We start from the raw sequence: 143,243 nt of genomic DNA on the forward strand, positions 1-143,243 counted from the left end.
TTCCCGGTGCACCCTAAGACTCCAAGGTCCTTTCCCACTTTCTCACAGCACTTCACTGCAACACTTCTCAGCCGTGAGACACCTGTGCTGTGTTTATCTTCATTTGTCAATCAAGTGGGCACTCAAAGAACACAAAGGATCAAGCAGTCAGGAACCTGCTTTTACTTCCCCAGGCCTCCTGCACCTCCTTTCCTCCCTTCTCTCTCTCTCTCTCTCTCTCTCTCTCTCTCTCTCTCTCACACACACACACACACACACACACACACACTTCTACGTGTTTTCCTGAACACACCCAAGTGTACTGCACTTTTAATAGACGAGGCACTAGTCTCTGTCCTGAAAGAGTCTCCTGCCTCCCAGGATGCTGCTGCTGCTGCTGCTGCTGCTGCTGCTGAGACCAACCTCATATCGTCTTGTATGTGGGCTTCTGTCAACAGCCTTCGACCAGGCTTTCCTCCTCCACCCACCGGCCTTGCACAAGCACCCCATTGCCACACACGAAGCTTCTGCCACACTCCTCTTGGATCTGATTTTGACTTTCCACTCAACCACTCCATCAAACATCTCCTGAGCTACTTCTAATGTCAAACAGCCCATACTGTTCCCTTCCTTTGCAGAAGTGAGTTAGGGTCTCCGTACGTAATGCAAGCTGACTCTGACCTCAAATTTGCAGTCACATTTCAACCTCCTGAACCAGCTGCAATGGCAGGTGTGTTCCACCTGTTTTCTCTGTTCCATTTCTGGCCTTTGGACTATGGTAACTATTTTTTCCTCTTTCTTTTCCAGACGACATCCCTACACAGTTATCTCTGGGCAGAGGAGGTGACTGAGGGCAGGGACATTGAGATTAAGTGTAACCTCACAAATGTGGCTGGCCTTATTCCATTAGGCTCTGGGTTTGATCACAGCCAATGAGAAAAAAAAAAGCTGAAATGAGTTTTTTTTTCATTAATTTTTTTTGAGGGGGGCTGGGCAGTGGTGGCACACGCCTTTAACCCCAGCACTTAGGAGGCAGAGGCAGGTGGATCTCTGAGCTCAAGGCCAACCTGGTCTACACAGAGTTCCAGAACAGCCAGGGCTACACAGAGAAACCCTATCTTGAACCACCCCCCATTTTTTTAAATTACATGTGTACGTGCGTGTACCACAACTCACAAATGGGGCTTCTCCTTCTACTCTGTGGGTTCCAGGGGTTAGGTTGTCAGCTTGGTAGGAAGTTCAATGAGCCGTCTCTCCTACCCTTTTATAAGTGGGAATTTGTGGTGTCCTGTGAACACCTTGTTATTGCCTGAGGTTTGCAACAGCAAGGCTGAGGTTGCACAACTCACCACAGGGCATGCATGGCTCCTGAAGCAGATACAGAGCTGGCAGGCCCAGCTGTCAAGATTGGTACATGGGCTGCTGACCTCTGCCTTCTTATAGCCCAGGCCTCCACTCTGGCCAGAGGTGGATGGGCAATGCGGGTCAGACTTAGATTCTGGCTCAGCAAGGCTCCAGAACGAATTTGGCTCTTGGTTGGGGCTCAGTTGCACTTGGGAGCTAATGTGCCCAGAATGGGAGTGGGAGGAATTACAGCATGCTAGACTCTGAGTCAGAAGACAGTGCAGGTCAAAAGTCCCCGAAAGGCTGGATCTCATGCAGTCAAAGAAGCCGCAGAGGCGGGTGGTAACAGGCAGCAGGAGGCAGGGATGGCTCAAGAGAGAGTTGGGACAGTTCTGGACCCAGAAGCATTGCTATATTTTGTTTTTGTGGTTTTTAAGACGGTTTCTCTGTGTTGCCCTGGCTGTCCTGGAACTCACTCTGTAGTCCAAGCTGGTCTCAGACTCAGAGATCCACCTGCCTCTGCCCTCCTGAGTTCTGGGATTAAAGGTGTGCACCACCACCGCCTGACTCTTTGTGTCTTTTTTTTTTTTTAAACTATATCATGTTGTATTCCTATCAAGGTATTAGAACCAGTCAGTAATCTCATTTATCAAAAAAAGAAAGAGGTCCCTTAGAAACCCTTTGAACAACGTCATTCCACAGCCTCCAAGATCCTCCAAACCACAGCTGCTAAGACACTTGACTGGGACCCTTCCTTAGGTGTGTCTTGGCCTTTCCCCAGACATCTTCCTGTTACCCTGTTAACATCTTCCTGGTTTTTTTTTTGTGTGTTAATGGCTCCCTTGCAAGTATTTAAACTCAAACTCAGCTTTGCACTTTTCTGAGATCATTTATTGCAGTGAAGTCCTCTGGAGAGACTCCAAAGGCGCCCTAACCCCACTGTTGCTCATGGTCTTTTCTACCTGCTCCTCTCTGCTAGCCCAGGATGAATTACTTTGCTCGCTGTGTCTTGATTTTCTTATTTGTAAAATGAAGAGTGGCTCAGTGGTTAAAGAGTACAGGACCTGAGTCCAGCTCCCTGCAACCATGTCAGGTGGCTCACCACCACCTTGTGACTCCAGTTCCAGGGGATCTAATGCACACACACACACACACACACACACACACACACACTAAAAAATAAAATCTTAAAAAAATGAGAATAGTGATACTTATATTTCCTTGGAGAATTAAATGAAGTTATGTATCTACATATGTTCAATCAAATGCCTAGCTGAGATTCAACAAGTACTCTGTGAACAATAGTCATAACAGTAGAAATGATGATATGGGTCAATGTATATTAAATTCTTGCTATTGGATAAAACGTTTTCTTTAGTGCTTGAAGTCCATTATCCTATTTACTCCTAACAGCAATCCTAATAGGCTGCTGCTAATAGCCATGAATCTTAGGTGAAGGAGCTGAAGACTAGAGCTGGGAAAGCCTCAGCGATAATGAAAGGCACTGCTGGGGGTTGTAGCACGCTGACAGAGTGCTAGCCCAGCATGCACAAGACCCTGGGTTCAAGCCCCAGGATGAATTAAAACAGGCCAAGCAAATAACAGTTGGCTGTAATCCCAGCACTTGGGATGTAGAGGCAGGAAGATCACAAGGACTGTAGGAAGAGATTGGCTGGTTGAGCAGCTGGTAAGTCTGATATCAGTCTGGGCCCTGACACTAGCTGGCATTATTTTATGTAGGTGAGACAGTACAGAGGAGAGTAAGGCCAATCGTTGGGGGGTAGACAGGAGGTCAACTTTGCAGCCAGGTGTGCTGGCACACTGGGAACATGCTGGGGACTAAGACACTTTTTTTTTTGTCCTGGGGCCTGGCTGGCTCTGGGTTTCTGAAGACATGCTGTTCAAGGCGTACAGTCCACAGGGCAGTCTGCTTCTTCAGGTTTACTGGGAAGTTTGAGGAACAGAGGAGACAGATGCAGGGAGAGAAGTTACAGAAGGATCGGGAGAGTCTCTTCAAGAAGCCAGGTCTAAGCAGAGACGTCGAATTCAGAAGAAGCTAGCCATGAAGGTGCAGGATGAAGAAAGAAAAGAGAGGTTGGAGGTTAAGGGACGATATGCTCACGTGCCCAGGAGTAAGGGGAAACCAAGAATCCTTTCTAGAGGGAGAGGGGACATTTTAGAATTGTGATTTAAGGCCTAAGAGGTCAGCAGGGACCAGGTGACAGAGAGCTCTGTGGATCACGTCAGAAGGTCTGGAAAAATCCCAGAGCGTTAGTACTTGGAGGATGTTGATAATTTTGAGTTTAAGAACAGATCCTTCTGCAGGAAGAAGCTGTGAGATGGGACAAGACAAGACTTTCTTCGGCCTGCCCTGAGGTACGTACAGCTGAGGGAGGAGGGAAATGGACGGAGAAGGAACCCACAGAAGCTGATCACTGATTGGAGGTGACCGGATGGGAGAACTGGCTGTCAGTCATAGCTTCTTTCTTCAGCAGACTGGGTCAATGACTCTGTATTGCAACACCATAGAAAAGAAACCACGGAGAGGGAAGCCAACATGTGGGGGGAAGTGGTGGGTCAGTCTTAAAACACACGGAATCTGAGAGCCTTGTGAAATGACTGACGGACCTGCTCAGAAGGTCATCTGGATGAGTTCTTCCCTAACAGGTGTCGGTTTTGTTCGGGGTAACAGCCCAGTTCAAACTCTCTCCTAGGCTCTTCTGCCAGTTTCCCCAAGCGCCATCATTGTCTCTGGTCTCCCACAGTTGCTTTTGGCCAAGTATTTCTAAATGGATATCCCCGAGTGAAGGTTCTGGAAGGGATACTGTTTTCCTGATGACAAAGAACAGGCCCGGCTTGGTATGTGCCTTTTGCCCCTGTCCTTGCCCTTCCTTCCTTCCTCCTGCCTCATCACAGTTGGATGCTTGCACAAGCAGCAGTGATCTCTTCTGACCATGGGGCTGAAGACCAAGCAGACGCTTTGCATTGGGCAGCTGAGGTAGAAACTTGGGCTGTCTACTACTTGAGGGAAAAAAAAAATCCTTTTTCTTTGTTTGCTTTGGGTTTTACTGTATAACCACCCACGCTGTCTTATAGACTAGCTCTGTAGACCAGAATGGCCTTGAACTCACAGAGAAGCCACCTGCCTCTGCCTCCTGATCGCTGGGATTAAAGGCTGTGCCACCACAGCCAGCTAAAAAGCTTTTTTTTTTTTTTTTTTGCTGTTAGGGTGCTGGAACTATTTTTCTGTCATTCGTAGCAAAAAAATATGATCTTAATTGATTCAAGAGCTGAGGCCCTGGAGACAGATGTGGGTAGGAGATTGAGATTCAGGCCGGCATAGGGGTGAAAACTGACAGCTCTGAGGAGGGTGTGGATAACAGGCTCCTAACTGCACACACATGCACCTGGGCCTTTGAGAAGGCTGGCGAGAGGACGCATTCCAGTTCGTAGAGCACAGATCCTTAGGTTGTTTGCACATTGCTGACATTTCTATGATCTCATTCAAAATGAAACAATCCTTGTGGGTTATTTAGTGATTACTCAACCCCCGGTGACATTATTTTGTTATCCTGCTCAAGGTGCTTAACCAAAGGTTTGCGAGCTCTGGTCCTATGTAGTGATTATCTCCCAGGGTGGCTCATTTGGGGCTCAGGAGCTGATCTGGGAACCTCTGCTCGTCTCCCCTTCTCACAAATCAGTGAGCCCTGGAGGTCTGTCCCTGAAAGATGGTGCAAGAATTCCCCAGGGCTATGCTGCATCCTAACAAAGTGGCCAACGTTTGTGAAGATTATTATCACCGCCCCTTGACTTGCCTGGTTCTTCTCTTCTCCCCATCTTGCCCCACTGTAAGACTCCCTCCGCCCCTGCCCACCACAGACCTGGAAACCTATTCTGCCTAACCCACAGATTTGGCCATTTTACCCGCCCCCCCCCTTCTGTTCTTGTTAGTACAGTACATAGCAAGGATCTCATTACAGTATATTAGGCCAGGGCTTTCAATCCTCGGGCTAATAGTTGTTCTTACACACAAACGCAATGCTCTAAATGCCTCATTCTGCTCCCCTTTCTCCTGCCCTTTCAAGCCCTCGCAGGCTGTGTTCTTGCCCAGAAATGTCTCTCCACACATTCTCTCACAGACTGCCCAACGCAGAGCAGCCAGATTTATTTTCTGCTTTTTCCAGCAGCTGGGAATGGCTAGAGCCCAACTCCCCGTCTTGTCCTTCTCGCTTAACCCTTCCTTCGAGTTCCTTACAAACCCTGTTGATTTCTGTGTGCGAACAATCTGGAAACTGCGCCCCCCTCTTCATCCGCAGCGCTGTTCACGCGTCCAGGAGCTCCGGGTCTTGCCCAGTCGTGTTGATCTGCCCTTCCTTCGGCAGACGTAAGCCACATTAATGTTATCTGCCCTCCCTTGATCAATATAGCTAGCTACATCAAGCTCTTGCTCAAAACCCATTGGGCTCCAAACAAAATTGCTCCTGCAAGAATGCCAGGCCTTGTTTCCCCATACCAGGTGGGGAGCGGAACCCAACCCCGTGCTGGCCCTTAGAGAGCCCGTGGTCTTCTTATCTGCTCAGCCCCTAGAAGAACAGCTGGGCACAGGAGATCCAAATATGGCCCTCACACTAGACCACCTAGGTCCCAGCCTTAGCTCAGGTGCTTGTTATCTGGGTGTCCTAGGGAGAAATGTCTAACTCACCAGGTCAGTTTCACTATACGGATCAAGGCAGTGCTTTGTAGGACTGTTAGATCTCAAAACTCTCGGAGCATGTGATTGTAAGTATTAGGGGCTATGCTGGTTACAGCCATTTGGCCCCACTGGGTACGTATATCTGTTCTGTCTTCTTCAATTGCCTACAACACCATCTGACACCAGTAGATGTTTATTAAGCGTTTATTGCAAAGTGAATTTGCTAGCTCACTTAGGCAGGGTGTCTTGTCAGATTCCACTTTGGCAGTTAAATTAGTCTCAGGCTGAAATCCGGGACCTTTGCGATTCCACTCCGCATCCCCCACCCCTGAGCTGAAGCCTTGGTTTCTAGTAGAGGTTCAATTCATTTTTGCTAGGTCTTGTGTAACATGATCTTGTGTGAGTGTATGGCTTGCATGTGTGAATAAGTGTGTGTATGCAGACCAATGGTAAACTTCAGGTGCCATTCATATTTCATATGGAGGAAAAATGGACTATGGAAAATCTTCTTCCCTCCCTCCCTCCCTCCCTCCCTTCCTTTCTTGAGACAGGGTTTCTCTGTGTAGCCCTGGCTTTCCTGGAACTAGTTCTGTAGACCAGACTGTCCTCGAACTCAGAGATCTGCCGGCCTCTGCCTTCTGAGTGCTGGGATTAAAGCTGTGTGCCACCACCACCTGGCTTCACAAATAAAGGAAGATACAGATGTACCCTGACTTACAATGGATGACCTCTGATAAACCCACATGAATGATAAACCCTTGTGACTAATGATCTCTCTGTTTTTTCTTTTCCCTTTGGTTGTGGCTCATCTGCCTCCCTTAGAAAACAACAACTGTATAATTCTTGATCTCTGCTCTTCGTTTCGTACAGTGTGGCCTGGCAGACTCTTGCAGGCTGGAGCTCAAAGTATGGAAAGCAAGGCCTCTATTTGCAGCATCATGACTATAGAACAAGAATGAAGGGCAAAGGGGCTCTTGGGTGTGAGAGTTAGGGAGGTCTTCAGGAAGCTGGGTTTTAAAGGAACGGCGGGGAGCTGGCCAAATTCAGAAGCAAAGGAAGGACCATGGAAGCTGAGCAGCATCTTCCTGACTTGGGGAGAGTTCACTGAAACTGAACACAAAAGGCAACAGAATGTGCCTATTATTTTTAAATTTTTACCTATTATTACTGTGTGTGTGTGTGCGTGTGTGTGCACACGTGACAGACATGTGTGCCATGTTGCTTGCATGGAGGAGGTCAGAGGACAACTTTGTGAAGTCTGTTCCCTCTTTGCATTTTTACATGGTTCCTGAGATAAGACAGCCTACCAGGCTCACATGGTAAATGTCTTAGTCAACCCACTGAGCCATGTCACAGGCCTGTGTTTTCATTCTTTTTTTTTTAATATTTATTTATTTATTTATTATGTATACAATGTTCTGTCTGTGTGTATGCCGGCAGGCCAGAAGAGGGCACCAGACCTCATTCCAGATGGTTGTGAGCCACCATGTGGTTGCTGGGAATTGAACTCAGGACCTTTGGAAGAGCAGGCAATGCTCTTAACTTCTGAGCCATCTCTCCAGCTCCCCTGTGTTTTCATTCTTAATAGTCCAATTTGGAGACTGAGGTACGTATGTATATTCCAATCCTTATGTTGGAACAGAGGGAGGCTAGGTGGTCGACAAGGGAGTCACGGAGTCAGGCTCACTTAAGAAGGCAGGAAACAACACGCATAGACGCCCAAAGGGAAGCCACAAACTTCTAGTGCTTTATCCAGTATTTACTTTTAAAGAATGCCAACACCTATTTTTTATTCTGTCCATTCTGAGTGGTTGCCCCCTTCCTTTTTTCTCTACAGGACACTCAGAGTGACTTCCCAGTAATCGCCGGAGCTGGCTAGGTAGGTGCTCTTTTTCGTCTCCTCCTTTTGAATTTGTGGCCAGAGTCCAGACACTGAGGTGCCTCACTGTGCAAGTTTAATCTAGTCCCGGGCTTGACAGAGAAAGATTTCATCTCCTTCTCGCCCCAATGAAACCAGACCGCCCACACACTAATAGAGGCTTGGTCGTGTCCAGACCGAAAAGTGGGTGCTAGACGCCGTCACCCACAAGGGCGTGTCAAGATCGGCCGGACTCCCCACTTTCCCAACTCCTCCCGTGGATCACTACTCACCGGGGCCCAGGAGCGACAGGGTCACTCACCAGGCGCCCTCTGAATGGGCCCTGGGAGCCTTCCCTGGACGCGGTGGGCGGGGCCGTGTATAAAGGGGGCGGTCCTGAGGCGTGGTGGGCGGGGCCTTCAGCGGGGCGGGTCCCGTGACGGCTCTAGCCCCGCCCCTGCCCTTCTGGTTCGGGAGGAGGGCGCCGGAGAGCGCGCGTTGCCTGAGCCGGCCCGGGAGCGGCCGAGCCGAGTGTGCTGGGCGTCGGCGCGATGGCTCCGGCTGGGGACCGCGAAGGCTACTGGGGCCCCACGACCTCCACGTTGGACTGGTGTGAGGAGAACTATGCGGTGACCCTGTTCGTCGCCGAGTTCTGTGAGTCGGGGCCCGAGACCGGGGACGGAGAGAGGGCGCGCGCCGAGGGGCGAAGACGCGGGCGAGTGAGGAACGTGGAGGGCAAACCTGGCCGCCGCCACGAAAGGCTCCAGGCCCGGCCCGGGAGCGGCGGCGGCTGGGCGTGCGCGATCGGAGGGGGGAAGCCGGGGAGCCGACGAGGCCTGCCCGGTATGCCCGGACTGGTTTCAAGGGGGGGCCTTCGGGTCGGGGACGGAAGGGACGTGGGAGCCGCGCCTGGACCTCAGAGGAGAGAGCGAGGCGCGCGGCTGGGAACGGGAGTTCCTACCTGAGCCCTGAGCGCGGCTGCGGCCAGGCCGGGCGCTGCCGGTCCCGAGGTCTCTGCCGTGAGGGCCCTGAACGCCGGCCCGACTGCTGCCATCCGCCTCAGCCATCCGGGAGGGCACCCCTGGGGGACGCTGACGGGCTTCGTCCTCCCCGAGCCTGGGAAACTCTTCAGGGCCCTTCCCGTCCTCTCTCTCCGGTTCTCGTTAGACCTCGCTCACCTCCAGGGAACAGTTACCGTTTCTCCAAGCCGAAGCCCCCGCCCCCCGCCCCCCTTCACCCTCACCCCGGTGTCTGCAAGTGCAGGGGATCGCTGTTCATCTTGCCCCAAAAGTGAAAGCCGGAGCAGCTAATCACTACCTTCCTGCTCCAGCCACTCTCCCCAAAGCACGAGAGACTTAAGTCTCCTTGCTACCTTCTGCGTCTAGCGCATCGGGCTTTCTAGGGGTTAATGGTCATCCGAGGACACTCATTTCCATGAATGCACCTTCAGAGACCGCGATTTGCTGCTGCTAGACCAGCATTGCTGGCCCGGTTTGGGGATATATTCTCTCTCTCTCTCTCTCTCTCTCTCTCTCTCTCTCTCTGTGTGTGTGTGTGTGTGTGTATTTCCTAGATGATTATTTCTCGCACGCTAGAAAGAAATCTGCCACTTCTTCCGTCCAGTTTGGTCAGCTTTTGCGAGCACGGTGTTTGGTCATTCTTTTTTCTTGTTGTTTGTTTTTGGCAAGCAGCTGAGAACCGTCTTTGGTTGCTACCGTCTTCTTTTGAACGGGACCCACTTTACTAGGCCACGAGGGAAAACTCTTCTTAGCTCACATTCCCATTCTCGAGTCCTTCTCGAGGGCGAGTTTCATGTGAGATGATCCTGCAGCGAGTCTTGACCGTTTTCAGGATGTTAGTCCCATGCCCTTGAGGCCATGATGGAGATGGAGCATCACTTTCTCTGCATGACTAGTTTAAATGAATAGTTTTTGTACAGTAAAGGAGAAGATGGGCAGAGTCATTATTTATAGGCTAATTACTTGGCAATCCAAACATCGACAAAGCGAGCCTTTGGCCAGTTCGTTTTTAGATCACTTTGGCAAGACTACCAGAGGCTCATGACCACCAGGGAGACTTAAAATCATGCTTCTCTGAACTGGAAGTTTGTAGCCTTTTATTTTTCCCCTCTCAGGAGTCTTCAGATGTTGGATGGGCTGGAGGTTTACACACTTCCTCTAGAATGTAGAATTAGGTGCAGTGGGTGGAAGAAAATCACTGGAAGGGGAAAGGCTTTTGCTCCGGCACAAGGGAAGACATCCTAACCAGCGATGCCGTCTCGGAACAGGTTGTCACAGAAAGTGCTAACATAGGCATTGCTCACCCAAGTCATGTATTTTAAGAGGAATTGTAAAGGACTTAGCTCTATTCACTTTTTTGTTTTTTGTTTTTTTATATATATAGGCAATAAAGACTTTTGGTTCAGAACCAAGGCTTTAGATTAGAATCAAAAGAGAAAACTGGCCGTTGAGTCATGCGGACTGTGAGAGAGGAAGATACTGTATTTTGGCAAATAGCTCCAAGAAATGGGGAAATGGTTCTACTTCTTCATGTGCTCAGAAGAGGAAACGGAGTAGACTGAGGGACGGTTTGGACGCAGCAATCAAAAGGGTTGCGTGAAGAGGGTCAGTGAGTGTGTTGGCCGCTCGTTGTGTACAAACCTTGGGAGAAAATGACCCGAGGGAGGCTGAGTCAGATTGTCTGACCATATATAACATAGTATCGTAATTTGGAGTGCGAGGATCTGGCCTTTGAATAATATGCAGATTTAAAAAGCTGGATGTGTTGGCACATGCCTCTAATTCCAGCGCCTGGGAGGTAGGAGCAGGAAAATCAGGAGTTCAAGTCCAGACTTTGCCACATGAAACACTTTCTCAAAAACAAAACAACAACGAAATCAAAACAACCAAATAAGTAACAGCTATATAAATACATCTAAACTATGTACTGTGTACTACTCCTGACATTGTAGCTCTATCATATTTACATTAATGAGCTTTAATGATAGTTTTATCAAGGAAAATAAGTGTTATTATCTGTGTGCCACAATTTGCCAAGCCTTTAATATGTTTTCTCTCTTGAGTTTTACAGTCATTCGCTGAAGGTATCATTATGCCCATTTCACAGATTAATAACTCGAAGCGTTCATATCCTTTTAACTTTTAATTTGTTTCATTTTGCGAAGATGTTCAGTGTGCATGTATGCTGGGCTGACTTCAAACTCTTGGCACTCTTCCAGGTTTAGCATCCCAAGTGCTAGGATTACAGGAGTGAGCCCCAGTCCTGGAAGGAGCATGTATTTCTGGTGTTTTTGATTGTGAGCCTAGGCCTTAACGACTGAACCATCTTTCCGGCCCAGGAACATCTGTTTTTAAGAAGTAATTTATCTAAAGTTGTAACGAGTACTGAAACAGTATTCAGGTTGAGGGTGTAGTCTTATGCAGCTTTTCTTCTCCGTCATTGCTTTTATTACCCTTACTGTTTTGCTCTTGCCTTCAAGGGAGAACAGACATGAAATCCTATGTCATCACAAAAGACAAACTGAATGACCATTCAAGTTATTCAGCCATCTTTCAGGATTACAGTATGTGTTTTGGATAATAATTGAATTTGGGGAACCACCGTTGTAGCTGTGGTAACTGTCAGTCCTGCAAAGCTATCTTCTTTTTTAATTAATTAATTTTTCTTTTTATCTACTCACCTACCTATCTACTTACCTATCTATCCATCTGTCTCTCTATCTTCCTGTCTACCTACCTGTCTATTTTGTTTTTCAAGGCAGGGTTCTCTCTGTAGCCCTGGCTGTCTTGGAACTTGATGTATAGTCCAGGTCGGCCTTGAACTCAGGCTCCACCTGCCTCCGTGTCCTGAGTTCTGGGATTAAAGACGTGTGCAAATACTGCTGGGCTAAAAGCCATCAGCCCATATTGATTCAAACTTCTTTTTATTTGAAAAGATTGGAAGGACCAGGGGGAAGGGAAGAGAGTCTCTTTAGATAAGAAATAGCAAGCCCCTTGATGTTCTAGAAGTTATAGAGATAAGTGGTTCCTGTTTTATATGGACTATACAGATAACAGTGCAAGCTGAAACTGGGCTAATGATATTTTATTTGTTTGGGTGTTTATGTGGCGGAGGGGGTGTATACACGCTACACTGTATGGCGGTCAGAGGATGACTTGCGGAAGTTAGTTCTTCCCTTCCACCATGTGGGCTCCAGGGACCAAACTCAATTCAGTCTTGTAATTAATAGTAGAAAAGTCAGAGTTGTTCTGTGAACTTTAAAAGCTTTCATCAAACAGGGCTAGCAAGATGGCTCACTTACCTAGTACTTAGCCAACCTTGGTGGCCCGAGTTCAGCTCCCTAACCTAGACGGTAGGGAGAACTCACTCGCACAAGTAGTCTGACCTTTCCCATGCCCTCCGCCACCACATACACAAGCGTGTTTTGTTTCTCTGTGAAATGACTTATTATCAAGTGTAGCGTAAACAACACTTGCTTTCTCATCGTGTAACTTGGAGTGAATGCTTTCCCAATGCTTTGACAAGGCCTCTCTGAGTTTGGACAGTCTTTTAGCATTTTATTCTCTGCGTTTTTTTGTATTGTGAAATAGCTCCCAAAGTTCCTTTAATTAGAATTGACTTAGTTTTGTTCTTTGTTGGCTGCTATTCTTCTGGGTTATCTTCCTTCGTTTTCCCCACAACTGTTGTGTTCAATGTGTTGATAAGTTTGCCTTAACTGAGTTCCTCAGGCAGTAACTCTAAAGCCTCTTCAGTGACAGCGGCATCAGCGTTTCTGTAATGCGTCTTTCTGTGCTGCCAGCCCCCGGAGACTTCTTGCTGGTTATGGAAGCCTGGCCTTAGCTTAGGCTTGTTCCTAACTGGCTCTTACAGCTTAAGTTAGCCCAGTAGCTTAGGCTTGTTCCTAACTAGCTCTTACAGCTTAAGTTAGCCCGGTAGCTTAGGCTTGTTCCTAACTAGCTCTTACAGCTTAAGTTAGCCCGGTAGCTTAGGCTTGTTCCTAACTAGCTCTTACAGCTTAAGTTAGCCCAGTAGCTTAGGCTTGTTCCTAACTAGCTCTTACAGCTTAAGTTAGCCCATTAATCTACGTTCTGTCGTGTACCACCCATGCTGCTTCCTCTGTGTCTCTTCGCATCTCTCTTGCGTGCCCAGATTCCTCCTCCTCCCTCTGCCTGGAAGTCCCGCCTCTACCTCCTGCCTAGCTACTGGCCGGTCAGCAGTGCACCTCCACTCCATGTACAGACATCCCGTAGTACATCTCCATGGTTTTCTGTTTCTCTCATAACTCTGTTTACACTGGTTTGCAATTTCTGTTGACTGGAGTTTGTTTCTCTGCTGCCCTTTCCCCACTGTTGACCAGTTCCCTCTTGTCACCAGGAGAAGAAGATAAAACTCAATCATATGCTTTGCTCTCTGTACATGGACTGAATAACAGATATTAAATGACTTTGAAAATAACCAGCTTTGAAAGAATTAACTAAGTTGGTCACTAAAAAAAGTTTATGTGATTATGTATGGCTTAAAGATCTAACAGTGAAGTTCGTAGTTAATTTTTTGGATTAGTATTATTTCATTCAATTCTGGCAAACTAAGATAAATACATATTGGAACTCTGCTGAGTGAAGATGCCTATATATTAATAATCCTCAAATCATTTTACTAAGTAGGCGATGCTGTCTCGTTTTAAAAAAGAGAAAGAAGTTACCTCCTCAGTGGCATATATCTGTACCACTAATAGTGGCAGAAACAGTGTTCAAACGTAGGTCCCACACTTTCTGCCGTGGCACACAGATGCAGGAGGTGACATTCCAAGCGCTAGTAGTTTAGTGGGAGAAACAGTGCCTAAGGAGAGGAGCGTCCTAAGCTATTGTTATCGCCTCAGAGAAGAAATTACTCAGTTAAAAATCATTTAAAGACTTGGGTGTGGTGGCTCATGCCTGCAATTCCAGGACTTGGGAGGTAGAGACAGGTGAGTCAGAAGCTCAGGGCTGTTCTTGGCTACAGTGTTAGTTTAAGTCCACCCTAGGTATTAAGAGACCCTGCCTTTAATTTTTTTTCTGAATATTTCATTTATTCAGTAAGTATTTGATGGAGGAAGGTCATTGGTTAAATAAAAAGAAACTGCTTGGCCCTCATTGGTTAGAAGATAGGTGGGAGGAGTAAACAGAACAGAACGCTGGGAGGAAGAGGAAGTGAGCTCAGACTCCACAGCTCTCCTCTCGGGAGCAGACGCCTCAGAGAGACGCCATGCTCCCAGCTCCCAGCTCCCAGGCAGATGCACGCGATGAAGCTCCGACCCAGGATGGACATAGGCTAGAATCTTCCCGGTAAGCGCACCTAGGGGCGCTACACAGATGATTAGAAATGGGCTAAATTAATATGTGAGAATTAGCCTAGAAGAGGCTAGATAGAAATGGGCCAAGCAGTGATTAAATGAATACAGTTTGTGTGTTGTTATTTTGGGCATAAGCTAGCCAGGCAGCCGGGGTGCTGGGGACGCAGCCCTGCCGCTCTTATTACTACAAGTATTCATTGAGCTATTTTGTCAGTTACCTCAGACTGTAAAACTGTTATGTATAGGTGGCCTCTCTATCCATGGTTTTGGGAAGGCTAGTAGGATATCAATAGGCATACTTTCCTCCCCAGATTAGAGACTGAACCTAGGGCTGCATGTGGGCTAAATATGTATCTATATATCCTTATCCATGCCTGTATGCCTACATATGTGTCTGAATCTATCTCTCTGACTCTGTCTATACCTCTGAGCTAAGCTCAACTCTCTGTTTTTTATTCTAAGATAGAATCTCACTGATTTGTCCAAGGTAGCCTTGAAATCACCGCTTGTAGTTTAGACAGACCTTGAACTTACTGTGTCAGCCTTCGGCGTAGCTGTGTTGCAGACTTAGATACCAGGCCTGTTTACATTGCTCCTTTCAAGTGAGATTCATTTTAAAATGTATTTGGTAGAAGAATGTCTGAGAATTTACATTTTATAGGAGTTAATTATAAAAAAGCTAAAGAATATTTGGAAATTCCGCCAGAGGAGGTAACATGATTGGCCGCTGACAATATGACCAGCTTGCCATCTTCCTTTTATTTTGGAGTTGAGATGGTTTGAGCTAAGTATTGTTTCTCCCTCCTCATGGGTTTGTTGCCACTCTCCAGCCTTATCTGTAGGATCCAGGCAGAGGGAAGTAGGCAGCCCTCAGTGCTCTCGGTCTTTATGACTTTTTATAAGATTCACGCAGATGGGAGAAAGGAGTTTGTTTATTCTCTGTAGCTTATGATGAAAGGCTTTAACCAGTTGTCTTTCGTACACATGCCACTAGGGGTATCTAGTCTCTTTGGCTTCCTTTCTGTTTCTTTCCTTTTCTTAGGCTCCTTCCATTTTTCTTGATATACGTGAGTACACATCAGGAGTCTTAGTCCTGGTCTCTGTGGGCTGTCATCTTCAGGAAGATAACTCTTTCATTAAAATTTTTATTACATCTATATTCTATTTATTTAGTGTATATGTATGCTTGTGCTTTTGGCTATTAGAGGACACCTTCAAGAGTTAGTTCATTTTCTACCATCTGGGTCATCGGGATTGAGCTTAGGTCCTCAGACCTGATGGCAGGTACCTTTGTCCACTGAGCCATTTCCCCTGTCCCTAGAGAATTCCTTTCCTAAGGAAAAGTGAACAGGCAGCACTGCATCCAACGTGCAGCATAAAAGTCAGCCGAAGAAGGAAGGACAAATGAAAGATCAAATTTAGTGTAAAAAAGATTTAGGTTTAATGTATCCAGCTCAGAGACTGCAAGTAAATGGTTTTGGTTGTTGTGGTGGATGTATTTATGGGTACGTTAGGACAGAATGAAATGATACTTAATAAAAACCTGAAACAGAGTTAGAAAGACTTATAGATGTGCCAAACTTTTGATACTGTAACACCCCAACACTGCACTGTCATCTACAAATACACACACACACACACACACACACACACACACACACACCAAACCCCTCAGTTTTTCAATAAGTTTACAATTTTGTGTTGGGCTACAGACATGTTTGGAACTCAGCAAGATGACAGATCCAGAAAGAGGCAGTAAGGACAGTTACGGTAACATGAGAATCCCGGGCATTTTACTATGTACTAGAGTCTGCACTGTGCTCCAGTTCAGGCTTGTGTCTTTGGGTAAATCATTTATTCTCTGTATCATTTTACTTTTTATAAAATGCAGGATCTCAGCCACATGAAATAAGCACTTTATATCCGTGTTTGTTTTTGTTTTTTTGAGGCGGGTTTCTCTGTGCAGCCCTGGCTATCCTGGAACTCACTCTGCAGACCAGGCTGGACTTGAACTCACCGAGATCCACCTGCCTCTGCTTGTGAGTGGTGTGATTAAAGATGTACACCACCACTGCACTTTATATCTTAATTGTTGTATCTTGTTTATTTTTATTTTATGTGTGTGGGTGCTTTGCCTGCATGTATGTCTGTGTACCACTTGCATGTTTAATATGCAATGAGGCCAGAAGAGGACTTGATCCTCTGTAACTAGACTATCTTACAGACAGTTGTAAACCTCAGCTGGGTGCTGGGATTTGAACATGGGTCCTCTGGAAGAGCAGCCAGTACTCTTAACAACTGAGCCATCTCTTCGGCATCCCAGCTTAATGTTGTTTTTTTCCCTAGGTGAAAATTTCAAACCTACAGCAGACTTGGAGGAACCCCACGGTGGATGGCCATTCCCCTGCCTCCTCTCCTCTAACAGTTTCACACATCTGGTCGTTTACTGGTTCTTCGCTCAGCCTATCATCTTATTTTTTTTTTTTTCACACAGTACACTTCCCCTAAAAAACCTTTCACATTTGTTTCATTATATAAAGCTCAATTTTTGTGTGTTTTCCTTTTGGTATAAAGTCTTCATTCAATGGAATGCATAGACATCAAACTTATATTTGCTGAAAAATAAGCACACCTGTATAACAGAACTGCTGTTGAGATACACAGCTGTGGGTTGCAGATGTCGCTTTGTGGCACACTGAGTGCTTAGCATACCTGAAGCCCTAGAAGCCTTCTGTTCTCTCCAGCAAGTGTGGGGAGAAGGGGAGAGAAGATGGGGGCTTTGCCATGCACCTCATGCCCCTCTGTCATCTCCTCCTTCCTCTCCCCTGCCACCATTGTTCTTAAGTTTTCCTCCTCCCATAAAGTAGAGTGGCCTGTTTTGGAGCTGCATGTAAGTGGAGTGAATCATCCAGTATTTACTGTTTGATGTCAGGTTTCTTTTGATCAGTAGAATGTTTCTGAGATTCATCTGTGCTGCTGTGTAGTGGTGATTTACTATGAATGAAACACAGAACCCACTTTCTGGCTGGGGTGCCTTCTGACTATTTTTGGACTTTGATGACTATCAATAGAACTGTTACGAACATTATTGGACAAGTGTTTTATGGACATATGCTTCTTTGTTATTTTCAACCTGTTTGCTTGTTTAGTGTTTTGGCTGTCTTGCTGTACAGTCCTAGCTGACCTGCTCTTTAGCCCTCGCTGACCTTGACTTTGTGGCAGGTCTTCCTGCCTTAGCGTCCTAAGTGCTGGGGTCGCAGGCTTGTGTCACCACACCTAGTAGAGCCATCTTATTTTTTGTAGGCAGATCCCTATAGTTGTAATATTTGGAACATAGAGTAAATATGTATATATATATATATATTTGTTGCATTAGAAACTACAAGGCTTTTCTCCATTTTACAGTGATAGTGTTTTGGTTTTGTTTTGAGACAGCTATGTAGCCCAGGCTAGCCTTAAACATTGGCCCTCCTGACTGCTGGGAATAGAGCCCTGTGCTACCTACCATGCTTGCCTCACACATACAGCTTGGTCCACATTCTTGTCAGTGTTTTGCTTCAGTTATTTTCACTTTAACCGTTCTGGTGAATGCATACCCATATGTCACGATATCAGTTTGTTTATTCTTAGGTGGTCAGTCTTTTTCCACCCCACCTCTGGCTCTTCGCGTGTGCGCGTGTGCGTTACACGCCCATGCCCTTCCATTGTTCACGTTGTTCTTTGAGAGAGAGTCACTTGTCTTAGGAAATTTTGCAGTTTGGATGGATTTTTTTTTTTTTTTTTTAGCAATAAGTAACTGAAAACAGTGTTTGAAGTTGAGTTTTGAGCAATTTTGATTTCCTATTACGTAAACTTGGTATGCCAAATTGTATCATACTTTTTAAAAAATCTTAGATGTCGAGACAAAAAAAAATAAGAACTAAGTTTTGTGCCTTTGAAAGCTGTTTTATCTTCCTAGAATTTTATAAGCATCCTTTTATTGATCCCTTTAATGTATGAATAACAATCAAGAGGTATTTCACCCAATGAAAGTGTAGCCCAAAGTTGAAATAGTTTGTTTGCAGAACTGGGAATAATTGTTGACTCATTCTAGATATGTGCTCTTAGCGCTTAGATATGTCCTCGGATTTCTCAAGACAGACTGCTTTTAACAGTTAGAAGAGCAAGCAGAACTCTGATGATACGAAGTCAAGTTTTTATTGGCACTGACCGTGTGCACATTGATACACTTGCGCTATTGACCCTTTACCTCTGACATGTCATCCACTTTCTCCGTAATAGCTAAATCCTGGACTCTGCTTTCCGTGGTACCAGTGCATCACCTAACTTTTTATAGTTCGTGTTGGATGACTCTTCTTTCCTAGCTTTTAAATGTTAGCCTATCTTATATTTTTACATTGAAAGCACATTTTCTATAGGATTTATAATAGACTCATATTCATTTTTGTCAGTGTCTTAGTTAGGGTTTCTGTTGTTGTGCAGAGACACCATGACTATGACAGCTCTTATAAAGGAACACATTTATGAGGGTTTATGGTTTACAGCTCAGCGGTTCACTCCATTAACATGGCGAGAAGCATGGCAGTGTGCAGGCAGACATGTGCTAGGGAAGGAGCTCAGGGTTCTGCATCTTGATCTGCAGGCAGCAGAAGGAGACTGTGTACCACACTGGGCATATCTTTAGCATATGAGACCTCAAAGCCCACCCCCACAGTGATACACTTCCCCCAACAAGGCCACACCTATTCCAACAAATTCACCTCCCCCCCCCCCTCTCTCTCTCTCTCTCTCTCTCTCTCTCTCTCGCTCGCTATTTTATTGAGCTCTACATTTTTCTCTGTTCCCCTCCCTGCCTCTCCCCTCCCCTCTTCAACTCTCTCCCATGGTTCCTATGCTCCTAATTTACTCAGGAGATCTTGTCTTTTTCTACTTCCCATGTAGATTAGATCCATATGTCTCTCTTAGGGTCCTCATTGTTGTCTAGGTTCTCTGAGATTGTTATTTGTAGGCTGGTTTTCTTTGCTTTATGTTTAAAAACCACTTATGAGTGAATATATGTGATAATTGTCTTTCTGGGTCTGGGTTAAGGTCATCTCTCTTAATAGTGCCACTTCCTATGGTCTAAGCATTCAAACATGTGAGTCTATGGGGGCCATTGTATGTAGTAGGACTTTCTTGTCGGTTTTTTATTTTATTTTATTTTATTTTATTTGGGACAGAAAGCCCCCAAATATGGAGACTTACTATTAATTATGAAAGCTTGGCCTTAGCTTAGGCTCATTCCCAACCAGCTCCTATAACTTCAATTAACCAGCTTCTATTAATCTACATTCTGCCATGGCTTTTTAGCCTCCTCTGTTCTGTGTCTTGCTGGTGTGTCTCACGGGCCTGGTTTCTTTCTTTTCCTGGAAGTCCTGCCTGTCTTCTCCTGCCATCTATTGGTCAGTTCGCTGTTAAACCAACCAGTGCCTTAGGCAGATGAGGCATGCAGTGTAAACAAATATCCCACTGCAGGCTGTATTATCCAAACCACCACAGTTATTTTAACAATGTCTCTATTTTTTATTTTTTGTTCTTGACATAACTTCTTACTTTATAGTCCAGGTAGGCTTTGAACTCAGAGCTTTCTTGTCTCAGCCCTTGTGTATTGCAATTATAAGCATGAGCCACCACACCTGGTTTAAATCCCTGCTTTTTCATTGGCAGATGTTGTCTGTTTATAGCTATTGTCATTATTTGTGTGATTTGGTTATCATTTTTTTACTATTTTGCATTTGTTCTTTGCTTTTTTAAAACATTCTTTTCTTGTTGTCTTTTTAATTAATTAAGCCATGTGTTTCTACATCTGGTATTTTAGCTAGTCTGGTAGGTTCACTGATTTCCCTCTTTTGTTCAACCTTTTGACAAGACATGGCATCCCATAAGTTCACAATGTTGAGTTACCAAAATAAAAAAAAAAGAATTAAAAGTATAAAACCAAACCAAACCTGTGGTTGTTTGGATAGGTATCAAACACTCACGTGTTTGAGTGCTTGGCCCTTAAGGAGTGGCACTATTAGGAGGTATGGCCTTGTTGGAGGAAGTGTGTCACTATGGGGGCAGGCTTTGAGGCCTCTTATTTGCTCAAGCTATGTCCAGTAGGGTACACAGTTGCTTTTGCTGCCCGAGAATCAAAATATAGAACTCTCAGCTCCTCTCCAGCACCATGTCTGCCTGCATGCCGTCTGCCGTGATGATAATGGACTAAACTGAAACTGTAAGTCACCCTTATTTAATGTTTTCTTAATAAGTGGTGGCATAAAAAAAAAAACAAAAACAAAAAAGGGGCTGGAGAGATGGCTCAGCGGTTAAGAGCATTGCGTGCTCTTTCAAAGGACCCGAGTTCAATTCCCAGCAACCACATGGTGGCTCACAACCATCTGTAATGGGGTCTGGTGCCCTCTTCTAGCCTGCAGGCATATATGCAAACAGAATATTGTATCCATAATAAATAAATAAATATTAAAAAAAATAAGTGGTGGCATACTCCTTTAAATCCAGTGCTCGGGAGGCAGAGGCAGGTGCATGTCTGTGAGTTTGAAGCCAGCCTGATCTACAGAGTGAGTTCCAGGACAGACTCCAAAGCTACACAGAGAAACACTGTCTCGAAAAATCAAGAGACTGGCCTTGGTCATGGCATCTCTTCACAGCAGCAGAAACCCTAACTAAGACACATTTAAAAAGCAAACAAACAAACCCTTTGTAAGTCTGTAATACGGCTCATCAGGTAGAAGTTGTGCGAGCCTGGCAGCGTGGATACAATCCACTGACTCCACAGAGTTGTCCTCTTGCTGTGGGAACTCCTTCTGCTCTTGATTGCTCCTGACAGCACCCATCTATTCCCAAGAGAATGTTGAGCACCGCAGACACTCCACTCGGAGTTTGTTTTTTTCTTGGCACAAATGGCCTTTGGTCAAGGAACCGCCCATACCTCTACCACTGACAAAATAAATGGTACCCAGACTGTCAAATCTTGCCAAGACAGGATAAGAAAAGTTTCCTGCCTCTGAAAATGGTCAGTCAGTTATGCTAGGCCTTAGCCAGAGTTGATGGCTTCAACGCTTCAAATGAGACTTTGGATGATTGCTCAGGTAGCTAATTGTCTCCGTCATTTATTGCTCCCTTTGGAAGCTGCTTGGTTGTACTTCTTGCCTGCTCAAGTAATATTATCTCCCTTCTCAGGCCTTCAATAGTATTGAAGATTAAATAGTCATAGTTTCCGTCCTCTTATGATCTAGCCAAGCCATTTCCTATACAAGACTTAGACTCCTTAGATAGAACTTGATATCTGTTCCTAGTGTATATAGTTTTGTATTGGGTTTGGAACTCTCTTATTTAAACATAATTTATTTATTCATAATTCTGAGCTGGTGTGGGATTATTTTGTGGACCTCTGCCTTCATCCTCTGGCCTCATACATGTGTTATAGCATTCACATACCGTCCGTTTTACACACCACACACACACACACGATAAATATTTTAAAACCTTCATAATGTTTTAAGTAAGCTTATGGTTTTGTTGTGGTTGGACTGAGTTCATGGTTGACCTGGGGTACCTGTTGGGCACATTCCTAACCACTGAGCTCCTCCACACATGGTCTGGCTCCCTAAGTTGCCCAGACTAGTCTTGAGTTCGCTTTGTCAGCTAGGCAGGTCTTGAATTTTCTACTCTTCTATCTTAGGTGCCCAAGTAGTTGAGGTTACAAGACTACATCTCAAACCCTAATACATACATTGTTTTTATATTCCCAAGTGAAATAATTATTGTTCCCATTGTGTTTTTATTTATTTATTTTACCTGTAACAGGATCAGTATGAATCAGCTCTATTGCTTGTCAATACTTGTGAATGGTTACTCTTTTTTATTTCATACAGCTGTGAGTCGTTAGCCCCTTAAGCATACCAGGCAATCTCAGACCTAGTGCCCATTACTGAAATGGTCCAAGGCCTCAGTCTTACTCTGCTGTGAGCACTGAATCTCACCCTCCTGTGGTACCAAAACAGGCCCTCGCGCCCTTCCCTTTCTCTCTTGGGGCAGCCATAACCTGGTTACCATATTGTTTTCTAATTCCCTTTTGTGCCACATTTCTCAGAAGTATCCTGAGTTTTAATACTGTTATAGTTAAGCTGTGCATTTAAGAATATATTTATTAAGCTGATGGTAGCACATACCTCTAAGCCCAGCATTGGGGATGCAGAAGCAGGTGGATCTCTGAGTTTGAGACAGCCTGGTCTACATAAGGAATTTAAGGTTAGCCAGGGCTATATAGTTATACCCTGTCTTAGAAACAAAATCAAAGAATATAGGGGCTGGAGAGATGGCTCAGAGGTTAAGAACATTGCCTGCTCTTCCAAAGGTCCTGAGTTCAATTCCCAGGAACCACATGGTGGCTCACAACCGTCTGTAATGGGGTCTGGTGCCCTCTTCTGGCCTGCAGGCAAACACGCAGACAGAATATTGTATACATAATAAATAAATATTTTAAAAAAAAAGAATATATTTGTTGAAAATTTCCAACATATATATTTATTTATAGTGCAAGACTGTCTGCATATTTATAGATAGCTATTTATTTCTCTTAGCCAGGATTTATATATTTATAAACTAGCGGTTTTATTGTAAGTAGGTCTGTGGATAGATATAAGAAAGTCATCTAGGTAGTAGTTTACTGGGTCATAGCTAGCTTTGTAAGTCTGTCCTTCTAAATTATTCAGAAAAGCATGTTTTGTTTTGTTTTCTTCTTTCTTTTCTAAGCACGATTCCCCTAACACTTTGGGCTTGTTACTCTCTGTAAAGCTGTCCTTCCTGTCATGTGTCTTCCTTCCATGGTTTCCTTTCTCTTCTCACCTCCAGTCTTCTCCTTGCAGCCTCTGACATTTACAGGTTGCCTGCTTTGCAGGCTTTTCGTTTAAGCCCTAATGAAATTGTTCTTAATCTGAAAAAATAATCATTTAAGCAGTATCAGCATCCCAGGAATGCCGTGTTTAGAGTCTAGCCTAGGAAGGCTTTCATAACTGGCCTTTGCGTCCTCATGACCTCACCTTGTGCCCTGTGCCTTGTACTGCTGATGTCCTTAGACTCACATAGCGTCGTTGCTTCATGTCTTGGAAAGATGGGCCTTTCCATTGGTAATGTCCTGCCCTGTTCTGCCATGTCCTGCCCGGCCGCTCTACCTGATTAATTCAGCCTTAGTTTGATTGCTTTCTAAATTTACAACTTATTTTAGTTTTTTTTTTTAAGTTTTCATTTCTAGAGGATTAATTTTTTTCTAAATCTGTCTCAGTGTTGGTCATTATCTTTTCCTTTTTTGCTTGTTTTTTTGTGGTTACCTTTTATTTCTTTAAACATTAAAAGAAATACCCATATTTTGAATTTTTTCATCTTTGTGTGATTCTTGATTTTTTTGTTAATGCCCCCTTTTAAAGACTGTCTTTTCACCGTGTGCCAGCATGCATGCATGCGTGTGTATGTGTGTGTGTTTGTGTGTTAGTGTGAATGTATGGCACGTGAGTACTGGTGTCTGTTGGACCCCCTGGATCTGGAGTTACACACAGTTGTGGGTGGGAATCAAAATCGGGTGCTTTGCAAGAGCAGCAGTGTTCTTAACAGCTGAGCATCTCTCCAGCCTGTTTTGCTGGTTCTTATACTTAGTTTATGTATATTCCTTTGCAATGTTATCTCATTGAACTTTGAACTTTTATTATGTATAATTTATTTATTTATTATGTATACAATATTCTGTCTGTATGCCTGAAGGCCAGAAGAGGGCACCAGACCTCTTTACAGATGGTTGTGAGCCACCATGTGGTTGCTGGGAATTGAACTCAGGACCTTTGGAAGAGCAGGCAATGCTCTTAACCGCTGAGCCATCTCTCCAGCCCCCGAACTTTGAACTTTTAAAAAAAATGTAAAAAAAGGTAAATAGCTGGGGTGAGCTTCCATTCTTAATGAAAATGTAAGCAAGAAAGACCTGGCCCCTCCTCTCATCTGCCCTAAGGTGGTGTGGGTGAGGGATGCCCCTCACTGCCTGTGATGCTTTCTGCCCTCTCCCCTGCCTCTTACCAGCTGCAGCGTTGGGGAGAGCAGGACCTACATCTCACTTGGGCAGCACAGAAGAGCTGACCTGTTGTTAGCTTGTCTCTCTCTGCACTGAACCATGGAGAGACATCACAGGGTATTAGTGTGTGCGTCCCTTAGCTTGTCTCTGCACTGAACCATGGGAGACATCACAGGGTCTTAGTGTGTGCGTCCCTTAGCTTGTCTCTGCACTGAACCATGGGAGACATCACAGGGGCTTAGTGTGTGTGCCCGTTAGCTTGTCTCTGCACTGAACCAGTAGGATCTCGGCTATAAATTTAGATTTCAGGAGAACTCAAGGTTGAGATTCACAGTGGGTCATATTGTGTTGCTACTCAAGTAGTATGTAGTGATTTTTTAAAATTCATGTCCTGGTACTCTTAAAACTTTACTCCTACATATTCAAAACTATATTTGGCTTACCTAATATAAGATATGGGGAGAAAGATTGACCTTAAGTTTTCTTAAGATGGATTTTACTTCAGCTACTTTTTACCATTTGCTAAATTCTTCCAACAACTTTATTGTATGCTCCATTTTAAATGTGTGTGGGTCTGTCTGGACCTTCCAGTCGGTCTTGGTGAGCTCTCTTGTTCCAGCATCACACCCCTGGATGATTTGTGTGTTCAAGTGTGCACTCACATGTGTGTGCATTTATATTGTCTTAGGCTTAGGACCATATGCATGCCATACAAGTGTTTTACCACTGAACTGTGTCTGCTGCCCTGTTTTAATTAATTTTTTTATATAACTTCTTTTTTTTTTAAATATTTATTTATTTTGTATACAATATTCTGTCTGTGTGTATGACTGCAGGCCAGAAGAGGGCAATAGATCTCATTCCAGATGGTTGTGAGCCACCATGTGGTTGCTGGGAATTGAACTCAGGACCTTTGGAAGAGCAGGCAATGCTCTTAACCTCTGAGCCATCTCTCCAGCTCCCTGTATAACTTCTTAATTGCTTCAATTGTGGTTCTACTTTCAGTATCTGTACCCATGTTCCCTGTCACCAGAAGAAAAAAAACACTGCAGGTAGATAATAGGTCTTTGTATTATTGTTTAGGGCCAACAGTAAGAGAACATAATTTTATTGGATACTTTTTGGAACCAGAAAGGGAAAAATGAGAATGATACAGTCTAAATATAGTTTATGCCCACTAAAATTTATGTGGAAATTAAATTTGCAATGTACCATTATTGTGAGTTGAGACTTTTTGGAAGTCATTAGGTCATGGGTATTCCGAGCACAGATGATTTGTCTTAGAGTGAGCCTGACGTCTCCCTAATTCTTGTGTACACCGCTCTTCCTTCATCCACCAGGTTATGATGCAGCATGAAGCCCTCGCTAATTTCTGCCTCCAGAACAGTGACGTAAATAAGCTGTCCAGTCCCTGGTGTTTTGTTATTGCAAAACGTATCTTAAGACAGGAAGAAAAGCTGTATCTAGAGCTATTTGTCCCTTTATTCTACCACTTATTTTTAATTCTACTGCTTTAAATCTGTGGTGGTTAGCATATGAAAGCTTCTTTGTTGCTGGAGAATGAAAGGAACTTTGCAAAGAAATGATTGTTTTCAAGGGTTTGCATTCTTGGAACGTTTTTATACTTGTGTCATCTACTGTCATCTAAAGCTCCAGCCTCCAGAGCAACACCAGGGGTTTTCAAAACTTGGGTTTTTTTTTGTTGTTGTTTTCTCTTATATAATGATTAATGACCTGTAAAAGACTTATGGTATCCCTGCTTCTGTTCCAACTGAGTGTTCTTTTCTTTAAAATGCTAAGGATTGAACCTGTGACCTCCATACTGGGCAAGATTCTGTCACTGACCTCCACCACTAATGGAAATCTTTCCTCTTCCTGCTCTTAAAAGTTTGCCCCATGTTACAGAAGAAGTTTGGGTGACTGTCTAGGCAGTGAGATATCTCTGTCAATTCTAGAGTTTTGGAAGTTGCTTACAATGTACTTCCGGTTTACTTATGTACTATTATATCCTTCTGGGGTCTTTGATGGAGTTGAAGAACAGATAGTTATGGTTATACTTTTTCTTAGTTATGATAAAAGATAGACATAAAACTTTAGACTCACAAAGATAGGATAAATTATAGAGTATTTTCCTTAATTTGCCAAATGTAAATGGACTAAGTATTATAACTAAAATTCTTGCTTGATAAAAAAAAAAGTTACTGAGAGGGCTGATGAGCTGGGTCAGTGGGTGAAGGTGCTTGCCTTATGAATCTGATGAGCTGAGGTGCAGCTCTGGAACCTGTAAGACTGACCTCCCATGTAGGCTGTGGCACAGGTGCCCTACCACACGCCTCATGCACATGTGCACCCACAGTAACAATTAAATCAGTAAGAGTGCTATTTCTTTACATTTTTAGACTTCATAAAAGTCAACTGGATTCTCCCTTTTTCCTTTGCATTTAGTCTATAATAATGTTTTGGATCAAGTGTATAAAAATATTAGGCTTTAAATACAGACAGTTAGTTGGGAAAAAAAAGTATTTTGTTAGCCTTCCTCAAAAACTGTGGGTGTTCTTTGATACTATACTAAAATTTAACAAGTTGTTGTAGGCTTATGATAAGTTAAAACCTAGACCTCCTTGACTGTGTCATTGGCCCTGCTTTAGTGTGTCACTGCAAATACATCAGTTCTACTTGCATTTCAAATGATCTTTTACCAAATCCGTATGATTTTATAAGGATTATGCCTCAGTCATTTGGGAAAAAAAGGTTCACTGTTGATATAAGACTTTTAGATATAAGGTACTTATTTAATACTTTTAAAAATCACATTTATTAATATAACACCTTGGCATTGCCAGATAAGCCTGTAAATATTGTCAAGCTGTCAGTCTCACAGAGGTAGTTACAGGATTTTCAAAACTGAGTTTTGCTTGAAAAGCTAATATTTTGTCATTAGGAAAAAACCACAAAATTGTTTATCTCAAAGGAACATTCACTTTGCTTATTTCCTGAAAGAACTTCTATATTCCCAAGAATAAATAGTCATAATTTACCTGTCAATTCTTTCAAGTTAAAATGGTGCTCATGAAAAAATCAGGTAGTTAAACTCAATCTTAACAGTCTCATATATGCTTCACTTAGAGAGCAGCCTTGTGAATCTGATGACTACAAACTTGGGTGTGTAGTAGTTGTCTATGTAAATTTTATTTCATGATAATTCCATGGCAGAGCATTAAATAGATGTATACTCAAGAGCCGGGAGTGCGACTCTTAAAAACACGCAGAACTTGAGGTTTACCTGAACCCAGTTTACTTACCAACCTGCCTGTAGCCACCCCAGCCTCCTGGGTGATCAGGGACCTCCTGGAGTTCAAACCCAGCCTAAACCAGAGCTTCAGATAGGAAGGAGCTCCCAATGCCAGTTCATTGCTGAGAATGCTTTCTTCAATCCCTGTTGCCATGTGGTGTTTCATAGGGCATTTTTCTGATTTTACTATTTTATACAGCACACTTGGTTGAAATATGGATGCCCAGGCATTAACTAGACCAACTTCCTGTAAATGTCCAAAAGAGTGTTGTTTTTATTGCAGCTGATTCTGATTTCCGCAGCAGAGAGTCTTGGATTGCTGTGAGAATTGGCCAGGGAGTATAGGAATGCAGACGCTCTTATAGCTTACAGTCTTCCCACTCTGTGACCAGCTCTTAAAAAGAAATGCTGGGCAGTATTTCTTCGTGAGGAGATTATACTCAGGAATTAAACCTGTGGGATAATAAAATGTGTAGATAAATAGGTTCTAATATTATGGAGAATGGCTCAGCAGTTAAAAGCACTTGCTGCTATTGCAGAGGGTCAGAGTTCGCTTCCCAGCACCCGCATAGCTGCACACAACCATGTGTAACTCCTCGCTCCCTCTTGTGGCCTCTTTGGGAACTGCATCTTTGTGGTGCACAACACACACAGTTGCACAAAACATTTATATCCATAGACAAAACATTCATATACATAAAATGAAAATAAATTTCAAAAGAAATCTTTTCTAAAAACCATGTTTACTATATTATATATGGTGATTAAGGAATTCTTAAGGAAAATTTCCTTGTTATTATTTCACTTTTTTTTTTTAAGACAGGGTTTATCTGTAGCTTTGGGGCCTGTCCTGGAACTCGCTCTGTTGCCCAGTCTGACCTCAAACTCACAGAGATCCACTTGCCTCTACCTCCCGAGTACTGGGATTAAAGGTGTGCACTACCACCACCTGGCCTGTTTCGCTTTTTGATAAACCATGTAAATATTATATTTTAGTTTAAAAAAATATAGTTTGAAAAAGAATTGCTGATTTAGCTGGACAGTGGTGGCACACACCTTTAACCCCAGCACTCAGGAGTTAGAGACAGGAAAATCTCTTGAGTTGAAGGCCAGCCTGGTCTACAGAGCGAGTTCCAGGACAGCCAGGTGACACGGAAAAAGCCTGTCTGGAAAAATCAACAACAACAAAAAGAATTGCTGCTTTAAAATATGTTATGTTTTTTCTTTTAAAAATTTGTTCAGTGATATTGTGGTGGTAAATAACGTTCATCAGAAGTTCAAGTCCATTTGGCACCTCAGAGTGTGACTCGATCTGAATATAGGGTGTTGGCAGATGTTATGGAAATCCTGGGATTAAATTATACCGGAGCTAGGGTGTTGTAGATCCAGTGACTGGAATCTGTAAGAACATGATATCACAGTGACACAGGAAGAAGGAAGTGGGCAAAAGTGGAGGTAGAGACCGAGATGGTGCATTACAACCAGAGTGCCAGAGAATGCCAGCAGCCACCAAAGCTCAGAGGAGCGAGCTCCTCAGGGGAAAAGCTCTGCTGACACCTTGACTTAAGACGTCTAACCTTCTCAGTAAGTTCATAAAGACACCAGGCTATGGTCGTTTTTTGTTTTTTGTTTTTTTTTTAAGATTTATTTATTTATTTTGTATACAGCATTCTGCCTCCATGTATGCCCACATGCCAGAAGAGGGCACCAGATCTCATTACAGATGGTTGTGAGCCACCATGTGGTTGCTGGGAATTGAACTCAGGACCTCTGGAAGAGCAGCCAGTGCTCTTAACCTCTGAGCCATCTCTCCAGCTCGCTATGGTCGTTTGTTACGGCAGCCCGAGGAGACAACAGATATTCACAGTATTTTTAAACCTCTTTAAATAAGAAGCTATTAGCATGTGTGTGTGTGTGTGTGTATCACATACAGTGTGAGACTCTGCAATCATTTTTTAAGAGCAGTGGTAGGGTGCCAGAGAGATGGAACCCAGCTACAGAGTAGATAAGAATGTGTACTGCTCTTGCAAGAGGGCATAACTTTCATTTCTAGAATCTGTATTTCAGCCTCCTGTCACTAGCTCCAGAGATATCTGACTCTGGCTGCCCATAGTGAGCAGTACTATTAGGAGGTGTGGCTTTGTTGGAGGAGGTGCATTACTAGGGGGAGGGCTTGGAGGTCTCAGAAGCTCAAGCCAGTTCTCTTGATGCTGCCTGCCTGCCTGCCCATCTGAGTGTAGAACTCTCAAGCTCCTTCTCCAGCACTGTGTCTGCCTGTGTGTCACCATGCTTCTCACCATGATGACAATGGACTAAACCTCTGAAACTGTCAGCCAGCCCCAATTAAATATTTTCCTTTATAAGAGTTTATGGCATCTTCACAGTAATTAACACACATATACACATACCCACGTGCAGACCCACGCACACATATAATTTAAAAATATATCTTTAAAAAGTAGTGACATCACTATTACATATTAAAAATAATAATGGTACTTTTATTTTTAAGTTATGGAACCTAGACTACTAATCTTTGGGAATCCTTACAGTCTTGAAGAATAAAGGAAAATATTTTCCCTCTTGTGACTACTTTAAGATTATTTTTAAATTTTTTGGGGTTGGCTAGATGGTTTAGAGGGTGGGTAAACGCACTTGTTGTAAGCCTGACAACCTGAGTTTGATGTTGGACCTACATGGTGGGAGGAGAGAACTGAGTCCTGCAAATATCTGTGTGCCTTTAGGCATTCAGGCCCTGTCTGCTCCCTACACAAATAAGTCAGGGTAACAAAATTTTAAAAACAAAACTATTTTGCATATTTTAGGACAATATAAGAAATCATTGCAAAGTAAAAACTTTAGTGAAAATAAATCATAAAAGTATAAATGGTGTCAGGGCTGGAGAAATGACTCGGTAGTTAAGAGTACTGGCTGCTCTTCCACAGCTCCCACATGACAGCTGACAGCTGTCTGTAATCCAGTTCCAGGGGATCTCATAACCAATGCACAATTAAAGAAGAAGAAGAAATGGTGTCCTTGGTGGAACTTTAGCAGTATTAAATGGTCCCATCTTATAAATTAAACTTAGAATGCATTATCATTTTTGTGTACATATTTAAATGTGAGTGCAAGTTCTAAAGGAATCCAGAAGAGGAGCAGTCTGAAGTGAGTTTCAACCGCTGTGGGTGCTGGGAGAGCAGTCAGCGCTCTCCACCACTGCCCACCTCTTGTAAATAATGAAGAGTGAATGAAAACTTCAGACGAAGTTAAAGTATGGAATTGTTACACCAAAGAAATTTGGAGAAAAGAATGACTTCGTTAATTTTAATTGGACAAATTTAAAATAATGGCTGTTTTTTTCAAATTTTATTTTTTAGTTTTTATCGTACTGTTTTATAGGCGTGGATGTTTTGCCTGCATACATATCTGTGCACTACTGTGACTCATGTCCTGTAGGCCAGTAGAGGGCACCGGCTTCCCTTGAGTTGGCATTACAGACCAGTTTTTTTTTTTAATTTATTTATTTATTAAAGATTTCTGCCTTCTCCCCGCCACCGCCTCCCATTTCCCTCCCCCTTCCCCGATCAAGTCCCCCACCCTCATCAGCTCAAAGAGCAATCAGGGTTCCCTGACGTGTGGGAAGTCCACGGACCACCCACACACTGAGACAATTGGGGATGTTCTATCGGAAACCCACTAAGGCCAGCTGGCCTGGGTCTGAAAAAGCATGGGATAAAACCGGACTTGCTGAACATAGTGGACAGTGAGGACTACTGAGAACTCAAGAACAATGGCAATGGGTTTTTGATCCTACTGCACGTACTGGCTTTGGGGGAGCCTAGGCAGTTTGGATGCTCACCTTACAGACCAGTTTTGAGCCACTGTGGAGGTGCTGAGAATTGAACCCAAGTTCTCTGGAAGAGCAGCAAGTGCTCTTAACCACTGAACATCATCTTGTATTTTTTCACAAGCCTAAACTCTGCTTCCATTGTATATTTCATTTTTATAGTGTATGGCTTTAACTTTTTAAAAATGTGAAAAATACTTTTCATAAGCTATGGTGCAGTATTTTGTTTGTTTAATTTTTCATTTTTAACTATGTGTTTTTGTTTGTGTCCCCGTGTGGATATGTGCATGAGTGAGGTACCTTAGAGGTCAGAAGGCCTTGGTTTGGCTTGGTTTGGGATAGGGTCTCTCTCCATAGATAGGTCCTGCTGACCCAGGCTGGCCTTGAACTCACAGAGATCCACTTACTTCTGCCTCCGAAATGCTGGTAGTAAAGGTGTGCACCACCATGTATGGCCCAGAAAATACTGGATATGCTGAAACTGAATACATATTATCTGATTGTATTTCTTAAATATATAATTGTTTAAATATTTTTATTTATACATTTTTTAAATTCAGGTGTTAGTTAATAAATTGCCCCCATAGAATAGTGTGTTGCCTACTATAAACTGGAGAGATTATTCCCAGATCTCCCTATCCTTTTCCAGCTCTGAAGTCCTAGGAGTTTTTAGCATTATTTAGACATTTCATGAAAATATTTGGCAAAATGAAATTTGGGGAGAGTTCAGGGTTACTTTACCATGTTCACATAGCTCATCTGCTGACAGTAGGAGTTCTTAGAAGCACCAGTAAAGCACAGTGGGTTTGTTTCTGCAGCTTTTAATGTGTCTATATTTGATTCTTAGCTCTTAGAGATGGTTATGTAGTTGCAGATTAATCTAATCTCTAAACTGCAGTAGCATCTAGTCACCTCAGGGCCTGCTCCTGTCAGCCTGCCAGCACTCTGGCTCCACCTACTGTCGGAGTTCCCTTCTAAACTTACCTTTGCTTGTTGACTTTCCTCCTGTCTTTCTCTTTTCCCTTGTGTATTATTAGTTGCTTTGTGGTCATTGTGACAGCAATGCTTGACAGACATAATCTGAAGATGTATCCTAGCTTCAGCTCACCCTGGCAGGGTCGGCTGGAAGCCTGAGTGTGGTGGGGGCTCTTCACATTGTGGGCCAAGAAGCAGAGTTTGTGACAGAAACAAGGGGCTAGGCATAACCTTCAAGGACTTGCCCTTCATGTCTCCTTTCTACCAGCTAGGCCCCATCTTCTACACATTCCAGAGCCTTCCAAAATAACGTCACCAGCAAGGGAACAAGTGGTCAAATCATGAGCTTGTGGGGGAACTATTTCAACTTCTCATCATAGCACCGTACTTTAATATATGAGTCTTTCTTAAGAAAAAAAAAAAGACTTTGTTAAGCAATTCTGAAGGTACCAGAATGTTGCCAGCCTGGCCTATAAATGGCGTCATATACAGGGACTGGTTAAACGTTTCAGATCTTTAAAATGTGTTTTTCCTTTTGTGTGTGTGCATTGTGTAAGAGGGTTCACTCACCCACGCACGTGAGTGTACAGGCCAGAGGTTAGCGCCAGGGTTGTCCTCAGTCGCTCTCCACCTTACTGTCCGCCTGGCTAGCTCGAGAGCCCCTGGGATCCGCAGTGTCAACTCCAGCCCCAGTAGCTAGGGTTCCAGGTACACGCTACCACACTCAGCCCTTGGATGGCTCATGGGGAGCTGAGCTCATGTCCCCGTGGCTACACAGACAACACTTTATTTACTGAGCCGTCTCTCTAGCCTTCTTGAAAAGATTGTTTAAATTCATTTAAATATACATCCAAGAAGAATTTTTTATTTAATAAATATTGTGTGGTGTATGAATGTATTTTATTTCCAGAAACTAAGCTGTTTTTTATATAATTTTCAAGGAATTAATTCCAAGCCAAATTAAATTTTTAGCAGAAGTAATTTAGCCTTTATTTATGTATCATTAATCCTTTTAACACTTTAAATTACAAAACACCATAACCACATAAAAATATATAGAGAAGAAAAAGAAAAATCATTATTTCACCTCATCTCCTATTTTTATGTGGTTGTTAGGGCCCCTCAGCAGCCACAGCCGAGTTCAGACACAGCCGATGAAAGTTTAACCACCACAGTCACTTATTGCCTGTTCTGTACTCCAAATTCAGGATTCCATTCTATACTATCTTCAACTCTTTCTTTGACAGCCAGCAGGAGTTAAACTGTGTCAGTGGAGGGCACTAGAGATACATCACAGGAGGAAGGACTTTTCCTTCCTGGTATTAGTATCTTGGCCAGGCAACGTCTTGGTGCCGGTTCTTTTTTCCATCTCTTTTTTTTTTGTGGTTTTTTGAGACAGGGTTTCTCTGTGGTTTTGGAGCCTGTCCTGGAACTAGCTCTTGTAGACCAGGCTGGTCTCGAACTCACAGAGATCCGCCTGCCTCTGCCTCCCGAGTGCTGGGATTAAAGGCGTGCGCCACCACCGCCCGGCTTGGTGCCGGTTCTTGAAGTTCAGGTGAAACTTGTACCATGTGCTCCTGCAAGCTCAGGAAGCTTCTCTAATACCCAGGTCCTGAAGTTAGTTTAAAGCACATAGTACCAGGAACTTTTCCCCACCCTCGCAGGGCGGTCAGCTTTTGCTGGCATCTTAGAAGACAGCTTTCTTTCTGATGGGTGAGAGGTGTGTGTGTGTGTGTGTGTGAGAGAGAGAGAGAGAGAGAGAGAGAGAGAGAGAGAGAGAGAGAGAGTGTGTTTCACCGCTCTACCCCAGTGAGTAGGGATGGTCTCCTTGCACCTGCTATTCCTTTATTCTGCAGAGTTCTCTTTGCTTCTTAGCTACTGGCTACTCCACTCCCTTCTTTTAATTAGTAATCTGTCCTTGAACTTGAGATCCTTCTATCACTGCCTCCCAAGGTATATCAGGTGACTTAGCACCAATATTTTTTATTTTTGAGACTGAGTCTCATGTAGCCCAGGCTGGCCTTCAATTCACTATGTAGCTAAGGATAACCTTAAACGTCTGCTCTTCATGCTGCTGAGTGCTGGAATTATAGACACGCACCACTTGGTTAGTGTGATATTGGAAATCAATTCCTAGCATCTAGTGTCTCTCTCATGCATGATAGACAAGAACTCTCCCAACTGAGGTACATCTCACCCTCTTCAGCAATTCTTGTGAACTTTTCTTGCTCAAATTGCTCCATGGCTTATCGATTCTGGTTAGAACCTGATCAATAGCAGTTTAAAAAAGTTTTACGTCTGCAATCATGTATATTATTTTGCTATCATTTATATAATTTCCCATTTAAAGGGAAATTTTATATCTATTTTTAAATCAACTTTTTCATTTTCTTTTGTTTCATCACTCCCTCTCCACCCTGGAGCTGAGTCCCGAACCAGGTCTTGCTAGGCAAGCACTGAACCACCGAGCTGAATTCCTAGCTCCTAAATTGGCTTTCTAAAACATATGTCTGGAAAGTTGTCTCAGAGGCTAAGAGCACTTGTTACTCTTGCACAGGGCCCAGCACCGCATGGGGCCTCACTAGTTCCAGGGGACCTGTGCCTTCTTCCAAACATCTTCAGATGCTCGTCCCTTATATAAAATGGCATAATATAATCATATAATCTGTGCGCATCCTTCAATATGCACCATGATCCCTTGATTACTTACAATACCTAACACAATACACATATTGTGTAAGTAGTTACTGTAATTTATTGTTGAGGAAATAATGGCAAGAAAAAGTCTGTGATTAATATACACATTTAAAAATATTTCCAGTATTTTCAGAATAATACAGAGTTCACAGATATGGAGGACCTACAGTATGTGGTTATACTTTACAGTAATACAGTTGAAGTAGCCTAATATTCAGCAACAGATGCCTGGTTCAGTTGAGACCAGGTTGACTGAACTTAGTACAGATTTCCAATACTTTTATCAGATATCCTACCAACATTTTGACTTATTAATTACCTATTTTCCCTTGGGAACTTCCTGCAGTTTTTGCCTTTCCTGCTTTATTTCCAGCTGCGTCATCACTGGTATCTTGAACTCTTGGTCTTTTACTTTCCTGTGTTGCAGCCCCTGTTTCTTAGATTTTTATCTCATCTTTTCTCATAAGTAATGTCCTTGTTTTGGCTTCTTACATTATCTAGTTTGATCCAGAGAAAAGACGTGTTGCAAATATACTTTTTCAGTCCTGGATTGTTTGAGAAAATATCTCCATTCTACTTTTTCACTTTGCTGATGATTTATCTTGATGTTAGTAACTATATTAAAAATCATTCACTTGAAACATGAAAATATGCTACTCATCTCTGCCTATCATAACACTGTATTGTTTAATATTTCTTTCCTAGTTTTACTAACAACTTTGGCAACTTGGTTTTATTCTTTTGCTATTCATGTTTGAACTTTATTTTCATTACATTTTATTTATTTATCTACATGTGTGCACATACACATGCATCCCAGAACACACATGGAAATCAGAAACAGTGTGAAGGAATTGCTTTTCCACCATATGTATGGACCCCAGACATTAGAGTGACGTCATCAGGCTTGGGGACACACCTTTGCCCACTGAGAACTTTTTTAAAAAATAAAAACGAGAACAAAAATTATATAAGATCCACTACATTACAGAAAAATTAAAATTTAAAAATCTATTGTCTCACGTCCTGGAAGCACTACAAGGAAAATGAAATATTACAAAAACACATAAAATGTAAACTTTCAGTTCATTGCTTTTCAATTCCACAGCCAAAATAAATAACCCAATTATTTATATTATGTGATGTTATAATATCAGAATTTATATTATCATCCACTTACAGAGAACCACACTTTGAGTATAGACTTCCAGCTTTACCTAACTTACTGTTGTATCTCCAAGGTTTTTCTGAGATCCTTTCTTTGCTTGCTTTTAGAATTTAGAAATTTGCCTTAAGTGGGTATACTCTAAAACATCCTTAGGTTCATTTTTCAGGAAGTATCTTTGTTTTATTTGATTATTTTAAGAAATTTGTATTGAATAAAGACTTTTTTGTAGTACCTTGATGATATCACAGTCTTTCCAGTGAGTTCCTTATTTAACTATTGCTAAAGACGAAATGAATGTGTTCTTAAGGTCGCTGGTTAACTAATATTTTCTTGTGTTTTTCCATGTAGGGAATACAGTGAGCAACCTGATTATGATCATACCTCCGATCTTTGGCGCAGTTCAGAGCATCAGGGATGGACTGGAGAAGCGGTACATTGCTGCTTACTTAGCGCTCACGGGTACGTAGACGGCACATCTAAGAACAGTGGTGTGCTGTAATAGTCTTCCGTACGCTAGAGAACAGTCTCAGGTGAGTAAATACACACCAAAGCTGTAGCATAGGAGAGGTGATGTCCATAAGTGTAATAAGAGGTCTCATAACACCTCTCCACAGAAGAGTCTCTCTGAAAGCCTCAGGCATTGGTAAGAAGGTGAGCGACTGTAGTGGAGCCTGAGATTGTTTGGAGAGTTCACACCCACACCCGGCTGTGCTCCTGAGTTCAGGCCTACGTTAAGGGCTTGTTTGATATGCCAGAGTGTTCAGAAGGAATCACATCTATTAGAGCAGTGGCAGAGAGGTTTGTCTGCCTTCTGACATTGGTCCTGACAGTGAACCTGAAATTTATATTTTGCTTGGCTCAAAACTCTGATGTAGATCTCATTGTAGTTGGGGACTGCCCAGACTCTGTGAGGAGCTGGTGGGAGGTGCGTGCACATCTGGGCACCAGCATAGGTTCACCTGCTACTCAAAGGGATCCCTGTCAGCTCCAGCTCCTGCTGCTGTGGTCAGAACTGTCCCAGCTGTGGGGACTTCTCGACCACCACAGATTTTTTGAGTCCCTCTGAAACTTTCCCTGCGTCCTCTGCAGATCTATAGAGCTAGGCTCCCCCATCAGTCTTGGAGCAACACCTCAGTCTAAGAGCACACCTGAGTACTGAAATGTCTGCAGTGGTCACAGACTTAGGAAATATACATCTGCCTGTTTAGAATTTCTGAACAGGTTAAGGGAAAAAGGGTAGCACAAAGAAAGCCATACTGACAGAGACTGAAATAACACCTAATTCTTCAATGAGAAGACAACATCTCACGTCTCAAAGCATCAGAAACAAGCAGTGAAATATGACCTCACCAAACAGACAAAGTAAGTTGTCAGTGATTGACCCCAGAAGAATGGAAGACTCTGTCAAAAAATTTCAAAATAGTTTAAGAAATCTTGACACGGGGCCTAGAGAGATGGTTCCATGGTATAGAACACTTGTTGCTCTTGCAGAGGACCTAGCTTCAGTTCCGAGCACCCACATGGTAGCTCTCAACTATCCATAGCCCCAGTTTCAGGGGATCTGACACCCTTTTCTGACCTCTGCAGACACTAGGCATGTATGTGGTGCACAGACACACGTGCAGGCAGAACACTCATACACATAAATATATCTTAAACAATTTTTTTAAAGGAAGCTTAACTAGCCTTAGTAAAAACAATTCAGAAATCTACTAGAAAAATTTAAAGGAAAGATGGAAATACTACTTTAAAAATCAAACAAAAATTATGCAGCCAAAAAATAAAACGAATGAAATGAAACCTATAGTAGAGAACACCAGCAGTGAATCAGACAGCTTATTTAAACATACATAGTCAGTCAGGAGAGGAAACTAAAGAGGTTTAAGGGATTTGTAGAATAACATCAAAAAGCATTTATGAGTTATTTGAGTTCATGAAAGAATAGAAGAAGACAGGGAATAAAAGGTAAGAAATTATAGGGGTGGAGATATAACTCAGCTGGTAGAATGCTTGCTTAGCATGCCCCAAACTTTGACTTTTATCCCAGGCACTGTGTAAAGCGGATATGCTGACTCATGCCTACAATCTCAGCAGGTAAGAGGATCAAAATTTCAAGATCACCTTTGCTACATAGCAAGTTTGAGGCTTCCTAGGTCATATGAGACTGTCAAAAGAGAAAGAAAAAAAATATATAGCAGGGCTGGGTATGTAGCTTTGAGGTAGGGCACTTAACTTTCAGAAGTTAACGATCACAAGTTAATGATCAGTCTTTTTTTTTTATTTATTATGTATACAATATTCTGTCTGTGTGTATGCCTGCAGGCCAGAAGAGGGCACCAGACCCCATCACAGATGGTTGTGAGCCACCATGTAGTTGCTGGGAATTGAACTCAGGACCTTTGGAAGAGCAAGCAATGCTCTTAACCACTGAGCCATCTCTCCAGCCCAATGATCAGTCTTTAACAACACACACACAGAGAGGAGGAGAAGGGAGAGAAGAAATTATAGCAGAAAACTTCCTAAATCTGTAGAGAGAATATTAAGAAAGTAGGAGATCACAAATCAGATTCAGTCCAAATTTAAATATCAAAAGACATGTAATTGATGTGGGATTCCCCTCTGTATGCTGTGAATACCATTGATTAATAAAGAAACTGGCCTGACCTGATAGGGTAGAACAGAGCTAGGTGGGGAAAACTAAACTGAATGCTGGGAGAAAGAAGGGCGGAGTGAGAGAGAAGCCATGCAGCCCTGCCAGAGACAGACACTGGACAGAACTTTGCCAGTAAGCTACTGCCATGTGGTGATACATAGATTAATGGAGATGGGTTAAATTAATATGTAAGAAGCTAGAGCTAATAGGCCACCCAGTGATTTAATTAATACAGTTTCTGTGTTGTTATTTGAGAGTCTGGGTGGCTGGGAAACAAACAAACGGCCTCTACTACACATAATCTAATTGTCAACAGACAAAATATCTTAAAAGAAGTAAATAGCATAAAGTGGACTCTTAATATACCTCAGTGAACTTCAACAGAAACCTTATAAGCCAGGGAATAAGATAATAGATCAAGAAAAGCAATCTTACAAAAATGGGGCAATAGTAAGAACTAATAAAAGCTGAAGAATTTGCCTGCCTTACAAGAAGTGCTAGGAGAGTCTGTATAAACAGCGGAAAAGGACAGCAGTGAGTAACTTAAACGCCTGAAGGTATACAAGTCACAAATACAGTATACAGTTAAATTTAGGATTTCCCTATGATATATAGTGAGCTATAAGTATAAGTTAATTAGGTCTAGTATGAAGGATAAAAGACAAAGCTATTAAAGTAATGGTAATTATAATAATTATGTGGATAATAAAATATAAATTGTGACATCAGAAATTTAAAATTTAGGAAGGGAAAAAGTTAAAATATGAAGTTTTTTTAGCTGGGCAGGGGTGGTATATGCCTTTAATCCTGGCACTTGGAAGACAGAGACAGTAGAGTCCGAGGCCACTGTGGTCTACAGAGTGAGTTCTAGGACAGCCAGGGATACACAGAGAAACCCTGTCTACAAAATTAAACAAACAAAATGATTTTTTTTTTGCTTTCTTCTATGTGGTCAAACTGAGTTTTTAACCTGTTTAACACAAGCTATTATAATTGTAGGACATTCTTGGTAGTTTCATAGTAGCCATAGAGCAAAAAAAAAAAAATTAATACACTTAATTAATACACTAAAAATAAAATACATGGAGTTGGAATATACTAGAGAAAAGTCACTACCCCAAAGAAAGAGAATACTAGAAGAAAAGTATATACAAAACTACTAAAAGAATTAAAATATAGTAACAAGTACTTATTTATCAACAGTTATCTTGAATGTAAATTGATTAATCTCTCCAATTAAAAAGCACAGAATAGCTAAATAATTACAAAACAAAACTGGGAATTGTATGTTGCCTCCAGCTGAGCCAGTCTGTGGACATGGATCCTGAAAGGAGTAGCTGCACTGAGCTCAGCCAGAATACTTGAGTCAAAATTATAAGACGAGGCAAAGATGCTCATTACATAATAATAAACAGGGCAATTCAACAGTCACAAATGCATGTACAGACAGACTATAATGCAGCTACTTTTAGCAATTGTCAGACTATCCAGGAAAAAAAACAAAAAAAACAAAACTGAGCAGATCTAAATTGCAGAATAGACCAAATGAACCTAACAGACATTTACAAACAGTACACCCAACAGCTACAGAACACATATGTTCCTCGCCGCACATGGAACATTCTCCCGAATAGAGCACATGTTGGCCCACAAAACAAGCCTTAACAGTTCAAGACTGAAATGATTTTAAGTATATTTCTGATAAGAATGGTGTAAAACTACAAATAAATAACAGGAAAAATGTTAGGAATTCTACAGATATGCAGAAGCTAAGGTATATACTACTGAATAAAGAGTGAATTAATGAAAATAAAATGGAAACACAGCATATGAAAACCTATAGGGAACAGCAAAGCCATTCAGAAAAGATGAGCTTAAGTAACCCTAACACTGCATCCTAAGAAAGAAAAACAATAGACCCTAAAAATAATGAACATAAGGAGATAATAAAGACCAGATCAGAAACAATGGAATAGAGACAAATGCATATGATCAGTTAAATGGAGATGAATTACAACTGACACAGTGATACAAAGAATCATAAGGAACTTTTCTGGTTGTTTTTGGTTTTTGAGACAGGGTTTCCCCCTGTAACCTTGACTGTCCTGGAACTCCATCTGTAGACCAGGCTAGCCTTGAACTCAGAGAACCACCTGTCTCTGCCTCCCGAGTGCTGGGAAAAAGACGTGCCCATCGCCTGGTCATAAGGAACTGTTATGAATAGTTATGTTCCAACAGAGGGGATAAAATAGAAATACACAAATTTCTGGACACATAGCTTATTGATAAAATGGCATCTCCAGTCATTAGGGCGAAGGTAAAATATTTTTATAATTGATGCTAGAAAAATAATTGATAAAATAATTGACTATGTACCTTGCATCATACACAAGAATAAATTCTCAGTTGATCAAAATAATAAACATAAAAACCAAAATATTACAAATGCTGAAAGAAAATGTGTGAATTTATGTCCAGCATTTTGGAAAGGCTTGCTGTGATTTAAATACAGGTGTAAGGAAAGATGGACAAATTGAGCTACACATCTGGCCAGGTGCAGTGGGGCACACATGTAATTCCAGCCACTTGGGAGCTTGCCTGAATACAGAGTGTGAAGTAAACCTACACAATTTAGGCTTTGTCTTGAGCTACAGTTTCTTTTGGCTTGGGATGCTCAGGGGTAAAGCATCTACCTAGCATAAACATAGCCCTTGCATCAATCCCCAGCACTACCAAAAGAGGGACTTTTAGTTAGCATGAAATAAAATATATGGACTATTGACACAATATTTGTTATAAAAGTCCTACGTAACTACAAAATTTTATTAGCTAGGCTTACAAAGTCCACTTTTTTTTTAAATATTTATTTATTATGTATACAATATTCTGTTTGTGTGTCTGCCTGCAGGCCAGAAGAGGGCATCAGATCTCATTTCAGATGGTTGTGAGCCACCATGTGGTTGCTGGGAATTGAACTCAGAACCTTTGGAAGAGCAGGCAATGCTCTTAACCGCTGAGCCATCTCTCCAGCCCCCCAAAGTCCACTTTTGAGCCAGAACATTGAAAATGTCTTCTAGGCCTTTCTGTACATAGCTCTGTAATTATTTCCTAGATAAATATTGTATATAAAATATAAAGGAACCTGAGTTCGAATTCCTTCCTTATTACTTAATAGTGCTATGGCATTTGTGAACCTTCATTGTCAGTGAACTGCATGAAGTCCAGATGGTAACTGATAATGGTTCTGTAAAGACGAAAGGGCCTAGAGCATTTGTAGTGGTCAGCATACTTAGCATAGCATAAAACTTCAGTGCATAGAACTATTTATTGTAGGAGAGACAGCCCAAAGCGGCCACCAGCGTCTGAGGTGCTCCCTTGGATCATTGGATCTGTAGACTATAGACCACAGAAAGAATTAGACTGAGTCAGAAAGAAGCAGCGTTAGTTATTAATTATTTACACATAGAGACTGCAGTACACTTCCTCAAGAAAGTTCTCAAAAGAGAACATTTAGGTGTTTGACAGTAATTTTAGATATATGATATTGTGGCTCTTTAAATTATATTGCTAGGTTTTGTGGATCAGAGGAGTACAAGAGAGTGCTAAAGGAAGCTGACCAACTATGCACATGAAAGCTGGTCCTGAGTACCCAGTAAACTTTATAGAAAAATAGAGTATTGTTAATCTAGTAAACTACTTAGTAGGGAGAATTTTAGAAAAATTATACTGTGCCTACTTTCGTTTTTTCTATGCCAAAATCCTCAGTCAAAGTACTAACTCATCATCGTCTGTGTCCTGTATCACAAGAACTTACAGACTTAGTTTTCCTCAGGACTTAGTACTTAATGTACTTAATGTAGTACTTAATGTCTTACTTCTGAAGTTACTCTGGCCCCCAAATAATTTCTTGCTAATCCTTTTATTTGCCTGTCTTAATTTCAGTGGTGGGGATGGGCTCCTGGTGTTTCCACATGACTCTGAAGTATGAAATGCAGGTGAGTAATGGCAAAAGAAAGTGGTTGTTTCAGTTTACAGACACCTCCAAATTGAGAAAAGAACACATAAGTAAAGGATGATGGCGGGGAGGCTTGTCTTCTTGAAGTTTTTCCCTTCAGGTCAAAGGACTCAAATTGACCATATAAAGAAGTAGTATGGCTTTCTGTGTATGCCAATTCTGGGCAGACACATATAACTTTAAAACAGCATTAGCTGTTACATGGAGGTGTTCTAAAAAGTAATAAGCTATTCACGAAAACATATTCTTTGGTGCCTCCAGTCTTTGGTGTGAAGAGTTTATCTAGCTAGTCATTTGAACCTGTTGGCTTATCATCTCTAACGAGACAGGGTTACACTACAGGTTAGTGTAGACTGGCCATTCTGAAATTCAGACTGGGTTATTTTGTATGCCAACTACAGAGGACCCAGGTTTGGTTCTCAGCACTCACATGGCAGATCACAGCCATCTGTAACTCTAGTTCCGGGGATCCAAAAACTCTTTCAAAACATACACATGGTACTAAGTACATGAAACCAAAATGCTTACACAAATAAAATAAATGTTTTTTAAAAACTGGACAAAAAGATTTTTTGGGGGGCGCCATTCTGTTGTAGGGAGCTGTGGGCCTCTTCCCACAGCCCGGCTCCTGGCCGCTTGGCTAGCTTATACCCCAAAATAACAACACACAAATTGTATTCTTTTAAACACTGCCTGGCCCATTAGTTTCAGCCTTTTAACCCATTTCTAATAATCTATGTAGCACCACGAGGTGCGCTTACCAGGAAAGATTCAGCATGTCTGAACTGGTGGCTGGCTGCATCGTGTCTGCCCTGGAGAGAGCTGCATGGCGTCTGAGCTCACTTCCTCTTCCTCCCAGCATTCTGTTCTGTTTACTCCGCCTATCTAAATTTTAACCTATCAGGGCCAAGGCAGTTTCTTTATTTAACCAATGACCTTCCTCCATCAATAAGCGATAAGATGCAGACTGGTGAGACAGGACAAAGAAAGGTGCTTGCCGCCAAGCCCAGCCACCTGCGTTTATCCTCATGATCCTCTTGGTGGAAGGAGAGAGCCAACTTCCAGACATTGTCCTCCAGCTCCACATGTGTGCAGTCACACGCATGCCCAACAGTGCCCTCTCTCTGCTCAGTAATAAGTAAGTAGGCGCTGGTACAATGTTTCAGTCAGTAAAGCACTTGCCTTGCAAGTGTGAGGACCTGGGTTTGAGTTCCAAAGTCCACACAAAAGTGCCAAGAATGGTAGCTTATGCTTGCCATCCCAGGCAGCAGGCAATCTGGTGCTTTGTGGCCATCAGGTTTGCCCCATTCAACCAGCTCCAGCTCAGTCAGAAACAAGATTTGAGTGCCTGAGGAAAAACACTTAAAGGGTGACCACTTGCCTCCACGAGTGTGCACACACACACACGTGCACACGTACAAATGAGCGAATATTTATATTTTTGTAAATGTAGTCCTTTTAAATAAGCCACAGACATCTGGAGTCCATGCCTTTCTCCTGAGCTGCAGATCTGTTCGTCTCATTACCTGATGGGCATTTCTACTATCTGAGAACGCTGAAATGGTTCACAACCTCCTTCACCTGCACTACTGTATCCTGAATTGTTAGGCAAGAAGCTTGACGTATCATTTTTAGCTTCTTTCTCCTTACCTTTCTATAAAATTAATAACAAATATCTATTTATTTTACTTTCTAAATAGTTACCAAATCTGCACAGTTATAATTTATGATTTTCTTGGCCTGGACTCTGCTCTCTGGGATAAGTCAGTCAGACTTCGATGTCTGTCTTAGAAGGGATGAAAGATAACTTTGATGGTTCAAAAACAACAAAAAAGTAAGTTAGATGGTGGTGCATATATTAAATAATTGGCAAAAGAAATTAAATAAGAATTAATAATCGGGACTGAGCACTAGGAATTTTATTTTGATGTCCATAACTATAGCTGTACTATGCTCACACTTTGTCTCTCTGCTTCATGTAGCTGTTGGATGAGCTCCCCATGATTTACAGCTGCTGTGTATTTGTGTACTGCATGTGAGTACTGACATTTGAAATTCAGTTCTGGGTGGGTTTTGATCTAATTACATTACTAGGATACGTAATGTAAAAGATTAAAAAAAATGTGACATTAGTGGAGAGTTTAGTTTCTGGGAAGCTACAGTAATCTCAGAACCCTAAATGCCAGTTTAGATAGTATCCTAATTTGACTTAAATAGGCATTGTGACTTCTCTTGAGTGAAGAATGTGTCCAAATTGTGCCATAAAAGTTTTGGAGCAGTTTCTCTATACTGTAGTATGAGTGGTTTCTTTTTTAGTTACTGCGTTTAAAAAATATTATTTTTATTTTATGTGTGTGAGCATTTTGCCTGCATGTATATCTGTGCGCCATGTGCATGCCTAGTATGAGAAGGCCAGAAGAGGGGATTGGATCCTCTGGAACTGGAGCTATGGAGGGTTGTAAGCCAGCACGCATGTGCTAGGAACTGAATCCAGGTTTTCTACAGGAGTAACGAGCACTCTTAGTGGCTGAGCCAGCACCAGTTTCCTTTATTGTTCTTGTTGATTAGTGTGTGTGTGCGTGCGTGTGTGTGTGCATGTGTGTGCGCGTGTGTGTGTACCACAGTGTACATGCTGGGGTCAGAAGTGGGTTCTCTTCCCAGCCTGGTAAACTGAGACTGAACGTTGTCTTCAGGCTTGAACTGTAATTGCTTTAACCTGCTGAACCATTTCATTAGCTCATGAACTGTTTCTTGATAAAAGCTTACCCGAAAAGTGAAATAACTCATAGTTATTAGTTGTTTGAGAATTTCATACACTGCATTTTGATCATCTGTTCCCCCTTGCCTGAACTCTTCTAGATCTATTCCTATCTCCCTAACTACCCAATTTCATGTTCTATTTTTATTATTATTATTATTGTTGTTGTTGTTATTATTTTAACCTATCAGGTCCACTTGTGTTGATCAGCTGCTCTTGGAAGTGGGGCTTTCTCTAAGACAGTGCAGGTGACGTACCAGTGGCCATACCATTAAAGAATCCAGACTGTCTCTTTCCCAGCAGCTCCTCAGCCGTGATGGGGCTTTGTGACCCCCCCCCCCCCCACACACACACTGTGTCCAGATTTCCACTAATGACGACAGTAGGTGCTGAGCTGGCTTTATACACAAGAAAGTAAAGCACGAGAAATTTAGCAACCTGCTCAAGGATTTGAGTGTATCTTCATTAATAAGCATGTCAGGCATACATTATATTATTCAGGTTCACAGTCTCTGAAGGACACTAAAATATCCCTGGAAAGAGCCCATGATAGAAAATTACAAGGGTCATAATCTCTCTGACCCTGAATGGTTTTTGTTTGTTTTGTTTTGGATTGGTTTTAGGATGTTCTTTGACCATATCAAGTACTCAAAGCAGTCTAGACCTCCAGCTGTTTCTAAACCTGCTTGCCTTGTGTGCTTGCATCTGTGAAGCATGTACTGGAAAGCCTTCGTGGTAAACATGGAAGGAGAAGGCAAAAGAGTCGAGTACTAACCCTGTGTGGACAGGGCCAGATCAGAAAGCAGTGATAGCCTTCCTGGTGGTGATGTAAGACACGCCTCTTGTAAAGCTCTCCTTCATCCCTCTCCAGAAGAGGAAAAGAGGAAGAGCCCCAGTTCCCACATCACGGGTGTGAAATACGCAGGAGGCTATAAAATCACTGTGACCTTCAGTTATACACAGTCTGTGTGTTTGCTGCTCCACTGTCCTCTGGCAGCCAGCAGCTGGGACAACACAGCTTACAAAAAGTTGGGTGCTCCTTCTGGAGGAAGTAGTGCTGTAGGAGGCCCTGAAATAACCACACAGAAACTGTATTAGTTAAATCACTGCTTGGCCCATTAGCTCTAGCTTCTTATTGGCTAACTCTTACATAATAATTTAACCCATTTCTATTAATCTATGTTTTGCCACAAGGCTGTGGCTTACCAGGTAAAGTTCCGGCATTTGCCTTCTTTCTCCCAGCATTCAGTTTAGTTTTCCCCACTTAAGTTCTGCCTTGCTATAGGTCCAAAGCAGTTTCTTTATTAATCAGTGGTAATCACAGCACACAGAGGGGAATCCCGCATCAAAGTAGTTCTGAAAGCACCCTGATTCAAGACAAGTGGAAACCATCCAGTAAATCTTGGATATATATAAAAAAAGTCAATGCATAAAATAAAGTGGTAACATTTGTGCATATGGGTGATTTGCCTATATGTATGACGTGTGCACCTCGTGTGTACCTGTAGAGGACCGAGAAGGCATTGTATCCCTGGAACTGAAATTGTAGACAATTGTGAGCTGCCGTCTGATGCCTTCACACTATTCTTTGAGAACATTCGATATAAGTTTCTCAGCTGTAGACAAAGCAAAAATGAAACTATAATTCATAAATACACTAACTTTTCTATCCAATTATAAAATCATATAATTTAAAAGTAAGATATTTGTATCATCTTCAGAGACATAAAACCATAGAATTTAAAGGTGAAGGAGTGTAGAGACCTGTTCCAGTCTCCTTTCTTTACGGAGGAGATAAGCATGTAGTTCAGTAAAGTGAGAATGCACTGCTGTCTGTTCTAATGCAGTCCTCAAAGGTTGAGTGCTTACTGGTGGCCCGCTGCACCCCCATGCTATCTCCTGTGCGTTGGGCACTGACCTAGTAGTTGTCTGCAAATACAGTAAGATTTCATCACTGTACATAAAGAATTCACAGTCTAGTTGGGGAGACACATAGGAAAACTAAGTATAATGCAATGCCTTTTTCTCTTTCTCCTCTTCTCAACAGAATTTCACTCTGCAGCCCAGGGCTGTCCTCCAGTCCTGGCCTCCTGAGTGCTGGGTAGCAAGCATGAGCTACCATGCCTAGCAGCACAGTGATCTCAGTAGCTGCATTCAGAGAGAGCTTTGTTGTAGGATAACAAATGCACAAAGCTACTGGAGTTAAAGAGACTTCCCTTTTGTCAGAACACGAGGAAACTGACCCCATAGAGGGAGTCCAGCCTTGGCTCCCTAGACCTGGAAAGGACTGTCTTTGTGCCTCCGTCTTCTTCATCCTGTCTCTCCGCATGGCTCCGAGTCTTTCTACCTACTTTATTTTTCTTTTCATCCAGGTTATTCCTCCGCTCATTCATTCCCTTGTTTGCTCACCTCGCTGCCTCCAGATATCAGCCGTAGACTATCTGATACCATATTTGACTCTCTTTACTTAATTGACTTTGTTGTCTCCCCAACTTCATACATGCAGGAGAGAAATTTATTGTCTCAGCCGAAGTTACGTTACTCCTACTGATCCCGACAGCCTCTTGTAGTCTGTGTCCAGCTCAGCGTTTCTAACCCAGAGGGTGGGAGGTAGAGACAGAGAGTACTACTGGATCACAAGAGTTGTTCCTGGTTATGCATTGTAAAGTAAATTTCTTTCTCTCTTATTTTAAAGGTTTGAATGTTTCAAGACAAAGAGCTCAGTAAACTACCATCTGCTTTTTACCCTCGTCCTATTCAGTTTAATAGTAACCACGGTAAGTCATACTTAGTCTCCAGTAAAGTGTGCTGTGTAGGAGACTGGAGTAGTTAGCTTCCAGTGTTGGTGTCAAGCTATGCAGACTGAGATGTTTTTATGCAATTGGGATGTCTTATTTTTAGTCTTTGCACCTTTATTTCCTTTTCAAAAATTACTTTTAATTAAAAAAAGCTTTGAAAAGTTTGTTTTTAAGCCAGGCGGTGGTGGCGCACACCTTTAATCCCAGCACTTGGGAGGCAGAGGCAGGCGGATCTTTGTGAGTTCGAGACCAGCCTGGTGTACAAGAGCTAGTTCCAGGACAGGCTCCAAAACCACAGAGAAACCCTGTCTCGAAAAACCAAAAAAAAAAAAAAAAAAAAAAAAAAGTTTGTTTTTAGATTCTATTTTTTGTGTGTATTTGAGTGTTCTGTCTATATGTATGTGCACCATCTGTGTGACTGATGCGTGCAGAGGTCGGAAGATATTAGATCCCCTGGAGTTTCAGGTGGTCATGAGCCACCGTATAGGTGCTGGGAACTGAATCTGGGTCCTCTGTAAGAGCAGCAAGTGCTCTTAATCAATGAGCCGTCTCTGCAGTCCCAAAATTAACTGTTTAATGTGTGTGTGTTTTTAGATAAAGAAAAGGTTGAAAAAGTAAATCCTTAATAGCAATGGGGGAAAATTGTTTTTCTCAAGGATGAACTTACTCCCTCTTTCTTGTTAAAAACAAGAAGTGAGGTTTTCCCCGTTGGCCATACTATGACTTTTCTTTGGAAATCTGTGTCAGGTACTAGAAATACAAGTGACTAAGAAGCCCTTGGTATCCATGAGGGAACTCATTCTACTAGGGATCAAAGATAATGACTGCGAGAATAAAGGGTGGGCCCGTCCTATAGTGATGTGAGAAGAGGATCAGTTAGGACATCATACATGTGTGTATCTTTTGTCTTTAGGAGCCATCTTTAAACGCTAACTGTGGGACTGGAGGGACGACTCAGTGGTTAGCGTGCACACCGCTGTCGGGCTCACAGACCCGTTTCTCTAACGGTAGATGGATCTGTTGCCTTCACAGCACCTGCACTCGTGTGCAGGCATGTTCACATGTGTGCACATGCAGACAAATAATTAAGCATTATAAAAACAAATTGCTTTAAAATTTAATTTACTCTTGAAGCCAAGATGATGGTGTGTGCTTGTTATCCCAATACCTGGAGCCTAAAACGAGGATAAGAACTTTGAGGCCATCCTGAGCCACATCGTGTGTTCTAGGCCAGCGTCCGCTCTCTGACTTGTCTCAGCATGCCCCCACTTCCTTCATAACTTTAATTAAAAAAATACTGCTTGATGAGGATCACACATGGGTTTGAGGCCATCCTGGGCTACGTAATGTTTTGTTCTGAGCTTAGAACTTCAAAAACAAAAACAAAGATTCCTGCCTGAACTAGGCCTGAAGGCTTGAGGCTGTCCTGGGCTACGTCAAAAGACTGTGTCTGAGGGAGGAAAACAGAACCAGCCGGGCGGTGGTGGCGCACGCCTTTAATCCCAGCACTCGGGAGGCAGAGGCAGGCGGATCTCTGTGAGTTCGAGACCAGCCTGGTCTACAAGAGCTAGTTCCAGGACAGGCTCCAAAAACCACAGAGAAACCCTGTCTCGAAAAACCAAAAAAAAAAAAAAAAAAAAAAACAGAACCAGAGGAAAATACTGTTTGCGTCGGTCAGGGAAGCTTCAGGGGAGTCTCTAAGTTAGATGTTAACTATGAGCGGGTTTTCAGGCCTCTGGGCAACAGTGTGGCAAGCATTTTTAGTCTTTTGTATTTCCGTACACACAGACCTTAGAATAGCAAAGTGAATTGCTCTTTTTTGAACATTACCATGTGCCAGGTGTTTACTGAATGCTTTGCCTTGATTGTCCAATTAAGTTATCACGGGCACAATTGAGAGAGGTCTTATGTATGTAATTGCCCTATGGTAGGGGAAGTAGTAAATGGGTCTAGTGAATGAGACAGTCTGTCAGGTGATAACGTCCCATATGTGCTGTGCTTAAGAGATTAAATTTGTTCTCTAAGTAGTATTGATCCATAAAGTAGAAAAATGTAATCAGACAAGTTTTAGAAAAATTATGTGTTACAGAAGATTAAAGGAGTCTGGAGATTAAATACAGGAACCTTTCATACTTCATAAAATTTGGGGCTAAGATTGAAGTACTGTAACTGTGGTGAGGATGTAAAGAAGCAGCCGTGCCCAGTCTGGGATGTGTGGCCTATTGACTAGAGAGGGTAGAAGGGGAACAAAGACAGAACCTGTAGCCATGTAAGTCGTGTGCATGCCTGTAGTCCCAGCACTTAGCAGGCCAAGGCATGGCATCCCAAGTTTGAAGCTAACATAGACTACACAGCAAGACCTTCTTTTAAAATTAAAACATGGAGCCAGCATGTTGGAACAGCCTATAATCCCAGCACTCAGGAGGCAAGGGCAGGAGGATCATGAGTTAAAGGCCATTTTTTTTTCTACATAGCAAATTCAGGGCCAGGCTACATGAGTCTTAAAATATAAAAATTAAATTTCTGGATGGTGGTGGCACACAACTTTAATCCCAGCACTCAGGAGACAGAGGCAGGCAAATCTCTGAGTTCAAGGCCAGCCTGGTCTACAGAGCAAGTTCCAGGACGGTCAGGGCTACACAGAGAAACCCTGTCTCAAACAAAACAAAACAAAATATGTTAAAATTAAAAGCTAAAAATATATATAAGATAATAAAATTGTAGTTGTAGTTCATCTGGTAAAGTGCTTGCCTAGTGTACAGAAGGCCCTAGATTCCGTCCTCAGAATTGAATAAAACCAAGTGTCTTGGTGAATGTCTGCATTCCCAAAACCTAGGCTAGACAGATGGAGGCAGGAGGATCAGAAGTTTGAGGTCATCTTTAATAATATAATCAGCTTAAGACACCCAGGATATGTGTTAAAAAATAAATAAACTGGACCAGCAAAATGGCTCAGTGGGTAAAGGATCCTGCTACTAAAGCTAAAAATCTAAGTTTGATAATTGGAACCTCAAAATTGTGGGAAAAGAACTGACAGCTGCAAGGTGTCCTCTGCTTTGCAGATTGAACTACGAACATCTTGTTCAGAAAAGATAGTTAGTAAGCGTATGCTGTGATGTAGGAAGGAATAAACTTGGTTTATGATATGTTGAGTTGAAGTATCCAGTATTAGCGATACTGGAGGCTTAACAGGTAGGTAGGTGGACTAAAGGTACAGATCTGGGAGTTGTTTGGGGTGTAGGTTGTATCAGAAATACGGAACCTGTGAACTGGTACCATGGTAAAACACACCATTTAGACTAAAAAGATACAACCCTATGGAATGCAGACATTTGAGGACTATGGAGAACTATAGCCAGCCAAGGAGACTGAAAACAGACACCAGAGACACAGGAAAGACAAGAAAGTGTCATGTCACAGAGTACAAACTGTTCTAGATGTGAACAGTAAACAGGGAGGATGGCAAGATGGCTTAGCAGGTAGAGGTGCTTGCCTTGAGACCTGACGACTTGAGTTCAACTCCCAGAACCCATGGGATGGAAGGAGAGAATTCACCCTCATAAGCTGCACTCTGACCTCACCTTGTGATGTCATATGCATACAATGAAGAAATGTAAAAACAAAAGCAGCTATTGGTTCTCTCTGAGTAGATAAGAAAAGGGAAGCATAACAACCCACTAAAGGAAACTGTCAGATGTTAAGATGGTAAACAGAATATTCATTGTTTCCCGAGTCCTGTGTTCCTTTGCCTAAACTCTGTACTGGTTAATAATGGAAGAATCCTACAACTACAGAAATGAAAAGAAGGCATGCCGTTGTTCTAACAGAGGGAATAAGTCAAGAATGCTAGCTAAGTTTACCTAGCAAGTTGGTATCAAAATCAAGATTAGACCCATTTGTAAGCTAAGAAGCGAATCAAGCAAGCTTTGGAATCAGTTGGATGTGAGTTTGGATCTAATATTTTTACTTAGTGCTCTCTCAGCTTTAGTTTTTCTTATGATAAAAATAAAGATAAAATAGAACATTTTTATACTAGCTATAATATTAATATCTGGCACATAATAAGGACTCCATAATTCTTGGCCTAGAAAAGAGAGTGTTGAAGAGACATATCCTTAAGCCTGGCCTGTTGGTGCTCACCTATAATTCCTGCACTCAAGAGATAGAGAGGCAGGAGGATTGTGAGTCCAAGGCTAACCTAAGATACATAATGAGTTCCAGTTAGTATTTTGAAGGAAAGACACAAATTAGACACGTTCTCTTTATTAAATTTATAGTTAACAAGAAATGTTTCAGTCAAAACCCTTTGACTACTTACAGGGAATAATGGTAGTCTTTTTATAGTAAAAAACATTTCAGAAATAAATTTTTAGCTAAGTTTTAAAACTATATGAAGTTTCATTAGATGATTACATTAAATGAAGATGTAAAGATATCTAAGCTCAGTTCTGGACAGCAAGGAGATTACCAGCTTACAGGAAAGCAGCAAACCAGTAGAATGCCATAGGTAGCAGTTCTCAGCTTGTGGGTCGTCACCCCCACATATCTGATAGCCTGCATATTAGATACTTATATTACATTTTATATCAGTACCAAAATTGCAGTTATGGAGTAGCAACTAAAGAGTTTTATGTTGGTGGTCCCCACAGCATGAGGAACTGTGTTGAGGGTCACAGCGTTAGAAGGTCACTGCTGTAGAGCTTATAGGTAGGTGGTGAGTGGTGGCTTCTGTTGGAAATGGAAGAGATCAGAAAAGACTTGAAGGAGGAATAGTCTGTGTTGAATTTTCAACAGTATTTGTGAGTTGTGGAGGATTTCTGAACAGTGACGAGCAGTGTTTCAGATGCAGAAGGCTGAAGTTGATGACACGTCAAAGCAGCTCTGCTCTGGAGACCAGAGGGAGGCCCGACAGGGAGACAGGAGCCTGAACTTGGTTGTGGTGGGGCAAGAGTCATTGAAGGGTTGTTTGAGTTTTGACTCCTTTGTGCAATGTCATTTAAAAGTGTGCTTCTGTAGACAATATGTGCATATTCAATCTTGCAAAGGCATTGAACTTAACACCCACAAGACTTGGGAGCCTGAAACTTGGGTTTGTGTAACTAAAGGTGTATCTAGGTAGTGAATAGTTGGGAGGCAGAAATGGGTACAGGAATTTGTTTAAGTGGCTCCCTTACTGATAATCTAGTGTGTCTAGATCCTTTCACGTAGTCTAGTATTCTCCATGCTGCGTCCTCCATTCTGCAGGTAAGCACCAAGTCTTTTAAGTTAGGTGACAGTTGCTGAGACCCTGGAGCAATTAAGTAAAGAGCTGGAAATTTGACTCTGATCCCTGACTACAGTAGTCTTTCTGCTGGTACAGAGACTGTCGACATAATTTGTTTAATTTGTTTACCCTTCATGAATAACCTTGTATCCTCCACCCTCCTTGGTGGTGACCTAAAGACCAGTGCTGACGTAGTCCACCTCTGCCTGAATAGTTATTTCCTTGGCCGTGGCTAGGCTGGCTTAGGAGAAGCTGTCTGTCGGCGCTCGCCCTCCTGATTGGTTTTATGTAGCTGGGGTCTGGTTGGGATAACATGGGGAAGGAGAGGACTGGGGTCTGAAGAGTGGTTGGAATAGATTTATATCCCTTCCTTCACTTACGTTTCTAATAATATTTTTCAGATTTACCTAAAAGTAAAAGAGCCTATATTCCATCAGGTAATTTTTAAAAAGATTTATTTATTTCATGTTATTTATATGAGTGTTTTGCTTGCATGTATGTCTGTGTACCATATGCTTGCTTGTGGCCTGTGACGATCAGGAAAAGGTTATGAAGTTATGGTTTTCTTCCCCACATACAACAATAATGTGCACTGATAAAAGTGGGAGTAGGCTGGACTACCCATGTCCATGGTGGTTCACACCCTCGGCCCAGAGGTTAACAATCAGGAAAGCTCGGTGTCCTCAGGTTGTGCCACACTAGTGTGCACACATGCAGACACACAAAGACAAGATAAATGCTTCAAGAGATTGGAACAGTGGCGTGCTCAGCTGGGCATGGAAAATGTGTGTGCCTTCTGCCATACCTCCTCTTTCTCATCTGCATCCTTTGTACTGATAAATATATATATACATATATATATATATATATATATATATATATATATATATATAAAATAAACTACCATACAGTTGAACAAGCAAGCTGTTTCTCACTGTTGGAGTTAGTTACAAATATAGAAAGAGATAGTTGGGCTTGGTGGCGCATACCTCTAATCCTAGCACTCAGGAGTCTGGAGCAAGAGGAGGTTTTAGAATTCAAGGTCATATTCCTCTTACTGGATTGCCTGGCAAAGCCATAATACAAGGGGAGGTGCTTAGTTCTACTGCAACTTGATATGCCATCTTTGTTGATACCCTTGGGAGGCCTGCCCATTTCAGAACAGAGGAGGATTTGCAGGGGGGGGGGGCTGTGGTCAGGATGTAAAATAAACAAAGTTAACGTAAAGAACTTTGGAGCAATAATAATTAAAAAAGAACTTGAAGTCAATATTAATATGAGCTCATGGCTTAGATGCCATATTTAGAAAAATCTACAATGAATTTAGTGTCCCCAGTGATAGTTGTCACGCTAGCTCCTGTCATAACTCACTGAGGGCACTGCATCATTTTAGTAAATCACGAAGACATGTGATTTACACAAACCCAAACTTAAGGAAATTCCCCAAAGTAAGTTGACTATAACCTTTAAAATTATCAAAGTCATAGGTCAGAGAGTATGTGCCTATAATCCCAGAACTCGGGAGGCTAAGGCAAGAGGATTGCAAATTCAAACCAACCTAGGTCATGTAACAAGATTCTGTGGGCCACAAAAGCTAAATTCATCAAACACAAGTAAAGAGTGAGGAGCTAGTCTGGAAAAAAAGACTTCAGAGAATATCCTAGCTTGATTCTGTCACTGCAATAAACACCATTGCCAAAAGAAACTTAAGAGAAAAGGTTTATTTCATCTTAGCATTTATAGTCTATCATTTAGGGAAGTCAAGGTAGGATCTCAAACAGGAACCTGGAGGTAGGTGCTTAAGCTGAGAGTGTAAGATTTACTAGCTTCCTCCTCATGGATTGCTCAGCTTGCTTTTTTTTTTTTCCTAAGGCAGGCAGTGGTGATGCACACCTTTAATCCCAGTTCTTAGGAGGCAGAGGCAGGCAAGTCTTTGCGTTTGAGGTCAGCGTGGTCTACAGAGCAAGTTCCAGGACAGCCAGGACTACAGAGAAACCCAGTCACAATAAACAAACAAAAAAGAGAGCAATTATAATTTAATTCCCTTTTCTCCCTCCAAACTCTCTCATATACTCCTCCCACTCTCCTTCAAATTTATGGCCTCTTTTTACCAAAAGAGAGAGAGAGAAAAAGACTAATTGTTACTGCATGCATATATGCATATGTGTATACAATTATATTCCTAAATATAACATATTCGGTCTGTATATTGCTCCCTGTATAAATGTTTTCAGAGTGATCAGTTGGCACCAGACAAGCTCTTCCTTGGGCACGCTGCTTCTCCCATTCCCAGCTTCCCTCGGTTGCCTGTGTTCTTTGTGTAAGCTTGAGGCCTCATAGGCTTTTTTCCGTCCAGTTTGGCATGTGCATTGCTGCCATCCTGGTCTAGCTCATATTTGGACAGTCATGTTGGTGAGACTTTATGGGTGTAGCTTCTGATATTACTAGGAGAGACAGTCTCACAGTAAATCCCTGGCTTTCTGGCTCTTACAGTCTTTCCATCTCGTGTGCAATATTCCCTGAGCCTTAGGGGCAGGAATTGTTTCGTAGATGTATCCATTGGGACTAGGATCCACAACTCTGCCTTTTTGATTGGCTGTGGTTATTGGAGGAGAATCTACACCCACTGCCTTAATCACAGCTTAATCCCTAACGGCAATCTATGAACATTTATTTTTATACTCACAAATAAGTGTAGTATTCACCCCTCATCAAAGAACCTTCTCTTTGCAACAGATGGAGACTACTACGGAAAACCTTGGTTTGCTTTTTAATATAACTCAGGACCATTTGCTCAAGGGTTGCACCACCCACAGTGGGCTAGGCTCTCCCACATCAATCTTCAATCAAGAAAATGCCCTCCAGGCTTGCCTACAGGTCAATCTTATGGAGGCATTTTCTCAATTGAGGTTCTGCCTTCCCAGATGACTCCAGCTTATGTCAAGTTGACAAAAAACTGGCCAGCATAATTGAGAGGCGTGATAACTGAATGCATCTTTAATGTCCTGTGTAATATTTTGTTTGTTTTGTTTTGTTTGAGACGAGGTCTTGTCTTATAATGCAGTGCTAGCTCACCTGGAGCTCACTGTGTGGACCAGGCTGGCCTCTGCCTCCTGAGTGCTGGCATTAAAGGCATCAGCAGCCATGCCTGGCTTATTTGTGTTTCGTTTTGCCTATTACAAATATTAAGGCAACTGTAACTTTTGATTAAGGCTGTTTTGTGTCATACCACGGTTATTGTAGTTCCCTGTGTTTGTACTTTGGATATATAATAAAATGTCTTTAATGTTTAGTTATAGGTAAGTAATTAGAGAGGGGAGTAGGGAGGAAGGGAGACACAGAGAGAGATAACGAGGCAGAGTGTTGACTGTTGCCGAGTCTGGGAACAGCTGTGCTAAGTGGTATTGATCCTCCTCTGTTCTACAGCATTTGTTCTCACTGTCTGTTCTGGGTTGTGCTCTATTTAGAGAGGGTCTCACTGTATAGCTCAAGTCGTCTTCAAACTGGAGAAGCTTCTAGCTCAACCTTCCAGATGTAGGGAGTAGATGTGTACACCACACCTGCCTGTTTTCATTCTCCTAATGGTATCTTCTGGTGAATCTGATGTCTGAATTTTAAGATGAATGGTTAATGGGGCTGGAGGAGAGTTCGGTGAGAATATCTGCCTAGCAGTCAGAAGGCCTTGGGTTCGGTCCCTAGCACATGAAGAAACAGAACAATGAACGAGTTGTCTGGTCTCTTGATGGTGACACACTATCCATTATTTGAAAACAGCAGTCTTAGCTAAAGAAACACTCACCAGCTTGGAAATTTAAGAGTCTTGGTTTCTTGACACTTGATAAGTTATACAGAAATCTCTTCAGTCTTTAATCTTTTAATTTCTTGGTTTATAAAAATAGTGAAAATGGGCCAGCAAAATGGTTCAGCAGGTAAACACTGTTGCGGTGCAAGCCTGACTACTGAATTCAGTCCCTGGTTCTCATGATGAGGGGGCACCTCTGCTTGCCTGCATGTCTCACACACAAACACCCAACAACAATAAATTACAAGCATTTTAAAGTGTTGAAAAGAAGCAAATGTATCATTTTTATAAGTGTCATGTGAAAACGATGTGGTTGTATTCAGCAAGCTTAATAGTCAGATTGATGCTAACCATGCACAGGGCTAGAGAGAAAGCTCAGTGGTGAGAACAATGGCTGCTCTGATGGAGAACTGGGTGCAGTTCCCAGCACCCACATGGCAGTCAGAACCAACCGTCTGTGACTCCAGTGCCAGGCAATCTGATGCCCTCTTCTGGCTGTGCGGGCACCAGGCATGCACATAATACACATGCATACAAGGAAACCATGTGCATGCATAAAAATAAAGGAATGTGTTACAAACTATGTATTAAGATGTCAAATGACATACAAATTCCTGCCCATGATAGTTGGTGAAAAACTTTTAAAAGATATTTAACTTAGCTTTAGAGATAAGTAACACAATAAAACTAAAAGGAAAGGGTTGATAAACACCAAAGGTGTCTGCTAGACAGATTGAATTTCCTGAGAAGAAGAGTACTGATAACAACTCTCACTCACTATTAAGTCCAAGGTGACCCAGAAATCTCCAACTGAGAGCCCACATTTGATGGACTTTCAAAATAAGGTAATACCCTAATTACATAACTGCCACATTAGATATACCAACATAGCTTAAAGCAAGGGAACAAGGAGAAAAGCATATATAAGAGTAGATTAAAAAAAGAAAGCCTAAGAGACCAGTGAAGCCTTTTAGCAGCAAATTGCTATCTCTGAGAGAGACCTTCTGCTGTCTCGAGGAGCCCGGTGACTACGTTTCCTGACAGATTTCCACCACAGAAGACTCCCAGGTGTAGTACGTATGTCAGTGCACGGAATCTTTCTTTTCTCATTTGACCCTCAGGCTTTGTAAAAACACACTGTGTAAACATTGTGAAAAGCAAGACTAAGCATTTTGAGTTAAATTTTTTCTATTATGCTTCTTTATACATTTTATTACTAATTAGGACTGTAAGGAAAATAAGCACATTTGGAAATATAACTAGTAATTTTGATCTATTATATGCTACATTGTATATAAATATACACACATGTAATATGGCTACCTGTTCATGCATATTATACAGATTGGATTGACCAGTATCATACTAAATGAAACTTTCTTTATAAATGAAATAAGTGAGAGTTTGAAAGGATAAATGATTGGTCTGCTTTTCCTCATCTGGTTATTGGCAAATCTAGAAAAAAAGTGGTTTTTTTATTTCACAGCCTATATTATTATGTGATACTCTGGTGTCCAGTTACTTTGGAATCTTTTATTATGAGAAAGATCAGTGTTGTGTGTTGGTGACTGACTTCAAGGTAGGGTCTAGCAATGTAGTCCAGGCTACCCTCTAACTAATTACCTCCTGCCTGCGCCTCCTGCGTGATGGGAGTACTCAGTAATGGAAGTGGGTGCCACCGCACCTGACTCTTCATCTTTTTAAGCTGACTTTAAATTGGACATGGTAGCACACAGCTATAATCCCAGCACCTGTGAGACTAAGGCAGGAGGATCCAGAATTCCAGGCCAGTCTAATTTACACCGTAAGACTTTGTGTGAAATAAAAGAAAATGGGAGTAGTAGCTCAGTAACAGAACACTTCCCTAGTATGTGTGAGGCTCTGGTCCAGGCTTCCTCACCACGGGATGGGTGGATGGATGGATGGATGGATGGGTGGATGAATGATGGATGGACGGATGGACGAATGATAGATGGATGGATGGACGGATGGACAGACGGACAATGGATGGAATGGATGAGTAGTTAGGCAGGAAGAGTTGTATTGACCACTTTCTCTTTCTCTCCTATTCAGGTCATGTATGGAATGTTGGTCTTTACATTAGTACTCCGTTCTATTTATATTGTCACATGGTAAGTAGTTTGGGACTACCACCAACATTCTGATAAAAATATATTCAGGCTTATAACAGTAAATCTATAGCCTAAATTGGAATACAGTAAAACCTAACTCTAGCAGAACAGTGCTAGGAAACTGTAACCCAACATTTATTTATGACATATACTTACTAATGTGCATCATATAAAAACAAGAGTTCTAAAATTAAAGAAATTTGAAGGAAACTATGTATGAGACATCTGCTTGAATATGTATATTATTGACTAGGATGTTAAAGACTTGAATATGTATATTATTGACTAGGATGTTAAAGACTTGAATATGTATACTATTGACTAGGATGTTAAAGACTTGAATATGTATACTATTGACTAGGATGTTAAAGACTTGAATATGGATACTATTGACTAGGATGTTAAAGACTTGAATATGGATACTATTGACTAGGATGTTAAAAACTTGAATATGGATACTATTGACTAGGATGTTAAAGACTTGAATATGTATACTATTGACTAGGATGTTAAAGACTTGAATATGTATACTATTGACTAGGATGTTAAAGACTTGAATATGGATACTATTGACTAGGATGTTAAAGACTTGAATATGGATACTATTGACTAGGATGTTAAGGACTTGAATATGTATACTATTGACTAGGATGTTAAAGACTTGAATATGGATACTATTGACTAGGATGTTAAAGACTTGAATATGGATACTATTGACTAGGATGTTAAAGACTTGAAAAGTGCTGCATTAAAGGAATGTGTTTGTAGGGCTGGAGAAATGGCTCAGAGGTTAAGAGCATATATATATTAAAATTAAATAATACTCATGAGATGACTTTAAATAGATCCTAACCATACAGTCCACGCGCAGCTCTGTAAGTGGTTCGTTTTGTGCAGTTTTCCCGTTTTTGTTTTTAAAATAAGCCTTTTATTTTGAGATCATGTAGAAATGCATGTATAACGTAGTATCCCAGCCAGGAGCTGATGCTGGCACATCAGCAGAAGGGTGCGTGCTGTGCCCTTACCCCTCTCCTTCTTCTCCCTGTGCACACCCCCAGCAATTCCTAGTCCTTTCTTATAGTTTTGTCAGTCCAAGAAAGTTTGATAAATAAAAGCATACAGCGTGTAGCCTTAAAGATTGTTCTGACCCTCAGTATAATCCTCTGGATGGTAGTGTGGACTTCTCTTGCTGCTGTAGTCCATGGTGTAGATGTGCCCCAGTTGAGTAACTTACAGGTTGGGGCTGTTGTAAAGCTACTGTGAGCATCTGTGTTTTTGTAGAAAGTGGAATTGCTGGGCCGTGTGGTAATTGTATGTTTAGTTTTTTTAAAAACTGAAAAAAAATGTTTTCCAGCATGGTTTTTACATTTTTGCCCATAATGTACGAGTGATTCAATTTCTCTGCATCCTCATCAACAATTTTTATCTCATGAAGGCATGAAGGTACACACTAGTATCTTTTAATTTGCATTTCCTAATAGTTAATCATGTTAAATGTATTTTCCTATATTCTTTCTTGTGCCATTAGTGTGTTCTCTTTAGTGAAATGTTTGTTGTGCCTTTGCTCATTTACTCTTGGATTTACAAGAATTAACAAGGGAACTTTTTTGTGTTTACAAGTTTTAAGATTTTAATTTTTGTCAAATATATAATTTATAAATATTTTCCCACAATCTGACTTTATCTTACATATTATTTTCAGAACCCTTTTTAAATATATAATTTATTTTTACTTTATGTTCATTGGCATTTTGCCTGCATGTGTCTCTGTCAGGGTGTCAGAAGCCCTGGACTGGAGTTACAGACAGGTGTGAGCTGTCATGTCGGTGCTGGGAATTGAACCTGAGTCCTCTGGAAGAACAGCCAGTGCTTTAACTGCTGAGCCATTTCTCCAGCCCCCAGAATCTTTTTAGCAACCAAATATTCATAATTTTGATGTTATATTTTTAGATTTCCTTTTGTTGTTATTTGTTTGTTCTGAGATGGATTCTTACTCTATATCCTTGGCTGATCTGGAACTCACTGTGCAGATCAGGCTAGTCTTGTACTCACAGAGATCCTCCTACTACTGTCTCCCAAATGCTGGGATTAAAGTTGTCTGCCACACACCCAGCCTGGCCTTATTTATTTATTTATTTATTTATTTATTTATTTTCACTTTATATACCAGCCCTAGTTCTCCCTCACTCCCCCCCATTCCACCCTCCCCCACCCTTTTACTTCTGTGAGAGCATAAGGCCTCCCTTAGGAAGTCAACAAAGTCTGGCATACCAAGTTAAGTCAGGACCAAGCCCCTCTCACTATATCAAGGCTGAGCAAGGTATTCCACCATAGGGATTTGGCTCTAAAAAGCCAGTTAATGTATAGCCTGGCCATTTTTAGATTCCATTCCATCATCTCTGTAGTGTGCTCTGTTTGCTCTCCATGTGTGTATACAACCACTAAGGTCTAATGTTGTCCATTTCTAGTGTGGTGCAGAAACCTTACCTGTCTTTCTGTGCCCGTGGTAGTTTTCTGGGGACATTTGGGATCCACTGCCTCTCGGGTCTGGAGCCTGTGACTACAACTGCAGGCGTCTCCGTGCATCCCACCGCACCCTGTCTTCTGGAGGTTGGCTGGCAACTCTGGCCTTACTTCATTTGCAGTTTCTGCCTTTGCTGTCATTTGGTCTTCCCCTTGTATCTTCACATGGCCATGTTCTTGTAAGGACACCAGTCTTCTCAAAATACAGACCTGTTCCAGTCTAGCCTCGTCTGGAATATTGGCAGTGACCCTAGTTAGAAATAAAGTCGAATTCTGAAGTACTAGGGGTAGGGATTCAGTGTATTTTGGAGGTGGAGAAGAGAATAATTTAACATGTCTTGTTCCATTTAAAATATAATTGCCTAAAATATTTTCTCTACATAAATTTAGAACCACATCAGATAATATTATGATTTTTGCCTCAGTTGTAGTACATTTTCTTTAAAAACTCAAGGAAAGGGAAATATGTCTTCTGGTTCTGTCACTTGAGACAAGATAGTTTTGTTATATTGCTCAGACTGGCCCTGAACTTGTGATCCTTCTCTTCTTCCTGGATATCTAATAAGGATGGAAATCTGGACTTCCAATTTGCTAAATGGCTTGGGGAAGGAACTACAGTGTGTGTGTGTGTGTGTGTGTGTGTGTGTGTGTGTGTGTGTGATGTATGACTAAAAAAGGTAGTTATTATTTTAAGTTTTCTGTCTTGTGAGGCTGGCCCTTTTCATGATTCATTGACTGTAGAAAGTAGATTTTGTTGGGAACTTTTCTGTCTGTGCCTAGACTTCACATGCTGGCTAGTTCCCTTCCAAGTCCAGAGTATGCTAGCCCAAAAGAAAGCATATGGTACTGGGTAGTAGTCATCCACACTTTTAATCCCAGCATTTGGGAGGCAGAAGCACGCGGGTCTCTGTGAGTTCGAGGCCAGCCTGGTCTACATAGCTAGTACCTGGTATCCAGGGCTACCCAAAGAAACCCTGTCTCAAAAAACCAACCAAACAAACAAACAAAAAAGAATGCATATGGTAGGTAAATCTGAAGAGTATTGTGCTAAATAAAATAAGCCGGGCCTACGTAGAAATACCACTCAAGCTAAATGAGATGGTTTAGCAAGTAAAAGGTAAATGCCACCGAGACTGACATCTGCGCTCCATCTGTGGGGCCACATGGTGGGAGGAGAGAACCGACTCCTGTGAGCTGCCCTTCATATGGGCCCCATGGTACCTGCGTGCACACACCACAATAAATAAGTAAATAATAAATGTGATTTTTAAGAAATCAGTTTTAGCTTGACAGTGGTGGAGCATGTTTTTAAACCCAGCACTCGAGAAGCAGAGGCAGCCGTGAGTTTGAGGCCAGCCTGGTCTACAGAGTGAGTTTCAGGACAGCCAGGGATACAGAAAAACCCTGTCTTGAAAACATCAAAATCCAAGTATACCACACAGTCTTTTTTACATACAGAAACTGAAAGTGCTGAACTCTTGAAAGTGTGGAATAAATGGTGGTTGTCAGAGGCTGGAGTGGGGCAGCAAGGCAGTTGGGGGAAATCTTAGTGGGAGGGTGCAAAGTGTCAGACAGGAGGAATAGGTTCTTGAGTTCTGTTGTGCAAGTTTGCAGTGGTTAGTTATGTGCATTCAAAACAGCTCAAAAGAGTAAATGTCAAATATGTTACCATGGAAAATGGCAAATGAGATAGAGATGTTAATTAGCCTGATTTAGTCATTCCACATTGTATACATAGAACACGAGGGTGTGTCCCATAAGTATATATAATCATAATTTGTTGTAATGTGTCAATTAAAATATTAATTTTAAAAGAAAACACAGGGAGCTTACCACTATCATCTTCCAGGTCTCATAGCCTATACCTAGCTTACTTCCTTCTCTTTACCTTTCAAAGTCTTCTGATGTCTGTTTAATATTACATGTAATATACACAGCTTTGCAGAATTTAGTGGAAAGAATAGGAAAAACTCAGTTTATTCCATTTTTGCAGAAGCACAAGTCTCTATTCTGTTTGTAATCTGAGTGCCTTAGGGAGATGTCAAGACATGAAACAGCTTCAGTCTGACCGGATAGAATAGGCATGCTGAGAAACACAGATACCTTTAGAAAGGACTTGCCAGATGGGCTTGGTAAGTAGGTAAAGGCTCTTCCCTCTAAGCCTGATGATCTGAGTTCAGTCCCCAGGACCTAAACTTTTAACAGTTAAAAGGGGAGAACCAACCACCAAAAGCAATAAGGTGCCGACAAAACACACACACAAAGAGAGAGAGTTACCACCCCCTTTATATAATAAAAAGATTTTTAAGTATTTACTTGTAACAATTTTCATGAAATAAAATCATTTTTTATCTGCCTTGCAAGTATTCTTTCTTGTATCTCTGTTTAGTGATGACTTAGTTTAGTGTTGTTCACTTTCTCCTTATCTGTCCCTAACTACACTGTGAGGTTTTTTGTTGTTGTTGGTGGGTTTTGTTTGTTTGTTTTTCGTGATAAGGTTTCTCCATCAGCCAAAACTGTCCTCGTAGTCACTCTGTAGACCAGGCTGGCCTTGAACTCAGAGATCTGCCGGCTTGGGTCCCGAGTGCTGGGATTAAGGGCATTTAAAGGAGTGTACCCCCTCCTCTGAGCTCATTGTGAGCTTCTTAAGACTTAGTTAACTTGATAATCCCTAGAACTCAGGAAAATGCTTCTTTGTAAAGGTTCTTAATATCAAATAGAAATTCTCAAATTTTGTTTTCAAATGTGACTGAGATCTTAAAATTCCTTCATTAACAAAACACTAAAAAATTCTGAATAAAACACAATAAACTTAGCTAGTTTAAAAAGGCATAAGAATTCCAGAGCATCAAGCTCAAAGAAGAAGCTGTAGAGATAAATGAGTGTGTATAATAGTTGGCTTGAAGGCCCTGGAAGATGCTAGCACACTGATGTCTTTAGTATCAAGAGCCTCAGAACAAACAGAAAACAAAGATTTCTAGTTGAGGGCCTAAAAGATTGCTCAGCGAGTAAAGGTGCTGCTAAACCTGATTACTTGAGTTCAATCCCCATCTCACATGGTGGAAAAGGAGAGCCAAATCCTTTGAGTTGGCCTCTGACCTCCGCATGTATACCCTGGTACTCATTGCAGGTGTACACCTGTATGCATGCACACACAAAATAAATACATATACAATGATTTTTTTAAAACCTGGATAATTTGAATTCTTTTTCATCACCATGTCACATGAACTAGAACCAGAAAGATACTAAAAGCAAATGCCCTCCAGTAAAATAAGATGGTAACTTCAGTCTAAAGTTTTGGGTTTTACACACACACACACACGACTGCTTTGAGAATTTGTGAAGAAATGTAGTGAGGCTAGTTGTTCACGTTTGCTCCCATACCACATTACCAAGTGGGGTAGACACTGTCCAGTTTTGTGCAGAGGGTACTCACTGTTCATCTGGAATATCCGCTTTACTGTGCAGTTTAGAAGGTAGAAATTTAAGTGATTTTTCAAGAACTGCCTTCCCCTCCTTAACAAAATGTGGAAGAAAAGACAAAATGGAGTCGAGGTCTGTTCTTACTATTTACCATATTTAAAAAATAAAAGGTAAAAACTACATAACTGTAGATTTACAGAAAGTGTCCTGTAAAATTCGACACATATTCGCAATCTAAAAAGACCTTACCAATTAGTAGTAAAAAGGAATTTTCTTAGCCTATAAGTTCTGTAGCATATAGCACACCTAAAATGTGGGGTTTTTTCAATTCCTGTAGTAGCTAAAATAAAATAAGGTTATTATAGTATCACCATTTTACTCAGAATTGTGCTGATAGAAGTCCTGTCTAACATGGTGTTTGAGGCTAACACAGCGTGTACAAGAGTCACATAGTAAAGTGTACAGTCACAGGAGAAGCCTCCCATGGCGAAGACATGTAAACAGACAGCAGTAGCCAGTGGTGATGAGTGCTCTGGAGGAAACTCACTCCCATCCACTACCAGGGAGGGCTGCAGAAACACATCCCGAGAACAGTGTGCTTTTGAAGAAACTGAGCTCGTAAGACCCTTGTCTTGTTTTCTCGGAAGTACTCAGAATTCTTGTCACACAACTCCATTCTTGGACAGTGTTCCAGATTTGTGCATTAGAAACAACAGTATTTTCCTGAGAAACTAAAGTTCTAAGTAAATGGAGAGAGATACTCCGTCTGAGAAAGATGCTCCCTTTGAGAGATACTCCCTTACAGGTTAGAAAAGTTAGTATCATTAAGGTGTCAGTTTTCCAGCTTTGTCTACAGGTTAAAAAAATCACAATCAAAATATTTTCAGGCTTTTGGTAAAAAATGTGGTATTTGCTGGGCATAACCAGTTCCAGGTGTATTAGTATATTCTGTGATGTAGGGGTGTGTGTGTGTGTGTGTGTGTGTTCAGTGCCTGGCAGAGAATGTGATTCAATGTTAGTAGTTCTCCCATCAGTAAGAAATCCCATCACTGAAAAATTGTTGGGCAAGTGTATCGGGCTATCTCCTTCATATACTTAACAGTCTTGATGGGCCATTCTCTCCAGTGCCTTTAAATAGCTAAACGTTCAGCAGCTATCTAGGCACAGTGGTGAACCTGCTGTAGTCGCTGCTCCTGGGAGGTTGAGGCAAGAGAACTGCAGGAGCCCAGACATTTGAGACCAGCCTGAACATAGCAAGACCCTCCTCAAAAAAATCTGTTTAAAGTATGTAATACATGTTTGACAAAGACATTAAATTAATAAATGGATTTGCTCTTCGTCTCCTGAGGACTTTTCTTTCTCATAAAAATGATGATTTCCAGCTGTCACATGATCTGGGCTTGAAGACTTGTCATTTTGCTTTTCTTTTCCCTGCAGGGTTTATCCATGGCTTAGAGGCCTGGGCTATACGTCCTTGACTGTCTTTTTGTTGGGATTTTTATTGTGGAATGTAGATAACATCTTCTGTGATTCACTGAGGTAAGATATATTTTCATTCCTAGAAAATAATTTTGGAAGCATTATATTAAGCAGAGAATTTTGTAGGCATTTTAGTGTCCTAAAATGAATTTTACCAGTGTTGACACTGTATAGCACAGTAAAATTAAACTCTGGGAATACCTATTTACATTGCCTGAAAGTTCAAACCTCAGAATATTTTATAATCTTGGGTTATTTTGTATGTGTGTATCAAAAACTATACAGTTAATCACAGATTCACTGTATCTTTGAAAACTGGTGTGGTGGTACAAGCCTTCAATCCCAGCACTTGAGAGGCAGAGGCATTCAGATCTCTGTGAGTTCGAGGCCAGCCTGGTCTACAAAGTGAATTTCAGGATAGCCAGGACTATTGCACAAGGAAACCCTGTCTTTAAAAAAGAAAGAAAGAAAAGAAAAAAGAAAAGAAATGACCTAATCTGCTTCATGAAACATAAGCATTGGAATGCAGGTTAACCTTGCCAAGGACGGCATCAGTCAGCAAGGCCTTAGACTGTTAGAAACCTGGAAGTTGTGTGGCCTGGTCTCTGCAGATTTATTACAGGAAAGGAGAAGGAGGGAGGTATAGCCTAAGATTAAAGGACTTGAGAGAGATATTATGCATGCTAACATCAGCTCAGATGGTCAAGCACTTGTCACCAGCACCAAAAACCAAAGCCAGTGGTTAACAATGTCATTATTAGCCTTTGTGGTCTTGGTTCACTGTGAAGACATGAACACAAGTATTGGACTTGATTAATAATTAAGTTTTTATACTAGAGGGTTATTACTAATACCTTAGATATGAAAATAGTATTATAGCTATGTTTTAAAGAAGTTTTTCTAGTGACATATACTGAAATATCTAGTGATAAAATATGTCTAGACTTTTCCTCAAAGTAACGTGGGAGAGAGACATTAATGAAGGTTCAGATGACTTGGATTTAGCATAATTGGATAATTATTGAAGTTCGGTTGTAAGGATTATTATTTAGCTTACTTTTGAGGAGGGTGATTTGTTTTTTTTTGAGTCAGGGTCTCATACAGCCCAGATTGGCCTTGAGATCACTAAATAACCAAGGGTGGTCTTGAATTCCTTGCATCCTGTCTCCATCTCCCAATGTTAGAGTCACAAGCAGATGCTCCCGCCACATATGTTGTATATGTACATGTGGGACTTTAAACATAGATAAGTATATTCTTTGCTTAGATCCCTATACTAAAAAGTTATGTGAATATAGACAAATAAATATACACTAAATACTAAGATCAAGCTGGATATGGTGGTGTATGCCCATAATCCCAGCACTCTAGGTAGGAGGTTCAAGACATGAAAGCTAGCCTAGACTACTTGAAACCTGGGAAACTAAGATCTAGATGCATGTTTCTGAACTAGAAACATCCAGCAAAATGCCTAGGAGAGCTGAGCGGGTAGCCATCCCTGGGTGTGACCCACTAACTCCGTATGGTGGCCTCAAGTTGGCTTTCCACATTAGTATTCTTCTCTAGTGAATATTAGTATGATATATACTTATTTAATCAAAAGAGTTTGAGACCCACCCAGACTCAGGTAACTTACTTGGGGAACTATGTTAATCTACAAATTTTAAGTTCCTGCCACATACAGTTTTGCTAATGCCCACTTCCTCAAAGAAGCACTTAGATGTGAAACCGTAGATATTAAAAGAATTTATAAGCTATATAGTGGTATACTGAGATGAAAGGAAGTGCGTGTGTGTTCTTTCCTTTTCCTGAGCAGATAGCTAACTGTATTTGTGTTTTTCAAAGTGAGTTCCAGAAAGTAGCTGTTCCTAAGTATTAATAAAGCACTACTTAAAAACAGTTTCCATGGCTTAATGGTTACCTGGAACAGAACGATGCATTCTGGGTAAGACTATTCAAAACCTTTAATTAATTAAATACATTAAAGTTAATAAGAGGTCAGTAAATTGTCTTCTACATTAATTTGAGTCATTTCTTCATGAACCTTTTGGAAGTATTGTTTGTTCCACAATACCCTTTTAGAAAACAATACAGTGAGTGTACAGAACTTAAATAATTTCCATATTTTACAATATTTCAAAGTGTAACATATCTTCAGTTATAAAAGTGCCCTCCCCTTCTCCACACAGGAACTTTCGAAAGAGAGCACCCCCTATCCTTGGTGTCACGACACAGTTTCATGCATGGTGGCATATTTTAACTGGCCTGGGCTCTTATCTTCACATCCTTTTCAGGTAGGAAATAAAGGCTTTTTGATGTAGTATTGGAAGAGTTTCGCCTTTTTTTTTTTTTTGACTTTATGCTTCAAGAAGGAAGGTGTAAATATAAAATGTTGGAGACAGAATCAGCATTTCAGCACTGCCTTTGCCACTGGGTGACCATAAGAATTCCCTTCCCAGCCAGATGCTGGTGGCGCACGCCTTTAATCCCAGCGCTCGGGCGGCAGAAGAAGGCCAATTTCTGTGAGTTTGAGACCAGCCTGGTCTACAGGAGCTAATTCCAGGACAGGCTCCAAAACTACAGAGAAATCCTTGAAAAAAGAGTTCCTTCCCTTCTCACATTATGTCGTGTGTGTCATGTGCATGAGATCAGGAGCAGCTGGAGCTGGGGATTCCCTCATGTGTACTCCAGAAGTAGATGGCTGACAGCTGACTAGTTCCACAAGACCCATTCACACCCAAGTCTCACAAGAGGGTGTGAGGGTGTGTGTTCTTAGAGTGTTCAGTCCAGACCTTCTCGGGGGTGGAAGGCTCTTTTTCCAGAAATAACTTGGTTATCACTTTGTTCTCTTTGAGACTGTTTATGATTAGACACTTTTGGCAAAAATGGACAAGTCATACCTCCTTAGCATCCTTTTCCCAGTTATTAGGCCTTATCTTCCTTCAAACCATCTATTTGTGATTGATTTAAAAAAAAAACAACTTACTTTTATTTTGTTTTGCCTGCACATATATTTTTAGTTTATTTTACTATGTTTTACTGGCACACATTTCTGTGTGCCACGTGTGTGCCTGGTGCCTGCAAAGGCCAGCAGAGGCCATCTGGTCCCCTGGAACTGGAGCTGCAGATGGTTATGAGCCACCAGTGCTGAGCTGTCTCTGTTACCCCTCAAACTGTTTATGATGAGTTACGTTTGTATTTACTCATCTTCCTCCCCAGCCGGGTATAAGTTCATCCGAGCAGGGACTTACCTATTCTTTGCCATCTTTCAGATGTAAGAATAACGCCTAATATGTAGTCAGCAACCAGGGTATGTCTTTAATGAATGGATGTGTACGTGGTCATGTCTTCACCAATGGCACGTTAGCCTCAGAATCTTTGTGGGAACAAAGTGAAATGTTTATAGGAAAAAGAAGCTCGGCGGTGGCGGCACACACCTTTAACTCCAGCACTCAGGAGGCAAAGGCTGACAGATCTCTGAGTTCAAGGCCAGCCTGGTCTACAGAGTAAGTTCTAGGACAGCCAGAACTTCCAAAAAAAGAAAGAAAGAAAGAAAGAAAGAAAAAAACCCCTTTTTTTGAACCAGAAATTCATGGTGGCTTGGGTCTGATCTTGAGGGACAAGTGATGGAGGTTGAAGGTCAGACTACAGAATGGAAATCATGTAATCGTGTATTCTTTAAGACCAGAAGGTGCGTGAGAAACAAAACTGAGGAACTCGTGTGTACAGGAAAATGTAGCACAGTCACACTAAGTTTTACAAATTTAACAACTAGGTTCTTGCAATGTTTACATTCTTATTAGAAATATTAGAAAATTATGTTTTGTATTGTGGTCATGGTACATTTGTCACTATTCCAGTGCATTTAAATAGTGTAGTGTACATAAAACTGTGATGTATTCCTGACAGCCCAGTGTCTGCCGTGTGCTCTGCTTTGCTGGTCTAACCTCAGCTCCAGCAGTGACTCACTTTAAAGACAGACACCAACGGAACTGTTACTCTCTGGGTTTCTCATGCCTTTATTTAAATAATTCTTCCAGCTGCGTTTGCAAAGGTGGACTTGTGATACCAACCACATGGGGCATTATAATGCGATGCTTGGTCTAAACTACAGACACCTGAAGTTAAAGTCTATGAGTTGATTTGTCTAAGAAATTTTTCCACTTTTCTTTCAGTTTATATACAAGAACACTTTACCTGAGATACAGGCCAAAAGTGAAGGTAAGTCTTGTTGTGAGGCAGGGTGGTGGTAGAAGAGGAAGTGGATGTGAGAGACAACAGAACTATGGAGCAGTAGAGGGCAGCAGACATCAGTTCTGAAGTGTTCGCTCTCCATCTCCTACTCTGTGATCTTAGAGAAGCAGCTTCTTTAAACCCGAGTTACTTCAACAGAATGGAGCTATTGGTAGCTACATTACAGCACTATTTTAAAACTTGAAGATTAAGGGACTAGGGAGATGGCTCAGCAGTTAAGCATGTCCTGTTCTTTCAAAGGACCCAAGTTCCATTCCCAGCACCCATGTGAGACGCCTCACAACCACCTCTAACTCCAGCTTTGGGGACCCAGTGCCCTCTTCTGACTTGCACAAGCACTGTGTTCACATGTGTGTATGTGCACATAAGTCTGCCCCCAGTTCCTTTAGGAGTTACAGATTACATGCCTACCTGTGTTCACATGTGTGTATGTGCACACAAGTCTGCCCCCCAGTTCCTTTAGGAGTTACAGATTACATGCCTACTTCATTTGCATAGATGAACTGAAAGTAGATTTTGAGAGCTGATGTCAGGAAGGCCCTTGCTGTGCTCAGGCTGCTCATACTAACAGCCTAACACGTGTTACCGTGCAGACCCCAGGATGTGTTAATCCTCCTTCCTCTTCAGGCATAGAGCAGTCTCTCCTCTCATCCTGTCCTCACCTGTCTCCACAGTTTCTCTTTGGGATCTGGCCCATGGTCATGTTTGAACCTCAGAGGAAGCACTGATGAATTCTTCTATCAAGGAAACAAAAGCATCTGCTGTAGTTCTGGCAAGATGGTCCAGAAGTCCCCAAAGACGTGCACATTCAGACACCATGCCCGTCACAAGAGCTGGATGACTCAGCCGCACAGAATGAGCATCGGTTTGTTGACTGTTTAGCTCCTGGCTTTATCTCATTTGTCTGTGACCTAAGATGCTTATAGAGAAACTGATGGGTGTATATTTATATTCTGGAGTGGGAGAAGTTGGGCGTTTCTTAACAGGTTAACAGTCTGTGCTGGTCATTCATGGAAAAAGCTAATATGTTAATTATACCTTTCCTAATTGTTGATTAAATATTGAACAAAGTCATTAAGGACTGACAAAATCCCATTTCCAGATGGTTGACTGTGAGCCAGTACTTAGGCTGTGTCAACTTTGATTTATATTATTATATTAACCTCACGTGGTTTTTTAATGTTTAAAAAGGAAAAGAAAGCCCTGGCTGTAGCTGCCTGGATAGCCCCTCACTATCTGCCTTGGTGCTAGCTGGACCGCCGTAAGCAGACTCCGACCTGCCAGTGCGTGGGCTCTGTTCTCACCCCACCAGTTTGTTTCGGGCTCTGGCCCACAGCCAGTCAAGGGGCCGGCCGTCTGTCATCCGGTTGGGAGTTCCTTCAGGGCTCCTGTCTTTCACCAGTTAAAGTCTGTTGTTTTGCTTTCTTTGATTTTCAAGTTATTATTATTTTTGCGTCTAGCAAATTTAACTGGTGATCTGGCCTACCCATTTTCTGTATGACAGCATAGTTTAAATGAAGTTACCAGGGAAAGTTGGACGTTTTTTACTTCTTGCATTGTGCAGTATTTTCCAGTTCTCAGAGAGGTCATGGCTATACCCAGACACCTGTGTCAGGTTAACCCTGTTTTGCATAAAGCTTATTAAAGTATTTGCTCCTTCATTTTTTGAGGAGAAGAAATACAAGTATTAAAACAGTACTGACTTGTAACTTCTGCAGCATCTAAAATTTTAAAAGTCAGTAATAGCAGTCAAGTCTCATGGGGAGGCAGATAGGTCTAATCTGAGTGTCAGGAAATTGAATTGATTGTCACAAAAATAAATGAAAGGTCATGTATCTATTGATTGCATCCTGAGCTAAGGCTTCAAAGGAAAAGTAGGGGTTTTTTCTCATGCAAAATTGATAAAAACAACTTTCCCATTTTTCCAATAGTCATTAAGAAGCCTTAGCCTGGCAGGGTGATGCGCGCCATTAACCCCAGCACTCGGGAGGCAGAGGCAGGCGGATCTCTGTGAGTTTAAGGCTAGCCTGGCCTACATAGTTCCAGAACACCTTCAAGGTGAGATCTCAAACAAACAAAAAGCATTTGGTTTATTAGGTAGTCTCGGTACATTTTAAAGACCAACATTAAACAAACACACCTTTTATAAAAGCAAGACATGCCAAAACATAATTTGAGAGAACCTCAGTTGTACTGTCGCTGTAGGCATGAGTCAGAGTCCAGAGTGCACCCGCTGAGATGCCCAGGTTCCTGTGTACTTGGATAGTGATGGAAATAGAGATCTTTCACTAGGAATGGGACTGGCAAAGGTCCTTGGTCAGCAGAGCCTCCATCTTTCTTGGCAATTAGAGAGGTAGAGCTTATTTTAAAGCATACTATTTTGTTATGCATATACCAAATTTGGAGAGGTTTCCAGTCTTCCTTGGGGTTGCTTTTTGTTTGTTTGCCTCTAGAACTTCCTGTTCGCCTACCTCACTTTACCCCATCCTCAGAGCTGTGGTCCCAAAACACTTTCCGAGGGGCTAAAGGATAATAGTCTATTTTGTGTAAATCTGTGCTGATGAGGAGTGTAATCCTTGCCAAAGAGAGACCACAAAGCTCTCTTCCTGTTGTTTCTGTTGGTTGGAGAGGAGGCTTTGGAGTTTTTGTTGTGGGGGTTGACTTGAATCCCTTTATCATAATGAGCTAAGTTTGAAACTGTCATATCCTAGAAGATACAAATTGTACAGGACTAAAAATGCAAGAATTTGAGCTGAAGAGATGGTGTAGCAGTTGAGAGCACTAATTGCTCTTGCAGGGGACCTGGGTCTGATTGCACCCACATGGTAGCTCACAACCTCCATCACTGCAGTTCCTACGGCTCTAGCGACCTCTTTTGGCATCTGCAAGCCCCAGACACACACATGGTACACATACAAGCAGAACATCCATACACCTAAAGTAATAAATCTCTGAAAAGTTGTCAGTGCAAGAACATTATGATTATACCAGAAGTAGCCCCAGGAAGGACCTGAGTCAGGAAAACCAAAGCTATGCTTGTGTAAATTGTTCTGGGTATGGTCCTTTAGACTGCTAAAAAACAAAGCAAAACAAAATCACATACACACACAAACAAACAAACAAAAAATCCCAACTGATGGTTATATATTGAGATCATGGTAAAATACAAAAAAAAAAAAAAAATTAGGAAAAAATCCAGTAGTAGAATGGATTAAAGGAAAGATACTATGGGTTGTAACCAGAGTACCAACAGTGCCAAAAGAAAAATAATGAAAAAAAGCAAAGCATACGGTTGTAATTACTGATAGATTTGTAATAGAGTTTATCTTTGCCTTTAAGAAGTGAAAGCATCCCGTTTGTTGTCTGAAGAGATCCTTTAAGTCCTTCAGCCTTTTCATAGCTAGGAGTAGGTGCTTGTCTTCAAGGTGTTCTTGAGGCTGTGGAGACACTGGTGCCACTTCCTTAGAATGACCCCCACAGGCTGTATCCGGTCTCCACACATCTAGTGCCCACCTTTAACAGCTTTAATGCCTATCAGGTGCAGTCTGTTGTCTCTGCCGAGGTCGCCAGAGAAGTAAGTCTGCAGCAGTGCACTGAGTTCTAACCACAATACGGGAGACTGTTTTGGTAAGGCTTAATAATATGTCCTTTTTATTACACAGAGTAAGTATACCCAGTCTGATGTTACTGCTTGGTGATACTGTAACTTCTATAATTTTCGTTATGGAAAGGAAGTTCAAGTTAAAGCTCTTTGGCAAATTTGTGCGTCATTCTAGATGTATCTCAGCCTCACTTGGAAGTCTTACATCCATCACTGTACAGTAGGAGCACTCTTATAGGAGGAGCCAGTCCAACAGAATTCTCAACACAGCGTCCAAAGAATTGGGTCAAAATAAAGCATTTTGATGCTGTTTTATTTTTGTTACCCTTGACCTTTTTTAAAAATTAAAATAAAGTTTTAATTTTTTCCAGTACCAGTTTGGAAGACAGTCCTTATTAAAATCGGTACGTCCCGTGTGATGACTTAATAGGGCTTCCATGCTGTGATGCGTGGATGGTGTTCATTTCATAGACACAAATAGCACTTGAAGGGTTAATGAAACATTTGATAGGCAAAAAAATACAATTTTAGTAGGTTAGTAGGGAGTTAGGGGTACCTGTATTTATCATAAGGCAGTATGTATTTATCAGGCCTTTTAATATGTCTCACGCATTCATGTTTACCCACATTTAAATCCGGCCTGGCATTGAGGCTGGAGTGGTAGATAGTTCAACGGCTGAGGGCACTTGTTGCCCCTGCAGAGGACCTGGGTTCAATTCCCAGCACCCACGGGTGCTCATGACCATTCACAGCTCCAGTTCCAGGGGATCCAATGGCTCTTCTGAGGTGACAGCCATACATGTGGTGCACATACGTACATGCAGGCCAAACACTTGTACACATAGCATAAATCTTAAAAACAAAATTAGTCATACTAAGAGAAGCACAAAATAAAGGTTTTTAAATGATAAATGAGATGCTCACAGGCTTAAGTTCTTCCTCAGAGTGAAAAATGACAAAGGAATTGGATGAAGACAGTCACCATGACACAGAATAAATTTAGTGAGAGGAGATAGTTCCAAGGTAAAGCTGTAAGGTAGGATTAGTTTATTTTCCTTTCTTGTTTAATAGTTAATAATCAAGAGAGATCACCTTCATGATGGGAAATTTTTAGAATGGGATCTCTTCTAGGCTGCACAATTCTTTCTTTTTTCATAGAAAATTTCGCTGTTTGAAGGTAAAGAAGGAAAAGTCAGCAGAAAACACAGCCGGAGAATGCCTAAATTATTTTTTTTTTAGAATTTATCTTTAGTTCTTATACAATCTTTCAACTTTTTGTTAATTTCTTACTCGTTTTTAACATTTCTTTATTTTAGATGTAGATTTAAAACTCTTATTAACTGTAAATTAAAATTTCAGTCTTTTCTTTAGATGTTTTAAATGTTCAATTAGGCCTGGTGGCAGTGGCACACGCCTTTAATCCCAGCGCTCAGGAGGCAGAGCCAGGCGGATCTCTGTGAGTCTGAGGCCAGCCTGGAAGCAGAGTAAGTTCCAGGACAGTCAGGGCTACACAGAGAAATCCTGTGTAGGCGGGGGACATTTAGGCAATGGGACACTCATCAGACTTTGTTGAAGGAACAGGGAGTGTTCATATCAGCTGGACTGGTCCACATCAGCTTTCAGGAAGTCCAGGGCTCGCCACCATTCAGAGCAGGTTATAGTCAGCAACTGATGCTTAGACGCATCTACCAGCCAAGTGGAAGCCGATTGAGATAAGTTTAAACTGGGAACAGAGTTAAAATTTAACTTAAAGAAAAAACCCATATTGTAGAAAAAGAGCAGATAACGGGTATCTGTAAACAGAAGGAATAGACTCATACCTTTGAGTCCTAGCAAAAACTACAGATTTTGGTTAGAAACATGTATATTTTTCTGCTGTTCAGAGAACCACGTCTGGTTTGACAGAGATGCCTTTGGCCCAATGAGAAACACCTTTAAGTTCATATTTAAATGGCAACCAGAATAAATCTAAAATCTTGAGCTTCTGACCCACATAGCAAGTAGTCATTACTCTATCAGCTTATTAGAACTCCATGGGGAGGATTAGAAACATTTTTCATATCTTAAGTCATTTCTTTTAGACCCTCAAAGCTTATGAACTTTTATATCCTCAGGCCTTAAAACATTTTTTAATGAGCTTACAAGTTGGTTATAGATTGGTGGAAGAATCTGGATACCTTTTGCTGCTAAACTGACATTATATCTGCCCTAGCTGTTAATACTATCAGAGATCTCTGAAGGATAAATAAAGTATATCTGAGTACAGACCAAATAATAGTTTTTAAATCTATTAAAAATGACAAGAACCAAAGTCTATATACGGTTAGTCATGACCAGGTCTCCATAGTATTGGAGACAGAAATATCCAGAACAGCAACTGTCTAAGCCAGGCCCAGAAGGTGAATTTTTCCTTTTCTGTGGAAGAGGGACATGGAAAAGACTGACCTTGTTTTGTCTAGGCAAAAGTGGTGCAATCAATTCTCCAAGGTCCGGCTGTTTGTCCACAGTCTAGACAGGGTCCTGGCAGCTGGTGTTGCACTGGGACATCTCGTCCAGTGGTCAGCGTCGTCATAATCCAGGTGGAGACATCATGGTGTCTATAATCTTCTCTGGAGACCTTGGGTTAATGCTAGGATCTCAGAGTCTCTGTCTAATATAATAGGCTTTTTAATTATTATTTTAAATGCCACATTCTGTAGATCTCTGAAGTATGAGGGCTGCCTAGGCATGTCTAATTAGACAAACTTTGTTTTTGTTTTAAGTTTGATTTTGAAAACATATACAGGGAACTAAATAAGGTTTATTTCTGTAACTAATCATATCGGTACTTTAAAGATGACTAACTTGTATTTTCTGACAGTCTATAATAATTTAGCAGCTTTTACAAGACTAGAACTCCACACTCTGTCATGACTTTGAATTAAAGCTAATAAAGAAACTGAATTAGTCATTCCAAGGGTAAACACAGAACAAGTTTATATCTAATTGTTAATGTTGTCTCCTGCAAAGGCAAGGAACAGGTCCCAGGGTGATATGGGAACAGGAGGGAGTCTAAGGGCTGGCATTGCCCTTGGGCAAACTGAGACTCAGGCCTACCTTCCTGCTGATCTATAGAACCCATCTTAGCAGGTGTATACCGAGTTGACCTGAGAAAGCTGCCCTGGGCCCAACATTTTCCTCCTTCACAAGTACCAATGACAGGACTCAATCATGGGTCCTGTCTGTCCAGGGGCTCAAGGGGGTGATACTGGAACCTCTATACCATCAGTTGAGCAGTATTGACCTGTTCTCGAACAAAAGCCATTGGTCTGTTGATAAGAAGCAGCTAATTAGGGGCCGGTTGGAGCTGGAAGCGGGGTTGTTAATCAAGGAGACCAGTTGAACAAGTTTTTACGTTCAGTGTGAGCGTTCTGTTTTGATGGAGGAAGGTCATTGGCTAATAAAGGAACTGCCTTGGCCCATTTTATTGGTTAGAAGATAGGTGGGAGGAGTAAACAGAACAGAATGCTGGGAGGAACAGGAAGTGAGCTCAGACTTGACAGCTCTGCTCGCTGGAGCAGAGACACCATGCCCCGCTCCCGGGCAGACACACACCATGAAGCTCCGACCCAGGATGGACTAGGCTAGAATCTTCCCGGTAAGACGGGTTCTCACAGATTATTAGAGATGGGTTGATCAGGATATCAGAATTAGCCAGTAAGGGCTAGAGCTAAAGGGCCAAGCAGTGTTTAAATGAATACAGTTTGTGTGTTGTTATTTCGGGCATAAGCCGAGCAGGCGGCCGGGGTGCTGGGAACGCAGCCCAGCCGCCCCTTATTACTACACTGTTTTCTGTCATTAGCAAGGCCATTGAATCTCTTAATAACCCCAGAGTGACTGACATAGAAACAGCATTCTTTCCCCAGAAGAGGAGGTCTAAACCTCTTAGTATTAATACAGAAATTTATGACTCAGTTTATCCAAAGAGTTTAAACCCTAACGATATAAAATATAAGACATTTTATAGCACAGATGTCTCACAGCCTTATAAATTTATTTAAAAACCTAAAATCTCTTAAATGGCTTTCTGCAATATCAAAAATAAAGTACTTCCTTGGTCCCACCCTCGACAGCACATACACAGCCTGATTTTTAGATCTCAGCCTGCTCCATTTCACTGTACCCGGTGCTTCTGGTGACGATCACCTAGCACTGGCACTTCTAAAACCATTAAGGTCCATTGTTGCAACTGTATATTCTCTGGGACTCTAGTCCTGTTATACATTTGTAAACCTTAGCTGTTTTATTTTTTTTTATGATCCCTTTATGTCTTTATAACCATTATCACCTGGGTGACTCTTAACAAAGTCTAGCAGGCAGAACAAGGTACATTTTGAGTATAAAAACATTGAGGTTAGCTAGGTGGTGGTGGCACACGCCTTTAATCCCAGCACTCGGGAGGTAGAGGCAGGCGGATCTCTGTGAGTTCGAGGCCAGCCTGGTCTACAAAAGCTAGTTCCAGGATTGGCGGGACTGGCTCTAAAACTACAGAGAAACCCTGTCTTGAAAAAAACAAAAACATTGAGGTGTATTTTAATCCAAACTATCTTGGAGATCTGTTAGGCCCACTCCACGTGGTCATCTTTAATCAAGATGGCAGTGAAATCATGTGGCATCCATTTTTTAACTCTAGCAAAATGGCAATTTAAAATTTAAAATAGAATTGTGCCTTATGATTTTTTTTAAATTACCCATGCATAGATTTTAAGTAAATAAAACACGGGTCTAACAGAGGAAGAGCCATAATACAATTTTATTTATTATTTATTTATTTATTTATTTTGGATTTTCGAGACAGGGTTTCTCTGTAGCTTTTTGGTTCCTGTCCTGGAACTAGCTCATGTAGACCAGGCTGGTCTCGAACTCACAGAGATCCGCCTGCCTCTGCCTCCTGAGTGCTGGGATTAAAGGCGTGTGCCACCACCACCCAGCCATAATACAATTTTAAAAAACAGCATATAGCAGTTTTAACATTATCTATACCAAAAAGTCATCTGAATTTCTGCTAACCCAAATTTAGTAATCAGAGCTCAGTGATAAAGTTTTGAAGTCAGACCCATAACAGCACAAATAGACCATTTCTGTCTCAGCTCCATGCTTGCAAAAAAACTGACATAGACACACTTTTTAACAAAACAAGCATATTTAGTATTTGCATGTATGAGAAACCACAACAAACATAGTTTACATCCCCTTTTGACCTTTTATAACTTTTTATATACATTTAGTCCATTTTTTCCTGTTTATTTCTTTCGTCTTCTGCTTTCTCCCTCGCTTTTTAGACGACATACCAAAATCTCTCTCACTTTTTAGACAATATGAAACTTCTTATCGAAGTCTTTCTTGTGGTTTTCCTCAGTGGTGTATGATGTATGGCTTCAATGTTATAAGTAAGAACAGAAACATGCATATACTATAACAAAAATAACTTTAAACTTACATCACATAAAATCCTGTACCAGTATGAAACATTTGAAATCAACAGTAGTTTTGTTTTATACATTAACCAATATTAATTTGTAACCTTCCCCTATAAATAATGACAGATATTTATGACCCACTGGATCTGAATGATCAAAGCAGCTCTGGTGGAGGGAAGTCTGGCTACAGCGTCACAACACCTACATCCAGAGTCCTTGGCCCTCGGAGCCAAACCTTGGTCAGGTTTGACCAGAAGTTGAGGCATGCAGCCCCCAGGGCAGGCAGAGGGAACTCTTTCACCAGCATGGGAGGGGGCAGTGTGGCCAGGCTTAGTGAAAGAAATCATCGAAAGCAGAAAATTGGTGAAGATGGAATTCAACAAGGGGGCTGTGTTCCAGCTGCAGTAGGCAGCGGAGCTTGGCAGCTTTGGCCGCATGGTCCTAGGGTTAAGGATAGAAGAAAGGGGCTACGGACTTTGTCTCCATAGCCAAGGAAAGCTGCTGAAGCCAGGCACTGGGAAGTGGAAGCTTGAATTACCTTGGAGATCCTGAGATGTTGGAGATGCCAGAGCCGTGGGAACCTGCTGTGAGCTGCTCACAGAGAATGGAACCAACCCAAGAGAAAGAAGTGTGCCGCAGTCAACAGAGCTGGAAGGAGTTGGAGATCTGAAGAGCGTATTGACGTCAGGCCTGCAGGTGCAGAGTTTGGAGTTTGTCCAGCTGGTTTTCCGCTTTGCTTTGGTCCAGTATTTCCTCACTATGTTTTCTTCCCTATGTTTTAGAAAGTTAATGCACATTCTCTGCGTTATATGTTGGAAGTATGTGGTCTGCTTTTTGATTTTGATTTTATAGGGGATTACAGTTAAGAGGTTGCATGAATCTTAGGAGAGACTTTGAACTTTTAGACTTTGAAATAAATTTGAGACTGTGATAGACTACGGGGACTTCTGAGATTGGACTGAATGCTTTTTTTTTTTTTTTTTTTTTTGGATTTTTCGAGACAGGGTTTCTCCATAGTTTTTGGTTCCTGTCCTGAAACTAGCTCTGTAGACCAGGCTGGCCTCGAACTCACAGAGATCCACCTGCCTCTGCCTCCCGAGTGCTGGGATTAAAGGCGTGTGCCACCACCGCCCGGCTGAGGGACTGAGTGCATTTTTGCACTATGATATGGCTACAAGCCTTTGGGGGCCAGGGAGTAGAATGTGGTGGTTTGAAAGAAAATAACCTCCAAAGGAAGTGGCACTGTTAGGAGGTGTGACTTTGTTGAAGGAAGTGTGTCACTGTGGCAGTGGGCTTATAGGTCTCATATATGCTCATATATGCACAGTGTCTTAGACTATTTCCTATTGCCCACAAGTCAAGATGTAGGACACTTCTCCAGCACTATGTCTGCCTGCACGCCACCATGTCACGCCATGATGATAATGGACTAAACCTCCAAAAATGTAAGTCACCCCAATTAAATATTTTCCTTTATAAGAGTTGCTATGGCCATGGTGTCTCTTCACAGCAGTAGAACACTGACGAAGACATCTTTCCATCTTCTGAGTCTTCTCCACTTTACCTCTTCAAAGACTTGTTGCACAGGTTTTCCCTTTGCTCGGTTAGAGTTACCCCAAGATATTTTATGGTTTTTTCTGGATGTTGTGAGGGGTGTTATTTCCCTGATTTCTTTGTCAGCAGCCTGTTTATCATTTGTACATAAAAGGGCTACTGGTTTTTACCACAAGGACACTTGCTCACCTATGTTCATAGCAGCTTTATTCGTAATATCCAGAACATGAAACAACCTAGATGCCCCTCAAGTGAAGAATGGATAAAGAAAATGTGGTACATTTACACAGTGGAGTATTACTCAGCTGTTAAAAACAATGGCATCATGAAATTTGAATAAAAAGAAGTCCTGAGGGGGTAACCTAGACCCAGAAAGACAAATATGGTTTGTACGCACTTATAAATGGATATCAGCTGTAAAACAAAGGGTAACTATGCTATAAGCCACAGATACAGAGAGTCTGGGTAACAAGGAGGTTCCAGGAGGGCAAGCTCATATCTCCCTGGGAAGGGCAAACAGAAGAGATTTTGTGGATGGACTGGGGCCAGGTGGGGATAGGAACTTGAGGGATCAGATTGGACTTGGATGGAGGGGGAGAGAACTAAAAGAGATGGCTGGAAGCGGGGGAGGGCATTTCCATACCAGGCAGAAACCTGGTGCAAGGGAAACTCCCAGGAGTCTACAAGGATGACCCCAGCTAAGACTCCTAGCAAGAGCAGATTCTCAGCCTGAACTGGCCATCTCCCATGGCCAGGCAAGACTTCCAGTGGAAAGATGGGGGCACCAACCCAGCCACATAACCTTTTATACAGCCTGTCCTACCTATGGGATGTGCTGTGGTTAGGGTGGAGCAGAGATTGTGGGAGGGGCCAAACAATGACTGGTCCCGCCTGTAACCCACTCCACGGGAGCGAGCCCACCCTTGATGCTGCCTTCAGGACCCAGAGGACAGACGGCCCAAAGACCTAGAATAGAGCCAAACATGGTTACAGGAAGAAAAAAGTCAATGCAATGATGGCCTAATGGTATTCTGCTATATGCATAGCTTGGTGCCTGCCCCAATTGTCATCAGAGAGTCTTCATTAGCAGGGGCCAATAGAGTCCAGCTCTAACTGATCCCCTACCAAGGGTTAGGTCCGCAGCCTCAGCGTAGTGAAAGGACTTAAACAATTCCTGGTCTAAGAAGTACGGAGCGAGTTTATACACGTACTGTTTAAATCGTGTTTCTTATTCTTTCGCCCGTATTGTAAGGGTTCCAGTTTATACACACATACATACAAAGGCAATTTTCCGGCAATGGCAAGTAACAGGGCTTGAATTTTCGGGGTCAAAAAGCAGATAAGAACTGTCCCAATGACACTACTGCCTGCGTCTTTATGCCCCTGGAGAGGCATGTTTAGGACACCCAGGCAGTGCTCAGATGCCATGTGTATAGGGGTCCCCACACAGGCCAGAAGAGGGCATTGGATCTCCTGTAGCTGGAGTCACAGGCAATTGGGAGTGGTAGTGTTGGAAGTCCTCCTGTTTATGTGTTGCTTTCATTGGTTAATCAATAAAGAAACTGCTTGGCCTGATAGGGCAGAACTTAGGTAGGTGGAGAAGACAGAACTGAATGCTGGGAAGAAGGGCGGAGTGAGAAACGCCATGGAGTTCTTGCCTGAGATGGATGCTGGTTAGAATCTTGCTGGTAAGCCACAGTCAATGTGGCAATACACAGTTTTAATAGAAATGGGTTAAATTAAGACATAGGAGTTAGCCAATAAGAAGTTAGAGCTAATGGGCCAGGCAGTGCTTAAATGAATACAGTTTCTGTGTGATTATTTCAGGTGTAAGCTAGCCGGGTGGCCAGGACAGAACAAAGGGCCCTGGCTCTATGTAACAGAGTGGCCCTAAGTTGGTCCTTTGTAAGAGCAAGAAGTACTCCTCACTGCTGAGCCATCTCTCCAGCCCGAGTTAAGGTTCTTAAGAGGATACACATGTGTGTGTATTTGTGTTCCTGGCTGATGCTTACCAAAACTGTTATAAGCATTGATCAGAGTCCAGAGGGCACCCGTGGGATTTCCAGGTTCTCTGTCCTGAACAAAGAATTGCACCAGGAACACATGGCTAGAGATGGAGATATTTTATCAAAAGAAAAGTAACTTCCCAGAATAGGAGCATGCTCCCTCCCCAAGGACTGGGGAAGGTCCAAAGTCCAGTCCTGGGGGGGGGGGGGGGGGCACATTTACAAAGCCACTACCTTCTCTGGCAATAGGAAGTCACCAGACTTTTATTGTGTGTGCTGTTTTGTCATGTGTAGCATATAGTTGGAAGGGTTCCCTGTCTTCCTCTGCTGTTGGTTTTATTAAATGTCTATCTATGCCTTATCCTCCTTCCTCTCTTAGAAGGGAATAAAGAGTTCCAAAGCAGTCTGTGAAACTGCATTTTGCTTTACCATTCCGATTTTGGATGCTGTTTACGTGCGCCTGACATGAGAGGCCACTTCTAAAGAATGCCTCTCTTTCGCACCACTCCATTTGAGTACTGTTCAGCTGACTGTTATTCTGCATAAAGTATGGATAATAAAAACATAGTCACATCCCTTGTGACAAGGTTACTGCATGTATGACTCAGATTCTGTAGCATCAAAGTCGGATTAAGAAGGAAGCGACATGCCCTGAGGCTATAGGCTTTTAGGGCAGGAGTTTTAATGTTCATTTCAGGGATAAGTTGCCTGGCATCTCATAGGAGGGGTATCCACACCCCTAAGGGGCAAGACTGTAATCACTTCTTCAAAGACTTTGAAGACAAAGCCAAGCCAGGCGCTTTCAGTTCCCCAGTCAGGCCTCACACAGGAGAGATCTCTGCTGACTGACAGGCTATGGCCAATTCACCTTCATCCCAATGCCTTTGTTTGTTCTTCCTTTGTGGAGTCTGCATGGACATTGCAAGGATTGGACATTATTACCCTCCCTCCCCTTCCTTTGACTTCCTCTTAACTAGAGTGTTAAATACCTACTGAGCAAACAGCGTTTTGTCTGTGTCTTACCAGGGTAAACACCAATACCCTGTGAAGAAGTGAAAGAGGCATTGTTAGGGTTACCACGACAGAGTACCTCGCCAGATCACAGCCAGGGAATTCTGCAGAAATCACACCGTGCAACAGATCTCATACAAGAGAGCTATGGGGGTGGGGGGTGATGAGAGGCCATCTTGGAGTGGGGAAAAGAGAGCGAGAGACAGAACGAAAGAGCAGGCTGTGCTGGCAGGGAACTTTTTAAAGGGTTCACCTTTTTAAAGGGTACATGTGTTGCATTTGGCTAGTGGTGATGACATAGCTGTAGCGCTGAGTTGCTGAAGGCAGGCGGGGAGAATGCCTGGTTTCTAACATTTCTCCCTGTTGTTTATTATAAAAGGTGAGGAAGTAGGAAGGGGTGATGGCGAGGCAGGAATGGGGCACCATGCTCTGGAGACTGCTTCCTGTGGTCTGGGGAACATCCTTGGGGACCCAAGGGAACTGGGATGCTGGCTGCAGTCCTGAAAGAGGCTGGACCACCTGGGCCAGCCACATTGACGCAGGTTTGGGAGTTTAGAGGAAATTTATCCAGGATGCACATTTGAAACTTTTAGACCCAGGGTCCTGGTAGCTGGGGGTGGGGGATCCCACCCTCAGGAATAAACAGAATAGGCAGGTCATTGTACTCCTCTGAAGTCCATTTGACCCGAGAGCTGGATTCAAGTTGATTCCCTGACACTTACAAGAATTTTTTATTACAAAAAGAGATAAGTTTCGGATACGCTAGTATTACCATGGATTTTGATCTGTACTGAAATCCACATTATAGAAAAGGCTGTGGATTCACACTTTTGAGTGATAATAGAAGCGTGGGGATGGAAAATGATTTGGGGTTAAAATTGTGATTACCTTTTCTTCTATCCAGAAAATTGGGTGTATATAGACTAGACAGATGTTTTTAGCACAATGAGAAACACTTTTAAGTCTATATCATCATACAAAAATCCATACTAATCTAAAATATTTTGAAGATGTCTTGTTGCTTTCTTGGTCTAAAAGAACCAAGTAAACTCAGTAGGACTGAGATGTTTTATAATTGCTGCTTTATGCCACGTGGTCAACTTTACATGGTTAAGTCACATGGCATGTACCCTTTAAACTTAGTAAAGAGGGCTGCTAACCATGTGGCTACTTCATCCTGATGTGGTCATCAGCCAAGGTACACATGGTTGCTATTTAAAAACATCTGTTTTCTTAGTAGATCTATCTATCTATCTATCTATCTATCTATCTATTATCAAAAAATTAAATCCAATGAGAAAAGGGGAGATAGGTCACAAAGAAAAAACACCACCATAGGGAGGGTTAGGCACCTAATAGACAGGGAACAGTTTAGCTATAAGAGATAAGGACGAATAAGCAGGAACTCCACCCTTGGGAGAGTTCCAGTATCCCAGAAGCCATGAGGGCCGAGAAATGCTATGGGACTTCTCAGACAGCTCCTGGGGGAGGCAAGCAAACTCACAACGTCTTGCCTTGGAGGGCTCAAGGAGACAGCAGATAGCTCCAGTGGGAAGGGGGCAAGGAAAGGGTCACAGACCCAGGAGAGTGTAGGCAGCTCCTAGTGGAGGTGAGGCAGTTCCAAGAAGGAGCTGAGAGGCACCATGAAGGAACAGAGGAGGATAAGTGTCATGGTAACAAGAATTTCAATCCGGGACATCCTCGAGCTGACTGAGAGGCTTGTGAGAGGGAACTGTCCCAAATCACAGAGGCGAGGCATCCCTTTTCATGTGGTGGGTCCCGGCATACCAGTGTCGCTTTTCATAGTAAAAGAAGACAAAGAAGGAAGCTCTGTGGTAATGATGGTTAGGCAGGAAAGGGGGAGGGGCAAGTGGTTAGAACAGGTCGAGAGGAAAACAGCTGGAGAGATGCATGTGTCTTAGCAAGCAGAGTTATCCATGCGGTGGGGCCCAGAAGGGCATGTCCACATGGTGGCAGCTCCAGAAAGGTGTAGAAAGGAGATGCCCACATGTGGGTGCCCCCAAAAGGGCATAGTAGGGATAGGCTCAATATGGTGGCCACCCCAAAAGGGCATTGCAGACTCCAAGAGCCAGAGAGAGAATACTTACTGAGGAGGTGAAAAGCCAGACTATAGAATTTGGAGCCAAATATGTCGGGGGGGGGGGGGCACAGAAGCCAGCTCGAGCAAGTGATCCGCACCCACCAGGGCAAAATTGGCAGTTTGGTTCAGCTAAGAGAGGCTGAGCCCCTTGGAAGGGGAGCTCATTTATGCCCCTCCAGGGTTTTGAGCACCAGATGAAATAATGAAAGGAAGGAAGGAAGGAGGGAGGGAGGAAGGAAGGAAGGAAGGAAGGGATTAAAAGGAAAAGGGCCTGACTGCTCCTAGGTATGGTGGAGGAAAAGCTTTATGGTAGATACAAGGAAGAACACAGCCAGAGCCAGACACATCTGGGAGAGTCCAGCGTGGTGGACAGGACCAGGCTGAGCAAGGTCATGTGCAGACACTGGGGGGAGGGAAAGGGAAGAGGAAGGAACCAAATGCAACAGCCAGGAGGCCCCAAAGTACTGAGTAACCAAAATGTGGCGATTATATAGAGAAGAGCCTCTGGGGGGACAGGCAGCCTAGTCCCTGGGCTGGTGACTTCAGGGAGGGACTAGGGTATGCCAGCCAGGAGGACCCTGTGACAGGTAGGGGCCGAGGGATGCAGGGAGAACCTGGTGGCCAGGTCCACTGTGATATGTGTTAAATAGGCGCCTCAGCCTCTCGTCCCAGGTTTGTAACGAGACCCTTCTGTTGAAGTTCAAATCAAAGGTGAAGCTCTGGCTGGGGGTCATGACCTTTGCTTCGAAATCTTGACACGGTCGAGGAAGATGTGGAAACTGCCGACTTCCGAAAGAAGCGCGTTATAGGATGCCCAGCTGTCTACCGTAAAAGCTACGCAGACGGCAACCCCATCTCATTGAAATCTTGACACCATCGGGGAAGATGTGAAAACTGCCGACTTCCAAAAGAAGCGCGTTATAGGATGCCCAGACGTCTACTGTAAAAGCTATGCGGACGGTGACCCCATCTCTGCTAGGTGCGGAATCCTTTGGTTTCTCGTTTTACTGTGACATGTCCTTTGGAATTGCCTTGGTTGCGGCATTTTACCACGCTATAGGAAAGGGACTAATACAGAACAGTAATGTGTTTGTGTGTCAGGTGGACAAGGGTCAGTTGTACTGGTTGTTCTTGTCAACTTGACACAAACTTAGGCATGTCTGGAAAGAGGAAATCTTTTTCTGTCTTTCTTTGTTTTGTTTTATTTAAAGGCAGGGTTGCTCTGTGTAGCCCTTGCTATTCTAAAACTCGCTCTGTAGACCAGGCTGGCCTCGAACTCAGAGATCTGCCTGCCTCTGCCTCCCAAGTGCTGGGATTAAAGCAGGTGCCACCATCACCTGGCTGGAAGAGGAGCTCTTAATTGAGAAAGTACCTCCATCCAATGAACCTCTAGGCAACTCTGTGGAGAACTGTCTTGATTAATGCCGTGGGAGGGCCCAGTAGCCCCTTGGGCAGGTGACCCTGGGTTGTTTAAGAAAGCAAGTCAATGAAAGGCTCTCCTTTGTGCCTCTGCTTCAGCTTCTGCCTCCAGCCCTGACTTCCCTCACCCACAGAGTGCGACCTGAAAGCTGTAGAAGCAAACCCTTCCCTCCCCAAGTTGCTTTTGGTCACGATGCTTTACCACAGCAGTAGAAACTCTGAGACAGAGCCTCTTCCCGAGTATCAGAGTGACTGTAAATGCTAGGTTATCCTGCCTCACCCCTATGTGCGGGAATCACAGGCATGGGCCACCATGCCCATCCAACTTCCTTGTGCTTACCATCTGGACATGATGCTGGGAATATCGTAGTGATAAGTGAGTCACACAGGTGACTGAAATTTGGACTAAAGTCATTAACTCGAGAAACAAAGACATTAATAGAGATAATGGAACTCACAGCAGGGCTAAGTCCTGGATGAGGTTACTTCACTTCACTTCAGGATGAGGTGGAATAATGGTGATAAGGAACCCTTACGGGAATAGGGTCAAAGGTGGTGAATGGTACCTTGAGAAGCTGTAAGAGAGGATCCAGGGAGAGAAAGCAGAGGGCTTTTTCCTGCTGGACTGTTCCTGGTCATGATTTTGTGCCGCCTGAGACAATATTCACATTCAATTTATGATGTGGGATTCCCTTCTCTATGCTGTGAATACCACTGGTTAATAAAGGACTATCTTGGGCCTGCACAGGGAATAGACGTAGGCAGGGAAAACTAAACTGAATGCTGAGGGGAAGGAAGAGGAGTTAGAGAGAAGCCAGTAGCCCAGCCAGGAACTTTACCCGGTAAGCCACTGCCACATGGCAATACACAGATTACTAGAAATGGGTTAAATTAAGATGTGAAAGTTAGCCAATAAGAACCTAGAGCTAATTGGCCAAGCAGTGATTTAAATAGTATGGTCTCTGTGTGATTATTTTGGGTCTGAGCTGCTGGGCAGCTGGGAAACAAACTAGCAGCCTCCCTACAACAAGCTGGTGCACCAATATGGTTTACTAAATCCACATAAAACCTTAAAGGGCTTGGAAAGAAATTCTAGACACTAAAAAACAAAGTTTAGCCACAGTTATTTTCCAGAATGGGCTTTGCTTGTTGGTGGCATGCTGTGGCTCCTTTAAGAGAGGTTTTCCTGGATCAGCAGTAGCAGAAAAAAAGCCACAGTTTTGAAATGCTGCTTTCTGGACCATACTGCCAGCACAACCTCTGGCTCTTTCAGGAGACTGCACATTTAAATGGGGTTTGTGAACAATGTGCTACAACTTGCTTAATGCCAACATAGACCGGCTGTGTGCCTAAAAATGGGGCAATGTACATGGTTCTCAGAGGTAGTGAACAGCTCTGCCATGCTGGACTGGGTGGGGCAAGCAGGTACTGCCATATTTCCCCTAGCAATGGTGTCGCTTAAGTTCATAAGAAAGGCTTAGCATTTTAAGAAGCACTTTTGGTCAGAAAATAATTACAGATACACAATAAAGACAAATTCAGATGAAAAAGACCTCTAAATGAGACACAGTGTGTTTTAAAAATGTACGTAGGCTTGGGAGAGAGAAGAAAAAGGGTATAGAGAGTTATAAAAATAAATGGGTTTAAAAAAAGAAAAAGTCTTTGAAGAGATATAGTTACATATTAAAGGAGTAAAGATAATAAAATAAATATTAAAAAGTAATAGCATGAAAACAAATAAGCCACGTAAAGATGGACTATACACAGAGTGTCTAGATTATGTATATTATTGTGTTTTATTTGAATTTTTTGACTGTGAAGGAGCTAAGTAACCAACCTATATACTTTAAAGATATCTTGTCTTTAAAATTGGGGTTTAAGGATATGCTACTTTGGAAAAGATGTTCTTCTTTTGTTTCCACAGAGGATGGAATGTGATTTGGTGGACCAAGATCCCCTAAAATGTTGCCTTGAACACCCCTCTAAAAATTACTTCACCCAATAAACAGCAGGAAGTAGTTTGGAGAGAACTATGCCCAAATTCCCAAATATTGTTTGTAAATGTTTGTTTACATCTGACAGGGGATATGCTATAGAGATTTGCATTGGTATGGATCTTGGTTTATTGATACAATTTTAAGGTCAGTTTTGTTATACTATGTATATGCACTTCTGATCTTGATTAAGGTATTGTGTTTGTCAAGTTTATTTAAAAATGTAATGCATAATTAAGAAATATAGGTTAATAGATAATCATGTGTAATAGTCAAGCTTATAGCCATGTTAGATTTTCTAGATGTACAGAGATATATTTCAGATGGATAGGCATTCTTCAAACTTTTCAAAGACTACAGAGTATGGCATTTAAAATGTTTAAGAACTTAGGACTTTTCATGACAATGAGACACATCTGCTCCTGGCAGCACCAATTACTTCAAGAGGATGATGAGCATCAAAGAGGCCCCTTATAGAGTTGGTTAGCCATTTGGGCAAGAAACTGCTCTTGCCTGAACTTCTTGATGAACTGGACATGTAGGACCCACAGAGAAATGACTGCTGAACCTGCCTAAGGGTGAGATGATCCTTCAGGGTTCCTGCTTCATGAAAGAGTCTGCTAAACATTCTGCAGGACACAGAAGAAAGTGACTGACAAACTGCCAATATAGGTGGAACTGTCTTTGAAATTTCCTGCTTTATGGAAAAGTCTGCCAAATACTATGGGTCAGTAGACTGAAGATAGGTGCCCCAGTGGTACAGAAGAACTTTGGGTGATTGTCCAGGCAGAGAGATAGATGTCTCTATTATTTATAGAGTTTTAGAAGTTGCTTACAATACACTTCCTGTTTACTTAGGAAATATTATAACCTTCTAGAGTCTTTGATGGAGTAGATAGTTCTAGTTATAGTTTTCCTTAGTTATGATAGAAGATAAAGTAGATATAAGTATTGTAACTGTAATTTTTTCTTGATAACTGTTTTGTCATATGTAATTTTACTGTGGTAAAGTTAAAACTTTCCTTTTTATTTAAACAGAAAAGGGGAGGTGATGTGGGAGTTTCCTTTGTATGCTGTCAATACCATTGGTTAATAAAGAAATTGTCTTGGGCCTGCACAGGAAACAGAGCTAGGCAGGGAAAATTAAACTGAATGCTGGGAGAAAGGAGGAGGAGTTAGAGAGAAGCCATATAGCCCCACCAAAGACAACACTGGGAACTTACCTGGTAAGCCGCTGCCATGTGGTGATACACAGATTACTAGAAATTGGTTAAATTAAAATGTTAGAGTTAGTCAATAAGAAGCTAGAGCTAATGGGCCAAACAGTGATTTAATATGGTTTCTGTGTGATTATTCCGGGTCTGAGCTGCTGGGTGGCCGGGAGACAAACTAGCAGCCTCCCTACAACAATTTATTAGATACATTTATTCTTGTTGGATATTGAAGCATAGCTACAGAATCCGACCCGAAATGTGAAAAGATATGCTGAGGGCCATCCTCTCTGTCCTCTGAATCTGCATATGGCCTTCTGCCTTGCTTTGGTGCTTTCCCAGATGTGATGTATAGTTCGTGACAGGCAACTGCACCTAAGTGGTCTGTCCTGAGAAAGTTCTGGGGAAGGGTTGCTCTCTTGGTTAATATTTAGCAGGTGCTTGATGGTATTTATTTACATGTTTTTCTGATCACGTATTTATGAATTCAAACAACCTTCCTTGGATCATTGCTTTCTTTGTTACCTTCCTGTATAAAAACAAAACAACGCTTAAGCGAGCCTATCTACAGCATTAGTTAGACTGTAGTCAGCCTGTTCTTTCAGGTCCTGCCTAAGTCTGTGAAGGTAACACCCTCAATTTTAAGAGACACCAGCCACTTAGAGGAAAGCCTGGAGAGGCCCAGCGGCTGTCAGCAGAGCTAGCTACAGGGTTGACATGAAGAGGGGCTCAGAACATGGCTGGAGCCACAGGTGTGAATCCTTTTGAGTTATCCTCTTTAGATACATCATTTCCCTGCCGTGCACGTGAAAACCTGGGCTAGAATCCTGGACCTCCACCAAAGAGCTGTGTAACTGTGGCCAAGTTACTTAACTAATATTTAGATTCTGTATTTGTGAAATGTAGAATTTTAAATCCAACCGGTGACTTCCGTGTGTCCCTGTCATAGATTACCTGGCCCAAGTCTGTTGAGGACCTCATAACTTCTGGGCAGACAGAGTCAACTCCTGTCCCAGATCCCTCTCACTGATCCGCGTTGCCTAGAACAAACATCAGGGGCTGGCCTGTACCCACAACACCTGTTTGTGTTGGAAGTGGTAAGAAGCAAAGCTCTTATTACACACCTGTCTTTCATACTAAAGGTGTGGCAGAACAGTCCGCGGACCAAGACTTTTTACACCACCTGCTATAAGGGAGAAGATAAAGAAAGAACTGGGTTAGGCTTGCTTTAATTCCCCCTCTGAATTGAGCATATGTTTTCAAAGCCATTTCCCCCACATCCTTGCCTATATCAGTTTTGGTCACTCCAGAGACTTCCTACAGAGGCCATAAATGTTTGTCTTCAAGTCCTCATTTTATTCTAATAACCTTACCCCCAGGAACCCTTCTCTCCACCTCAACTTACTCTCAAATTTTACAGAAGACATTTCTGTGAAGGAGAGGTTTTAGGGGGGCTTAAAGAAAACAGGTTTAAATCCAGTCAGCCAACCAGTAATCACCTCAAAAATGGTGGGCCCCAGGCCTGGAGAGAAATGTGGTAGAATCCCTTCCTGGGACTGCTCCTGCCCAGATCTGACCAGTGCTCAAGCCGCTCCTTCAGAACCCGCCCTTCCGTGGAGTTTCCGGTGAGTCTGTAGACTGCCCTGCTCTTCCAGACACAGCCCGTTAGAAACCTTTGCTCTCTCTCATCCTTGACTGCCTTCCTCCACTCCCCCAGCTCCCGCCCCTCACTCGTCTCATGCAGACCCTCAGGTAAGTCCCCAAGCCATGAAGATGCTCACCCCTCTACCCTGAGAGCCCCTACCTACTTAGGCCTCAGCCCTAGGCACTACCCCTCCTCCGGGATTATCTTCCCTCTGTTAACCTTGCTTCCAGAGTAGGCTGATATAGTAGACTCATGAGCATGAATAACAACTTGTGAAAAATTTCCAATAATCGGGAGAAAGATGATATTCAAGACCCTTCTCCACAGCCCTCTCAACTTCCTTTGTGTCTTCAGGCCTAACGCTCCTCTCTCCACAGTATATCTTGAGTGCCTCACAGGCGTGACCCCCTTCCCAGTGCCTCCTCCCCTTCTACACCCCTCCTTGTCTGCTGTGGGAACCCCTGACCATCTTCAGCCCTCAATGGGACTGGTTAAATATCACCATCAGTTTCCGGAACTCTCGACCCCTGTTCATCTGGGCACTCTTATGACTATGATCAATAAGCTACTTGGATCGACTTTATGCAAGTTCCAGAGCCCTGAGGCCACCGTGTCATGAAATTCAGCAGTCCCAGCTGAGCCAGCCCTTGGCTTACCACTCACTGAATGCAGATGGCCGCAGGAAGAGACTGGTGGGCCGCGCATAAGAAACTTGAGTCAAACCGACCGCAGAGCATTGAGGCGTACTTGCTGTGGCTGTCTGCATCAGGTAGGTTCTTCACGGAGTCTGCTTAAGCACTCCACCAGCCAGAAAGCAGCTCGAATGTGACTCCTGCTGGGCTCATTCCAGTGCTCTCCCTGAGCTTTCTCTGCCTTTCTGCTCATGTCTTATAATTTCCTTTTCCTTTTCTAGATAGCTTCTGTCTCGTAAGACATGATGAGTTAGTTCCTTAAGGGCTAAGGGTATGTCTACACACTTTCAGCTCTGTCCTGAGCACTCTCAGAAGTCATGAGATGGACTCTTGACCACCTGGCAAGTTCAGAGTACTTGGAGGCTGGGTGAAACTTTTCAAAGATTAAGTTAAAACCCCAGGGGGAAAAGGAGAAGGTGGTAACTCAGTGGTTTACCATAATTTTGGTATGCAGAGGCCCTAGTTTCCAATGCTCATACTCTCAAAATCAGTATACTCTAATGTCCTTTGTGTGTTTAAAAGCATATATATGAACAGTTTAATGTGTGTGTATGCATGTGTACATTGGCAAGCACTTTACCTATCTCCCAAGCCCCAAGAAAATTCTCCAATAAAGACTTTAAAGAACATTCTGTTAACAGCAGGTCCCATACCTGGAGTGGTTCTAATCTAGCAGGAAACCTGGATTGCGATGTTGTTCAGCCTCTCTGTAATCCCTCAAAGAACATACAGAAAAGGTTGGGTAGAGGACTCAAAGAAGAGTCTCCTAAAAGGAGGCAACATCCAAGCTTGATCTGAAAGAGTAAGCAGATGGCTGCAGGGCCTAAAGAACCTTGTGGCTACCTTCACCCTACCCCTGAGTAGGAGGAGTGAGGGCCTGGATTGGTTGAATGCAAGAAGACTAAACTAAACCATTGTCATGGGGTGGGGATGAGGGGTGGAACCCAGTGTGCAGCAAAGGTGTCTCAGTCTGGGGTGGCACAGGACTGATTCTCCTCGCCCAAACACACAAGGTAAGATGGGGTGGGGTGGGATCCTCTCATTGAGAAGGAGTGTATTTATTTATTTATTATTTGCATTTGTGTGAGAGAGACAGAGGGAGGGGGAGAAAGAGAGAGAGAGGGAGGAAGGGAGGGAGGGAGAGAGGGAGAGAAAGGGAGAGAGGGGAAGAGGAAGGGGGGAGAGGGGGAAAGCAAGAGAGGAGGGGGAGAGAGGAGGGAGAGAGAGAGGTAGAAGAGGGAGAGAAGTAGAAGAGGGAGAGAGAGAGGTAGAAGAGGGAGAGAGAGGTAGAAGAGGGAGAGAGAGGTAGAAGAGGGAGAGAGAGAGGTAGAAGAGGGAGAGAGAGAGAGGTAGAAGAGGGAGAGAGAGAGAAGTAGAAGAGGGAGAGAGAGAGGTAGAAGAGGGAGAGAGAGAGAGGTAGAAGAGGGAGAGAGAGAGAGAGGTAGAAGAGGTGGAGAGAGAGGTGGAGAGCGAGGGGGGAGAGAGCGAGAGAAAACATTCACATGGAATCAGAGGACAACTTGAAGAGTTTGTTCTCTCCTACCATGTATGGATCAAACTTTGGTTGTCAAGCTTGGCAGCAGGGCCATCTCCTGACCCATCTTGCCCAACCTTGGAGTCATTATTTTTGGGAATTAACTGCACCCTCATCTCTTCCTTCTTAGATAAGAAAACTGTACAGCCCATGCAGTCCCAAGGGTTTAGGTCTTCATGGGTGCTGGGGAGGGCCAGAGATAGCAGAAGTCCCTTTGCTTGTCATGTCTTCTGTTCAGATACCCCCTCCCAGAGTGCCTCTGGGGGACTGGATGGTGACCCTGACATCTGGGCAGGAAATAGCCTAACTCGTTCTTGGGAAAGAAAAGGGTGGATTCCTAGCAGAGAGGACCTTATTACAAGTGTAGAACAGAAAGCAGTGAGCTGTGGCCAGAGGACCACAAAATGCCAGGGTGGCTAGCCTGGCTCCATGAGGGTGCCCCTAGTGACGCTAAGGTTACCGTGGCATCAACCCACAGCATGGGCTACCAAGACAACCTGCCCAATCCCACAGATACGGCTCAAGAGAGAGACCGTCCTTTCAGGCAAGCTCAGTAGCCACAGCACCAAGGAGACAGATCTGTTGACCTGGGCTTACCAGAAAGTGACCTCGAGGAGCAGGTACTGAAGCTGAGTCCAAACTGAGGCAGGGAGCAGGGTAGGTGGGGACCAGTTGAGTTTTAGGTGGAGAGGTTCCCAGCACTGGAGGAGCAGCTTGAGAAAGGGAGGTCCAGGAAAAAGGAGTCAAGTCAGAGCCAAGTCAGAGATTGTATACCCCAGCACAGAGAGCCAGCTCCGCCCTCAGAAAGGGCCTGCCCTTCCAGGCACACCGTTGTCCCTCTTTACCGTGAATGCTGGCTACACTCCAAGTTCTTTGGACTTAACAGAGGAAATTACACTCTTTTTTTGTAACCAGATTCACTGATGCATTAAGACTGAGAATTTTTTTCTTTCTAGAAATGACTCAACACAAAGAGGTGAAAACATGAAAAAAAAAAAAAACCCACCCAAGAACCAGTCTTGCTATGTATAGCCCAGACTGTCTCAGTCTTCTGAATGCTGGGTTATAGGCATGAAATGTTTTTAAATTATGTTTTAAGGAGAGAATGGTAGCAAATGCCTATAACCCCAGTACCAGGGAGATGAAGACAGGGAGATCAGAACTTCAAAGCTAGCCTAAGCCATGTAAAACCTTCTCTCAAAAATACCAGCCTGAGCCTGCCAGTGCATGCCTTAAATTCCCAGTCTCACAGAGATCCACCTGCCTCTGCCTCCTGAGTGTTGGGATTAAAGGTGTGCACCACCACTACCCATTAGTTTAGCATTTGTAAGGCATTTTAGCATGTATATGATTATTTTATTTCACTGAGAGATATGATTAATTTTTCAGGGAGGAAACTCAAACCTTGAAGGTTAACTAACCCAGAGAAAGGGCTGAGACTCACGCCCAGTTATTTAGACTCCAAAGCCTGGCCTGTGTTCATTCATATCTCATTCCTTTGTTCATGGAAAAAGTCCTTACAGTCAGTTGGTAGGGCACAGGTGTAGTTCAGTTGGTAGAGCACTTGCCCAGCCTGTATGAAGCTGTGGGCTCCATTCCCAGTACCACATTCTCTGGGCATTGTGGCACATGCCTGTAATTCCAGCCTTTGAAGGTGAGATAAGAGGCAAGAGGGACCAGAAGTTCAAGATTATCCTTGGACACATAATGGGTTTGAAGGCGGGACTGGAACATATAAGATCTTGTCAGAAAAAAAGGAGGGCGGGGAGGAAGAAGGGTGGGGAGAGAAAGGGAGAAAGAGAAAATCACTGACTCAAATTCTCCAGACATAGAGTATGCACTGACAGTCACATGGGCACAGCTTGTCACCATCCCTTCTCAGGTGTGCCCGCACCGAGGCAGGGCCATGAGCAAAACAGCGGAAATCTACAGCTGGCCTTCCTAACCATGCCCAGCAGTGCTGCTTGTGTGTGCACTGTTCTGCGCTTGCACCTAGCTGACAGCTCCCCCTCTGCCCTGAGCACCTGCTCTGTGTTCTCTCTGAGCTAGACACTGGATGGTCTGTGATACCTAAGTGCTGGAGCAGGGCCATTCCAGTGACACCTGTCATGAGTCTTTCTCCCAAATCACCACGCGGAGACTTATTATCAATCATGATGCTCAGCTGATAGCTTGGGCGTGTCTCTAACTAGTTCTTACAGCTTACGTGAACCCATTTATACTAATGGACGCGCTTCCACACGGCTCATGGCTTGTTACCGCATCTCCTACACGCCGTGTTTCCTCTCCATCTGGCTAGCGGCTCTGTCCTTCTTCCTAGAATCCTCTGGGCCCGGAAAATCCTGCCTAGCTAGCTATCGGCCATTCAGGTTTTTATGAAGCCAATCCGAGCGACACATCTTCACAGTGTACAAAAAGATTGTTCCACAGCAAACACCTCGCATCGCAAGCTACTGCCTGAGAACACGCGGTGAACGTGTATTCTAAAGCAGCCTTTTGCACTTGGCAATCATACCAGCTAACATTTACCGAACACTTACCATTTGCAAATATAAGTACTGAACAAGTTATTGCTTTCCCTTTGGCTTTCAAAAGCCATTTATTCCCATTATTATTGTGTAAGGTTATTTGTGATGTACATGCAGGGGTGTTGAGGTCAGTGGGCAGTCTCTGGGAGTCATTTCTCTCTTTCCATCATGCGGATTCCAGGGAGCCTCTCTCTATAGCCCAGGCTGCCTCTGATCTCGTGATCACCCTGTTAGCTCCCCGAGTCTGGTCTGATAGGTGTGAACTCCCTTCCCTGGCTTCTGTACTGAATTCTTTATACACATAGCTCCTTCCTTGTCACTGAGAGGGCCAGGTCCGTAACTCGGTGGCATTGCACTTGCTCACAAGGCCTTCACGTTGACTCCCCAACACCGGACACCCCAAAAAAGAAAAGAAAAAACAAGGTGTGGTAGCGTATACCCATAATTTCAAAACTTAGAAGGCTGAGGCAAGAAGATCCAGAGTTTGAAACTAGCATAGACTACGGAGTGAGACCATGTCTCAAACAAAAATTAACAAACGAACGTTTGAGGGCTAGGTGTGAGACAAACCCATGTCTGCTTGCTTAACCATGCAACCAGAAAGTAGCAGAAACAGGATTTGAACCCTGGTAAGCAGCATTAGCCACAGCACGCCATTCCCTCATCCTACAATGGTGAGGAACAAAGATTCCATCCCTGCCCCAGAGGTGCTGATGGGCTAGCAGTAGGGAGGTATAGGGGCATGACCGGCAGTGTGCCTGCTCTCCTTTGGCCTCCACTGAGGCCTTCTCAACGGTTCTACAGCTTCAAATGTACCACACGATGATGGATGACTAAGGTAGGCGAGATTTGTGCAGTTAGCAATTGGCACAGGACAAAATTTCAGGGCAGAAAGAGGCATAGCAGATGGCCAGGCCAGGTGGCTGGTGAGAGAGAGCGAGCGGAATGATGTGTGTACGCTCGCTGTTTAAAGTTTACTCCGGGTACCTCAAACAGGGAAGGGCAGCTGGCCATTCCTGTAAAAAGTGAAAGAAGATGTCTTAGCTGGCGTTATTATTGCTTTGATTAAACACCATAACCAAAGCAACTTGGGGAGGAAAGGGTTTATTTGATTTCCATATCCTTCATGGCTTTCTGAGGACGGCCAAGGCAGGAACTTAAAGGGCAAGATCCTGGAGGCAGGAGCTGATGCAGAAGCCATGAAGGGTGCTGCTTATACTGGCTTGTTCCTCGTGGCTTGCTCAGTCTGCTTTCTTATAGAACTCAGGACCACCAGCCCAGGGATGGCCCCACCATCAACGGGCTGGGCCCTCCCCCATTGATCACTAAGAAAATGTCTTGCAGCTGATCCTATGGAGGCCTTTTCTCAGTCGAGGCTCCCTCTTCTCAGATGACTCTAGCTTGTGTCAAGTTGACATAAAACTAGCCAGAACAGAAGAGAATCAGAAGTTAAAGGTCGTCATCCTTGACTGCATATGGAGTTTGAAGCTACCACGGTCTATATAAGATCCTTGTATACAAAGCCGGACGATGGTGGCGCACGCCTTTAATCCCAGCACTCGGGAGGCAGAGGCTGGCGGATCTCTGTGAGTTCGAGACCTGCCTGGTCTACAGAGCTAGTTCCAGGACAGGCTCCAAAGCCACAGAGAAACCCTGTCTCGAAAAACAAAAAACAAACAAAAAAAAAAGATCCTTGTATACAAAGAAATACACACACACACACACACACACAATGACAGTGTTGTGTGCCGGTGCCAGCGTGCACAGTTAAGCAGGGAGGTTAAAGATGTGGAATTTTCCTTGCAGTGCTGGAGGACATATACATGAGCAGGCTCCATCCAAGAAAGGGCCTGATCTTGATAACAAATACCAACAGGCAGACATAGAAGCATGAAGGACGCCAAAGTCCTAATCGGATAGCATTCAGTGGCCACAGGATCCTTAATTCTCACCACGCTCGTGGAGAATGTAATATAATCCGACGTTACAGAGTTCTCTCTAGAGCTAGAGATCTGACTGTCTTGCTTGAGGTGCACTTCCTAGCAGTGACCAACAAACATCTGTGCCCTGGCCTCGTGCCCCCTTGATCAGCTGCCCTGGGCTTACTTAACAGAAGCTGAATGTAAGCCCAAGCAAGTGGTATTTACTCCACTGTGTTGTTCTAGCCAGCATGGGATCCAGCTGGGCAGAGATGGAGAGGAAGGGATCAACCCGAGAGAAATGCAGAATGCAGAATCAGAGGAGTGCGGGGAGGAGACACACCCTGAGGAGGGCAGGGGAGAGATGTGGAGCCTCTGGTTGAGCAAATGCATGGATGGGGTACCACTGGCAGAGAAAGGGCTGGATGGCGACTCAGAGCAAGATGGAGGCTGACTTTGAACATGTGTCTGCCATCCTGGGTGGCATCCAGGAGTGTGCATCGACCATGATAAACACAGCTGTGAAGATGAGTTCACTCTCGACTACAGGAGACCTACAGTGCAGGGATTTGGGCCTCACCCCACCTGTGTGCCTTGTCTGGTCTCAATTCAGTGATTCTCCTGCCTCAGCCTCTCTGAATGCCAGAATTACAGGTGTGAGCCACCATACCCGGTTTATGTAGAGTTGGCTACCCAAACCAGGACCTCCTTCATGCTAGACAACGTTCGTTCTACCAACTGCATGGGGCCCTTTTGGTGTTTGTTTGTTTGTTTGTTTGGATTGGTTAGTTGGTTGTTTTGATTTTTGAAACAAGGTCTCACAGAGCCCAGTTTGGACTTAACTCATTCTGTAGCTGAGGATGACCTCATCTCTGGATCCTCCTGTTCCTCCTTCTCTATGCTGGGAGACTAAAGGCACGCACCATGACAGCCCCGGCTTCCTTTAACCTCTTAGCAGAGTTGAGAAAGGGCTGAGCCGGATTCTGGGAGAGATCCGATGTGGATAGAGAGGCATCCCACTGGTACCAAAAATTCCTGGCTCATCTGTGACTTGCCCTTCCCCCTTCCCTAGATGGCTTTGCCCGGCCGCAGGTCCAAGAACCCCAAGACACTGGCTTTCCTTCTAGTGGGAATGACTTTCGTGGTGCTGCACCAGTGGTTTCTCCAGGAGCCCACGCAGAAGTACACTGAAGTCCCCACCGCTGCTCCCTGGTCTTCCGAGGCTGCGGTGCAGCTGTCGCCACACCTCCAGGCGCCCCCTTGCGTGGCCAACGCCTCTGTGAACCTCACGGAAGGCTTCCAGGAGCTGCCTGCCCGGATCCAAGACTTCCTACGCTACCGCCACTGCCGCCGCTTCCCGCAGCTGTGGGACGCGCCCCACAAGTGCGCGGGCCATCGCGGCGTCTTCCTGCTGCTGGCCGTGAAGTCTTCGCCCGCGCATTACGAGCGGCGGGAACTGATCCGGCGCACGTGGGGCCAGGAGCGCAGCTACGGCGGGCGGCAGGTGCGTCGCCTCTTCCTGCTGGGGACCTCCCCTCCCGACGAGGCGGCGCGCGAGCCTCAGCTGGCCAGCCTGCTGGACCTGGAGGCGAGCGAGCATGGCGACGTGCTGCAGTGGGACTTCGCGGACACCTTCCTCAACCTCTCGCTCAAGCACGTGCACCTGCTGGAGTGGACAGCCGAGCGCTGTCCGGGTGCGAGCTTCCTGCTCAGCTGCGACGACGACGTCTTCGTGCACACGGCCAACGTGGTGCATTTCCTGGAGGTGCAGTCGCCCGAGAGCCACCTCTTTACCGGGCAGCTCATGGACGGTTCTGTGCCCATCCGCGAAAGCTGGAGCAAGTACTTCGTGCCCCCGCAGCTCTTCCCGGGCAAGGCCTACCCAGTGTACTGCAGCGGCGGCGGCTTCCTCCTGTCCAGCCGCACAGCCCGCGACCTGCTCAGCGCGGCGCGCCAGGTCCCGCTTTTTCCCATCGACGATGCTTACATGGGCATGTGTCTGAAGCAGGCCGGCCTGGCGCCCAGCCCCCATGAGGGCATCCGGCCCTTCGGCGTGCGGATGCCGGGCTCGGAGCGCTCATCCTTCGACCCCTGCGTGTACCGCGAGCTGTTGCTGGTGCACCGCTTTGCGCCCTATGAGATGTTGCTCATGTGGAAGGCGCTGCACAACCCGCAGTTGCACTGCAGCCGCAGGCACCAGGCAGGGCCTCCTGAGAACAGAAAGCTGGGGAGCTGAGAGTGCGTCTTCCGATCTGAACCCCGATGCACACTGATATCACCCTGAGGGTAGATCTGGAAATCACTATATCCTAGCCTGTGTTCCTGGCCTCCACGTCAGGGATTCTGACCCTATTGGTCTTCAGACGCGTAGGTGTGTTTTTCTTATTTTAAACTGGGCTGGGAATACCTGTTTATCCTCACATACCAGCCTTCCCGGGAACCTGTAACCATTCATTGTGGGTAGCAAGAGAGGCATGACTGCCAAGATCAATGTTAGCTGAGGGGAGCTCCCAGAAGGCAGTTTACACTCGGAACGAAGCCGTGTCTGGCAGCCTTGCTTCCGCGACGCTCCAGGAATCTTGGAGGAGTCAGCGTCGCAGCCTCCCTTCTGCAGCCCTGACTGTGAACTAGTAGCGTCCGATTTGCTTCTCCAACGCTTTTGGAAATGCTATCTGTCCCAATGGCGTGGAGCGTTATCTGTGAGAACCCTGTCTTGGTTTTCTGTTGCTGCTCTAACAAATTCTCACCAAGGCTCGAAGCCTAGGAACAAGCCCACTTATCCTGTAGTTCTCCGACAACACAGGCCCTTCTCATTAGGTTAAAGTCAAGGTGTTGGTAAAACCTCCTTCCTTCCTGGGTATCCACACACCCCACTATATTCCCTCGCTTCTAGAAGAGGCCCTCCCTCCTTCATCTTCAAAACCAACCATGTTACATTTCTCTACAGCCAAACTTCTCTCTGACTAGTCTTTATCTGCTCTCCTTCCCTGGAGCTAAAACCCGGGTTCACCGGGCTAACCCAGGCTTAGCTTGTGTCTATTTGCTTAAGACAAACTCCCATGTAGCCCAGGCTGCCCCGAAACTTGCCATGAGGTAGGTCAAGCATGAGCTTTAATTCAGGGTGGATTACAGGTTTGTCTCCACACCCAGGTAATATCTTCATGTTTTAAAGCCAGCTCACCAGCAATTCCATAGTTCATCTTGTTCACACGTAACCTATTTTAGTCACAGATTCCAGGGATTAGGGTGTGGACATCCTTGGAGGCTCTGTCTACCACGATGCTATTTAATAATAAACGAAGGAAATGAACACGGGACAGATGTGCTTCTTCTCAACAAACGGTCCCAATGCCCACTCTCACGGTGGACAACGGGGCATCGCCAATCCCAAAGTTCCTGCTCTGGAGCCGTGTTCTCAGTTCCCGGGAAGAAAGTTGTCTCCATTTTTTGGGTGAGGATATTAAGATTCTGGCATTATAGGACTAGAGAAATAGCTCAGCTGTTAAGAGCACTGAGTTCGCTGGGCGGTGGTGGCTCACACCTTTAATTCCAGCACTTGGGAGGCAGAGGCAGAGGCAGAGGCAGGTGGATCGCTGTGAATTCGAGGCCAGACTGGTCTACAAGAGCTAGTTCCAGGACAGGCAGAAAAAAAAAAAAAAAAAAAAAAAAAAAAAAAAAAAAAAACCTACAGAGAAAACTATCTCGAAAACCACTGAGAGTTTGATTCTCAGCATCCACGTGGCAGCTAACAACTATCTGTAACTCCAAGATCTGATACTCTCACACAGACATACATGTAGGCAAAACACCAATGCACGTAAAATAAATTATTAAAACAAATGCACATAAAATTACTTAAAATTTAAAAAAAGTTTTTTTTTTTTTTTAAGATTCTGGCATTTCTTAGCTTAGAAAGGTGGGGAAGCTGCAGATTTGGATCCACTGTGTGACCCTGGGGCCTGACTACACATTGCTGAGGTTTGCTTGCTCTGCTATCCAAGAACAGGAAAGGCCTGTGCTCGCCCAGGGCACCACCCAAGTCACCTGGAGGATCAGGCGAGCCGCGTGCGTCCTCCAGGTCAGTGGGCCGCCAGGGGGCGCGCCTGCCACACGGTGCATCTCTGCTTCCAGTTCGGGAGAGGCTGAGGTGAGGACCGACGCCCAGGTAGGGAGGAAACTTCTTCAAGATCACAAGGGTCTACAGGGCACTAGGGACTAAGTACCCGCTTCCTGCCTGTTCCTGGGCTCTAACCAACCCCCCAGCTCCCACACTTGCTGTCTGCCAGTCACCCCCTGAGCTGAGAGCTGCTGCCGAGGGCAGAGTCCAGCCGGGAGCTTCAGAGAGGAAGCAGACAGTAATTTGGTTATCTGTTGTCTTTATAGGGTCTGAACGGCTACTGGCCTGGCCCTGCCTTTGTGTTATAGTGCTGGGAGAACTGCCAACCTCTCAGCATTAAATCAACATCCTAACAATGTCTTCTGAAAGAAAGGTCCTCTCCACCCGGGGACAGTCACTTCAGACTAATCCTGGTTGGCGCCGGAAGCTCCTCCCCACCCCCACCCCCAGCCTGCACCTGCCTGAGAACCTCCATCAGTGCTCCCTCAGCACGAGGGCTGATTAACCCCACCGCTGAGAAGAACACAGACACACTTTTAAAATGCCTCCCTTGTTCTTTATTCTCCTCCTCAACAGTTCGACACAGGGTAAAGACTGAGTTGAGATTCATGCATGGCCTGTGTGGGCCTTGGCTGCTGGGGCAGGGGGCTGAGCAGACTGAGCAGTAGACGGAAGGGCAGGGGACAGTAGTGGGGAGAGGTGACCAGGGAGCCCCACCTGAGGGAAGAAGAACATGACAGAATTGGAAGGGACCTGGGGTCTGGTCAGGATGAATGGGGCGGAAGGGTCCTTGGGTTTCAAGTAGGTGAGGTTGAATCCTAGGAGGTGGGGGCGGGGCAGGGTGGAGTGGGGGGTACAGTGAGCAGGTGTTGACAGGCCAGAGACAAAGGCTGGTTGGCTAGGCTTTGGGGGTTATGACTAAGGATGTGGCCTATGAGTTAGAGCTTAGAGAATGTCGAACACCTGTGTTGGACAGTGAAGCTTCTGTGGGGCTCAGATCCCCTCGACACCCCACGCAGCCACTTACCTCCTCCTTACTGAGCCACTCACACAGAGCAGAGTCAGAGCCCAGGCTGGAGAGAGAACTGTGGACACTTCTACCTGCCAAAGACAGGGGCACGGATGGGTGTCCCCACCCTAGTGTAGCTGTCCAGTGCTTTGAAAAGCAGTACGGCAGCCCTTCAGAAGTTAGCGTTGTTGCCAGGGTGTGGTGGTACTGACCTGGTACACACCTGCTGGGCCCACACCTGCTGGGCCCACTAGCGAGGATGAGGCAGGAAACAGAGTTCAAGGTCGTCAGGCTGTGCCACACCTACCCTTAAAACAACAACTAAAATCCTAGCAGGTGTGGCAGGGCGAGCCTGAAATCCTAGGGATCAGAAGTTCAAGGTCACCCTCAGCTACTCGAAAATTTAAGGCTAGACTAACGTGAAACCCTGACTCAGCCGTCAAGAGCACTGTCTGCTCTTCCAGAGACTTGGGTTCCATTATCAGCACCCACTTGGTGACTCAGAGTCATCTGTAACCCCAGTTCCAGGGGCTCCAACGCCCTCTCCTGGCCTCCAAAGGCACAAGGCATGCCTGTTTGCAGACATACACGTGTGGGCAAAACATCCATGCACATAATAATAAAAACAGATGAATAAAAATGAAAGCCAAACACGTGACCGTGGGGCTGCAGTCCATGTGAGAGCATGTGCAGTCCGTGTGAGAGCGTGTGCAGTCCGTGTGAGAGCGTGTGCAGTCCGTGTGAGAGCGTGTGCAGTCCATGTGAGAGCATGTGAAGTCCGTGTGAGAGTGTGTGCAGTCCATGTGAGAGCGTGTGCAGTCCATGTGAGAGAGTGTGCAGTCCGTGTGAGAGCATTGCAGTCCGTGTGAGAGCGCGTGCAGTCCGTGTGAGAGCGCGTGCAGTTCGTGTGAGAGTGTGTGCAGTCCATGTGAGAGCGTGTGCAGTCCATGTGAGAGAGTGTGCAGTCCGTGTGAGAGCATTGCAGTCCGTGTGAGAGCGCGTGCAGTCCGTGTGAGAGCGCGTGCAGTTCGTGTGAGAGCGCGTGCAGTCCGTGTGAGAGCATTGCAGTCCGTGTGAGAGCATTGCATTCCGTGTGAGAGCGCGTGCAGTCCGTGTGAGAGCGCGTGCAGTCCGTGTGAGTGCGCGTGCAGTCCGTGTGAGAGCACGTGCAGTCCGTGTGAGAGCGCGTGCAGTCCGTGTGAGAGCGCGTGCAGTCCGTGTGAGAGCATTGCAGTCCGTGTGAGAGCATTGCATTCCGTGTGAGAGCGCGTGCAGTCCGTGTGAGAGCGCGTGCGGTCCGTGTGAGAGCGCGTGCGGTCCGTGTGAGAGCGCGTGCGGTCCGTGTGAGAGCGCGTGCGGTCCCTGTGAGAGCGCGTGCGGTCCCTGTGAGAGCGTGTGCGGTCCGTGTGAGAGCGTGTGCGGTCCGTGTGAGAGCGCGTGCGGTCCGTGTGAGAGCGTGTGCGGCCCGTGTGAGAGCGTGTGCAGTCCGTGTGAGAGCGTGTGCAGTCCGTGTGAGAGCATGTGCTGGCCAGGCTAGAGATCCCAAGTCCCACTTCAAACACCAAACAAACACGGACAGGCAAACCCCCGGAGTTACTCCAGAATCACAATCCTACCTAGACGTTCCTGTGAGAGCTGAAAACTCTCATGACATCATTCCTCGCAGCAGCCAAAAAGAATGAGTGAGGGCCCAGATGCCCACTGACGGATGAAAGGATAAATAAAATCTGCATATCTGTACATGAACTATTATCCAGCCGTAAACAGGAAGAAAGCCCTGATTCACGCTGCAACACCACAACAGTATGCTTGGTGAAAGACTGCAGAATCATGGCCACACGCATGATTCCATTATAGGAAACATCCATTAAGCCCAAAAAGACAGAGTGGATTAGCTGTTGCTCAGGGCAACTCCAGGAGGGATGGGACATGGCTGAGGGTGAGCACTAAGGTTCTCTTGGGCTGATGAACATGTCCTGAAGTTCACTAACAGTGACGGCTGTCAATTTAAGGATATTAAACCACTGAGTTTTATACTTTAAAGAATTATTGCTGGGTGTTGGTGGCGCACACCTTTAATCCCAGAGCTTGGGAGACAGAGGCAGGTGGATCCCTGAGTTTAAGGGCAGCCTGGTCAACAAAAACAAGTTCTAGGACGGCCTGGGCTACACAGAAAAACCTTGTCTCAAAAAAAAAAAAAAAAAAAAAAAGCCCCAGCAAAACAGAATAACTATTTATAACTATTTAGTGTTGGGCTGTGTGCACGCAAAGCTAGTGTTCTCTACCACTCAGCCACAGCCCCCCACCCATTTCTAAAGGGTGATTTTGATGATAGCAAAATTATATCTCAATAATTAAATATTTTCAAGATTTAGTTAGAGAAATGTCACTTCTTCCTCTTCCCTGCTCCCCCACTCAGTTCTTCGGGTCTCCCCATACTTCCCCACCTGCTGGAAGGGAATCAATCAATCTTTGTTTGCAGCTGTCTGTCCTGACTTCCTCAGCACAGGCAAGCCACGTTGTTTTTAGGCATAAAAGGTAGGGCTTTTTATTTATTGACTTTTTTGAGCCAGAGTTTCACAGCATAGCTCAGGCTGGACTTAAACTTGATGTGATTCTCCTGCCTCAGCTGGGATGATAGGGAAAGCAGCACCATATCACTGTGATGTTTGCAATGAGAACAGACCTCATAGATTCACGGATTTGAATATCTGGTCCTCGGCGCCAGAGCTGTTTGGAAGGATTAGGGAGCGTGGCTTTGCTGCAGGAGGCGTGGCTTTGTTGCGGTAGGCGGGTCACTGGGGGGTGAAGTTTCCAAAGTCTTCTCAGTACACGCAGTCTCTCTCTCTCTCTCTCTCTCTCTCTCTCTCTCTCTCTCTCTCTCCCTCCCTCCCTCCCTCCCTCCTACTTGTGCATAAGCACATAAATTCTCAGCTACTGCTCCCTCCCACACTCCCCACCATGATGGTCAGGGGCCCTAACCCTCTGAAACTGTAAGCCTCCAATAAACTCTCTAAGTTGCCTTGGTCATAGAGTCTCTTCACGGCGGTAGAAACGTAACTAAGACATCCATCTTAGACATCTTATTTTTAGCCTTTTTTTTCCTAGGACTAGAAGCCAAGGCCTGCGCATGCCAAGCAAGTTCTGTACCACTGAGCCCCATCTCTGGTCTCAGCTAGCTTCCAATATCCAGATGATATTCATACACAATATAAACAGTATTTCAGAAAAGGAAAGAATTAAGGGCAACCCAAAGGCCATTTTGTCTTCTGCACTGGCTTTTGCACGGCATCTGACTCCATGGAGTGCAAGCTGAGTTTTCCTCTTCTGTGGAGTGCCATTAGCAGCGATTCCCAAATAGAAGCCAATTGTTTCTGAAACAGAGTCTCCCTGTGTGCTCCAGTGTGGCTGACTGGGAACTCCGTGTGTGAATGTGCACGTGGAGGGAAGAGGTCAGAGCCGGGGTTCTCATCAACCGCTCTCTGCTTTACTTTCTGAGCAGGGTTTCTCACGGAACCTGGCGCTCACCTCCTCAGCTGTGCTGGCCAATGAACTCCCCCAGGGATGGGACTCCAGGCTCAAGCCATCACACACGGCTTGTTTTCTTTCTTGCTGGGAATCAGAACCGAGGTTCTCATTCTGCACAGCAAACACATTACTGACAGCGCCATCTCTCCAATCCCTGACTGATCTTCCGATCTTCCTGCCTGATCTCCTAAGGGCTGAAATCACAGAGGTGCACCATCTCACCCAGCCCAACTACAACTTCTGCCAAAAATGTGTTTATTCCAGTTTCAAAAGTCCTCATAGTCTTCAACAGACCCAACAGTGTCCAACAGTCTACGATCTCTTCTGAGGTTTGAGGTTGTCATTTAACTGATAGGCTCTGTACAACAACAACAACAACAATAAAAGTCATGTGTTTCTAACATACAAAGGCACAGGGTATAATTTCCATTCCAAAGGGGAGGAATGGAGGATAGCAAAAAAAAAAAAAAAAAAAAAAATCAGAACAAAGCAGAACCAAAACCCAGCAAAACCCAGCAGGGCAAATACCAAAACCTACAGCTCCATGTCTGGTTTCTGGGGCTTGTGATGGGGCCATCTGGGCTTGGGTGGGCTGCCTCTCTAGTTCTGCTACAACACACATAGCCTCTCTCTTGGGTTGGCTTGTTCATGTTAGGCCTGCAGCTTTCCTTGGCAGATGTCCCATGGTCCTGGCAGCTCCACTATTCTAGGTCTTCCTTGCAGCTTAAACATCACATTCCCAGCCTCATGCCAGACATTCTTAGGACCTCCGAGCAGAGAAACTGCGACACATTGTCTGGTCCCAGTGACCTTCTGGAGCCTTGGTGCAAACCTCCATGACCTCCTCATTCTTCTTACAGTTGTCAAGCCTGAAACTCTGGTACCATGTGGACAACTGCGCCAAGCTCTGCTTTCAGCCCAGAATGTAGCTTTATCCCCTTAGACCAAATCTGTGGGAGCCTCTGTACGTCTTGGTGACTGAATCTTAGAAAATACTTTCTTAGACGGTTCAGTTTTTGTTGCTTTGTCTATTTCTTTTTAGTGGAGAGCCCCTTGATGGCTAATCTTATCACCTTAACATACCTGGGAAGAGGAAGCAGCAACTAAGGAATTGATTCCATCAGATTCATCTCTGGGTATCAGCCTACCCAACTACGTGTGGTCCTTAGGCACATGGTCCCGCATTGTGTAAGAAAGTCAGCTGAGGGTTAGGTATGGGTGCTGTCCACACCTTTAATCCCAGCACTTGGGAGGCAGAGGCAGGTGATTCTCTGTGAGTTTAAAGCCAGCCTGGTTTACAGAGCAGGCTCCAGGACAGCAGAAACCCTGTCTCAATAACAAAAACAAACAAACAAACAAATAGAAAGTTAGTGATCAGGAAACAGGGAACACGGTAAGCAATATTCATCCATGGTCTTTTTTTTTTATAATTTATTTATTTATTATGTATACAATATTCTGTCTGTATGCCTGAAGGCCAGAAGAGGGCGCCAGACCTCTTTACAGATGGTTGTGAGCCACCATGTGGTTGCTGGGAACTGAACTCAGGACCTTTGGAAGAGCAGGCAATGCTCTTAACTACTGAGCCATCTCTCCAGCCCCCTTCATCCATGGTCTTAACTGCAGTCCCTGCCTCTAGGTTCCTGCCCTGATTTCCATTAGTGATGAATGTGGCCTAGAAATATAAGATGAAATAAACCCTTTCCACTCCAAGCAAGGAAGCAAACTAACACACCCTTCTTCAGCATTCCCAGTTCAGGTTCCGTCTTTTAAAACAAATTTTATTTTCTTAAGATGAAGCTTCCAGTGGCTGAGGTCTTACCCTCAGGGTACCCCCCCTCTCTCTGTCTCTCTCTCTCTCTCTCTCTCTCTCTCTCTCTCTCTCTCTCCCCAGGGCACAGCACTGGGTTTTCTCTTTAATGGGGGTAATCCCTTCAACAGCTGCTCTTGCATCTGTCTGGCCCACAACTGTAAGCTCCCTCCTTCCCCCACTAAACTACACATTTTCATATCTTTCCGCCTCTCTTGTTCCTCCTCTTGCTGTAGACCTGGATAAGGGCAGTGAGCAGCCCCCATGATGGGGCCCGACCACTTGTGTCTCGTCTGAGAAGTTCTTCTAGCAAACAATTAGTCCATTCTTCTTTCAGTTTGGCTTCACTTGGCTTTTAGAACACGGGCAGAATGCACCAGAGTCTTCGTTGATGTAACACAAATGACTTCTAGCCCAGTTCCCAATGGAGTCTTTGTTTTGCTCTGAAAACTCATGAGTTGGGCCTCAAATATACACACACGGCCGGGCGGTGGTGGTGCATGCCTTTAATCCCAGCACTCGGGAGGCAGAGGCAGGCGGATCTCTGTGAGTTCGAGACCAGCCTGGTCTACAAGATCTAGTTCCAGGACAGGCTCCAAAACCACAGAGAAACCCTGTCTCGAAAAAAAAAAACAAAAAAAAAAACAAAAAAAAAAAACAAATATACACACACTTCCTTGCCTTGGCCTTCTTGTCCTCCACACTCCGTCAGGATGTCCGTTTGAACGCTGTTTACAACTTTCTAGGAGATTCTCTAATGCGTAGTCCCAAGTTCTTCCACATTCCTCCTGCAAACCAATTCCAATGACCTAAGACCCTCCCCGAATCAGGTTTATTATAATAAAAACCCTACTCATGATATCAATTTTCTGTTTTAGTGACTTTTATTGTTGCTACAGCAAGCTGTTGTTTAGAAAAGGCTTGTTTTAACTTACGGTTTGAGAAAGGACACAGTTCACCAAGGAGAGAAGGGATGGTGGCAGGGACACCAGGTAGCTAGTTGCCCTGAGTTCAGAGTTAGGAAGCACAGAGTGAGCAGCAAGTGGAGCTGGGCTGTATCATCTCAAGGCCTTCTCCAAGGGACTTACTTTCTCCTATGAGGTTTCACCTTGTGAAATTTCTACAGCTTTCCCAAAGAGCTGGACACCAAGTGTTCAAACACATGAGCCTATGGGGACACTTCCCATTCAAACACAACACCTTCAGTCCCAGGACTCGGTAGACTGAGCCGGGAGAATCATTTGACTCTGGAATTCAAGGCCAGCCAAACTGACTAGGAAGGAAGGGAGGGAGAAAAGGAGAAAGGGAGGGAGGAAGGTAAGGAGGGAGAGAGGGAGAAAAAAGGATCATTATGAGTTTCACCTAGGAAACACTATAACACTACTACACAGAGGAACACTAATGGTGAGGTTCCTGACCCTTGCAGAGACCATTCTGTTCCAAGGCTTTGGTGAAGGGTGTGGATCTCTGCAGAGCTAGGTAAAATGGGCTGGGATCTAAAGATTTTGACAAACAGAAGGGACAGGGCTATCCCAGGAAGGAATGAGTCCCCAGTAGCAAGGGGATTCAAGCAGAGGTTAGCCAGCAGGTCAAGGGGCCTACAGAGATGCCTTTCCAAAAAAGCCAGGAAAAGAGGAGGAGGAGGAGGAGGAGGAGGAGGAGGAGGAGGAGGAGGAGGAGGAAAGATCCAGCACAAGAATAGAAAGAATCAGCATGGCTCTGGAGGTCTGGATCCCAATTCTGCTGTTTACTAATTTTGTGACCTGGGGCACCTCCCTGGAGTTTAGTCTGTCACTGGCTAAGTGGGGCTAATAACTGTGAGAATTTAATGGGAAAACACCTACCCTTCAGGCTCTTTAATGGCACCATTAGATGACTAAGCTTATAAAAACCAATTGGCAGGGGTTCTGGGGCCAATGCATGGGCAAAGAGGCATCATCCACCCCACAGAAACCTTGTTGGGCGGCCGGGCTCTTCCTGGCATGTCTTGATCTCCTGCTCCCCAGAGATCAGAGCCACAGGTCCCTCCGTCAGGCTGTGGAGGGACTGTCTCTCTAGGTTTCTTGTCTCACCTCTCAGGAAAGTGGAAGCTGCCAGAGGTGGGCTCTGAGACAGGCCTCCCCGTCTAAGACACACTCTAAGGGGTTTGGGATGCTAATCAGACACCTACAGAGTATGCTTTACAAAATGAGGAGGCTGAGCAAGATGGCAGTAACCCAAGGACCACCAGAAGGACTCCCTCCACAGCTGCCCGGTGGGTGCTGGTTCTATGCAGGTTCTCTTGCCCAAGGCCACACAGCTAAGGAGACAAGACAGAGACCATGAACGTGACAGCGCGGTGTGAATGGACATTACACATCCCATTTTAGAGTAAGAAACCCAGGCTCGGTGTGTTCCATGCAGAAGGCCATGCAGAAAGAGCCCAAAATCTGGTCACATCCAGGGCAGATAAACACAGGGGACAGGATGAGGTCAGCTTTCCTTAACTGACTGGGACCCTCTGGGCACCCCACCAGGACCTATATTCCTCTTCTCCGGTCAAAATCTTGGGAATGGGTGTGGAGATACAGATGGAAAGGGAGGGGGTGTTCGTCTCATGGGTCCTCCCATTCCCAGCTGTCCTGCCTAGGCCCTGATGTAGTCTGTATGAATTGCATATCCCAAGTCAGTCACCATCTTCTGCCAGCACTTGGTAGGGCATGCAGATCCGCCAGGGCCAACGCCACACTGGGCAGCCAGCTCCCCGTGATGCTCTCCTACCGCGGACAGCACTGGCATGGGAAGGAGGGAGTGCTGGGGCCAGGGCCACCCTCTTACTTCCTAACCTCTGGAGACGCAGCCTCACCGGTTCGCATGCGCATTCAGCTGCTCGTCCTGGCTCCCCCCCCCCCATCCCTCCCCGGGACCACGCCTCTGCCTCCAATGGGCGGAGGCTTAGAGGCTGGGCGGGACGGAACGAAGCCCTGGGGTCCAAGCTCCAGCGCCCAAGCTCCAGCCCCAGCCCGCCCGCCTCCGGGACAGCAACTCCCCGCCTAGTCCCAGGCTGCAGCGCGGGCTGGTCCAGCCTCCGCTCCGGTGCCCGTGCTGTGACCTGCATCCCGGGAGTCCGGCTCCAGCTGCGGCTACGCGGCAGGTAGGAGGCGCTGCGCGGAGGGAGGCGTGTGCGAGCGCGTGTGTTAGTGTGCATTTGGATGTGTGTGGTGTGTGTGTGTCTGTGTGCAGGTGCAGGGAGGACCCGTGCTAGCACGAATCGGAATAGGGGCTGCACATCCCGCGGATTCAGGGCTAGGAGGTGAGCGCTGGCCTGCAGGCCTAGGAGGCGGAGCACCCCTACACACACCCCGAAGATCCGCCCGGACTCAGCCCCACCTCCACCCACAGCAGCCCTGGGTGAGGGGCATCCCTTGCCTCCACCTGGGTATTCCGTTGCTGTGCTTCTAGTGCAGAGGCGCTGGTGTGTGCTTAGCATCGGGCTCGACTCTTTCTAATCTTCCTTACAAGTCCCCTTTCCTGTCCCCACCTCTGTCCCCCTCACCCCAGTCACCTTCCAACCTTTCTAAGTGCCTCCATCCTACAGCTTGGAGAAGGGCGTGAGGCCAAAGACCCCGTGCGCCCCTTCTTGGTCATGGTCCGCAGGTTGAATGGGGTCCTTTTCCCTGACTTTAGGGCTGGATGTGTGGTACTGGGAGCAGGACAGGTCTGGCGGAGACTGGCTCCCCACCCCCACCCCTCAGGATTAGGGGTGTAGGAAAGGCCTTCTTCCTAGGGAGCTCAGAGGTGGAGTATATATCAGTATAGATCGTTAACAGGTGCTGCATGTCCAGCTCTGCTCTTAGCCTGCCCTGTGATAAGATTCAACTCCAGACTTCACACAGATGAGTCCCAGCCGCAGTAGGGAAGCCAGTCCCCCTCTAAGCCTTAGAGGCTAAGGTGACCCAGCCAGAACTGGCACCCAGGTCCCTAAGGCACAAGCTATGATCTTCTCTCTGTGCCAGAGGGTGGAGCAATCAGCCAGTGCTGAGGGCAGCTAAGTGTTCAGGGAGCCGGGGAGACCTTCCTGGGAAGCTGTGCCTTGGCAAGGGAGGGGAGACTAAGACCTCCCATGATTCCTTCTGGTTCTCGCTACAGGCTTAGTGTCCAGGGTGGAGTTGAAGAAGACCAGGCGTGGGGTATGGTAGGCCCAATGGTTGCTGCCGCTGCCACAGGCTGGGTCAGAGCTGAAGCCTGGGTGGAGTCCGCCCTGAGAGGCTTCTCTTCCCTTTGAGAGGCTGGTAGGCCAGCAGATAAGCCCCTAACTCGAGTCCTGAGGATAAGGCAGAGTCAATACCAGGTGGGGCCATCCTTGCCTGGGAACCAATAGGTTCATCTACACAGGGACTGGGGAAAGTTCAGCAAGGTGAAGAAAGTCTTATAGTCAAAACCGTGAAACAGACCACAAGCAAAGCACACAAAGATGAGAGGCTGCATGCCGGTCTGGAAGGGGGGTGTGTCTGACAAGGGCCTGCTCTGCTACTCTGGGGGAGAGGCTACTGGGGAGGTTCCAGCAGGGAGGGGCCCCACTTCCTCTCTCTTCTCCTCAGCACCTCACCCGGGTGTGACAGGAGAGGAGTGGGAGGTCCAGGGGGACCCTTACAGACCTCGCTGCTGTGTAGAAGCAGGTGGCTGCCTCCGGGATGTGGCCCAATGAGGTGGGGCTTGGACGCTGCTGGCGGGAAACCTGTGGCTTTCGGTGGCACACCTGTGTGTGTTTCGGAGGCCTCTGCCGTGTTCACCTACTCCGCTTTCCCCGATAGCTCTTGGGATGACACCGAGATCCCATCCAGCAAAAGGAGGTCTTTCTTGGCGCCCCACAGTGCTAGCGGACTACCCTCCACCACCCTCTTGCCTGAAGGACCTGTCTTCTTCGTCCTCGAGACTGGATCCTTGTCTTCCTGCTTGCCTATGCCCTTAAAGCAGAGAGCTGTCTTTGCCTGTGGCTCAGTTTCCCCTCGTGAGGCTAAATGCTGCCTTGTCACAGAGACTTAGGGATGCTGCTGCTGACGTTAGCTCTGGTCACTCTGTACTTTACTATAAGGTGTTCGGTAGCCAGTTGGCAGCCATTGTCGGTGAGGAAACGAAGAGGTGGACAGCAGTGGTTTTTTTTCCACTCTTGACTTTAGCGAGTGAGAGGACCTGCTGATCACCGTAAGGCCCCTGCTTACTGTTCTCTATCAGACTGGCCGAGTCCTCTGGCCTCTCCACATCTCCCTTATCCCCAGGGAGAAGCAGGGGTAGAGCAGCTGAGGGGCACCCTACATATGTCTTTCAAAGACTCCTGGGTATGAACCGTGGAGCTGTCCCCAGTTACAGACAGCGGGCCTGTCACTCCTTCCCCAGTAGCCCTGTAGGTTGGGCAGCCACCGGCAGGCTATCTGTAGCTAGTCCTGTCCATTGAGCCTTCCTCTGCCTTATCTCTCAGTGCCTGTGGGGCCCCTTCCAACTACCCAGGTCCTCCAGACAGCCTCTCTGCCCTGTCGTTTCTTGCTTTCTTACAGTTCCCTAAGGTCCCCAGGCTTGGCCTTCAAGGCCCCCACCTCTGTAGCGTGGTCTCTGGGCTGTGGTGCCACCCTGGGGTTGCCTCAGAGCTGGCGGAACTGCTAGCTTCCTTTCAGCCTTAGACCCCGTCTTTCCTTGCTCACTAAAGGCAAAACGGGCCGCACGCCTTTGGGGTACCAACCTGAACTTCACGAAGTCCATATTTGAGCTCAGGTGTGAGTTTGTAGAATGTTTGCTGCCCAGTAAGGGTTGAGTTATCATGTCCTGTTGTCATTGCTTGAGACCCCAGACTTCCCAGAGCTGGTTGAGAGACTAGGGTCACCACAGACTCTGTGGTCTTGTGTCTCTGTGGAGCATGTGGTCAGGCACAGAAGGTGCCAGTGGCCAGAAGAGACCAGGCTTATTCATGGGTACTAGGGTATCCATCTCGGCCAGGCGTACACAGGTGTGGTCAGGGGTACACAGGTGTGGTCAGGCGTACACAGGTGTGGGAGAGTCTGTTCATGTCTGCTCTGGTACCCTCTGACCCCTGCTGGGTGACCTGCCAGTCAGCCTGAGGTAGGGACTCCATGACTTCTCACTAGTAACGGTAACAGGGAACTTCATGGTACGTTGGGGGGCAGTTGGAGCTGTAATGTCGCCCTTCTGGAGCAGTAGGGAACACTTGGGCTCCATCACTCACTCACCCTGTCCCCTGGGCCTCAGAAATGTTCTTCCTCATCTTCGCTGAACCCAAAATGCCAGAAAGTCAGTGGCTTAAAACTGTGGATTTTTCCCACTGTCCTCGGATGTCAGAGGTGAGTCGTATGGGACGAACACCCAGCCTAGAGCCTTCTGGGGGGGGGGCTCCAGGGGAGAGTCTGGGCCTTGCCTCCTCCAGCTGCTGGCATTCCTTGTGACTGAGTCACCCCAGTTTCTGCTCCTCTCTGTTTTCATTTTCCTCTTCTGCCCTCAAACCTCCCCCCGGGCCTCCCTATCCTCCTGCTTTTATTTAAGTTTTATGTTGTTTATCTCTGTGTGCCCATGAGGTTTGTGTCTGTCTATACACATGCCGTGGCTGGTGAGTGGCGGTCAGAGGGACAGTGTGTGTGGTTGTTTTATGCCATCTGTCTTTTCGTGTGTGGCGGGGATGAGCTCTCGAAATCGGAGGTGGGCAGCGAGTGCCTTTACCTGGTGAATGGCTCATTGGCCGCTCCCTCCCTGGTTTTTTAAGCCAAAGTCTTCTGTAGATCAGAATAACCTAGACCATGCCTCTGCCTCCAGAGTGTTAGGGACACCAGCGTGTGCTGCCACATTTGGCTTCATCCATCCATCCATCCATCCATCCATCCATCCATTCATTGTGGCCAGCGGTGAGGGAGGACCCCAGAGCCTTGTACATACTTGGCAGGCACTCTGCCACTGAGCCACATGCCCAGCCCTGCGTCTCACTTGCTTGCTATTACCGTTAGGACGCATCCAGGATGCTCTCCCTGTCCATCTGAAAACTTTTAGTGCTACATGAGGCCCACAGGGTTTAAGGATTCCCATATGGATAGCTTGGGAGCCATTATCAGCCCAGGGAAGAAACTTTTGCAGACCACCCCCCCCTCCACCATCCCCACACCCAGCTCTCTGGTTCCCCTAGTCAAGGTCCTGGATATCTCATGAGATCACCCTCAGTGACTGAGTGTGTCCTCTGCCTGCTTCCTTCCTTTCAGGCATGCCCGGGGCTACTTTATCTCTGGCCCCAGTGCCCAGCCTGAGTCCACGAAGCCAGGACTTCATGACATTAGGAGAGAGGTCTGTGTCCCCAGGTCCCTGCGGTCACCCCAGTGACTGGATCCCATTCTCTAGGATGCAGGTCCCTGGACCCTCATGGGCACCTTTTAAGAGACAAGTGAGGTGGGCGTGGTGGCTTTAACTCTAGCCCTTGGGGTGGACAGTGGGGGCTGGGCAGTGGAGGGCAGAGGCAGCCCGATCTCTGTGCTCTATATAATCAGTTCTGTCCTAGGCTATGTAGTTCAGACTACGTAGCGAGACTCTGAAAAATAAATAAATAAGAAAATAAAGACAGAGGCGGGTGAGAATACTCCAGGTGGGAATAGGTCTGAGGGTGAGGAGTCAGATTGGGCTTTGGTTCCCAGAAGTGAACTGCTTGGCCCTTCCAGGCCCCGGGCATTTCAGGCCCAGCTTTATATCCGGAGGTTCAGTTTGTCTCCACCTGGGCATGGAGAGGGGGCACTGGCATCCAAGGCTGCTATGGGCAAGAACTGCACTCAGTTCAGGGCTGTGCTCAGGGTCTGGACATGTCACCAACATGTCACCAACATGTCACCCAGTCTGCCGTCCTAGGAGGCAGTGTCTCCCAGGAAGGAGCCCAGAGCACTGTGCCCTGTGGGCCGTGGCCTGCTTTCCGTCCCCACAGCCAGCACCATGCCCTGACAGTCTCTTCTCTCCAGTGCGGCCGGGCCTCCTGGCCTGAGTCTTGTGTGTGCCTCTTTGTCCCTTCTGCCCCTTTTTAAGTCACTCTCAGGGTTTGGTTGCTCCTACTTCCTCCTTCTTCCCTTCCCCTCCCCCACACCCCATCCTCCAGCCTGCCCTAACTGGTTTCTCCATCCTCCTCCCCCTTGCCCTCCCACCTCTCTGAAGCCCTCCTCTTTCCCAGAGCAGGCTCGTTGGCACTCCTGAGGTCTCCCCCCCCCCCCGCCCCCCTCACCATCTGACCTCTGGAGCACAACTTTTTCTGACTCTTGCTTCCCCCTTGGCCAGACACAGGGCAGGTGTAGGGGTGGGACCCTGGGGAAGAGGTAATGGGCAGAACCCAGCTCTGACATAGGACAGGCTCCTGCCTCTGCCCTCTGGGCAGGGGAAATAAGTTCAGTCTGTTTCTAAAGCTGGAACTTGAGTTGAGAAAGGGTACCTCAATTTCTCCACCTAAGAAATGGGTACCATTACTCATTGGGTTTTAAACCCTCAGTTTTATAAGGAGGTGGCCTTAGGGTCATAGCCTGCCCATGCAAAAAACAGGGGTGGGGGGAGCAGGGGAGATGACTGTCCTGGTGACAGATCTATCAGGTTGGAAATCAAAGCAGTCTCTACCCCATCATCCTTGGTAAGAACCTGTAATCCAGAGAGGGCAGAAGCTTGCCTGGGGTCTCATGTCGAGATCAAGCCTCCTTTTATTAGATTGTCTCTCCTGTCAGGGAGTGAGTGGCACCTGTGTCCTGGGCCTGAGCATCCTGTCCCCGCCCCACCTTGGTAGGATACACTCTGCTGCTGGGAATACAGGCTGTTTCTGCCGCACCCCTGTCCCATTCCCGTCTCGGTGTCAACTCTACAGCATGTGGTGCTGGGCCGTGAGGGTGTGGAAGGACCCCCTGCCCTTTGCTGCCCAGGCTTTGAGAACTCAAACTGTGGCAAGTTAGTCGCCAATGCAGAGCCCATGCAGGAAGCCTCTTCCTGTCACTGCCATCGACCCGCAGGAACCCAGGGACTGAAGGACTCTTCCCCCAACCCCACCCATCCCAGCAGCCTTCTGGTTCCAGAGGCCTCCCAGCTCCTGCGTGTTTATGCCACCTTCAGCAGGACCTAAGTCCCAAATGAGGAACAGCTGTGGGGTCAGGCCTATGACTCAGGCCACACAGACAGAGCCAAGAGAGAACTGGTTTCTCACTCTGCATGTATGTGGAGGTGTCCAAGTTCCCCGACCTCCGTCCCTTAGGGCCAGCTCAGACTCTGTGGTCCATACGCCTGGCCCTGCCCTGTGTGGCCTTGGTGGCAGGGGAACAGGGATACCACCTGGCTGTTGGTGTGTCAGAAGCTCACTGTGGAGGGGGGATTGGACACCAACAGAAACGATAAGGGGAAGGGAAGGAGAAAGACAGGATTTCCCAGTGTGGGTGCCAGCCTGCCTGGCGTTGACCGGGTGACTCATTTGGGCCTGGCCGCCTCAGCTGCACAGCCAGAAGCCTCTACAGCCAGAAGCTGGGAGCCTGGAACCCTGGGTGGCCTGAGCCCAGCTTTCCCCATCCATCTGCCTTCCTTCGTCTGCAGAGAGAGAGAGAGAGAGAGAGAGAGAGAGAGAGAGAGAGAGAGAGCGCTGGAGGCCTGGGCTACAGCTTTGGAGGGACATAGAATATAATTAAAGCCTCCGCTCACGCTGCTAGGGATGGAATCCTCACACATGCTAGTCCCACACTCTAACATGGAGATGCATACCACCATGCTTCATGCGAAAGAGTAACCAGCATTCTCCCTACCCTGCAACCTTCCCTGCTCCTGGGAGCACTGACCACAGTGTGTGCTAGTGCCCGCCCCCGCCCCGCGTGTGCCCAGAGCACTGACTACAGTCTTTCTGCCACCTGGGCTCCTCTTTACCTGTACTGCCTGGAGTGTTAGCAGTTCTGAGTATACCCGACTGGAGAGCAAAAATAGTGCCATAGTTTGGGTCTGAACTGTACCCCAACCCCCAGGGAGGTGCTGTTGACCACTGAGGAGCCCTGTGGAGCCCCTATTTCTTCCTCCTGCTTTCACTCCCAGCCGCTATGGGTTGTGAGGTTCTGACTCACCTCGAGGTCCCCAGCGTTGCCTCCAGCCCCACGCTGGAGGCTGGAATGTAATGGGTTCGCCCATCGCTTGCTGGAACCACAAGCTGAGTCATGTCACCCTTGTCTCTTCTGGGAGTTGGTTATCTCTGGTGTTTATCACAGTCACAGAAAACTGATTGACACAGTCCTCATTAGAGGTGAGTTACAGCTGCTTTTAAAAAATTCATTAATATTGTTTTGTTATTATTAGTGTGTGGGAAGGGGGGGTCATGTCCCAGCAGGCATGTGGAGGCCAGAGGACTACTGTGAAGTCAGTTCTCTCTCCCTCCCTCCCTCCTTCCCTCCCTCCTTCCCTCCCTCCCTCCCTTCCTTTATGTGGGTTCTGGCTGTTGAACTGAGGCTGTCAGGCTGTACAGCAAGGCTCTTCACCCTGAGCTATCTCACTGGCCCATGTTTGGGCTTTTTCAGACAAGACCTTATGTAGCCCAGGCTAGTCTTGAATTTCCTATGCAGTAGAGTCTGGCCTTAAACTCCTGATCCTCCTGCCTCTAATTTCCTAGTGTTGAGATTGCAGGCTACACAGCACCGTGCCCACTTCTCACACCCCGGGAGCCACACTAAGTGGGCACCGTGCCAACAGAGCAGCACCCCACTCCCTAGTCCACAGTTCCATTCATCTGCTGCTGACATTCAGGTTGTTCCCATATCTGTGGTGAATTCGGCTGTAGTGACCATGGCCTGCGGCCATCTCTTCAGCATGCTGACTTCATTTCCTCAGGATACGGCCCCAGGAGTGGTATTGCTGGCCGAGGCTAGTTCTATTTTAGATTGTTTTGTAAGTGTGACAGGGCTTTAGTATATAGCCAAGGCTTGCCTAGAACCCACGGTCTTCCTGCCTTGACCTCCCCATGCTAGGATAGCCAAGGCTTGCCCAGAACCCACAGTCTTCCTGCCTTGACCTCCCCATGCTAGGATAGCCAAGGCTTGCCTAGAACCCACAGTCTTCCTGCCTTGACCGCCCCATGCTAGGATAGCCGAGGCTTTGCCAGAACCCATGGTCTTCCTGCCTTGACCTCCCCATGCTAGGAGAGCCGAGGCTTGCCCAGAACCCACGGTCTTCCTGCCTTGACCTCCCCATGCTAGGAGAGCCGAAGCTAGCCTAGAACCCATGGTCTTCCTGCCTTGACCTCCCTGATGCTAGGATAGCCGAGGTTTGCCCAGAACCCACGGTCTTCCTGCCTTGACCTCCCCATGCTAGGAGAGCCGAAGCTAGCCTAGAACCCACGGTCTTCCTGCCTTGACCGCCCCATGCTAGGATAGCCGAGGCTTACCCAGAACCCATGGTCTTCCTGCCTTGACCTCCCCATGCTAGGAGAGCCGAAGCTAGCCTAGAACCCACGGTCTTCCTGCCTTGACCTCCCTGATGCTAGGATAGCCGAGGCTTGCCCAGAACCCATGGTCTTCCTGCCTTGACCTCCCTGATGCTAGGATAGCCGAGGCTTGCCCAGAACCCACGGTCTTCCTGCCTTGACCTCCCCATGCTAGGATAGCCGAGGCTTGCCCAGAACCCACGGTCTTCCTGCCTTGACCTCCCCATGCTAGGATAGCCGAGGCTTGCCCAGAACCCACGGTCTTCCTGCCTTGACCTCCCCATGCTAGGATAGCCGAGGCTTGCCCAGAACCCACGGTCTTCCTGCCTTGACCTCCCCATGCTAGGAGAGCCGAAGCTAGCCTAGAACCCACGGTCTTCCTGCCTTGACCTCCCTGATGCTAGGAGAGCCGAGGCTTACCCAGAACCCACTGTCTTCCTGCCTTGACCTCCCTGATGCTAGGAGAGCCGAGGCTTGCCCAGAACCCACGGTCTTCCTGCCTTGACCGCCCCATGCTAGGACGCTAGGTGCATACGTGTTTGCTGCTGTCTGCAGACGCTGCACAAGTCACCCACTTTGTCTCATTCTCGAGGACTCTCCCACGTGTGAGAGAGCACATCTTTTTGTTTTGATTTTCTATTTCCTCGTGGCTACTGATGTTGAACCGCTGTTGCATCCCCGATGACTGTTCATGTTTCTTTTTCTGAGAAACACCTCTTTAGGTCATTTGCCTGTTTTCCAGCCGAGCTTCTGCTCTGTGGCCACAGGGCTGCCCGAGTTCCTTATTGTGTTAGAGAATTAGTCTCTTATCTGAAGTGGGCTTTGGTTCTGTGGGCGCTCTGCACTCCGTGGACCACTTCCTGCGTGTGGAAGCTTTTTAGTTTGATGTCAGGCTGTTTGTCTAGGTTTGCCTTTGTTTCCTGTACTTATGGGTTCATAGCTGAAAAATAAGTGCCCAGGCTAAAGTCATGGGGTTTCCCATTGCCTCTGACAGTTTGACAGTTTCTGATATTTGTGTTTGAGCTGGGTTTTGCGTATGTGAAGTTAGGGTATAATTAATTCTGTTGCATATGGGTTTCCCCTGTTCTCACCCCCTTGACTGGAGTCTAGACCCTTTTCCCAGGGGTGGTGTGGAACCTTTGCTGAAAGTCAAAGAACTGTAAACAAGTATATAATCGTCTCACGCCCCAGTGCCATGCTGTTTGGATGGTCATGTGTGTATGTGTGTGTTTGTATGTAATCCAACACAAGCTGGAGTCAATGCCTCTGTAAGATCTGACTATAGGGCACTTTCTTAGTGATTGATGTGGGAGGGCCCAGTCCACTGTGGGTGGGGCCGTCCCTGAGCTGGTGGTCCTGGGTTCTATAAGAAAACAGGCTGAGGAAGTCATGACGAGCAAGCCAGTTAGCAGCTCTCCACCACGGCCTCTGTAACAGTTCCCGTCTCCAGGTTTCCTGCAGTCTTTAGTTCCTATCCTGACTTCAGTGATGAACAGCAATGTGAGAGCATAAGCCAAATAAACCCTTTCCTCCCCAGCTTGGTTTTGGTCATGGTGTTTTGTCATAGCAATGGAAACCCTAACTAAGACAACACACACACATACACACACACACATTTGGACTGGATCTCATGTAGCTGAGGCTAGCCCTAAACTCCTAGTCTTGCTGCCTCTATTTCACAGGAATGCCCCTCGCACCACCTTAATTCCAGGAGTGGGGAATATTTGTTTATTTATTTATTCATTTATTGTAATACAATCCTGTGTAGCACATTTGCTTCATTTTCTGGGTAGGCAAGGATGACCTTTAATTCCTGATCCTCCCCTCTCTGTCCTGAGAGCTGGGATTATAGGCATGGACCAACACACTGGGTTTATGTGGTGCTAAGGGCAGGGCCCAGGGTATTGCACAGGCTAGACCAGCACTTTACCCACTAAACTGTGTTCCTGGCCCCTGTAGTATTTTTTTTCTACCAACAATTTGACATCTCTAACTTTGTCTTTTTTGCTCAAAATTGCTTAAGCTATTCAAGGATCTTTTGTGGTTCCCTATGAGTTTTAGGGTTTCTCTTTCTGTGAGGAGCGTCTTCAGAATTATGCTGAATGGGATTGTAGGATAGTATCTGCTTTGACATTATTTATTTCAGTGCTTAGCGTGGAGTATCTTGCCATTTATTTGTGTCTTCCTTCATCTTTCTCGATGTGTTACAGTTTTGTGTGAAGGGTTTTCACCTCCCTGTTCACATTTATTCTTTTTTTTTTTTTTTGGTTTTTCTAGACAGGGTTTCTCTGTAGCTTTTGGAGCCTGGAACTAGCTCTTGTAGACCAGGCTGGCCTCGAACTCACAGAGATCCGCCTGCCTCTGCCTCCAGAGTGCTGGGATTAAAGGCGTGCACCACCACCACCTGGCTTCACATTTATTCCTAAGTATTTTACTTTGTTTTCTTTCTGTAGCTGCTATGGATGGGATGGGATGGGATGGGATTCTCTCAGTTTCATTTTTGGGTAGTTTGTTGTTAGCACAGAAACACAGCTGAGTTCTGCTGTTACCCATCTCTTTTTATGTTCCTTATTTTATTATTTAGTTTTGAACATTACTGTTGTATCTGATTTGTTGGGGATTTATCACTAAAGGATGCTAAGTGTTCTCAAATATTTTCTTTACTTCTGACAAGAGGATTGTGCAGTGTGTCCCCTATGCTCCTGACTCCAGGTTTTTCTTGTTCTTTTTCTTTTCTTTCCTTTCCTTTTATTTTCTTTTCTTTGTGTTTCTTTGTGTAGCCCTGGCCCATCTGGAACTCTCTCTTGTAGACCAGGCTGGGCTCAGATTCACAGAGCAATGCCTGCCTCTCCCTCCCAAGTTCTAGGATTAAAGGCGTGTACCCCCACCGCCCAGCAGAACTCCAGGTTTTCTGTGCTTGCGTTCCTTAGGAACCTCTGGTCTGTGACTTTTTCTTTTTTATGTATGTGTATGTCTGTGGGTATGTGCACCCTAGTGCAATGCATGAAGGGACCAGAAGAGGGCATCAGATCCCTGGAGCTGAAGTTATAGGTGATGTGAACCCCCATGTGGGTGCTGGGAACAGAACTCAGGTCCTTGAGAGAGCGGAAGGTGCCCTTGTCCTGTGCACCTCCTCTTCAGCTCCCCTGTAACTTTCCGTTCTGACTTTGGTATCAGGGTGATCTGGCTCTGCTTTTTAAATTGATCTAATGAAGTCATGTAGGAAGCCCTGTTGTTTAATGCTATGCCCATGAGCTCCATCTGTGGGGCTGTGTATAACCGGGAGTTCATTTTCTATTATTCTAACAGACAACAACAAAGCCCTCTCACACAGTCCTTTACAGACAGTCCTTGAGTAGTTTCTAATATTCCACATACCAGATTTTAACGGAGTTTGACATGTCTGGGATTCCCGCACTTGGGCAGTAGGAGGAAGGGGGTCAGGAGTTGAAGGTCTTTTTTAAAAAGCCTTCAACAGAAATCTGTGCAAACATTCTTGTGTTTCTGTGGGACAGCCTCCATGTCTCGGTGAACTAACTAGACGATGGAATATGTGTTGCTCGTACTCAGGGGGACAAAGCAGCTCTGCAGAGTCACTGTGTGGTTGTCCACCCTGCTGGGTGTCAGAGCTCCTCTTGTGCTTTCCTTGTTTGGTTTCTGACGACGGAACCCAGGGCTTCACTTGTGCTAGTCCATCACTGTGCTGCCGAGCCTTGCACCCAGCCTGTGCTTGGGTCGCGTGTGAGCTGTCTGGTCGCGTGCGAGCTTTCGGGTCGCGTTTGAGCTGTTGGGTCGCGTGCGAGCTGTCGGGTCGCGAGCGAGCTGTCGGGTCGCGTGCGAGCTGTCGGGTCGCGTGCGAGCTGTCGGGTCGCGTGCGAGCTGTCGGGTCGCGTGCGAGCTCTTGGGTCGCGTGCGAGCTGTCGGGTCGCGTGTGAGCTGTCGGGTCGCGTGTGAGCTGTCGGGTCGCGTGTGAGCTCCTGGGTCGCGTGTGAGCTGTCGGGTCATGTGTGAGCTCTTGGGTCGCGTGTGAGCTGTCGGGCCGCGTGTGAGCTGTCGGGTCGCGTGTGAGCTGTCGGGTCGTGTGTAAGCTGTCAGGTCATGTGGGAGTTATCTGGCCGTGTGTGAGTTTTCGGGCCTGTGGGAGCTATCTGGTTGTGTGTGAGTTATCGGGTTGTGTGTGAGCTATCGGGTCATGTGTGAGCTACCATGTTGTGGTGTGTCCTTGTTCTAGCCCTGCGGGTAGGATGGGATGGTGTCTTGCTATGATTTAAGTTTGCGCCTCCTTGCTGATGGGGGAAGTCCAGCACTTTTCCTTCTCTTTTCTGGGTATTTGGAGTGACTCTTTCTTTTATAGTGTGCTGTTTTTTAGTGTGTTGTTTTTGTTTGTTTGGGGTTTTTATTGTTATTGCTGATTTTAGTTTTACTGTTATTTTATGTGTATGGGTGTTTTGTCTGCGTGTATGTTTGTGTATCACACACACACACGCCTACTGCCTTTGGAGGCTAGAAGAAGGAATTGGATCCCCAGGAACCGGAGTTACAGATGGTTGTGAGCCACCTGGTGGGTGCTGGGAACCCAATCTGAGTCTTGCACGAGAGTGCCAAGGGCTCTTAACCACTGCGCCAATTCTCTGGCTACAGGTGTTGCTGGTTGCGGGCAGCCCCATGGCTGGAGTTCCCCTGCCGTTTTCTGGGGATTGGTTCTGTGTGTAGTATGAGGTAGGGTCAAGATCCTCGTCCCCCATGTGGAGAGCAAGTGGAACCATTCATCGGAACAACGGTTCTTCCCTGTGTGCTCCAAGTCATAAAGCAGGTGTCCTTACACCCATGGACTGAGTGGACACTTCTGTTCCGTTCCACCGATCTGTTTGTCTACCCTGGCAGTGTCTCGGTGACCAGGACTTTAGGGTTGGCTGCCTGACCTGGGTGTGGCTCCCCTAACTGGGCCTCTGTTGTTGGCCTTGGTTGTTCTTGGCCTTTTGTGTGCTGTTGGGCTTAGCCTTAGCCTGTTCTCTGATTGTCCTGGCTCTGTTATTTCTCCTTCCAGAGGCTCCCACTCCTGACAAAGACCCTGTAGGCTGTGTGGCCTCTGCCGGCCTCCAGCCTAGTCCATCCCTGGGGCCCTATAGTCTGGGCTTAGTCACAGTGGCTGAAGGGCAGGATCACAGTCAACTCAGCCTGGCCAGTGGGGTGTGGGCCCTCGCTGGCACACAGCCATCAGGAAGGTCAGGAGGCAAGTGGATGCTTGGTCCAGCAGGCAGAGGTGGGTGGTTCCAGCTAACTGCATGTATGTTTGGGTATCACGGGTGTGCCTGGTGCCCATGGAGGCAACAAGAGGAGTCTGAATCCCCTGTTAACAGTTATGAGCTGCCATGTGGGCGCTGGAAACCGAAACTCCATCCTCTACAAGGGCAGTCAGTGCTCTTAACCACTGAGCCACCTCTGCGACCCCGGTCCTGCCTCTCCCGAGCTTGCTATTTGTAGCTGGGATGGAGTTCCTGCCACCCTCAACGTTTGTTGGGATGGTTCTGTGGTTACTGAATCCCAGTGTCTCACTGTGCGTAGTGGAGATGCAGAGGTACTTTGTAAGCCCTGTGCTCAGAGGGGGAACTGGGAAAATGAGCCGGGAGTATCCAAACGGATACAATGTAACTGGTGCTGGGCTCCTGGGGGCTCCCAATGGCCAAGGCAAGAGCTGGATTGTGTAGGAGAGGGGAAAGCCTTAGCCCACAGCTTGAAGACCTGCGAGAAAGGCCTGACACCAGAATGTTGGGCTCCAGGGTAGAGGATGCAAGGGTGAGATTGTCAGGGAAAGGGATGTGGGTGGACATCAGATGGCTGGGAATTCCAGCCTGTCCTTAACGTGACACGGGGTCTTGTCAGCTCAGACACAGCCATAAGTGGTCACGCCTGGAGCACAGCCCTGGGGAGAGAGGCTGGCTGGTCAGTCTTCCTCTTCCTGTTTATGTTTTGCTTTCCGAGATGGTGCCTGGAGATGGGAGAGGCTACGGTCTGTGACCCCTTGAGACTCTGACCCCATGGGGTACTATGTGGCAGCAACCTTTTGATTGGAGTGCAGGGGCTGAAGGGTTAGAGGCCAGGTCCCCGGAACAACTCCAGAAGTAGGCCAGGGTCAGCCTGCCTGTCAGGGATGAGGGGAATGACTGGGGTAGGCACAGTCGAGCCTCTGGTGGCCTGCTCCTGTCCATCCATGCCCTCCTTCCTACCCACCCAACTCCTCCTTACCCCGTTTCTTCTGGCTACCCCATCTTTTCTTCCTGAGAGAGCAGATCCTCCCTGTAGTGTTGAGCCCTCTGTGGCCTGGCGAGTGGCCAGAAGTTTCATTTGCCGTCCTGGCTGTGTGATCTCAGCCTGCTTGCTCCCGCTCTCCCGGCCCCCTGGGCTCCAAAATACTGGAATCCAAGAGCTGATTTCTCGGCTCCCTGATCTAATTCTTGTGACTTAAATTGCTTCCTGAGCCCCGGCTGCTGAAGCCTGCAGGGCTGATGAACCTGCTTCGTGCCTAAGGGCCCTGAGGTTTTCCAGTCTCTCCTTTCTCTTTTCCCAGGCCTCCAGGGCGGAGGGAGGCCTAGGGCCTGAGGAGATTGACCTCCCTGGGCAGAGGAGAGGCCAGGGAAATTAAATGGTTGGCTTGAGGCTACCCTGCAACCCTAGGTGGGTGAATGACTGCAAATGAAGAAACGGTAATCTTTTCCTTCCCATCTCTTCCCCTCCCTGGAGAATCCTCCACCTTCCCTTCCTTTGGGCCGCAGTTCAGTTGGGAATTGTATGGGGAGCCATTACCTAGTACTCTCGCCTGAGGCCAAGGTGTCCACCTCAACCTGAGGACCTGGGTTCCAATCCACTGTCTCCATGGGGACATGAATAAGGTCCCTTACCTCACAGGGCCTCAGCCCTCATTCTGAAAATGGCAGCAGTGTGCCCGCCATTGCTCTCAACACTGGACACAGGAAGCCTCTCACTTAGTGGCTTGCCCATGGTGGGTTCCAGAGAACAGGAACCTTGTTCCTACCTTGGCGATGAAGGATAGGGGCTCGGAGAGGCTGAGCAACTTTTCTACGGTTATTGCCCAACAGATGAGTAGTTTGGCCAGGATCAGTGCCTACGTCCATCCTGCTATCAAACTTTGCTCAGAAACCATTCTATGAATTCTGCCTCAGTTTCCCTCATGGTCAGCCTGAACCTCAGTGAAGACCACAGTGTTGTTCTACGTGAGCCCCAGAATGTGTAGATTTGGAGAGGTTGAAGAAGGAGTGTGAGAGACCAGACCTCTGTCAAAACTCCCGATGGGTCAAGCCCTACTGGTTCCGGGTACAACCCCTGCTCTCCGGGGCCTTCTCTGACCATCCTGATGCAGGGTGTGTCCCTTGAACTTGGTCATTGTTCATTTAGGGCTGGCTAAACAGGACTAGGAGTGTGAGGTGGGTGTGGCCTGGCCAGCCCTGGACACCGGGCACTGGTGGCCTGAGGGCTTAGTATCACCTTCCAGACACCAGGAAGGAGAGACTCTTAATAGCTGAGGCAGGTAGTCTGTACCTGTTGCCTCTTTGCCCGATAACAGGTACTGGCTGCATGAGCTTGGGCAGACCTCTGCCCCTCTCCCTACCACCTTTCCTGCCTGTGCTATTGAGATGCTTCTGGGAGGGGGGTACATCCAGTGGTTGGAGCTCAGCGGGGGCTGTCCATGTTTGATGGTCTTCTTGCCCCCCTGTCTTCTAGGTGCCGCCTCCTCTTGTGGTCGTGGTCACCATGTTCTCCTGCGTAAAAGCCTATGAGGACCAGAACTACTCAGCACTGAAGCGGGCCTGTCTGCGCAGGAAGGTGCTCTTTGAGGACCCCCACTTCCCGGCCACTGACGACTCACTCTACTATAAGAGTACCCTAGGGCCCGCAGTCAGGTGGAAGCGGCCTAAGGTTAGTTTCCCCCCCAGGGAGAATGGGTCCCCCATCCCACCGGCAGCCTCCTGCCTGGTCAGGCCCTCTAAGGCATAGTGCACTCAGCGACCAAGGACTGCAGGTCTCGGCCTCCCTTCCCATGGCCATGTGGGGTGTATGCGACATGCCGTGGATGGGCCCCGTGTGCAGTAAGATTGAAGGGCAGGTTTGCTTTGCTGATTTTCAAGTCACTTCCTGTACAAGTAGAAGCATGTACTCTCATGAAGCTATAAGGATAGGCAGCAGGTGACCAATGTAGGGACCTGTACCCTGAGTGTTGGTGGCCTTGCCAGCTCCCAGCCTGGTCTAGGGCCCGTGAGTTGTATGCTTAGCAGAAATAGTTGGCCCTGGGCCATGACTTTTGGTTCTGGGTTTTTTTTTGTGTGAGGTGGGCATAGGAGTTCTGCCGAGTGGGGCTCCTGGGGTCTCCGTGAAGGGAGGGTGCTGGAGGACCCAATCCAGGCTTCACCTGGTGTCAGAGAGACAGTCACTGAAAAGGGACGTTAGTGTGGGAAACTAGCCTTTTCCAGGTCACTTGGGCGGGTCGTCACGGCCTCCCCCATGCCTGTTCTCAGAGAAGGTGACTCGGCTGCAGGGTCAGGCTGGGGGGAAAGTGCAGTCACACAGAGACTATTACGTTGGGGTATCAGGCCCCCTCTGGCAATAACAAAGCAGGCAGGACCTGGGGCACAGGAGGGAAGCACCCCCACCTCCTGGGCCTGGTGTGTTAGTTCTGAGCACGTATAGAGCCACGCACGTCTCTACGCTCAGAAGCAAACAATAGTCAGATGTGTACCTCCGGTCTCTCTGGTCCTTGGACATTTGTAGAAAAATGAAATTCCACATTCACGTCCCTCCCAACAACCAGCCTGGGGCATCGCTGTGAACTGGGGCTCTTGTCAGGCAAGGGAACTGAGGCTGAGAGAAGGGACCACACATTCAGGGGTCTCGGTCCGGCCCTTTCCTGACACCAGATGGACCCTGCGTTCTTTGGCCTCAGACCTTGGGACTTTGGGGGAGCTTCTGACCCTGGCTTTCTTCTCCGATCTAGTGACAGGATTTTGGCTCTATTACCCCATGTCTGCTTCGGCAAGGTGTGGGGTAGGAGCTGGTTTTAAAAGGGCCTTTGTGAGATCCTGGTTCCCAGGAGAAAGGGTGGACACCTGAGCCTCCTGCCACCACCCTCAAGGCACACTGTCCTTGCCCTGACCCTCTTCCTAAGACTGTGGACCACAGTCTGGAACGGGCTTCAAGAGGCCCAAGGCTGTGCAGGGCAGGCTGGTGACTGGGTGTGACCCGATGGAGTCACTGCCCTCTCAAGGCTCTTTCCCCTGGGTTCAGGAATCCTATTTCCTCCTTCCTCCTCCTTCCTTGGCACCTGTCCAGATGCCTTTCCAGCTCCCGCTGAAGACGAAGAACACATTGCCTACCCTGGCAGGGTCATGGCACACATGGCTGGTGGCAGAGCAGGGACCACGAGGCAGTCGCCGGGCTCCGGTTTTGGTCAGGCCTGAGCCCAGTAGGCAGAGTGTGTTCCCATGGGCATGATGCCACAGTTAAGACCTGGACTTAACTGGGGAGGGGAAGTGGAGCAGCCTGGGTTGGGGTGGGTTGCCAGCTCCTGACCGTTAATGTCCAGCCTTTTGGCCTCTGGCCTGAGGCAGCTGCGCTTCAGCATGGTCCTATTTCCTGGGTCCTGGGCCTGATGCCTTTTCCCTACAGTCCGTTCTGATTCCACTCTAGAAACCTCTCTCTCAGTTGGTCGTTATGGTGACTTCTCTGTTTGTGGAGATTCTCCTTAGACAGCCTCTGAGGCCGAGCCACTCAGTGTCTCCATCCCTTACCCTCCTGGTCTAGAACTTCCCAACCTCCCAGTCCCTGGGCACTCAGTCTTCCTGTCCCCAGTTTCTCAGTCCTTCCAACCTTCCTGCCTCCCAGGCTCCCCTCTCCATAGTCCCAGCTCCCTAGCCCCTTAGCATCCTAACTTCCCAGGCCTTCAGGCAACAGCCTTCATGCTTCCTAGCCTCTGAGTCCAGCCTTACTGTCCCAACTTACCACCTGTCAATCAGCCTCCCTTCCTCTAAGGCTTCTCCCACCACCACCACCCCCCCCCAATATTATGAAGAACCTGCTTTTTGAGCAAGCCAAGCTTGACTCCAGCCTGAGGTCTCTTCTTGAAGTGAGGTGTGGCTTTGAGTAGAGTGTCCCCCTCTTTAAGTGGGGAGAATAATTCTGGCCGAGTATGGTTTCTGGAAGTTGAGGTGCTGGAGGCATCAGACACATGGAGGCAGCAGCCAGCTACCCTCATCCTTCTGGTCAGCCCCTTGGTGGGGAGCCAGAGCTGGCCAGTTTCCTGCCATTCACCCTGCAGGGGGCACCAGGCCTGCCCTCTTTGGCATTCATCTTTCTACTCCCCCGCGGGCCTCTGTTGTGTTCTTTGCCACCGAGGGAGCCTCTTCCGCCTTCCTTACTGCTGGAAAGAGGAGGGGGAGGCGATGGGGGTTTCTGGGGAGTCAGGATGTGGGCAGAAGCCACTTCTGGTTCTCAGGCTGAGGGCTACAACTGTCTGGCCTCCAGCCAGCTCTCTGCCTTCCCTATGTCTGGGCATTCATTGTCTTGGGGGTTCTAGATGGAACGCATGGGGGTGGGTAGGAGCCCTGGGAACGTTTTCTAGTTTTGAGACCCTAGCATTCCTTGAGACAGCCTGGTGTGCCCACTGCCCAGGATCTCACCTCGTTTTGGAAGGGTGATCTTCTCCGAGTGCTGACCACTTGGCCTGCCTTAGGAAGACCTCTGCTCTCCCTAAAACTGAGCCCCTTGGGTACCTTCCCCTAGTCTTCTCAGAGCGCCAGGGAAGGCCCCTGGCTGGATTGCTGAAGAAGGAGATGGGGGAGGGAGAAAGGGCAGTTGCAGAGGGGGCACCATGTCCTGTGACTTTCCTGTTGTGTCCAGGCAAAGTTCCTGCAGTGGCCACTCTCTGTGACCTTAGATTCGGGAGTGGACAGGAGGAAGGATAAGGACTGGCAGTGTCCCCTGAGGGTGCAGTTGCGTGCATGGCTGCCCAGCTCTGCTGTCCCTCTCGCTCCTGGCTGGGTTCCTGACTCTACGCTAGCTGGAAACCTGAATTTCCTGCTCAGCCAGGAGGGGCGTGGCTCCGACCTGGTCAGACCTGGGCCAACTGGTCTGACCGGCTGAGGTTACCACAGGTTCAGAAGCTAGGGCCCTGGAGGCTAGTTGGCCAGAGGCCTGGGGGTCTGGGGGTGGTTCAGTCCGGGGCTCACAGCAGGCCCCGTGCAGTCCAGTCTAGGGCACTTGGTTATCCCTCCACGCCCAATCAGTATCCTCCCAGTGCCAAACACATCCCTTATCTGAGAGCTCATAGGCAGATAGAGGGACCTACATGCAAAGTGGTGCCCAGTATCCTAGGTCCAGCTCATGGTTTCCCAAACAACCAACCAGGAATCAGGAACTGAATAAAGGAAATAGATTCATTTACAGATTTGGCCTCACCTGCTGCAGTGTTAAAATCCGTAGGAAAGAGGGAGCAAAAGCCAGGAAATCTGCATACGTGGATGCACCTCCAATTGGTGGTGAGACTCATCTGTCCTAGGAACTGGCTTATCCCTAGGGGACTTTCTCTTCTGCAGCTGAAGGGATCTCCTGGAATAATTCAACGTTCTTTTAGAGCCACCATTAGTAAGATGTTGTGGAAAGGACTGGAAGGTGCGTGGGTGGCCTGGCACCAAGGTAGAGTGTGTGTGGACAGAGAGAGAGAGAGAGAGGGAGAGAGAGAGAGAGAGAGAGAGAGAGAGAGAGAGAGAAAGGGGGGGGCAGTATTCCTCCAACTGTGGCTGGACTGATTTCATCTTCATCTTCAGGGCATTTGGGGGTCCTTGTTCTCTCCAACTCCTGCTCCCCCCACACCAAACCCCGTTATCTCCGCATCTGCTCTGAAGGGACCACATTCCCGGCAACCTCAACCCGTATCAGGTTGTCATTAACTCCATTCATCCGGAGACTCGGGCCTGGCTGTAGTAGGGCCTGTCTCCAACTCATGGTCAGCTAGTGACTCTTCTGGCCGACAGTGGTGGACAGGGACAGGACACCTCTTCCTCCTGGGTCTTGTTGACACACAAGGAAGGGTAGCTTTGTCACTTATAGGACGCAGCACACCTAGAGAGAGGCTGGGAAGCAGACTGTCCAAGTTTGAATCTTAGGTCATCTTGCTGCAAGGCCCTGGACCAGTGACCTTGGCGCTCTCTCTCTCTCTCTCTCTCTCTCTCTCTCTCTCTCTCTCTCTCTCTCTCTGCCTCGGCATCCTTATCTCTGAGAGCACTACCAGGAGCACCCTGTTCTTTACTCCTGGCCTCCCCAGGACCAGTCCTCGGAGCTATTTTTGTGATGTTTTTTTCAGCGGTAGCAAAGGTGCATCTGCATCCCAGGTATGAGCAGCCTCGGGTGTCCTAGATCAGAGCTGGCAAACCTGAGCCTTCAGGTGCAGGCGGCATGCTCAGGGGTGGGATGGAAGCGCTTCTCCGAAATTCCATCTCTCCCAGTCTGGGGTGGGCATGGCGGGGCGGCAGAAGGGCGCTCTGGGGTCCAGAGCCAGGTCGGTACAGGCGTAGTGGCAGGGAGATCCTGTTGGTGTACCCAACCATCCTGCTCTGCCCTGTCTGCTCAGTCAGTTGTACTTGACCTGGGGCGCCCCTGCCTCCTGTCTGTCACAGGGCGAGATGAGCACCTTGCTGCCGTCTCCCGCTGCAGCTCTGGTGGAACTGGTGGCGGCTCTCTCATTGTGAACTCATGCTACAGAGTCCGCTAGATGCGAGGCCCCGCCCCTGCCCCCCTTTCGCTAGATGAGAGGCCCCGCCCCTGCCCCCTTTCAGAGCCTCCCTCCGTGAGAAGACATCGCTCTGTCTCAGTCTGGGACTCTGGATGGGTACAGTTGGCTGTAAGATAAGATTAGGAGGAAGCGGGGTGGCGCCCAGAGCTTCCTGAGAGTGGTCTTGGGGACGAGAAACAGGCCTCCTGGCTGGGTTTCCTCTGATCAGAGACGGCAGGATACACACCTGTGCCTTGGAGAAGCCACCATGCAGATTGCCCCTGGCTCCCCTGTAGCCACAGCTAGAAGTGGTCCAGGCGTCCGATTCAGTTAGTGCCCTCAGAGGAATTACCCTTTCTTTTCCTGGCTTTTTTTTTTTCTTTCTGAGCAATCGAGTCCCAAACACTGTCCTGAGGTCCCATTATCCCATTTTCCCCTGGCAGAATGCTCCACCGCCACCATGGAGGCCACACATACACTTTAGGGCCAGCGTTTGAGGACCTGGAGGAACAGAGAAGATGAGCATTGGCTTCTGTTTGCGTCTCCAGCAGCAGGCGTGCAGGAATTGAGGTCTGCCTCCCAGGCTCTCCTGCCCTCTGCTGGCCATCTGTGGAAGGGTTTCTGCTGCTGTGTTGTGACAGCTTGAGCCTAGGAACAGACCTGGAGACTCTGAAACAGGCAGAGACTGTCCACTCTAGCTCCCATGATATGCCTGGGACATTGAAATATGACTTTCCCTGGAAAGACAGAGAGGGCACTGACTACCAAAGGAAGGGATCTGCCTTAGGCCACCCTGGGGGAGCCAATGAGTTTGAGTTTATGGGGACACTTACAGGTGGCTATGCCACCAAGAAGTCCCACCCCAGTTAACTGTTTTGTACTAGTGATGAGGATCTCAGGGTGGGAGGAGAGAGGGGCTCCAACGCGGTGCCTGGTCCCCTGGGCATCTGATTTCCCGCCCTCTGTCCTGCCGAGGGACATGGCCAGCTATCGGATGTCTCTAAGTCTGTGACACATTTAGAGGCAATTGCACTATAATGGGATCTTTTATGAGGTTGGCAGGCCCTCTTGAAGGTCTACTGCGTCCATTCCAAGTAAATGCCAATTGCCCTGGGGGCTCATCAGCCACAGGAATGTTAAAGATCAGAGCCAACCAAATTAACGGAAGTCTCCTGGGCTGCCAGTGTGAAGGGCCTTCAGTGTGAAGGGCCGTCAGTGAGAAGGGCCGTCAGTGTGAAGGGCCGTCAGTGTGAAGGGCCGTCAGTGTGAAGGGCCTTCAGTGTGAAGGGCCTTCAGTGTGAAGGGCCGTCAGTGTGAAGGGCCTTCAGTGAGAAGGGCCGTCAGTGTGAAGGGCCTTCAGTGTGAAGGACCTTCAGTGTGAAGGGCCGTCAGTGTGAAGGGCCTTCAGTGTGAAGGGCCGTCAGTGTGAAGGGCCGTCAGTGTGAAGGGCCTTCAGTGTGAAGGGCCGTCAGTGTGAAGGGCCTTCAGTGTGAAGGGCCGTCAGTGTGAAGGGCCTTCAGTGAGAAGGGCCGTCAGTGTGAAGGGCCTTCAGTGTGAAGGACCTTCAGTGTGAAGGGCCTTCAGTGTGAAGGGCCTTCAGTGTGAAGGGCCGTCAGTGTGAAGGGCCGTCAGTGTGAAGGGCCTTCAGTGTGAAGGGCCTTCAGTGTGAAGGGCCGTCAGTGTGAAGGGCCTTCAGTGTGAAGGGCCTTCAGTGTGAAGGGCCGTCAGTGTGAAGGGCCTTCAGTGTGAAGGGCCTTCAGTGTGAAGGACCGTCAGTGTGAAGGGCCGTCAGTGTGAAGGGCCTTCAGTGTGAAGGGCTTTCAGTGTGAAGGGCCGTCAGTGTGAAGAGGTGCCACCACGTGTATGATGATGATGGTGGTTCCTTCAAAAGGGCGAGGATGGGGAGGACAGGCCAGGGGGCCAGGGGGCCAGGGGGCCAGTGGGGCCAGGGGGCCAGTGGGGCCAGGGGGCCAGCGGGGTGGTTCAGCTGATCAGGCGACTGTTATTTGACTCTATGGAAGTTGTCTTCTGACCTCCACACATGTACCAGTGCACACATGTGCTTCATCACACATGTGCATCACACATGCTCCTACGGGAAGGATACTTAGCTAATGCGTTATTTTTTTAAAGGAAAAATATTGGAATGGGCACCCTATCTGCCTTGTTTTGTTTTGTTTTTACCTGCCCCACCTGGCTACCGAAACGGCTTCAGGTTAATTTAGTGAATGATTTCTCCATTGTATATGATCCTCATTTCAGGGTGTATCCCAGCAATACGCCCAGCCCTGCCTCCTTACAATCTGGAGTGGGTGTTAATCACAGCCCACTCAGGACAAGATTACTCTCAATATTTTTCACCTACATGGCTCCATTTCCTGATTCATCCATTACTCCCACCCCCGTGTTTTCAGAAGTTGCCATGAATCAAGGTCTGTGTGACTCCATCAAAGCTCTGGTGTTCTGCGCCTCAGCAGGGGAGCAAAAGATCCACAGTTCACTGTGGAGCCTCAGGTCCCTCCGCCTAGCCCTTACCTGCAGGGAATTCCCACGCCAAGTAGCCCCTTCCCCCTACATCACTGGGTGCAGCAGTGATCACCTGCACCTCCCCCACCCTTCACCCCTTTGGGGAACAATTGTTTGGGCTTGAAGCCTTCCGGGGGGCTCCCTAACACGAATCTGACTTTCTCATCCTTTAGGCTGGCCGTTTTCCTCTGGGCTCAGCCTCAGCTGCTCGCCTTGTCCTAACCAGAGTCCAGTGGCTGCCACCACAGCCTTCTTAAAATCTAACATAGAATTAAGAATTAAAAATTAGCCAAGTGGTGGTGGCACACGCCTTTAATCCCAGCACTCAGGAGGCAGAGGCAGGTGGGTCTCTGAGTTTGAGTCCAGCCTGGTCTGTACAGTGAGTTCCAGGACAGCCAGGGCTACACAGAGAAACCCTGTCTAGAAAAACCAAAACCAAAAAAAATTTAAAAATTAAACAATTTTTAACTTTTTGCCACTCAAAGGTTGGTTACTCTGGAATCCCCCCCTCGGGGTATGCCTCAGCCTGATTTTCCCTGGGCACAGAAAGCTCAGGCTCAGTTGTTAAGTCTGAGGGCCAATGAAACCGTCACATCAGTTAGGAGGCGTGTCACTCCCCAAACCAGGGAATACCCACCCGGCTCATTTTTGGTTCAGACTGTTCTCTGTAGGTACCACAGGGTGTGTGACTTTCTCTGGGAGACGTGAAGAAACTTCTCTTCACCCAAGATAGACAGGGCATGAGCAGATCAAAGAGAGGGTTTTGTCCAAGCCAAACCCTGTGAACCCAGTGAACCTAATGAAGTTATGGGGTGGGTTAGGTCGTAGGCGGCTACACCCCCAGGAAATCCCACACCCAGTGGACTGTTACCTTAGGGCATAGCAATTATAGTCTCAGGGGTGGGGAGCCTCATGAGGGTCATGTGATGACTTCTCAGGGTCTTCTAGCCTCTCTCCTGCCGGCCTCCCAAGGGGATGCTCATCAGCCTGAGTTAGCTCACAGGTCATCACAGCTGCTTGGCTTCAAGATGGAGACGATCTTGTCAAGCCCATTAAACGGGCATCGTCCTCAACCTCTCATCTGTGAAATGGGCACAGTGCTGGGTTCTCAGGGCCAGTGGGGGTTGCCTGAGTTATAAGGCTGTGTCTCAGTGCTCTGCCTCCCCGCCCTGCCGTCTTGCCCCCTCAGCTCAGATCTTCTCATTAGTCTCTGAGGAGGCTATGATGGTGTGCCTAGCTGCTTTCCTGGGCTGGGCATACTGTGGTGCTTGCTATCTGCTCCCTCAGAGATCCACCTACATCTGGCTCCAGCCTGGGCAGGGTGTCTGCTCTGTAGGAGACAGGAATCTATGCTTTCAGCATGTGTCTCTTGGTGCAGAAGCCAAAGCTGCACTTTTTCCACTCTATAGCCCTGCCTTGGGTCTTTAAGGGCAACCGCGAAGAGGGGAGAGATTGGAAAATTAGACCAAGACCCAGAAACTAGGATGGGGAGGGCCTGAGTCCTGCCAGACATGACTCTGCCTGGCAGCTGTCCCCACCTGGTTCCTAGCGTCTCCTGTGTCCCCGTGGCCATGCCTGTGTATCTCTGTGAAAAATCAACAGAATTTCTGCCCCACACTGGCATTCGTATGTCCTGCGTTTCGACAAGTCCTGCCTGTCTTTGAGCTTCTGTTCCTCGTCCTTAGAATGGAGTAGCAACCCCATCACTGCCTGAATGCCCTCATTTTGTACTCAGCGTTAGTCCTTTTGGGACTTGTCATTTGATTACTTTGTGACTGGCCTTGAGGGCCGGCTGCACGGGGAGATCTACTCAAGGCAAGAAGAAGGTGGTGGGCCAGGGTCCAGCAAGCTGAATCTTTCTTCAGCTGTTGTCTGTCAGCTCACCCTAGTGGAAATGCCCTCTGGCCGAGGAGGGAGACACAGTCCAGGCAGGACTTTGGGATATGGTTGGCCATGTGGGAGAGAGGGCAGTGAGGCATCTATGCCCCCAGGTTCTCATGTTCTTCTCTCCCTCTCTGCAGGATATCTGCGATGATCCCCGCCTCTTTGTAGATGGCATCAGCTCCCATGACCTGCACCAGGGCCAGGTGGGCAACTGCTGGTTTGTGGCTGCCTGCTCGTCACTGGCCTCCCGAGAGTCCCTCTGGCAAAAGGTAAGGTCTGGGGAGTGGCAGCTGCAGGGGCTATCAGCCCGTGGCGCTCGCTGCCAGGAAAGTGTGGCATTGGGGAGGCTTGTGGGGCTTCCTGAAAGCCTGCCGCTGCGCTGGGCTGGGCCTCAGTTAGCAGACTGGCCTTCCCTCGCCTGTTTAGCCTGGGATCCTCAGGGTAATTCCCAAGGTGATTCTCATGTGTCCCCTCTCCAACTGCTGAGGGACGAGGGACCGTGGAGCAAAGGCTACCCCTGTGAAGTATGCACACTGCCTGTGTTATCCTCGGTGTAGGGATACCACTCAGTGCTCAGTAACTGCTGTGTGACACAGGCCAGTTGCTGGCTTTTCCTGGGCCTCAGTTTTCTCAGTTGTTCATCAGAGTGTGGTCTAGACAGCTCCATGTTTCATGATTTCCGGATTCATGCTGTTGATGTTCTGGGCCAAGGTCTGGGGATTGATGGAATGGGTCCCGGGCCTGCCTCCTGAACCTTCTTGGCAACGCTCAGCAGGAGACCTTAAATATAACACTTGGAACTACTTTCCCAAGGAGGGGAGGCCATTTTCAGTTACATAGTGAGTTCAGGACTAGTCGGGATGTGTGAGACCCTGTCTGAAAGTCATGAAGAAGAAGGAGGAGGAGGGGAGAGGAGAAGGAGAAGGAGGGGTAGGAGGAGGAGGAGGAGGAGGAGGAGGAAGAGACACTCACTGTTCTTATAGGACCCCTGGCAGGGTAGCTCTCAGTCAGCGATGGCCTCACTGACCTATTTTGTAATAATTATTATCCCTAAACATAAGCGTGTTCCAGGTGTTCCAGGCAGGGGAGATGGCTCAGTAGGAAAAGCCTTCAAGTCTGAGTTTGATCCCCATGATCCCCATGGTGGAATAAGAGAATAGACTCCCACAAGTTATCTTCCTACCTCCATATAAATAAATAAACAAACAAGTAATTGAAACAGGGCTCAGGAATAGGATACATTTTTTTTCTTGCTTTCCCAGGCATCCATCAGCCGCCAGAGGGAGCTGTGTCCTTAGCCAACACCCAGGCCTTTGCAGGGCCTCTATCCTCCTCTCCTGTCTCCTGGAGAGTGTGGGCCCCTAGCCACCCAGTAGGTGTCCCTGTCAGGGTCACGACCCCTGCACACTGTGGGCCTTTGGTACTCAGAGCCCACTGCTATGGCATACAGGGGTGGGAGTCTATGCTGGACAGCCTCAGACTGGAGGGCGAAGAAGGGTGTGTCTGTTGTGGGTGTCGAGGGCTAGAGAGAACTCAGCCCAGAACCATCCATCATCCGGATGGAGGACTGGTCCTCAACACAGCAACCTCCAGCCCCGACTCTGAGCAAGGGCTGCATGGCCTTGGCTTGCAGGGGCATGTGGGCCCTGTGTGTTGCTCCACCCTGCCCTGTAATTGCCTGTTTATCCGAGTCTCCCCTCTAGAGGTGAACTCCCCAGGGGCAGAGCTGGCCCAGTCTGCCCCTTCTTGCTGAGTCTGGTGTGATGAGCAAAGGTTGGGGAACAGAGGGCTGCCCCACCTTGAACCCAGTACTGCCCTGTGACTCTGAAGCTGACCTTTCTGTCCATTTCCCACGGGTCTCTTGATGGACTGGAGCCTAACCAGGTCTGGCAATGCATTGTCCAGGAAGATCCTCACCTTGCTGTTTCACTGACTTGGCCTCGCGGCTCTGCTCCCCGTCTAGCTGATGGAGAAGCTGGCCTGCTTCTCATCAGTGTGAAACCGCCTCCTTCTGCAGGACTGAGACCCCAACCCTGGTGGTCTCCCAGGCTGACCTCCAGGAGTTTGGCGGTGGGGGAGGCTGGGCCAGGGTTGGATGCGCTAGGCTGATTGCGGTCCACCTCCGGGAGGTGCTGTGCTGACAGGTCCCTGGTTCATGCGAGGAGGCCCTGGGGAGCTCATTACGGTGCCTTACATCCCCTGCGGTCCCCACTGACTGGTCCCTGTTTGTTGTCACCCTCTTGTTCTGTCCTGTTGCTCCGCAGAGCCTCCCTGACCTTCGTCTGTTTTTTCCCCTGGAAGAGCAGTAGGGGGAGTTGTGCCCCGAACCCCCGCCCACCTCTACTCTCCCAGTGCTGAGTACTAGATGCAGATGTATCTTAACTGGGGCACTCCTGCCCTTCCTCCAGGAAGCTGTTCCTTTCTTACAAGACCTCAGGGTAGTCTGGGGCTGATGGGCACAGGATTCCAAGCCTGCCAGGCTGAGTCTGTTCTGGTTGCTGGTCACTGATATTGGCTTCCGTGTCAACCTGGCTTTCCAGGCCCCATAGACAAATGCTGGGCATTTAGGAGTGCCCTTGCTTATACAGCTTCTCTCCCACCCTTCCCTCGTGCGTCCCACCCAATCATATGCTCCACAGGGCTCCCTCTCATGTGGGTCAGTATGGCCTCCTTTAGCTCAGTAGTTTGTTCCCTAAGTCAGACGGTGGGTCTGAGGTGACCAGGCCCCGTGAACCCACAAGTAGGATATGGTTAGGTTAAATACTTGTCACGGGGCTCAGCTTAGGCCAGATCCAAGGTTCTTTGGGAGGTGGCCTCGCATGGGCCTGCTGCCTGCTCGTAGCTGCCCTGGGTAGCCTGTCAGAGTCCCGGCTGGCAGTAAAGACAGAAGTGGACATCATGCAAAGCAAGAGTATTGGGGCAGCGAGTGAGGCAGGGGTTGTCAGTCCTGGGCAGTGCTGGGCAGAGTAGAGGGTGCTGGGACCAGGCAATCTTTGTTGCCAGTTTAAATGTTTTCCAGTTTTCCCAGATTGCAGCGGGGAGACCTTGCATTCAAGGCCCACCTGGGCTATTCATTAAACCCTGTCTCAGCAACAACAAAACAACAACAATGATAAATCGAATGTCTCCCACTCTGTCCCAGCCCATGCCTCAGTTATGAATCAGTTCATTAGGAAGTGATGAGTGGGGGTGGTGGAGAGATGGCTCAGTGGTTAGGAGCCCTGCCTGCTCTTCTGGAGGACCTGGGTTCCAATCCCAGGCATGGCAGCTGACAACTGTGTGTACCTCCATGATCCATCACCCTCACACAGACATACAGGCCTAACACCAATGCAGATAAAATTTTAAAAATTTAAAAAAATAAGTAGTAAATGGAGGACTTAGCCGTGTCCCGGGTACACAGTATGTTTGGGGACTGAACATGTGAAATGCACAGGAGGACTTAGCCGTGTCCTATGTACACTGTATGTTCTGGGGACTGAACATGTGAAATGCCCGTAAGGCCCATGTGCCATTCTCCACCCAGAGGCAGCCGTGTTAGGGTCTTCTCATCCTCTTCTCTGCTGAGGCTGAGGAGGTTGTCTGGGGTGCTCCCTTTGTTTTCCTGCCCACGTCTGCAGCCACGGGGGCCCCTTCAGAGCGGCCTTTCTCTCCTGCGTTCCCTCCTCCATCCAGCCTCGGATGGCTCCTCACAGGGTCTGTCTGTCCAGTGGCTGGTAGAGTTGCTGCGTCCACCTCCTTCCCTCTCTGGTCACAAACATCTATCACACAGCTCTTTGCTGGCTCCTCCTGCCTGCCCGTCTGTGGGTCCCCAATTACAGCTGTCACAGCTTCCTTCACCCCCGACTGCCTGCAAGGTGCACCCCCCTCCCCACAGCGGACCAGCCCGCTCTAGCGGTTCTGTGGCCCTGGATCCCTTTAGGGATTAGAAAGGCTGACACCCCACCCCCACCCCACCTTCCCCCCCCGGGATGTAGAAGCCTGAGTGTCTGTACAGATGCCAGCTTCCTCAGCCTCAGCCTCTGGCACGCTGTCCTTGCCAGCCTGCTGTGCTGGCTGGCTGCCTGGCACAGAGC

The 143,243-nt window shown here is 46.0% G+C and overlaps 3 protein-coding genes across 5 annotated transcripts in view; all 3 read left to right on the top strand.

Moving 5' to 3' along the window:
* The first annotated feature begins 8,345 nt into the window (after positions 1–8,345).
* LOC121449950 (alkaline ceramidase 3) lies at positions 8,346–75,381 on the top strand. Of its 2 annotated transcripts, none has more exons than XM_041654606.1 (11): positions 8,346–8,528; positions 36,653–36,763; positions 42,900–42,952; positions 44,955–45,007; positions 48,426–48,507; positions 54,193–54,228; positions 59,667–59,725; positions 67,112–67,213; positions 69,343–69,447; positions 71,329–71,374; positions 72,082–75,381. In XM_041654606.1, exons 1-11 carry the CDS (start codon positions 8,426–8,428, stop codon positions 72,133–72,135), a joined length of 804 nt encoding a protein of 267 aa, XP_041510540.1. In that variant the 5' UTR covers positions 8,346–8,425; the 3' UTR covers positions 72,136–75,381. The 2 variants fall into 2 exon arrangements, with proteins under 2 accessions (XP_041510540.1, XP_041510546.1); XM_041654612.1 differs by lacking the exon at positions 8,346–8,528 and adding an exon at positions 8,626–8,717.
* A 25,772-nt stretch (positions 75,382–101,153) lies between these two features.
* On the top strand, positions 101,154–103,398 carry LOC121450422 (acetylgalactosaminyl-O-glycosyl-glycoprotein beta-1,3-N-acetylglucosaminyltransferase-like). Its single transcript, XM_041655278.1, has one exon. It carries the CDS (start codon positions 101,154–101,156, stop codon positions 102,315–102,317), a length of 1,164 nt encoding a protein of 387 aa, XP_041511212.1. The 3' UTR covers positions 102,318–103,398.
* A 10,092-nt stretch (positions 103,399–113,490) lies between these two features.
* Positions 113,491–143,243, top strand: part of LOC121451010 (calpain-5) — a 55,166-nt gene continuing 25,413 nt past the window's right edge. The window contains exons 1-3 of one of the 2 annotated variants that reach the window (XM_041656461.1): positions 113,491–113,678; positions 129,720–129,914; positions 139,305–139,436. In XM_041656461.1, the coding sequence (XP_041512395.1) occupies positions 129,750–129,914; positions 139,305–139,436 (297 nt within the window). In that variant the 5' untranslated portion in view covers positions 113,491–113,678; positions 129,720–129,749. Of the gene's footprint in view, positions 113,679–129,499; positions 129,562–129,719; positions 129,915–139,304; positions 139,437–143,243 lie in introns of those variants that run through there. The other variant, XM_041656470.1, reaches the window with a different exon arrangement.

This window comes from Microtus oregoni, unplaced genomic scaffold (assembly GCF_018167655.1).
Source record: "Microtus oregoni isolate MIOR12 unplaced genomic scaffold, Mior012 000000F_ref0000247, whole genome shotgun sequence".
Lineage (NCBI taxonomy): Eukaryota > Metazoa > Chordata > Mammalia > Rodentia > Cricetidae > Microtus > Microtus oregoni.

Coding starts and splice junctions, on each gene's coding strand:
- LOC121450422 (XM_041655278.1), top strand. CDS start 101,154: ATGGCTTTGCCCGGCCGCAGGTCCAAGAACCCCAAGACACTGGCTTTC.
- LOC121449950 (XM_041654606.1), top strand. CDS start 8,426: ATGGCTCCGGCTGGGGACCGCGAAGGCTACTGGGGCCCCACGACCTCC. Junction 36,764..42,899: donor TGCTTACTTAGCGCTCACGG/GTACGTAGACGG, acceptor TCTTAATTTCAG/TGGTGGGGATGGGCTCCTGG. Junction 59,726..67,111: donor TCTATTTATATTGTCACATG/GTAAGTAGTTTG, acceptor TTTTCCCTGCAG/GGTTTATCCATGGCTTAGAG.